Here is a 135,802-nt window from a genome sequence, read left to right as displayed (position 1 = left end):
ATCCCACCTCCCAAGTCCCCACCCCATCCCCTATCCCACCTCCCAGCTTCCCTGCTGTTTTCCAACAGACCAAGTCTGTTTCCACCCGCAGTCCTCCACATGGAATGTTCTTCCACCACAGCGTCTCCTGACTCGGCCCCTTCATGTCCCTTTCTACTCACATGACCCCTCGACCACTTACCTAAAATAGCATCCCCAGCCCGTCCCTGGTACCCCTTTGCTTTGCTTCATTTCCTTCCTAGCAGGTATCACCATCTGAAATGCCATTAGCTGTCTGCTTCTGCTTGTCTATGCTTGATTCCCCTCACTGCAAAGCCAGCTTCATGAGGCTATCTTCATCTTGTTCACCCCTGCCACCCAATGAGCATCTGTGGTTGAATGAGCGAATGAATGGATGGATTCGACTTCCTTCAAGTCATTCAGTCCTGTGTGTGGGATGACTGCATTGTGCTGCAATCTAAGTCAAGGGCATTTCTCAGGTGCCTTCTCCGTGGCCTCCCGCACAGAGATGCAGACTGGCTCAGGCATGGCCTGCCCCCAGGCCTCAGGAGCTCACTGTCTAATGGGGAGAGATATGCATGAAAGCAGCTGTAAGGCACACAGTGCTCGAAGAATCTGTCCATCTATCAGTCAGGGTGGTGGGAACAGGAGACAGTCCACTGAAATTGGGAATTTGAAGAGCATTTAATATATAACTGACAAAGGTGTGAGCAGGGGGCAGAGAAGCCACTGGGCATGGTGGCTCACACCTGTAATCCCCGCACTTTGAGAGGCCGAGGCAGGCAGATCACTTGAGGCCAGGAGTTTGAGACCAGCCTGGCCAACATAGCAAAACCCCGTCTCTACCAAAAATACATAAATTAGCTGGATGTAGTGGCACGCACCTGTAGTCTCAGCTGCTCCAGAGGCTGAAGCAGGGGAATTGCTTGAACCCCGGAGGCAGAGGTTGCAGTGAGCTGAGATCGCGCCACTGCACTCCAGTCTGGTTGACAAGAGCAAGACTGTCTCAAAAAAAAAAAAAAAAAAAGAGAAAGAAGCCACAAGGGAGAGTGGAGAACCTGGGGTGAGTGACAGTGAGGAGCCCTTACCATCCTCAGGTCTGAAGGGTGAGGGGAGGAGACATGTGCTTCCATGGAGGGGCACAGCCAGCCACAGGACCTGGAGACTCACAGAGAAATAAACAAAGTGCTTTTGTGTCAAAGACTTTTGAGAACAAGACAGGGTTAAGATGAATGACTCAATTTGTATAGGTGCTGGAGGAGCACCAAGGGAGGACTCACATCGTCAGGAGACTCATCCATCAGGCACAGGGAGGGTGAATGGCATCCCAGGCATAGGGAACAGCACGTGCAAATGCAAAGAGGCATGAAAGAGCCTGTCATGCCTGGGAGCCAGGAAGACGGCTGCAGGGGGGTGCTGGGAGGTGTGTTGGGGGCAACGCTGGAAAGACAGGCTGGGAAGTTACTATTTAAGGCACCAAGATGGCACCGGCTGCTTCTCTTGGAACCACTGTGGAAGCGGCCCCCTGTGTCCTTGGCTTCAGAACAAGGGCACCCACTGGACCAAGAGGGGCAAGTGAATATTCTTTTCTGTTATTGACGTCTTCTTCTGGGACACAGCCCACCATGTAGAAAGGCTCTTGATCTGTTGGAACCAGACACACTGTCGGAAAATGTCAGCTTGACACAGTGAGCTGAGCTCTGGATTCCAGTCTGTCTCTGCCACCTTCCACCTGAGTAACTTTGGTCTATCGACCGAGCAATTCCCCGTGCCTCCTTTGGGACACCCTTCCCCAGTACCCATCACGAGCCAGGACCCAGGCTGGGGTGTTCAGATCCAGGGAGGAATGAGGTACATGGTTTCAGGAGACAGGGTTGGAGTTGTTCCTATCTTGGCCCTGCCACTCAGTGTCTGGAAGCTCAGTCATATTCCAAAACCTCTCTAAGCCTCAGTTTCCTCATCTGTAAATTGAGACTAATAGTAGGAACATTTATTGAGATTTACTCTATGCCAGGTATTTTTCTAGATTTGTTTGCATTTATTTTCTCATTTAATTCTCTAAACAGTAACTATTATTATTCCTTCTAAGAAATGGTAGAGGTTCATGACCAGCCTGGTCAACATGGTGAAACCCCATCTCTACTAAAAATACAAAAATTAGCTGGGCGTGGTGGCGTACAACTGTAGTCCCAGCTACTTGGTAGGCTGAGGCAGGATAATTGCTTGAACCTGGGAGGTGGAAGTTGCAGTGAGCTGAGACTGTGCCGTTGTACTCCAGCTTGAGCAACAAAACGAGACTCCGTCTCAAAAAAAAAAAAAAGAAAAGAAAAAAAGAATTGATAGAGGCAAGATAGAAACCCAGAAACCCAGGCAGTATGTTGGCCCATAGAGCCCAAACCTCAACCATTACAGTAGAGCATGTGAGGAGGTCATGAGAAAACAGGTCACAACCAAACTCACGTTTGCAGCTGTAACAAAATACATGTCAAGTATTCACACAGCACACAGAGCCCTGTGCGCCTGCTGTTGTTCTAAGAATCTGTGCGCTTTGCATAAGTTAGTTCACGTAGCCTTTGTAATAACATCGTGAGGCGGGTACTGTTAGGAGCCCCATTTCACAGATGAGGAAACTGAGGCACAGAGAATTTGGGTAACTTGCTTAAGGTCACAGCTCATAGCTCCCATTAGGTGAAGGCTAATACCAAGAGCCAAGAATTGTTCTAGACACTTCATATGTGTTAATTGCCCAGGTCTCAGTGCTGGTGGAAGTGAGGCGTGGAGAGTAACCCACAGTAACCATAGCCAGGCCTCAAACTGGTGGTTTGATTTCAGAGTCCCCGCTTCTGCACGTGAACTCTGACTCCTTTTCTGGATACAGTGACCAGTGCAGAGTACAGGCTGCCTAAGTATTGACCATTAAGACACAGTCCCCCTTGGAGGCTGTAAAATGGGTTCTGGCTCCTGAGGCCCTAGAGAAGCCCCAACAAACTGCTGCCCCATGGCAGGTGCCTTGTCAGAGCTCAGAGCTGCTCCCAGTCAAGTCTTCCAGGAACTCACGGCTGACGGGCCTGCCTGTTGTGCCCACGCAGGCACCAGAAACACAGTGAGCAAGCCAGGCCCTGCTGACCTGGACACTGAGCCTCAGTTCCTCCCAGGGCCACCTGATGGTCCCCTGCAAAGTCAACGAGGCCCTGGCTGGCCTCCTTCCTGGAAAATCAGCAGGGCTCACTGCCCTCTGCTGGCTTCTTCCAAGCCCGTCCAGCCATGGGAGTTGGGCACCTTTGGGAAGGCAGCTCTGGCTTTCTGGACCCAACTAGGCCTAGACCTCACAGCTACTCAGAGCCTCCCTGGCTGCTGCTCCGCAGAGCGCATTGCAAAGAGCCAAGGACACCATCTCCTTTGGACTTGCTGGAAGCAATGGAGACACAGTAGCAGTGGGTTCTGGTCACTGAGCCCCCCCGGGCATGCACCCACTGTAACCCTCACAATTCCCCCACTTCACAGGTGAGAAAGCTGGGGCTCAGCAGGCTTAGGGGCTTAGGGAAGACTGCCTGCTGCCTTGTGAGAGAGTAAGTGATGGAGCGGAGACCTGAGCTCACTTCCTCCTGGAGGCTCTTCCTATGAAACCACATGCACTTCCCAGAGGGCCCCACCAACCGAAGGACACTCCAGGGGTATTTATTCATGCCTTTGGGTGCCGGGCCCTGAACCCAGGAGCTGTAGGGTAGACAGTGGCAAATATAAGTGGTTTGGGGAGACCTGCCCATAAACCAACAGTGACTCAAAGCAAATGAGTACTGTGGCCAGAACAGAAGCCCCAACACGGCCTGGAAGAGGTGATGCCTGGGCAGGGTCCTGAGAGGTGACACCGAACAGGAGAAAGGGCAGGAAGGGCACTTCAGACCAGGGGCTGGGGGAGGCAGGAGATTAGAGATTTGGGGAGCTTGAGGGGACTCTGAGTTCACCGGGTGGCTGGAGCACAGAGTGGAAAGGGGAGAGCGGAGGCAATGAAGCCAGAGAGGCAGGTGGGGACAGGGCCTGTCTGGGGAGGGACTTCCCACGCAGCAGGGTCAAGGCCTGGGAGATCTTGGGTGGTCACACCAGCTCCTGGTCTCCACTTGATTCCCCCAGGCCTCCCAGGGTAAAAGAGGCTTCCCAAATTATAAATCCTATGGACTCACTTTATAGCTGAAGTCCCCGAGAGAAGGTGATTGGCCTAAGATTCCCCGGAAGAGCCAGACTTGCACCCAGGTCACCTGACTCCAAAGGACATCCTGTCCCAGCAGTGCAATCTCACTGCCCTTTCTCCTTCCAGGGGGTGAGTTTCTGCCTGATCACCGTGGGGGGTGATCAGGGCCCCCAGCCCTCGGGATTCCCCTGGCATCTGTGCTGACCAGGCTCCGCCCACATCACCTGCTCGAGGGAGTTTCCCTGCCTTTGAACTCAAACACAAACAAACCCTAAACAGAAACAGCCCCACACCTGAGCTCCAGGTAAACACAGCCGGAACCGGTGGGGTATACACGCTTTTTGGCTCCCATCCAAGAGAGGAAAGGAAGCTGTTTGAATAACAACTCCCCGTCCAGGTGCCCAAAGATTTACAGTTTGCGAAGTGCTTTCCCCAGACATTCCGCCCTTTGATCCTCTTATCTGTCCTGAGAAAGGTGTTGCCCATTTCGTAGAGGGGAAACTGAGGCCTAAGAGGTAAATTCAAATGCTGAAGGTGACCCAGTAAGTTGATGATGGATCTAGGGTTGGAAACAAGTAGCTCCCAGAGACTCTAGGTGTGGGTCATCTCTGATCCGTGTGGTGGTCAAAGCCAAGAGCCATTTAGTCTGAGTGGGAGGGAGGAAGTACTGTTGAGGCTGAATCTTTTAAAGATGTACGGCAGCGACCAGGCAGAATGCAAGGGAAGGCATTCTGGGCAGAGGACAGAGCACGAGCAAAGGCCTGGAGGTGGGAAGGCAGGTGGTCAGTTCAGGAACAATGAAGGCTCCAGCGGAACTGGTGCCACAGCGAGCGTGGGGATCCGAGAGGTGGCGCGCCTCCTTTTCCAGGGGCCTCTTCCCTGTTCCTGCCTCCTGGCTCCTCTTTCATCATCTGCTCTGCTTCACCATCAGTGTTCAGATCTGTCTCCCCTGTCATCCTGGATGCTCCTGGAGGTGAAGGACCCCGTCCGATTCATTTCTGTGTCCTCTGTCTCCAACACAGGACCAGCCAGGCACAGAGAGGGACTCATCGAATGAATGAAAATGAATGAAGGAATATGTAGTGCAGCTGCATACACAAAATAGTTATTAACACTTTTTTGAACACCAACCGTGTGCCACCAGGCACTCAGCTAACTGCTTTTACTTGTGTCATTGCTTTCATCCCTGTGAGATCTGTTTTTATTCGGTTATTATTATCATCATCATCTCCATCTTTTTTTTTAATTAAGATGAAATCTTACTCTGTTGCCCAGGCTGGAGTGCAGTGGCCCAATCTCAGCTCACTGCAACCTCCGCCTCCCAGATTCAAGCGATTCTCCTGCCTCAGCCTCCCAAGTAGCTGGGATTATAGGTGCCCGTCACCATGCCCAGCTAATTTTTGTACTTTATTAGAGATAGAGTTTCACCATGTTGGCCAGGCTGGTCTCGAACTCCTGACCTCAAGTGATCCACCTGCCTTGGCCTCCCAAAGTGCTGGGATTACAGGCATGAGTCACTGCGCCCGGCCATCATCTATCTCCATTTTATAAATGGGGAAACAGAGGCACATTGAGGTAAAGAGCTTGGACAAAGTCACAAGGCCCACAAATGTCACTGGGATTTTTCAACCCAAACCACCAGGCTCCCCTGGTGTACACTCTCGGCCACGTGGAGAGATACCCTCCTGCACATGCTCCCACACAGACCCAGATACGCACGGAAGCAGGAATGCGCAGGCCACAGCCCATGCTCCTGGACACCCCCTCCTCCTCTGATTCGGCCACACCTTGGCAGAGTGAAGGAGCTCACAGGGCTGGGTGCCAGGCCAAAGGCTGGGTGGGGTTGGAAGGAGTCAGATGGGCTCTGAGACTGGCTCACCCCTTTCTTCTCTGCAGATGCAGATCTCATCATTTGATAATCCCAGCTCTATCAGGGCTGTGGAAATCCTTTCTTTTCCCCAGGTTCCCCCTGCACACACTACCCTGCCACAAAATAATAATTCCCTGTGTCCTAGAGGAAGCAAAGAGCTCCCATCTGCTGCTGGCATACCGGGGCCTTCATCAGGTTCCTTAGAGACAGAATTCTCTCAGCAAGGTTCATCCTGGTGCCCAAGGTCACCCAGAGGGTCTGCAGAGGAGAGGGATTTCTGACTTAGGTGTGCCGGACCCTCCAGCCCAGTGCATCCCTCACTGCCCAAGTCTCTCGCCAGGATCCCCCAAGCCCTCTTTAAGGTCTGACAGAAGAAACTTCAGCCCCAGGGAGCAGGGGAGGAATTAGAGAGGAGAGGACCTTGCCTGTGGTCCCACAGCCAGGATAGAGGGAGCTGGAACCAGGGCCGGGGGTGCCAGTGAGGTGCAAGAGCATATTCCCAGCCAGAACTGAACTTGGGGAAATCCTGCCTGGGCTCTGGCCCCCCTCCCCAGTTCAGTTTCAAGGCAGAAGGAGATGCTGGGAGTGGGGACCCCGCTGGTGTCAGATGTCCAGACCGGACTTGCAGCTCCGAGCAGCCAGAGCTCAAGTGTGTGAGCCGCGTGTCCTCCCCTCTCTGGCAGAGCCCGGGGCTGGCGTTGGACACAGGACCATCTTGTGGGACCGCGAGGAGGGCTCCGTGGCGCCACCGGGAGCTGCCGGCCACCTGGAGAGAAAGAGCGACGAGGAAGAGGGCCTGGGAGACCCGGGAGGCCAAACCACCCACACACCCACAGACGCCACAGCCGAGTGGCGCCGGTTTCCAGGCCGGGAAAAGATCCAAGGTGCTTCCTGGGGCTTTCCTCCTCCATCCCAGAGCAGCCCCTAGTCCCTCCTGTGACCGTTGACTAGGGGAGACAGACAGCAAACAAACCTTAGGGCTGAGATAAGCGAGGCGTTATCCATTGTTCCGGTTTACCCCAGTTTGCCTGGGACTTGGGGATTCCCAGGACGTGGGACTCTCAGTTTTCAATGAGAAAAGTCCTGGGCGAACAGGGGCTGGTCAGTCCCCCTAGACGAGCAAGTGTGGCAAAGTGGGGACAACGGGAACCTTGCCTGGTCTGGGGTCAGAGAGGGCCCGGCCCCTCATTCCAGCAGGGGTCTTGCTTCTGCAGACTCCCCGCACAGTCCCTGCCTCCCTGTGGCCTTTGTGACCATCTCCGTGGCATTTGGTGACTCCTGATCTGGTTCTACACCGAAATTTCCCACGCTGCAGTCCCCCCACCCACCCGCAGCCACGCCCTGTGCCTCACACGGAATCATTGGCGCTTCCCGAGCCTCTCCCGTAATCCTGTCTTCTAGATGAGCGGTCTCTCCATACCCAGACTTCTGGGCTGGCCTTGGATTTCTCCCTCTCCCAGGTCTCTCATCCAGCTCTGTCAGCCCACATACCACCATCTCTCCAGTCCACTCCTTTCTCTCTCGCCCCACTGCCACCACCAGCCCACCCAGCTCCTGCCTCCGGCGATGCCCCAATTTCGTGCAGACCACGGCCAAGCCATGGAGTGTGGTGCACTAAGGGTGAGGGAGGATGTCAGCTTGCGCATGGTTCCAGGCTCTAGGTCCAAGAATTCTTGCTCTGGCACCTGAGCACACCCTCTCCACCTACCCCGCGTTGCAGAGACTGCGAGGGTGACATCTGCCTCCCGCAGGGGCTTTTTCTGAACAGGTTGGCCATGGCCACTCCCGCCTCTCTACTCCATTCCCACACCCCAGCAGAGGGACCTTTCTGCTCACGCCGGCCACGGCCCCGCATTGCCTGCAGGGTGAAGCCTCCAGCCTGGCTCACAGGCCCCGCACGGCCTGGCCCCTTCACTCTTGCAGTGACGCCTCCAGCCACTGCTCTGCCTGCACCCGCCCTGCTGTTGTGCTCTGTGGAGAATGATGATGATGTGTGGTGGTGTACGATGATTGTGTGTTTGTGTGATTGTTATGATGATGCGTGTGGTGACTGTGGGTGGTGGTTGTGATGGTGTGTGTGGTGGCTGTGATGGTGTGTGTGGTGGTTGTGATTGTGTGTGGTGGCTGTGATGGTGTGTGTGTGTGGTGGCTGTGATGGTGTGTGTGTGGTGGTTGTGATTGTGTATGTGTGTGGTGGCTGTGATGGTGTGTGTTTTTGAAGTTCATCAGCATTGTAGCATGTATCAGGACTTCATTCCTCTTTCTGGATGAATAATATTCCGCTGTGTGGGTGAGCACTACGAATTGTCCACCCATTCCTCCAACTGATGGACATTTGGGCTGTTCGGGCTTGCTTTTGACCTCTCTAGCTATGTCCATGCAATGGCTTGGAGGGCACAAGACTGGATGTGGAAGACGGGCTGGAGAGTGTCTCAGTGATGTGAGCCTAGGTCAGTGGCCGTGGCAAGGACAATGCCGCTGATTTAGAAGGAAGGTGGGCTGGGTGCAATGTCTTGAGCCTGTATTCTCAGCGACTCAGGAGGCTGAGGCGGGAGGATAGCTTGAGGCCAAGAGTTCAAGGCTGCAATGAGCCATGATCGTGCCACTGCACACCAGCCTGGGTGACAGAGCAAGACAGGGTCTCTAAAAATAAAATAAAACTTAAAAGGGAAAGCAGATGGTTGGAATGTGGGGCTGGAGGGAGGAGTGAAAAATGTCTCCCAAGTTTATGGCTCGTGAGTTGTATGAATGGTGGCTCTGCCCTTGGTATAGGGGAAGGGGGGAAATTTAAGGAGCAGAACTCCAGTTTGGTTTGGACCTTGCAAGTCTGAGTTGCCTGTGGACCATGCAGGTGGAATTGTCCCCCAAGTAGTTAGAGGTGTGGATGTGGAGCTTGGGGGAAAGTCGGGGCAGAAGCTAGGCTCTGACAGTCATCAGCATGTAGCTGAGATGATCAGGAGAGGGTGTGTGTTGTGGGGAGAGGAGGGGCATTAGAGCGGGACCTCCGAGGATCCCCTTGTCCTTGCACTCTGGAAGGCAGATCCTGATCCTCTTGCTCATCACCGAGTCACTAGACTCAAGCCCAGTGACCGACACAGAAAAATAGCTACTTAAATAATAGCTGGATGAATGGAGAGGAGCCCGCAACAGCCTGAGACCTAGGAGGGTAGTGGCGATGTGGCAGCCGCCAGTCTGGGAAGGGACCCACAGCCTTGATGCATAATCGGGAATGAAGACAGCAATGTGACGCGGGCAAGTGCAGATGGGGCCGAGGAGGAGTTGAGGAGAGGAGTTAAGAGAGTGAGAGTCGTGGCTCCTTGGAGAAGTGTGGCCTTTCTCAAGCAGGAGAGAGGCGAGGAGGAGCTGGAGCACCGGCTGATTTAGTGGATGGTGACCCTGGTTTCTGTCTGTTTGGTTTTGTTTGTTGAGGATGGAAAGGCTTTAAGTGCATTTAAATACTGACGGGAAAAGCTAAGGAAGGGGGCGAGAGGTGGACGTTGAAGCAGAGCAAGGCCTGTCACAGAGTGGGAGGCAAGGGGCTGAGCACAAGGGGAGGGGCAGGCAGTGACAGGACAGCACAGCCTCTGAGAACACGACAGTGCAGCTCGTGTTCCTGCAGGGGGAGGGGGAGGGAGCTGCTATGAGATGCTTATATTGTTTGTGGCATGGGAGGCAAAGCCATCGGTGAGTATAGGAGGTGAGGGTGCAGTTGGAGGGCTTAGGCAAGGGGAGAGCCGCTTAACTGCTCCTAAGGGGCCCAGGAATGAGTGAGCCAACCAGAGTCAGCGGAAGAAGTAAGTGCGGTTGGAGGCTAAGAGCGTGTGATGATACCAACCCGCTGCCCAAGGAATATGTCTGCGGGTGTCTCAGTGATTCCCTGAGTCACCGGGGCTGACTCACATTTCTGCATCCCCAGTGCCCAGCCTAGACCTGGCACAGACCAAGAAGCATGATGCCAAGTGGGCATGGAGTCAGATTTGCAGAATGGTGCAAAGACATGGTAATCCCAAGAGCCCTTGCAGGAGAGCTTGGAGAGGAGAGAGTGAGCCAAAAGGCCTCCTCTGGGCAGCTGGGCCGTGGTCAGCAGGCCCCGATTTGGCTGAGTGACCTTGGCTGAGTCCTCTCCCCTCTCAGGCATTTCAACTGCCACTCTTGGAGGATCTGTGGGGACCCTACTGCACTCTTCACTAGCTGCATTCCACCCCTCCACCCCCCACCCCACCCCCAGACCTCACCCCAACCCTACTCAACCCTGCCCTTACTTGATGCTGTGACCACGGCTCTCTGCAGAAGAAAGAGCTTTGTTTGACCTTGGGAAACACTGCTAGACGCCCCCGTTTTTCAGTGGCCCTGGGAAGTAGGTGTATGCAGAAGGGATAACTAGAAGCTTCCAGCTGCTCTGCCAGAGTTTCTAGGACTTCAAAATTAGTTTTCTTTTCCTCTCCCCAAGCTGAAATTTGTAATAAGCCCCAGGCACATCAGATGGGAGTGGCGAAGGAAGGCATCTGGGAAGAGCTGAGAGACACTAGGAGCAACGAAGCCCAGGTTGGGCCCTGTGTGCAGATGGTTCAAAGGATGCGTGGGAGAAAGAAGACTTAGGTTCCAGCTCCAGCTTTGCCTTTAGCTCACTGTCTGACCTTGGCCTCAATCCTGAGCATGCCCAGGGTCGGAACTCCCTGGGGACTTTGCTAAAGGTGGGTTGTCAATTGCTGGTCCCAGCCCCAGCGTTTCTGATTTAATAGGTCTAAAGTGGGTCCCAAGAATTTTCATTTTCTAACAAGTGCCCAGCTGATGGAAGGCTGCAGGGGGAGGGAATCCACATTGAGAATCACTGGCCTAGTCACCTTCCTTCTGAGTCTGAAGGGAAGTTCCCCTCTCAACAGGGAGAATCACACTGGCTCCTCCTACCTCTCCCCAAGGGGTGCTGTGAGGCTCAAACCAAAAAGCCAGATGAATTCAGGAACTCCTGAGAGTTGGTTGGGACCTCAAGATCCATCTGCTTTGAACTCCCCATTTGACAGGAGAGGAAACTGAGGACCAGAGATGGCGCAGAATAAGGTCACAGTCCAGTTAGAAGGTGGCAGCTGGAACTAGGCCCCAAGTAGCCTTCCTCCTGTGCTCCCCTAGCCTAAAAGAGATTTCAGTGTCTTGTCTTTCAGAGGAAGTGACCCTACATGGCATTTGTAGCAGATACTGAAAGTGTCCTGCCTGTGTTCCTTGATGCTCACCATTTCAGTGCATGCCGACCTGACAGCCTCTAAGGGGCCAGCCCTTGTGACTCTGCCTGAGGACTTTCTCTGGCCTCAGAGCCCACCAGGCCTGGCCTGCATGCATGCAGGAAAGTTGTCAGCAAGCTAATATCCGTTCTCCTGCAGCAAATCCCAGACAATTCCTAGTGGATAGATACCCCATCTCCCTTGCCCCTTGATAGGGATAACTGTAAGGCTTGTTGTACCCTATTATCCAGGAATCCTCAGTGGAATTGAGCCCTGGCTGGTTACAGCAAAAATCAGCTTGATAACACAGCCTTTGTTGGCTTCTTTTCCTCCGTTTCACCTTCCAACACCTCCTCTGACTCACCTCTCAAATAAACCACTTGTCTCAAATCAATGTTTTAAAGTCTATTTCTGGAGAAACTCAGCCTCAGACAGAATAATAATAATGGTAACAGCGGTTCATTCAGTGAACACCTACTATGTGCCAGGCGTTGTGTATCTATGACCTCATTCGATCTTCATGACGACTGTTCCAAATGGGTATTATCACCTGCATGTTACTGTTGAGATTGTTCAGGTTCAGAGAGGAGAGGTGGCCTGTCCAAGAACTCTCAACTGATAAGTTGTAATGCACAAGGGGGGAGGCAGGTAAGTCAAACTCCACTCTGTACTTTGTAGGACTGGGAGTTAAGGAACCTGGGTTCCCTCTTTGGGGGTTCAGGCCTAGCCCCTGCTGCCCCTGGGCAGTCATGACCAGAGAGAAGGCAGTGTGGGGCACCAGGATAAGGAATCTTTGCCCCTGACACTGTCCTCATTGCAGGCACCATTAACAGGTGGCAGCAATGGGACTCCTTCCAAAGGCCTCACTAACTGAGGATATTGATGAGGAAGGAGCCCGAGTTGGAGAGGAAGAACCGGCAGATATGGTGACCGCAATTGACAGGCTAACTTGTGGCTATTCTTGGGGACTCCCAGGAATAACTAGGGGAGATTCTGAGATGGATACGTTTCTGCTTATGTAGAAGTGGAGCTCAGGGTCATCGTCTCTTTTGGCAAAAATGGGACTCCATTTTGTAACCACCAGCCAGCGAAGCCAGGCAATGTTTAAGTTTCATCTAATACATTTCTAATGTGCTTGTGGGGACAGAATAGGGTCTTTGTTTATGGAAGTGCGATATTTTGCTTTTGGTTTAAGTTTCAAAGCATGTTTCCATAGTAAATATTTTTGTTACATAGAAAGAAAACTATTTGAGTAATAATGAAGTCATATACTCACGTATGGTAAAATAAGCTCCCTAATGGCACTCAGGGGCCCACGTTAGACTTCATGCTGGGCCCATTTTCACTGGTGGGAGCTTTGAATGTGTCTTCCTGTGTCTAGCCTCAGTTTCCTTGTGTGTGACAAGCGAGGCAGCTAAACGGTCCCCATGCCCTCAGAGGTCCCAGGTTTGACAGGGCCTGTGGCTCTCCCTCGGGGCCACTTGGCAAATCTAAGCAGGTTCCTGCCCCAGTCTAGCCTAGAAGCAGATCTGTAATTGAGGCTGCAGGGTCACTGTGACAGGCACAGCCCGTAAATCTCAGCTGAGGGAGTAGTCCAGGGAGATAAATTGTGCTGCAGCTGAGTCTTCCCTTGCACTCTGGGAATAGCCTGACTCTGGGGTTAACATGGAGAGAAGGGGAGCTCACAAAACCATTCCCCATGGATGAGACACGCAGTGGGGTGGGGACACGAGGACCCAGTCCGTGTCTGGTGAGGAAGAAGTGGTTGCAGAATGGTGTTTGCTCTTTAGAGCTCATGAACACAGGCGCGGGATGATTTAAACAAAACAGTGGCTTGGTCGGAATGAACGCATTGTCATGGGATATTTACCTGCCTCTCTTCTCCCCTGGGGACTGAAGCCAGAGACTGCATCTGGGTCAGCTAGGCATGCCCGGCACAGGGACGGGAGATGGCAGGCATCACCAAATACAAATAATAGAAGATAATAAGAGGTAGCATATATTGAGTGCTCACGCTGTGCCAGGTCCTGTGCTCACTGTTCTATATGTATTATTTATTCTTTGCAACAATCCCAGGGGGGATCTTCATGACACAACTGAGAAAACATGTCCATAGCACAGAGATGTTGACGAACTTATCCGGGATCACTCAGCTAATAAGGGCTGAGCCAGGCCTTAAACCCAAGCAGTTTTAGCTCCAAAGCCTAGGGTCTGATCCACTCTGCGAAATGATCAGTACAGTAATGATGGCAACAAGGAAAGCTCATTCTGTCAGGTACCTGTCAAAGGAAGCATAGGAGGGATTAATCAAGGATGGGCAGGAGACCACAGGCAGCCTGGCAGAGGGAACATCAGGTGCAAAGACAAGGGGTTGAGAAGTCATTGCGCGTTTGGGGAATGACGACACAATTGGAAAGGCAGAGGTGTAGAAAGGGCACTGAGAGATGAATCTGGGGAGGGAGGTGAGGGCCAGATCACTGCAAGCCTCAAGGGCCAAGCTCAGGGGTATGACTTCTAGCCAGAGGGCCAGGGCAGCCACTGCAGGTGTTAAGCAGGGCAGTGATACGGCCAGGTGTGAAGACCACACCACCTCTCACCAGCTCTGTGACCTTGGGCAAGTCACTTCTTTTGGAGCCTCAGTTTCCTGATCTGTCAACTGGGAGTGACTGCACATCACTGTTGAGATTGCTCAGGTTCAGAGAGGAGAGGAGCAGGAGTCAAGGAACCTGGGTTCCCTCTTTGGGGGCCCAGCCTCAGCCCCTGCTGCCCCTGGGCAGTCATGACCAGAGAGAAGGCAGTGTGGGGCATCAGGATAAGGCATCTTTGGAACCTCCTGCCTCACAGGGCTTGGACAAGGACTAATGAAACAGGATGAAAAGGATTTTGTAAACCGTAAACGATTTTGCAAATGCAGGTTAGTGGGTGGAATGGAAGGAGGTGAGCAGGTAGCAGGTGTGAGGTAAGCCAGCCTATTTCACATAGAGGCTACTAGGTTTATTCCAACTTTCCTTTATTGTTATTAAAAATTTACATTTGCAGCTGGGCACAGTGGCTCACACCTGTAATCCCAGCACTTTGGGAGACCGAGGTGGGTGGATCAGGAGGTCAGGAGTTCAAGACCAGCCTGGTCAAGATGGTGATACCCCGTCTCTACTAAAAATACAAAAATTAGCTGGGTGTGGTGGCAGGTGCCTGTAATCCCAGCTACCTGGGGGGCTGAGGCAGAGAACTGCTTGAACTCGGGAGGTGGAGGTTGCAGTGAGCCAAGATCACGCCACTGCACTCCAGCCTGGGTGACACAGCAAGACTCCGTCTCAAAAAAACAAAAATTACATTACATTTGCAGGGAGTTTTGCTAATTACCATCATTTGGGTTTCATTACCTCACTTGAGGATCTCTAAATCTTTTGATTAGATAGAATGATTCCCATTTCCCAAGTGAAGACATTGAGGCTTGGAGAGGGACAGGACTGCCCCAGCCATGCAGAGGGCAGAGCTGAGGCCTAGCCGGGGTGTTAGAGCTGCAGAGCTGTGCACTGCCTCCTCTGCTTCCCGTGACCTTCTTTATACTGAGCAGCTTGTCTGAGCTGACACCTGCGAATGACCAGCCAAGGATGTGGAGGTGCAAGGAGGCAGGAAACAGCAAGAATGATGACTGGTAGGATTCAGGATTGTAATATTTGCAACTTTGACTCTTTGTCAATAACCTAGATGGTCTGCGACAGCTTATAATTTGCCAGTTTGCTGAGGCCCAAATTTGAATTCTTCAAGACCAATGTATGCAGCCAAAGCCTATTTGTGAGCGAGTCCAGCTGGCTGCCCAGCACACACTTCTCAGCTCAACTTTCTGGTTCTCTCCTCTTTGTGGGAGGCAGGGTGACCCTCAACACATGGGCTTCAGTCAGCCCACCTGGGGTGAGCTCCCAGCTTTGCCCTGAAGTGGCGTGACCTTGGGAAAGTGACTTCCTGTCTCAGAACCTCAGTTTCCTAATATGTAACTCCAGAATAATAATACCTACCTCAAAGCACTGTCGAGGGTCATTCATGGACTCTCTCTGCAGGATAAAAGGAACTGGTCACAGTGTGGTCTGTGGAAAGGGGAAGAGGGACATGGGAGTGCAGAGGAGGCAGGGAGACTTACTTTTCTCTCTTTGCCTTTTTGTAATCTCTTATTTAAAAAAAAAATCACATATGCAGAATTCCTTTATTCACATACATTATTGAAATTTCAAACAATGAGATAATGTGTGAAAAACACTGAGCATAGTCTTGGCTCTTAATAAATACTCCATAAATGTTAGCTCTTATTGTTATTATGCACATTATTACACAGTGGTTGTGTTGTTGTTTGAGACAGGGTCTCTGTTGCCCAGGCTGGAGTGTAGTGGCACCATCCTAGCTCACTGCAGCCTCATCCTCCTGGCTCAAGTGACCCTCCCACCTCAGCCTCCCTAGTAGCTGGGACTACAGGTGCACACCACCACGCCTCGCTATTTTTTTGTATTTTTTTGTAGAATTGGGGTTTTGTCATGTTGCCCGGGCTGGTCTTGAACTCTTAAGCTCAAGTGATCTGCCCATCTCGGCCTCCTGAAGTGCTGGGAATACAGGTGTGAGCCAGTGAGCCCGACCCAGAGTCATTTTTAAGAACTGTTTCTTTGTGGAAAATGACTCCTTCCAAAAGTTAAATGCTCCTTCATGGAGCGGAAGAGAAAGTGAAGAGATTGAGGGGAGTGATACTTCTTAGCCAGAAAACATGAGTTTCCCTGACTTGATCTTTGACTTGGCTCCTCACTGATCCAGGCAAAGCTGAAGCCAGGGCACTGGGGGAGCACGACAGCCTTGCCAGAGAGGGAGGCCGGCCCACCCGGGAATGCCCATCCAATCGGTCCAGACTGGGATTTGGAGCCTGTCTGTGGCCTACTGGCTCAGTCACCTTGGGCAAGTCATTTAACCTCTCTGAGCCATCAGCTTTTCATTTGCCAAAAGAGGATGGTGATACTGTCTGCCTTGCAGGGTTGTCGTGAGGCTTCCATGGGAGAGCTGTGTGATGGCTACCATCATCACATCTTCATCTTCATCATCATAAAGTGTTCAGGCTTCACGCGGGGGCAACGGGGCCACTAAAAAGCTTTCTGCCTGGTGTGGGAAGATTGGACTCAGGAGTTGGACAGGCCACTCCAGAGGTCAATGTGGAGAGGGGACTGGCCACTCCGGTTGACCTTCCTGAGTTGTACCCTTAGGCATGAATTGGACTGACGCAGCAGAAGTTTGGCCCAGGATTGTGGCCGAGAAACAAAACCTGAATGTAACTAACACAGCTTTACCTTATCCACTTGCCTGGGATGGTACTTATGCTAATCCTATTCCAAGCAAAAGCAACTCAAACTAATAAAAGCTGCGCCTCCGCTCTGGGCTCCACACCATCTGTCAGTCCACACGCTTGGGATTAGCTTTTCCCATGGAGCCCAGACTGTCCGCTCAGCTGCGTGGACTATCAGAGGCCAGCCTGGAGGCATGGGGTGGGGGGGTGCCATCCACTCATGAGCACATATGCATGGAGCCCCGCTCGGGGCCAAGCCCTATGCCAAGCACTGGAGGTCCAGTGAAGGAGAGACGGACAAGGTCGCTGCTCCCAGGAAGAGTTCTGGTGAGAGAAGCAAAAAAATTAGCAAGGGAATAAAGAAGCGCATGTGATAACTTCTGATGGTTTTAAGTCCTATGAAGAAAAAAAGCACCGATGTGTCAGAGAGTGACTTGGGGGTGTGGGCCTAATTAGAGAGGGTGGCCAGGATAGGCCTCTCTGAGGAGGTAAGAACTGAAGGACAAGAAGTCACCTCGGGGCAATCAGGGCATGCTGGGCAGAGGGAAGAGTGCATGCAGATGCCCCAAGGAAGGGGTATAGTCAGGGAGTTTGAGGGACAGAAGACCAGAGAGGCTGGAGCCTGGGGTAGGACACAGATGGAGATGGTGCCAGAGGCCACGACATGGAGGACCCTGTAGGCCACTGTAAGGACTTTTGTTGTATTCTTAGGGTGATCAGAGACATTGGAAGGTTGTGTTGTTTTTTTGTTTTTCTTTTGTTTTGTTTTTTGAGACAAGATTATGCTCTGTTGCCCAGGCTGGAGTGCAGTGGTGCAATTACGGCTCACTGTAGCCTCAACTTCCCAGGCTCAGGCAATCCTCCCACTTCAGCCTCCCAAGTAGCTGGGACCACAGGTCCATGTCACCACATCTGGCTATTTTTTTTTCTTTTGTAAAGAGATAAAGAGATCTCACTATGTTGCTCAGGCTGGTCTCAAACTCCTGGGCTCAAGCGATCCACCTTGGCTTCCTAAAGTGCTAGGATAACAGGCATGAGCCACCACACCCAGACCCATTGAAGGGTTTTGAGCAGGGGAGTGACATGACCTGCAGTATGTTCTAGACATTCACTCTGGCTGCTGAGTGTAGAATTGATTAGAGAAGGGACAAGGGGCTCCCAAGAAGACTGGGTAAGAGAGTCAGGCATAAGGGGATGGAGAGAAGATTAAGGGGTGGGGTCACATTTGGGAGACTAAGGCAAACGGCACAGAGTACCCAGCACAGTCTCTAGCCTGTACACTACCTGGTGGTTGGGGCTTTGATGATTTTGATTCCCCTCTAACACACAGCCTCCCCTATTTGATCTGCTGAAGTCCTGGTCTGGAGGCCCCTGTGGCAATGCTGGATGCTTCTCCCTTGTGAGCTGGCCTCAAGTCATCTCCATGCCATGTGGGCTGCTTATCTCAGAGGTAAACCTGCCACAGGCTATGTGTTTTCTGGCTCTGAAGTAATCCAACCCTTAGTGCTTCTTTGGGAGCCTTGCTCTCTACATCAGGCAGGAGGGGATGGGGCTCTTGCACATATAGAGATTTGCTGACCCAGCACCAACTTCAGAACCATGAAAACCCCTGGCTGAGGGAGGGCTTGGCCTCCTGCCTGGGCTATTATTTACTCATTCAGTGCATGTGTATGGAGCCCCTGATCTGTACCAGACTCTGCTGGGGACACAGAAATAAATCAGACAGTCCCTTCCCTGGAGAAGTTCACATTCAGGTGGAGAGGGAAACAGATAACAAACACCTGATGTGCTACAGGTGCTCCATATTTGCTGGTTAACAAATAGTTACCTATGTAGTAAGCCCCTGATACACGTAACCATAATTTTACTTAGGAGTTTCCTCACCTCAAAACCTTTAAAGTTCTCCAAGTAAAAATTCCCAGCCCAGCACTCAGGCCACCCACAGACTGGCCTCTGCCTCCTTCTCCAGGCTCACTTCAGGCTATTCCTCCCCTGCTGCACTTTGGCTCCATCCACGTCACACTTACTCCTGTTCTTTGACATCCTTCTAGCTTCCACGTTTGCACATACCTTTCCTTGTACCTGGAATGCCATTCACTATCTGGGAAACTCCTTTAAACCTCTCAAACCCAGCTCACAAGTCAGCATTTCTGCTAAACCTTTCCCGATACCCTCCGGGCCAGGCCCCTCTACAGGCATAGTTCAGTGGTCCCTCCACTGTGCTCCCACAGTCTCCCACTCAGCTCCTAGTATGTCAGATTGCAAGAGATGGATGACTTGGCTCCTTATTGGACTGTGAGCCCCCGTCTGGTTCATCTCTGCAGCCTGGGACCTGTCACTGGGCCTGGCATAGAGGAGGGAGGTATTCAGGAAGCATTTTCTTTTTTTTTCTTTTCCTTTTTTCTTGGGGACAGAGTCTTGCTTTGTCACCCAGGCTGGAGTGCAGTGGTGCGATCTCGGCTCACTGCAAGCTCCGCCTCCCGGGTTCACGCCATTCTCCTGCCTCAGCCTCCCGAGTAGCTGGGACTACAGGCACCCACCACCATGCCCAGCTAATTTTTTTTGTATTTTTAGTAGAGATGGGGTTTCACTGTGTTAGCCAGGATGGTCTCAATCTCCTGACCTCATGATCTGCCCGCCTTGGCCTCTCAAAGTGCTGAGATTACAGGCGTGAGCCACCGCGCCCAGCTCAGGAAGCATTTTCATTCATGGTTGTGTGTATTAGCTTCTACTAGGGCTGCCATAACAAAGTACCACAGACTGGATGGCTTAAACAACAGATTTATTTTGTCACAGTTCTGGAGACTAGGTGTCCAAGATCAAGGTGTCAGTGGGTTTGGTTTCTTCTGAGGCCTCTCTCCTTGGCTTGTAGATGGCCACGTTCTTGCTGTGTCCTCACATGGTCTGTGTGCTGTCTGCATCCTAATCTCTTCTTATAAGGACACCAGTCATACTGGATTAGGGCTCACCCATGTGATCTCATGTTACCTTAATTACCTCTGTAAAGGCCCTATCTCCAAATACAGTCACATTCTGGGGTACTGGGGGTGAGGACTTCAACATACGAATTTGAGGATGATGCAGGGTGATAAATGAGGACATTCGTGTGGCTGTGCATAGCTAGATGAGAGGCACAAGAATGAGGCCAAAGAAGTCAGCGGGACTGGGAATGCTAGGCCTCAGGTTAGCCTTCAGCCGCTGGAGAAAAAGCTGAGGAATAAAAGGAAAACGTAATCCCACTTAGAAGGGTGAAAGAGCAAGGAAGGCAAACCCTTTGGGGTTGTAATGGGGGATATAAATATTGATTATGTTTACAGGATGTCCTCAAGGGCTATTAGCTCTGAGTTCATTTTCCAACATAAATAAAAGAAGATAACCATTAAGGACTAAGGGGTCTATTAATCGGCAACAAAATATGTGGAAACTTACAAACATACAAACACCATCCCTTTCTTCACCTGTGAGACCATTTCACAAACTATTCTCTTACTTAGATGGGGAAATTGAGGTCTGGGGGGTTGAAATAGCATGTCTACGATTGAACAGCAATAAGCTAACAATTATCCTACTCAAAGGCAGACATGAAAAGCTGTGGAGGAAAAGTCCTTGCCAATCATAAGAGCTTGTTTCTCATACAACGTGGTTTTTGTATGTTTTCTGCAATAAAAAATACATTATATGAATTTATGTTCACTATGAAAAAAATCTGATTACAGCCCAATGCATAAAATAAATATATGAGTCTATATTGATATATTAATAAATAATCAAAAAAATTAAGTGGCAGAGAAGGGACAAATCTTCCTTAAAGAAGACTTCCAAATTATATAGGTAGATACTCCACTCTCCAGGAGGTGGAGTTTAATCCACCCCCAGCCCCCTAACCTGTGAGTGAAGTTTAGATTTGGTGACTTGCCTCCAAAAAAAAAAAATATGGAAAGGGAAAAATGACAACTTCATAGTGGGAAAATGTGGCAAACGCTAACGTAACCAAGAACTCAAGGCTAGCATCACCAGCCAAGAGTCCTGTGGAAGCCATGTGCCCCCTGGTGTGAAGTGATGAGATGGGCGCTTCATCTCAGTGGTATTCTTCCCCAAAATCCTGAATTCCAACTTAGTCATGAAGAAATCCTCAGACAAACCCAAACTGAGGGACAGTCTACGAGAAGCCTGGCCAGTACTGCTCAAGACTGTCAAGGTCATGGGAAACAAGGGAAGCCTGAGAAACTGTCACAGAACAGAGGAGACAGAATAGACAGGATGACTGAGTGCAGCCTGGGATCCTGGACTGAATCCTGAAACAGAAAGAGGACATCGGTGGGAAGACTGGCAACGTCTGAGTGAAGTCTGGAGTTTAGTAATAGTAGTATACCAACAGTGGACTTTTAATTTTGACAGATGTACCACACTACTGTAAGAAGTTAACAATGGTGGAAACTGGGTGAGGGGCATACATGAACTCTCTGTATTTTTGCCACTTTTTGTGTATCTAAAATCACTCCAAAATAAAAACTTATTTAAAAAAATCAGGCAAGGGGAGTGAGTCCCTCCTGACCAAAAACCCCTCACCCCATCCAAAACGTCTCTCTAAATTGGGTATATATCTGTACACATCTTTTTTTTTTTCTTTTTCTCAATATGTTTCTATGGAAATAGTTTTTTTCCCTTACATAAATAGTTCATAGTGTACATATGGTACTGCAACTTCCTTTTTTCACTTAACAATATGTCTCAGTGATGTTCCCATGTCAGTACTGATAAATTTGCGTGGTCCAACACAGTAGCCACTAGCCACATGAGGCTATAAGCACTTGAAAATGTAATTAGCCCAAACTGAGATGCACTGTAAAATACACACCACATTTCAGAGGCTTAGTACAAAAAATGTAAAATGTCTCAGTAACTTTTACATTGATTACATGTCAAAGTAATAATATTTGGGGCATATTGGACTCAAAATATATTATTAAAATTAATCTGTTTCCTTTTACATTTTTTATGTGGCTACTGGAAAATTCAAAAATACGTATGTGGTTTGCGTTATATTTCTATTAGACAGTGCTGTTATACAAACCTAAACTCATTCTTTTTATCCACTGCACGGTATTCCAAAATCTGGATGTACAATTTAACCATTTTAGATGTACGATTTAACCATTTTTTTAAATGTGCATTTAGACCGTAAAATTTTGCTGTTACAAACCATGTTGCAATTAAAATCTTTGTACATGCCTCCTTTGCACATATGTAAAAGTATTTCTCTAGAGCACGTTTTGGCATGCTAAGGCCCATGAACCAAATGCAGCCCACCACGTGTTTTTGTAAATAAAGTTTTATTGGAACACAGCCACGTTCACTCATTCACATACTGTCCACAGCTGCTTTTGTATTACAATAGCAGAGCTGAATAGTTGTGACAGAGACCATATGGCTCACAAAGCCTAAAATATTTACTATTTGTTCCTTTAAAAAAGTTTGCTGGCTGGGTGCGGTGACTCATGTCTATAATCCCAGCACTTTGGGAGGCCGAGGAGGGCGGATCACGAGGTCAAGAGATCGAGACCATCCTGGCCAACATGGTGAAACCCCATCTCTCTAAAAATACAAAAATTAGCTGGGTGTGGTGGCATGGTAGTCCGAGCTACTCGGGAGGCTGAGGCAGGAGAATCGCTTGAACCCAGGAGGCAGAGGTTGCGGTGAGCCAAGATTGCGCCACTGCACTCTAGCCTGGCGATGGAGTGAGACTCTGTCTCAAAAGAAAAAAAAAAGTTTGCTGACACCTGTTCTAGAGTTGTTACCAAAAACTAGAAGAGCTATGTTATAGGCCCACTTCCTTGGAAAGTAGACTCTGAGATGGAGATGAGCATGCAGGAAGTTTATCAGGGATTGCTCTTGGGGAGGGGGCAGGAAAGGAAGCAGGATTGCGCAGAGAGATAAATTGGGCTCTGATGCTGTATGAAGACCTCAGCCAGTCCCATGGGAGGCTCTTGACGCTGGGATGGCCCTTCCGAGTTGTCAAGTTGAGGCAGTGGGGCCAGGCCTTCATAACCTTGACCTGACCTGCCTGGGAAAGGGGTATGTCAGTGAGGTAACCCTTCCATCGAAGACAATTCCCAGGGGGCTGACAGCTGACGGCTGCTGGCTGAGAGCACTCCCAGTAGCTGTGGGAAGAGGCCCAGCAAGCATGGTGGTTGGGGGGTCTGGGCAGCACAGGCACAGGATGGTGTCCACTATAGCCCACACTTGTGCTGCTCAGCTCTACTTTTTGGTTTAAGTTCTGGTGGGCCTCCTTTCCTGGGGGAAACTTAGGAAAGTAAGCTAGACAAACTACAACCTCCATCACTGACTGGTCTTGAGGCCACAACTGATACTCATCATCTCCCTCTTCTACTATCCATTCTAGATCCTCCTTACCCTCAGCCAGCACGTGTTCCGGTCTCCGTCACTTCCACGGAGGCATGATTTAGACCCTCAGCCCTGAGGGGGCTGAGCCTGAAGTCAGCATATCCTGCTCAGGTCACGGTCTGGGCACTTATATAGTTATTTTATAAATATTGGGCAAGGGGCCGGGCGCAGTGGCTCATGCCTGTAATCCCAGCACTTTGGGAAGCTGAGGCAGGTGGACTGCTTGAGGCCAGAAGTTCAAAACTAGTCTGGCCAACATGGCGAAACTCCATCTCTACTAAAAATACAAAAATCAGCTGGGCATGGTGGCACACGCCTGTAATCCCAGTTACTCGGGAGGCTGAGGCAGGAGAATAGATTGAACCTAGGAGGCAGAGGTTGCGGTGAGCCGAGATGGTGCCACTGCACTCCAGCCTGGGTGACAGAGACTCCATCTCAAAAAAAGAAAAAGAAAAAAATTGGGCAAAGGAATACTGAGAAGTCTCCACGTGAATCAACTAAGTACCAAAGATATACCTCCCTACCCTCCATTGCTTAACAGCAGCTGTACCTCCTCCTGATGATCAGGATTAATTATCCCTCAAAGAATGGTGACTCTTCTTGCCTAGTAGTCTCTTGATATGAGGAGCTCAAGTGCCCAGGTGCAGTCACAGCTAATAGTTCATAGTAATCCTGATGTTTCTTTTAGTGGAAGTGTTCCTCCTTTGTAACTCAAAACCTCTAAACCTGCAGAGCCCAGAACTATGAGAACAGGAGGCACTCCAAGTGGGTCCCTAGAAGTGATGGTAAGAGTGAGAGCACTCCTGCTTTCATTTCTTGGTTCCTGGACTCATGTATTCTACCTATTGGAGACAAAGCATCACGTGACGGTCTTTGATTTCGAACATGTGCTGCACCCTGGAGGATGGCAGCTCTTCTCTAAGGGTTTCTGAGCTGGTGCCCCAGCTGTGCCTTCGACACAGTTCCAAGCTGGCAGCTTCAGGATAACGCAGTAGATGAAAGGACAAGTGGACCCTGTCACCATGTGCCCACTGCTGCACCTCCTTTGCTGCGGAATCATATGGGATCCGGTATGACTATCCCATAATCTACAGATGCCATAATCTATCCCAGTAGATTAAACATTCTATAAGCCCTTTGAGAGTTGTGCTGGATGAAGCTCTACAAGCAGTGAAGACAAACTCATATCTGGAATATACATCTATTCCAGTGAAAATGAATCACAGCTCTTTCCAGGGTGGACAGGGTTTAATATAGTCAACTTCCCAAGTGGCTGCTGGTTGTTCTCAAGGGATGGAGCTATACCTTGGTGAGAGTTGGTCTCTGTTATTGGCAGGCCGAACACTCAGCAGCAGCAATAGCTAGATCAATCTTGGTGAGTGGGAGCCATGCCATACCATCTGATATGGTTTGGCTCTGCGTCTCCACGCAAATCTCAACTCGAATTATAATCCCCACATGTTGAGGGAGGGACATGGTGGGAAGTGATTGGATCATGGAGCTGGTTTCCCCATGCTGTTGTCTTTATAGTGAGTGACTTCTCAAGAGATCCGATGGTTTAAAAGTGTTTGGCAGTTCCCCCTTTGCGCTCTCTCTCTCCCCTGCTGTCTTGTGAAGAAGATGCCTGCTTCCCCTTGCCTTCTGCCATGATTGTAAGTTTCCTGAGGCCTCCCCAGCCATGTAGAAATGTGAGTCAATGAAACCTCTTTCCTTCTTAAATTACCCAGTCTCAGGTAGTATCTTTATAGCAGTGTGAAAATGACTACACCACCATGGTTGCTGTTTATACACCCATTGTGTCAGCTCTGGGGTGGCCTCAGAGACTGGTTGATGTCAACTGTGTGTACATTGTTGTTTAGTGCTTCTCCATGGTATGTGCTCTCTGGTGGGTGTTTACATGGAATACAATGATCTTCACACTTGGTGCCCACTCCTATAGGTCCAACTACATGCCTCCACCACAGGTCTCTTTGTTTCCAATTTTCCAATCTTATTCCTTTCAGACCCCTTACCAACCAGCCAAGCCATTCACCACTGCCCATGAGATCCATGTATAGTCTAAGCTCAGGCTCCTTCTCCTTCCACATACAGTGGATGGCTAGGTGCATGATCCACAAGCTATGCCCACTAGAAGGACTCCCCACTCTGCTGTCTTTCAAGGATGCCAATGTGTGGGGTTGCAGTGCAGCCACGGTCTCTTTTTGTCTTGCTCACACACACTGAGCTGACCTATCTAAGGACAAGGCATGGCTTTTTTTCTCTTCCATCAGCTGGATATAAAGAGCTCCCCAGGCAGCCAAAGGTGTGAAATGAGGGACAGGCAGGTACTGGTGCAAAGGTAGTGGATGACATAGATGTCTGGGCCACCTGCTCACATAACTATCTTCTGCCCTCTGGCCCTGCTATGCCCAACCCCAGTTGTACTATTTCTATCTTAGGAATTGCTGCTGGCTTTGACTGACCTTATGACTTGGTGGATATGGCAGAATCCAGCTCATGATGAACAGCTTTGGTCACATGGTCAACTTGATGATCCATGGTCTGATGATCTGTCTCTACCAGAACCCTGTAGCATCAAGAGTTGTTTCTTAAGAAGTATACAATTCTTGGCTACAGATGGCATGGCCCCGCTCCAGAACCCCAGGTGTCTACATTGTGATTCTCCTGTAGGGTCTTGTCATAAACTTCACAGGCATCTGTTCCCACCACAGATACCTCAGGTACTTTGGGCTCTGCCAGCTCATCTGTCCCACACCGCATGGCCATTTGTGTTGTAGCCTGGAGCTTCTGCTGAGCCCTTTCCTGCTCTGGGCCCCAATCAAAACTGACAACTTTCTGTGTCATCCAGTACATGGATGGAGCATATTCCTAGGTGTGGCATATGCTGTCTCCAAAACCTAAAGAGGGCTCCCAGGCATTGTGCTTCCTTCTTCATGGTTGGAGTGAGATGCAATAATTGTCTTTTACTTTCAAGAGAATGTCCTTGCCACATCCCAGACCATTGGCCCCTAAAAATCTCACTGCACCCTGCCCATTTGTGTTTTCAAAAATGGTCTGGGCAAGGCACAGTGACTCATGCCTGTAATCCCAACACTTTGGGAGGCCAAGGCAGGAGGCTCACTTGAGGCCAGGAGTCCAAGACAAGCCTGGTCAACATGGTGACAACCTGGCTAATAAAAAATCAGCCAGGTATGGTGGCACACACCTATGGTCCCAGACACTTGGGAGGCTTGAGGTAGGAGGCTTGCTTGAACCTGGGAGGTCAAAGCTGCAGTGAGCTGTAATTGCACCACTGTACTGCACCCTGGGCAGAGTGAGACCCTGACCCCCTCTCAAAATAAAAATAAATAGTAAAAATTGTCTGTTTATTGTCTTCTCCTTCACTAGACTGTAAGCTTCTTGAGGCTAAAGATTATGTCTTCTCTATCCCTGTGACCCTAATACTTGACACGTAAGAACTCAACAAATATGTATTGAAAGAATGATTTTATCAACATTAAAAAACAGCATTTGATTGGATGTCTTGATCTTCTTGGATCTTGAAACCAACCTCCCCAGGTTATGAGTAAGTCCATCCCTGACAGTAACTGTTATCATTTTGATTGATTTAAAGAAAATACAATGTCATCCAATCAAACCATCTTTCCTTTGATACCAGGGTAGTGTCACCCAACTAACTGAAACTCCCAAAGCTTTGTTTTCTGGATAGACTCCCTTCCCTTGCAATAATGGGTAGTAACAAACTGAGCCTTTGCCCCATCTGGCTGTGATAAACACATTCAAAACACATTACCAGTCTCAGAGTAAGGTTCTGAGGCCTGAGGCTACAGCAAAAGAAAACCAAGGTTGACAGGCACAAGTTTAAGAACCTGATATTCTATAAATGAAAAAGGCCAGCTGCCTGTTCCTTCACCACAGAACACAGTAAATGCATTATCTGGGTCTCCTGCCATTTTTCAAACCTGGGATTCTCTAATGATATCTGTTTGGGCAACTTTAAACTTCATTTGTCAAAAAAAAAACCCCTCTAATTTACTGAATCTCAAGTGTTTCTTTCCTTTGCCTTAAATTGTTGGGTTTCTTTTGAATGTTTAAAATTTTCTTAAAATATCTGTTTTTGTTTTTTTAATCTTTCTAAAACACACATCTGATTAGGTCCCTCACCTCCTCAAAAACTTCTCACGGTATCCCATTATCTGAAGGCCAAAGTCCAAACTCGTTGATAAGGCCTCCAAGGCCTTGGTTACTTTTTTTGCCCAATTTCTCACCACCATTCCTAAGAACCTTATGCTTCAACCACCTCATATTATTTGCCTTTACTAAAACTAGCCATATACCTCACGCTTCTGTGCTTTCACATAGACCGAGCCCTCTGCTAAGAACTTCTGGCTTTGGTTCAAACATGAACTCCTCTGTGAAGATTCTTCCTCTCAGTGGTGTTATTCATTCCTTTCCCCATCTTCTCAATATTTTTATATCTATAGTTATCACCCAATATGCTATACTCTATTTATTTAGTTATGTGTCTGCCTCACCAGACTTGGAGGAAATTATCTCTCCTTTATTGCTGTGTCCCCAGTGCCAGTCTAGTCCTTGGCACACAGAAGATGGGCAATATTTGTTTGTTGAATGAATGAATGAAAATACAGAGACTGAGTCCCTACACAAAGGACCAAGACCTCCAATTTTTATTTATTTATTTTCATTTTATTTTATCTTTGAGACTGAGTCTTGCTCCGTTGCCCAGGCTGGAGTGCAATGGCGCCATCTCAGCTCACTGCAACCTCCGCCTCCTGGGTTCAAGCAATTCTCCTGCCTCAGCTTATTGAGTGCTGGGATTACAGGTGCCTGCCACCACATCTGGCTAATTTTTGTATTTTTAGTACAGGCAAGGTTTCACCACGTTGGTCATGTTGGTCTCAAACTCCTGACCTCAAGTGATCCACCTGCCTCAGCCTCCCAAAGTGCTGGGATTACAGGCGTGAGCCACCACGCCCGACCAGGACCTCCAAATTAACCACTACAAGAAAAGCATCAATAAGCTATTAGAGCAGACACAAATGGTATTTACTTTCCCACATTTCCCCTAGCAACCGAACTTGCTTATAAGACACATTCACACCTTGACTTACAGGTAACTCAGAGGTCTCAGGAACTACTCTCACCCCATTTCGGGGGCAACTTTTTTCTTTTTCTTTTTTTTTTTTTTTTTGAGACAGAGTCTCACTCTGTTGCCCAGGGTGCAGTGCAGTGGCACGATCTTGGCTTACTGCAGCCTCCGTCTCCCAGGTTCAAGCGATTCTCATGCCTTAGCCTTCCAAGTAGCTGGGAGTCCAGGCGCCCGCCACCACATCTGGCTAATTTTTGTATTTTTAGTAGAGACAGGGTTTCACCACGCTGGCCTGGCTGGTTTCGAACTCCTGACCTCAGGTGATCTGCCTGCCTCGACCTCCCAAAGCACTGGGATTATAGGCATGTACCAATGCACCCGGCCTCAACCTTTTCATTTTTAACAGACTGTAGCTCCAAGTTACTTCTCAGTGTGTGGGCAAGATTGGGAGGGATGTCTGCAAGCTTCCTTCCCTTCAGCAAATGCTCAGAATAGCTCCATTAGCGTTCATGGAAATTCTGCACATGCATCAAGGAGAAAACAGCCACAAATAACACAGCCTGCTTTCCAAATCTCCAAAGCACATCTCTGCAATCATTCTACTTTCCAACTATCACCACTGAAGGCTTTCAGCCAGAGAGCAATTTGTTTTCAACTTACTCTGGGTTCCTAAGTTAGCAGAACTCTTTGGTTCTTTAAACATGAAGCTTGCTACTTCCAGTCTCTCTACCCCAGGTTCTCTTCCACATAGCCTATTAACACAAAAGTGATCAGTTCCTGCTTCGAATCAGTCTAACGCCTTCACCTGATGCTCAAGACCCTTCAAACCTGGTCCTGGTCCTTGCCTTCCTCTCCTGCCTCATCTCCAGCTACTCTCCTGCCAGTGTCCTCTACTCCAGCCATACCAATCACCTTCCAGATATCTCCACTTCTGGGTTTTTCCATACTCTGCTTGCTCTGCCAGGCATGCATCTCAACCACCCAATTAATTACTCCTGCCCTTTAATTTTGAAATTTTCATTATATTAACTAACATTCCCCTATCCAAACTCCTGCCCTTTAAGACTGAACACAGGTATCAGCTCCTCCAGGAAGCACTCCCTGATTGAATTAGATGCTTATCCTGTACATCCACAACCAGTCACTCAACTATCCAGTAAATAGTTATGGAGACCTAGCTTGTCCCAGGCTCTGTTCCAGATGCTGGAGATATAGCAGGGAACAGAACAAAGACTCTGTTTTCGTGAAGCTTACATTCTGGGAGTGGGGAGATAGACAATAAAGAAATAAATATGTTAAAGAGTAATAAATATTCTAAAGAAAAATAAAGCTAGGTACAGCATTAAAGAACAGTTGGGAGGGAGTGCTACTGTATTTAGGGTAGTCAGCAAAGCCCTTTTTGATAAGGGAAAGAGAGACCTAAAGCAAGTGAGGACAAGAACATGCAGATGTCTGGGGAAAGAGCATTGCAACTGGAACAGCAAATGCAAAGAAGTAATACATTAGAAGTAATGGCAAAAACCACAATTACTTTTGCACCAACCTAATCAAACCACCAGGACTTGGTTGGCTGAGGGTGGGAGATGTGGGGTTCTAGGCTGACCCCTTGAGTTCCTAGATGGAGTGTCTGGCTTGCTGGTACTGCCAATGGAGAGAAGACATGTCATATCTGAGATGTCTATGGGGCATCTAGGAAATATCATCTGAAAGTCAGGGGACAGGTCTGGGCTGAAGATACAAACTGGAATGTCATCAGCATGTAAACGATGCTTGAAAACATCAGAGTGGATGAAATCATCCAAGGGAACCATATACAGTCAAATAGACCCGGATTTTGAATCTTAGATCTGTCATTCACTATCTGCGTGACCTTGAGTAAGTTACTATACCTTTCTGAGCCTCGCTTTTCTCATGTTTAACTGGGTATTTTCTTTTTGTAGAATGGTTACCACAGTGCTGGGCCCAGGGTAAATGCTCGATTATTATTATTCTAGCTCCAATAGTTACTAGCAGTGAGAAATTGAAGGTGATGTTTCTGCTCAGTGAGCCTCAGGCTCCCATTTGTAACTACTGCTCAGTATACACCTACCCCACAGAATGGATGCTCACGAAATGGTTGCTAAATAAACAAATAAATCTAAAAAATGAAAACAACAATACCTACTTAATACAATGGGTGAGAGAAGTAAGCGATATTTTTACAAAACTATATAAAGATCCAGGTAAAGGTTAATAAACTGTCTTAGGAAAAGTGCCTAGCATTTAGAAGTTAGGCAATAATGTTAGTCCCGTCCCTTCTCCCCTTGTTTTTCAACTCATCTTCTTTTTTTTTGGATTTTAAGTCTCTCCCTTTCTACCAGCTCCTTCCTTTCAGATTACAAACGTGATCCAGTCTCCCCTAATCTAATCCCCACTTCCTTGAGTCTTCTACATTCCTCAAATCCTTGTTCCATCATTTTTAAATTTCACCAACTGTACCCTTTCTCGACCCAAAACACTTTTCAGTGAACAAACTCCACCTTTTGTTTTAGAAAAAAAAATTCCCAGCTTATTATTACTTTTAAAAAACAAGTATTATTTACATAATTGTTAAAACAGGCCGGTGTAGAGATATTTCATTTTAACATATATAGGTATGTACTTTTTTCTACTGCAGTAATTCATTTCAAGAGAAATTTCATTATGTGTCTTCTACAGAGCCCTAAACTGAGAGCGCCAGCGTATTCAAATAAACCCTGAGGTGTAGGAGGCTTCGGGCCAGTTCCTCATTAGTAGCCTCAGCATGGGGGCTCTGGAGACCAACGCAGAAGGTCTTCCAGGGAGAGCTGAAACGTTCAGATAAGTGAGCTCTGGGAAGAAGGGGTAGTCGGCTGGCTCTGGCAGGCTCACCCCTGGGGTAGAGCAAAGAGAACAGACAGGGGAGTTCTGAGAGGCACCAGAGCTATCTAAACTCAGGGGGATGGAACCGAGTGAGCGGCAGCGGTAATTGAGTTTCAGTTACCTGCAGGGTGGTGAAATAAAGTAGTAACTTCATCTGCCTGACATGGGGGGAAGTTTAGAGGTGTCCTTGGCATACTCACAGTGAAATCCATCACCCTTTCACCATGTTGGGTGATAGCAACCGTATGGCGCTTCCTAGTGACAGCCAGTGTGCGTTCTGTTAGGCAGCACCAGCGCACTCCAGCTAATGAAGCACATTCCTGCAGGCCTGTCTCCTAGGGCTCTCCGAATCCTCTGTCTGCAAAGGAACGGCACCATGGGAAAATCTAGCACAGCCAGCATCAGCCATCACCCAAACTCAAAAGCGTCTTTGAACGGCAGAGACAGGCCCATTTTCCTCTCTGCCTGGCCCAGGGCTGGAACCGTCCTCAGGTCACTTTTTGTGGGTCTGTACAAACGTGCCGACTGGCAGCGAGCCGCTCTTCACCTGAGCCCGGATTTCAGCTCGGTGCTTTAATGTGAAGACCAGGGCTCTCACCGTCCGCCGGTACGGCCCATTAATGAGGCGGGAGCAGAGATGAAACGTTTCCCGCTCAATATTTTCAACCAGTAGGTGATCCATCTAAAAAACAGCAAAATTATCAAATTAGAGCCTTACATTGCATAAGGATTAAAAGCAACAGAGGCTGGAGCACTCTGCTCAGAGGCCTCCATTAATCAACTGAAATTCAAGGACATCTACTTCCTGTCACAAAAGAAACAGGAAGAGCAAATTAATTCCACCCTGGCAATTAAGGAACAAGGCCATGTGCTTTGTGACAGGGACCTCATTCACAACCCCTGCCGGGTGGTAATATTTGCCATTATAACAGGAAACTGGCCTGAACTAAGCAACGGGTACTGGGCCCTGTACTTTACCAACCAGGAAACGAAGACCAAGAATAATAAATCAGTATAACGGTTCATATTTTTTTTTGTTTTGTTTTTAGACTGCCTTCTAACTCCTTACGGCATTTTAGAGACATGGGGTCTAGATCCTAATATGTGTACAGAACAGTTCAAAAATCACTTTTCACATTTAATGCTCCTAACTCCTATTATCACATTTTACAGATAAGGAAATAGGTTCAAAGGCAAAGGTTCAAGGTCTTACAATTACTAAGAGACAGAGCTGGGACTGTGACCTGGACCCCTAGACTCCAAAGTTCATGTTTCTTCCCTTTCACCACACTAGTGGCCCCTTCAACATTCCGAGAGAATGGTTGAGATTGGAGAGACGCCTGCAGTTTCCATTAAGCAGAGCAGGTCTAGGGGAGGGACCTGTAGCAATTCTGGGGTGGTCTGGCTCAGGCCCAAGCCATCTTGAGGTCCCAGATCTAATCAAAGCAGTAGAGATCTGGAACTTTGTCTACACGGTCTGAATCCAGGGTAGGTTGGGATGCTGCTCCGAGACCCCCCAGCCCTACCCTCCTTTCCAGGCCCATCTTCAGCTATTCCCCTCCCCAATCCTGACTACAGCCAGCCCTGAGCACTCCACTCTTGGCCGCCTTCACACACCTCTGTGCCTCTGCACCAGCACATGTTCCCTTAGCAAGGCACATGTTTCCCTACAGAAGATACTCCTCTTTGCATGTCAAAGCCGAGGCAAAAACAACCAAACAAAAAGACTCCAGTGCAAAGGACTGAAAGCTCTTCAGGCTGCCACCATGCCCTGAGCTTCCCTTAGTCACTATCATCATATATTATAAATGAAGTGTATACTTTTATTTTACAGATACTGTCTCACTCTGTCACCTGGGCTGGAGTGCAGTGGTGTGATCGAAGCTTACTGCAGGCTCAAACTCATGGGCTCAAGTGATCTTCTGGCCTCAGCCTCTCAAGAGCTAGGATTATTACAGGCATGCACCACCATGCCCAGCTAATTAAAATTAAAAAAAAATTTAGAGATGGGGTCTTGCGATGTTGCCCAGACTGGTCTTGAACTCCTGGCCTCAAGCAATCCTCCCACCTTGGCCTCACAAAGTGCTGAGATTACAGGCATGAGCCACTGCACCCAGCCAATGATCTATATTTTAAGTTTGTCTCTCCTAGTAGAAAATTCCTTGAAAAAAGGAGACAAATTTATCTCTCTCACTTCCTTTTTTACCTTTAACCTTTCTCTCCCTACCTTAGCCACTCATTCAAGCATTTATTCAGCACTATGTGCCAGGCTCTGTGCTTGGGCTGAGCAATAAGCAGTGACTAAAGCAGGCTCAGCCCTTGGGCCCTTGGGCAGCTTAGTCCGGTAGGACAGACAGACTGTGAACAGGGGTTGTAAGGATCCTGTGCACCAGGAGAAAGGAGAGGAACCAGCGCTGTGGAGAACACAGCCATGGCAAAGCAACCCAACCCAAGAGGGCAGTGCCTGGCTTCAAGAGGAAATGAAGTTTAATCTGAGACCTGGAGCATGAGTAGGATCTGGCTAGGTGAAATAGGTGTTTGCTTGTGATAAATTCACTGAGCTGTACATGTATGTTTGTTCTTCTGTGCAAAAAGCCAAGTTCAAAAAAAAAAAACATACCCCAAATAAAAAGGGGTCACCTGACATTTAATAAAATGTCCTAACATGAGAGACAGATGGACCAAAGTAAGTAGAAAAAACAGACTTGTCAGATATAAGGACCAAGCAAAGGGCAGAACAGGACCGAAAGAGACAGAGAGAAAGAGAGAGAGAGTGAATATCCAGGCCCGGACATCTGCCTTAGCCTAGCCGACAAAAGGTGCTCACAAAAGTTTGTGGTCCTAATGGCAGACAGATTATTTCCAAGGCTTGTGCTGGAGTGAGTGGACTTGGCGCCGTGGTTCTCTAGAACCCAGACTCCAAGTTTTTCCAGGCTTCCTGGGTGGGCACTGAACTAGCCCCCTGAGGCAGGCCTGGCACCAGACTACTTTAGGAAGCTGGAAAGGTGGCTCGCTGGCCATCCAGCATTTGTCCTGCAGCATTTGCCAGAAAGAAAGTTCCTTATCCCGGTGTGAGGCTGGTTAGTCTCCACTGATGGTTAGAGATACACTTAGCAAGAAAGTCTTTTTTTTTTTTTTTTTTGAGGTGAGTGGTTATCAAAGAAGAAGGGTATATGTGTTTGTAAAACAAGTCATGGCCACTCCAGCAAATTATAGTACCTGTATTTTTTTTAAAAAAAGTACTCTGAGAGTATCTTGGAATTCACATACTTCATTCAGCAAATAGTTAACTGAATTGCTACTCTGGGTCTAGCCTGCTCTTAGAGAGATAGAATAGAAAGGATGTGAACCCTGCCCATCACAAACTCACATCCTAGAAGTTGGTAGGAACCTGGGGGTAGGCAGCATGACAGGTGCTATGCCAGCAGTGTGGTGGTAATAGAAGGCAAGCATCTAACCATTCTCATGCATGCCTCTTGTTAAATGAAGACCAATCAGAATTAAGAAATGGAGAAAAATATGTGACATTAAAATCATAATAGAAACTGATTCATCATGTACCGTATGTATAACAAGTTTGTTGCAAAGTGAAGAATACCTGTCTTGTAAGTGCCTTTGGGTAATCCAAACCCACCCAAGTTGAGGAGTCCTTTCCAGTGGGCCCTAATCTGGTGCTTTAGGTGAGCCCTTCTGGGTGGAAGGACGAGAGTTTCACCGAGTCCTTGAGAAAAGGGCTTTTGCTATGAGACAATTTGTATGAATGGGAATGAGGATAGGAACACTGGGAGAAACCTAGGGATTTATTTAGAAATTGATCATTTCTCTGTATCTCTCATGGGCTGCCTGGTCTCTTTCTCACATGTTTTTGCTCTTCTTCATGGGCCTTACTCACTACCAATTCTAACTGCCTTAGAGGAGAGATCCTCCTATGCTACACATCTTTTCTCTACTCACAACTCTGCTTCCTCACAACTCCTCCAGTATCCTTTCTGTTCAACACTTGCACTGTTGTTTTCTTGGTATCTCCTAGTTCACATTTCCCAGAGACGGAGGGTCAGAATCCTTATTTGTTTGTGCCTGTGAGTTAAGTGTGTTATACAGCTGTCTAATTCTGGATGAACTAGCTGGAGGAAGATATAAAACATGACCGCCTTGAGCTCCTTCATCAGTGGGAAGTGGTGCCATAACCAATTAGTGATGTCTGCTGCATGCGTAAGCTCTCTCAGGGCATGGGAACAGGGTCTTCTTCATGCGTTTACCTTAAGTGCAGAACTTCCCACACTGTCTTGTAACTATCTGTCTATCTTCCTCAGAAGACTATAAGGACTGCTGGAGTCAAAACCATGATGTATCCATTTCTAAACTGTGCATGCCTAGCTAGCATAGGTTAGTGGCACACAGTAAATGTTCAACCAGTATTTGTTAAATGAATGCCCTTCCTTCCCACGTGTAACCCCTTCTTTCTTGTTCTTCTAATAACATCATATATAAAATATGTCTCTATTTTATGTGTATGTTCTAATTAGCAAAATCCTACGCCTCTTGCAATGGCAGGGCTCCACCGCCATCTCTTCTATGAAACATTTCCAGATTCCCCCATCAGATTTAACTGCTCTGTACTTTGTGTGTTGATACTTGCTAGTACCATTTTTCAGACTGCCTCATATTTTAATTAATCGTTTATAGGTTATCAGCCAGGAGATAGTAAAGCTTTCTTAGGATAGGGAATGAGACTCATCCATGTTTGTCTTCTCCCCCAGCACCGAGTAGATGCTTACTAAACATCTGTTGAATTGAATAGCCACTGGAAGAAAACTTTGTGTGGGTTTTCCAATAGCATGATTGAATTTGTACATATCTACCCACACTTCTTTTTGACCACTTGAATACATTCATGAGAGAGCTGGTCAAAGCCAGGGGTGCAGTCTGAGGCCATTAAACAAAGAAAAAACTAACAGTCCCATATGGGGACGTACCCCTGACCTGGATCTCATTAGCACCATCTGACAACCAACTGAGCCAACCAGCCAGTGTTTCATAACTCTTAATGATACAGGCTCACTTTGAGAATCAGGTTCATTTTTTTAAATGACATAATAGGAAAATGATCACAGGCCGTGAGGTAGGAAAGGAGAGTAGATAATGAGGAAGGGGAAGTAAGAGAATGACACCACAGGGGATGTTCATATGAGGAAAGATCTAAAAGATGGGGAAGAACAAAGAAGATCTGGAAGGGAGAAAGTAAAGGGGAATGGAGCCTGGGTTTCAACGATGGAGTTTTTATTCATCTATTTCACTATTCCAAGAACAAGGAAATAATCCATGAATCTAGAAAGCAAGATCTGTAGGGTAATAAAGAGATGCACCTTTAGGCTGTGCGTTATTATTCTTCATCTATGGCTTTCACTATTAAAGGACATGAGTGAAACAACATGGAAACTTTTTTTTTCTACAAAAATGTAATGAGAAGATTTGGTATTTGCAATAACACATGCTAGGATCAAATTGTAGAGGCTTTTAAGTCACTGGGCCAATAACTTAAACCCAATGCTTTACTGCTGCCTGATGAAGTACATTTATGGAGATCTGATGTCTGATTTGAATGCACTCAACATTGGTTACTGTCAAAGACCAGATACTGAATTAGATGGTTCATTGATTTACTCTAATATGGAAACATCTCAGATGATGATAGGTGCTAAGGATTAACCTTATATAAAATGCTTGTATTTATATTCTCTGACATAACAAACTGATAAACATGCTATCAAATGCTATTTATGCAAGGAAAGCAGAGTGATTTTTTTTTTTTTTGGCTAAGGAAGACAGTAAGATGCATACTTTTAATTTTTTAAATTTACTTTTTGAGAACAAAACCATTCAGCTATGCTTAATCTGATATTTTTTCCAATTATGTTGGAAAGCACTAACAAATGTATCACTTTTTTAACTTTGCTTTCTAACACTTGAGTGCTTACCACTTGATGTGCCATTTAAAGGATAATTAATGGATAAACTAAAAGGATAATTATCACGGAGTTTAATATAGTCGGCAAACTGCTCATTAATCCTTACAAGCATAGCTTTGTTATTATCATTTACTTAAAAAGATACCACAGGGAACTGGTATTTACCACCACATTAACTACATATTATATACCCACACTGTATGTTTCTGCAATAATTTTGACTTATTTCAAAACTAAACTTTATTTAAAATAAATCTTGTTGGCTAATCGATACTCTGGAAAATCAGACTTACAACTTTCATATTTTGTTGTCTCTTCCAAGAGTTTAATACTCGTATTAAAGCTTCCGTTAGGAAAAGTTAAGTGAACTTCCAGCACAGCAATTCACTGAACTATCAAATAGTCATTAAAAATTATAAACATGAAAAAATAAAGATATATAGAAAAGGATATAAAAAATGACACTAACTAAAATTGATCAAGATTCAAGAGAACACAAATGTAAATAATTACGTCAATTTTCTGCAATGTTACTTAAATAATCAATAAAAATATGTTATGGAACATTTGGCATATAATTCAATCTATATAAATCTCAGATAATCATAACTTGCCCAACATTTATTTAAAAACCCATAATAATTTACCAAAAAAGGAAATGTGCCAATGTGTTAACAAGATTATGTCTGGGTTACATTTTTTTCCCTTTTATACATTTTTCTCATTTTCTATTAGAAGTTTGTATTTAAAAACCCAAAACTTTATTTATTTTTTTAAGGTTTCAAATGTACTTTATTTCTTCAATAATGCCATATCTTAATGAGTACACAGTGCTTTAACTTGGCATCAATTATGAGCTGTTTTTTAAACAATTCATTATTATACCAGCTGGAATGATTACTGATCTCTCCATTCCTTTGGGGTGACTCTGCCAACAGGGGACAGGTTCCATTCTATTCTGATTTGTGTTGCTACACATGTCCATATAGCAATACAGAAAGTGGCTCCACTAGCTAATACAGCACTACCATATTTATCATGAAAATCAGGCGTACGTTTCCGGTGGCTCTGCCTTGCCATTGTTTGCTGAATGCTTCAAACTTGGAGACAACTTGGTGCGTTTTTGACCAAGAGGAACATGGTGAAGGTGAAGACAGAACTGCAGCAATGCAGCTGCTGCTTTGGTGCAAATTCACTTCAGGTCCAAAACTTTATTTTAAAAAAAGTAAGTACTATATCACGAGTCTTTCTTTTGTGGATAAATAATTGAGATAGAAAGGCTAAAATTTTTTTTAGAGACTGTAGTAACAGATCTAGCATTTAAATCAGACTTCTAAATTGCTTCTTTTATTAATATTAAATTGTTCTTTAAGGATACTTTAGCGGAGTTGCTCTGGGATATCCTGGGATACGGAAGAAACATGAATATTATATGTCCTATTCTCCAGAGTATTAATCGGCTTATAAGATTTGTTGTTTGATGACACTGAATATTATTATTAATGAGCAAAAATCCTTCTTCCAGCATGTATACTTCAAACCACTAACATCATCTGAATTGTAAGCCATGAAGGTGATAGGGAACATGTCTATCCAATTGATTTTATGCCTTAAAGGTAAAGATATGGCTGTTGACAAAAAATGGGGGATCTGAGTCTTTTCAATAGACAGCTATTTATTTTACCATTGATATTCCATAACACAGTCCATCACAGAATTTTTACTTCAGCAAGAAGGGAAGGAATTTTAAATGGGAGGTAACCAACATTCATTAAATAACTTCTAATCAGCAGGCACTACTACTCTTTTGCATATATGGTTGATTTAACCTTTTTAATACCTTAAGTGGTAGGACTTACAATCCTCATTTTACAGATTAAGAAATCAAGTCTCAGAAAACGTTAAGGTATCTGCCTAAAGTGTCACAACTAGAATGTCAGGGTTTCAACCCAGATCTTGCTAGTTCAAAAGCCTGCCTCCTACAACACTGTCTCCCGGAATGCTTATAAATCCAGAATCCTTAAAGAATAACTGGTTAAAATAAAGCCACAGCATTAAGATTATGAAATCTTAATTAGGAAATTATGAGGTGTTTAACCAAGAGCACTTAGTAATCACATCCAACCAGGACATTACCTTTATTTTTCTTCTTTTAAAAATTAATTATTATGGGTACATAACAGTTGTATATATTTAGGGCATTACCTTTAATTCCAAGGCTTCTGAGAGTAATTTCTGAGCATTTTTCCTAAACGACTCGGTTTTGGGATCACTTCTAACTTCAATAGAAGGTCTATTTGAATGTCTTTCAATGAAAGTTTTCCACTCAGTGTAAACTTCTCTGGCAAGAGAAGCCACTTCTGAATCTGAGTGTTTACGCATCTTGTTCACAGTGTGACCTGGAATAGGAAGAGAAAAAACAAAAGAATGGTTGTTACACCTTCTTCTGAAAAGCACAGGACTAGATGGACTGACATGTGGCACTGAGAAAGTCATTCACACACCCAAGGATGTAAAGACTCTTGTGCAAAAGAAACCTGCTTCACAAGGACTAAGATAACAAGGTAATCACCGGGGGAGAACCAGCAGCCTAGCCAATGAATTAAGTCATAAACTAGAAGCAAAATCAATAGATTCTTAAAAAGAACAACAAAGGTAACTTCTTTAACCAAAAATTACTATAAAAGAAAATGAATTAAGCATTTATCTAGTTTTTTTGGGGAAGGGGGTACATACTGTATTTCAAGACAACAAAATAGCCCTAGTTATTATGGGAATATTATTTAGCTAAATGTGAAAAGACTGACAGAATGAGAACATTTTTTTGTAGCCCTGATGAAATAATTCATTCAGAGACAATTATCAGTGGATGAACCCATTCAATGAGTCTGATGGGGAAATTTATCATGGAGGGATGAGCTGTCATCATCTAAACCCACTGTTCAATGTTAGCATCCCTAAGAGTGGGACTATCAGACAGAAGAAACAGAAGAAGTACTTCGCACCCCTAACCTATGAAGTAGTCTTATCCTCTTCCCCAAAAGAAAAAGAACCATAATCCAGTTAGTCATTCAAAGCTAACTTCCAATTCACAGGAAATAGGGGAGACGGAGGAATAAATTAAATTATAGCATGAAGAAACAAGACAAATTCTGAATGTGGGACATTCTGCAGGACAACAGACATGGTTTCTTCCACAGTGATTTTTCTCTTTGTTGTTGTTTTTTGTTTGTTTGTTTGTTTGTTTTTGAAAAGGGGCTAGGGTTAGGGACTGCTGTAGATTAAAAGAGTCTCTTGAGTACAAACTACCAAATGCGACGTGTGATTCAAATCCCAATTGGAACAAACCAACTGTTAAAAGATATTTTGAGATAAACAAGGAATATGAATATGCACTAGATACTAAATTATACCACGGAATAATTGTAAACTTCGTTAAGCACAATAACAATGGCACTGTGGTTACAAGGGAAAATATCCACAGTTTTTAGAGGTGCATACTGAAGTATGCAGAGTTGAAATGACAAAAGGTCTGAGATTCTACTTTAAAATACCTCAGCAACAAAACAAAAGCAAAAAGGGAAAGATGAAGTGGGACAAAATCTTAATAGTTATTGAATCTAGATGAAGGGCATATGGGAGATAGTTATAATATTCTCTTTATTTTTGTGTATGTTTGAGAATTTCATAATAAAAATGGAAAAAACGGTGAAGGGTCAAAAATTTCAATATGCAAAGTACTTAGATAAAAATAAATACCTAGAAAGGCTAAAGAAGTCAACTGAACACTTAAAACTAAAAGTTTAAAACATGGAATACAAGATACATATATATTTTTTAATTTTTTATTTTAATGAATTTTTTAATCCTGCTCCATGGGTTGAATATAACATAGATATATTTTTAAAAACCAATAGCTTTCTTAAGTCAGTAACATCCAGTCAGAACACAACAGGGGAACAAATCCTGTTTAAACTAGTAAAAACTATAAAGCACTTCGGAAAGCACGGACAAGCATGGGTGTGTGAGCATGCACATGTGCCGTCTGTTTGTGCCCACTTCCTTAATGCTCCGGGATTCCTCCTTCTCCTCCATCCCTAGCCCCACTGCCCTGCCTTAGGGCATGTTGCCTCCAGATGACTATGGAGGCACCCTGATTGACCTCTCCAGCTAAGTTTGGTACCCCTTAATGCCATCTTCCACACTGCAGCTAAGATAGCCTTTATTTATTTTTAGTGTTTTGTTTTTTAGAGACTTTTTTCCTAAAGCATAAATTTGACCATTTCACTCCTCCACTTAAATCCTTTGGTGCTATATCCACTCTTACCTTTTCATAAAAGTCCCTTCACAATCTGCTACCCTCCTACCTACTTTCTATCTTCATTTCCAGCTACTATCCACTGTCATCCAATACTCCAGCTACTTGTAGCTCCTAAAACATTTTATTTTTTATCTCTTTACTTTTGAGCATACATCCCAATGAACATTCTGTCTGCCTGAAATACTCTTACTTCTCTTTTTGTCTGGCCAACTTCCATTTGGTCTTTAAGACTCATTTAAGGGTCCCTTCCTCCAGGAATTATTCCTTAATATCTCTAGCCTTGGTCAGTACCCCTGCTCTCTGCTTCCTTAGCACCTTGTGCTTCTGTTTATCATGACAATTACTAGAGTTAGTTGTAATTATTTGATCAGTTATTTCTTTTGTTCACCAACTTGAGCTCCTTGCAGAAAGAGCTATGCAAGAAATCCCCTAACCTTAGGGGATGCTCATCTTTGTATCTCCAGCAGTGAGCATAGTGGCAGGAGATAGGAATCAGGAGAGCAGGTTGGTTGAATGAGAGACTCATATAAAGAATAACATACATTCCTACTAAAATACATAACAGAAGATTTGAATAAAGGGAAAATATACCTTATTATGAGATGGAAAAATCAGCACAAAAATGCCAGTATAGAAAGTAGTTGGCTGGGTGCAGTGGCTCATGCCTATAATCTCAACACTTTGGGATGCCAAGGTGGGAAGATCACTTGAGCCCAGGAGTTCAAGACCAGCCTGGGCAACACAATGAGACTCTGTCTCTACAAAAAATTAAAAAATTAGCCAGGTGAGGTGGCATACGCCTGTACTCTCAGCTACTTGGCAGGCTGAGATGGGAGGATGGCTTGAACCCAAAAGTTCAAGGCTATAGTGAGCTGTGATCATGCCACTGCACTCCAGCCTGGGCAACAGAGCAAGATCCCGCCTAAGAAAAGAAACAAAAAAGAAATTAGTTTATAGATTTTATGTAATCTCAACCAAAAATCTCAGTGGGCTATTTTTATTAGACTACAACCAAATACTTCTACACAAATATAACTGAGCAAGTGTATAAAATGCTATTTTGAAAAAGAGGAGTTATGACGCACAACTAGCCTCATATCTAAGATCTAAGATATTAGAACATATTATAAAGTAACAAAATTGAAAATGATATGGACTGACACCAAAAAAGAAAATGGATAGGGAATTTTAAAAAATGAAGGTCGGAAACAGACTATAGTACATAAGAATTTAATACATAATGAAAGAGGCATCACTGAACAAAGGGAAGCAGAAAAAAATTTTTATTTGAGAAAATGGTCAAAACATTTAGAAAATTTCTCCAATTATGCCAACTGCATAGCCCAATATTGTTTGATTCCTTTATTCTCCACACATTTATTGAAGGCCTGTTTGCTCTAGATACTATGCTAGGCAGTAGGCATGTAGGGCTTAAACAAGAAATTGTCCCTGCTTTAAAGGTTCTATGAAGAGAATCCTGGAGTTGAAAAATAAAACTCTGAAGGGAAGACAGGATAAAATAATATTGAGTCTTTAACTTCTCCCTCTAACCAATTCTTTATCAAGAATTTGTACCTAGCCTTTCTATGGACCTGGGAAAGGAGTACATCAATACCCATCACAAGGAGGAAGAGGAGGAGGAATGCAGAGCACTCATTAGAAATGTCTAAAGGTGCTTCCTAGCTAGCGATGCTTAGGAAAGTGCATTCCAATACACATCACTTGAAAGCACAAAGCACCCCTGGATACTTTCCTTTTCTAGGTGGAGTTCTCCTTATCCCTGAGATTATTCATTCGGCAAGCAAGATTTTATGCTCTTGGTCACTGTAGTAGATGCTAAAAATAAAATGATAAATAAGATAGTACAGGATATCTGACCTAGATCCAGAGCATTTAAACACTTTTTTTTTAGATGGAGTTTTGCTCTGTCACCCAGGCCGGAGTGCAGTGGCCACCACGCCTGGCTAATTTTTGTATTTTTAATAGAGACGGGGTTTTGCCATGTTGGCCAGGCTGGTCTCGAACTCCTGACCTCAGGTGGTCCACCCGCCTTGGCCTCCCAAAGTACTGGGATTACAGGTGTGAGCCACCGAGCCCGGCCCATTTAAACACTTTTACCGGGCGTTTACCTTATGCCTGGTGCTAAGGATACAGAGATGAGGAGAACACAGCCCTGGGAATTTAGCCTACATTTTACCTGCCAAAGTGTACAAAGAAGACACATGTACAGAAATATTCATTCCAGTATTGTTTGTGATAGTGAAAAGCTAGGAACAACCTACAAGCTCATCATTAAGGGTCCTGTTTGTTAAATAAATTATAGTCCATTTAAACAATAACTACTTAGCAGCCATTAAAAAATAAAATAGGCTGGGTGCAGCAGCTCGCGTCTGTAACCCCAGCACTTTGGGAGGCTGAGGTGGGTGGAACCCTGGAGGCCAGGAGTTTGAGACCAGCCTGGCCAACATGGCGAAACCCTGTCTCTACTAAAAATACAAAAATTAGCTGGGCAAAGTGGTGAATGCCTATAATTCCAGCTATTCAGGAGGCTGAGGCATGAGAATCGCTTGAACCTTGGAGGCAGAGGTTGCAGTGAGCCAAGATCACAACACTGCACTCCAGCCTGGGTGACAGAGCACGACTGTCTCAAAAAAAAAAAAAAAAAAAACCCAACAAAACACTAAACTAAAATAGCTCTACATGTAGTAACTGGAAAAATGATCACTTTTCTTAGTTAAGTGAAAAAAGCAGGTCTCAGAGCACACATAGTGTGAGTCAATGTTTATTTTTAAAACTACATATGTGTATACATATAAACAACATTTTTGTTTATATGCAAAGAAAAAAGCCTTAAAGAATTTACAATAAAATTATTAATCGTGGTCTCGTCTGAGTAGTGGGACTGTGTGTATCCATGCAGTTCAGCTCACAATCTAGTGGGCTGGCTCAACATGTCAACAAACCTAACAGCCTGGGCTGTGTTATAGTAGGGCAATATTCAGGTTTCTTCAGAATAGAGATCCTTCCCTTCATAAGAGTCTCATCTTAACCTTTTCTCTCTCCAAGAAAGGCACTGCTGACCCAGCTTTATGTGTGAGAAATAATGCAGAAGTCCCTCAAACAGAGAGTCCTTTGACTTGGTCGAATCCAGCAGTCCTTCTCCATCCTGACATTACTTGGCCTCTCTGTGGCATCTGACACTGGCTTTCTTCCTGAAATATTTTCTTGCGCTGCTTTTGGAGACACCACCTGTTACTGGGTCTCTTCTTCCTTCTCTATCTCCTCTGCTGGCTGCTAATCCTTTGCCCAATCTTTAATTATCTGTGAACCCCAGCTAGGGCATTGTCCTTGGCCTCTTTTCTTTCTCCACTTGCCTTCCCTGAGAAATCTTGCCCACTCCTGTGGTCCAGCTACCTGCAGGCAGATGACTCCCAACTATGTGTCCCTAGCCAAAGGTTCCCACTGAGCACGAGACCAAATATCCAGTCCCCTACTGGACATCTCCACCTGGTTATTCTGCAAACACCTCTAACTCAACATTTTTTGTCACAGAATGGCACCACCACCCACCCATCATTTTAGGATCCGCTGTCTCTTTCAACCTTATGTTCATTCAGCCACTCCAAGTCATATAGATCTACTTCCTTAATTCTCCCTCTATCTTTTACTCTTCCTCCTCACCTGTTCTCCACTCTTACTGCCCTGATTCAGGTTCTCATCATTTCTCCACAGGTCTACTGCATTACTTCACTAACCAATCTCTGTCTCCAGTCTGGCCCTCTCCAATTCATCCTGTCTACTGAAGGCAAAATGACCTTTTTCAAACACAATTTGATCATATCATACCCTTAATAAAAATCCTCCGATGGCTCTCCATTGCTCTCAAATTAATTTCTAACATAGCATTAAAGCTCTGGATGACCTGGAATCTCTTTGGCCTCACCTGTCACCATGTCGCCCTCCTTCCTCCCTCCCCTCACTTTCACCCCTCCCACTCTTTTACCTCTGTGCACTACCTTCTAGCCATAGAGAGCAGCTTGCATGTCCCTGTTTGGGGTCGTGCTGGCTGGCCTGCTCCTACTTCTGTGCCTTAGCTCATACCATTCCCTCTGCCTAGAATATTTAAATGTCCATCTTATCCTCAAAACTGTAAACGTGTTGAGAGCAGAATCTGTACCTTACTCCAAGTTCTATTCCCAGCCCCCAGCATAGTGCCTAGCACAGAAGAGACAATCCATAAATGTTTGCTGAATTGAATCAGTTAAATAAAAAACATTTACATTTGACTTTCAAATTGGTTTTGTGCTGACATTTGAATATGGATAGAGGTGATTAGGAAAATCACACAACTGCAAACAAAATAATGAAACTATACTGTGAAGAAATGAATCCAAAGGTGCTGAGAAAATGAAAAGTTTCTAATTCTTATCCACTGCTGATTATTTTTCCTGCTTATCACTCTAGGCTTTGTATGAATTATCTCATTTAATTTTTATAACAATGACTTAAATATCGTTATTATATCTCTGTTTACAAATGAGAAACCCAAACTCAGTAAGGCACCTTGCCCAAGGTCTCACAGCTAAGAAGTGTGGAAGCTAGGATTAGAACACAAGCAGCCTGACTCCACCTCCAGAGCCTGCACACTTAACTCCTAATACATTATACTTCTCTGTTGTTAGGGACTGGCACACAGGAAGTATTCGATAAGGCTCCATTGAGATACTGTTATTCACATTCTTGGTATTCCAAAATCAGAGGAGCACAGGCCCTGAGAGGTGGCCAAAGGACAGAAAGCTTCAACTCACAGGTCCGGACAGTGGAGTCACTGCTTTTGGCCTGCAGGGGGCAGTACATCCCTCAGATACTCCCACAAGAGCCACGCCCAGACTGGTCACGAGTCTTCTGCCAACACCTGCCAAACCAGCCTAGGAAGGGTAGGTAGGGCTGTAAAGGAGCCCAGTGGGGGATGTGACTTGTCAGCAAGAGGGAAGAATTTCCAAAGACGACTAACAGCAAAAAGGCAATTCAGTCTGGGGCAAGAAAGAGGAGTCTGGGAAACCCTCTACTAGACAAAAACAGAGCAGAATCATACATTTCAGATCACAAAGGGAATTTCATGATAACATTAATAATGACAGGCTGGGCATGGTGGCATGCCTGTAATCCCAGCACTTTGCGGGGGCCAAGGCAGGAGGATCGCTGGAGTGCAGGAGTTTGAGATCAGCCTGGGCAACATAGTGAGACCCTATCTCTAGAAAAAATTTTTAAAAATAAATAAAAGAATTGACTGGGTGAGGTGGCACATGCCTACAGTCCCAGCTACCTGGGAGGCTGAGGCAAGAGGACTGTGTGTGCCCAGGAGTTCGAGGCTGCAGTGAGCTATGATCACACCATTGCACTCAGCCTGGGTGATAGAGTAAGACCCTGTCTCTAAAAAAATTATAAAATAATCATAATAACAGCTATTGTGCTAACCACTTTACATATATTAATTCATTAATCCTCAGAACGACCCCATGAAATAGGTGCTATAGTTCCCCATTTTACAGGTAAAGATACCTGAGGTACTGAGAGGTGAGGTAACTTGCGAAAAACAAGAAGCCAGACCAGGTTTCATATATAAGCAGTCTGGCTCCAGAGCCCACACTTTAACCCTCTACCATTCCCTCTGGTGATCAGATAGTCCTACATCCTCCTGATTCAGATGAAAAAGATGAGGCTCCATGACCTTTCCCCAAGGTCACAAGTTGGCCAGTAGCTACATCAAGGAAGTTAATGATCTGCAAAAAGTCATTATTTGCTCCATGAAGTTAATGTTTTAAAGTAAGCAGTGCCACTGGCTGGTCTTATGACCCAGGTCAAGTTCCCTGGGTTTAAGGTTAGGGGATTTCTGCATCCCAGCACACTGTTAAGACAAATTCCCTGCAGGAAGCAGTCTTTTGCTCATTTACCAAACATTACCAAATACTCAGAGGCATTGGGACAGAATGTTGAGCAAGACAAGACCCAGAAAATCCAGACTAATCTGTATTCAAGGAGCTCTAGGAAAGTCAGGGGACAACACCTAAACAAACAAATGCACACAAAAAGGTGTTATACGGGTCCTAAGATAGTATTGAAGGGGGAACCCCAAGGAGGGCCAAAAGGGCAGAGGAGTCAATTCAGCTGGTAAAGGGGTCAGGGAACACCATGAAAGAGGCAATGCTTATCCTGGTCTTAATAATAACTCAGCCAGGCGCAGTGGCTCACTCACGCCTGTAATCTCAGCACTTATTAGGAGGCTGAGGTGGGGAGATCACATGAGGCCAGGAGTTCGAGAACAGCCTGGTCAACATGGTGAAACCCCATCTCTATTAAAAATACAAAAATTAGGTGGGCATGGTGGTGCATGCCTGTAATCCCAGCTACTTGGGAGGCTGAGGCACGAGAATCGCCTGAACCCGGGAGTCGGAGGTTTCAGTGTGCCAAGATCGCACCACCAGACTCCAGCCTGTCTGACAGAGTGAGACTGTCTCAAAAAAAAGAAAGAAAGAAAATTGGGCCGGGCGCAGTGGCTCAAGCCTGTAATCCCAGCACTTTGGGAGGCCGAGGCGGGCGGATCACGAGGTCAGGAGATCGAGACCATCCTGGCTAACACGGTGAAACCCCGTCTCTACTAAAAATACAAAAAATTAGCCGGGCGTGTTGGCGGGCACCTGTAGTCCCAGCTACTCGGGATGCTGAGGCAGGAGAATGGCGTGAACCCGGGAGGCGGAGCTTGCAGTGAGCCAAGATCGCGCCACTGCACTCCAGCCTGGGCGACAGAGTGAGACTCCGTCTCAAAAAAAAAAAAAAAAAAAAAAGAAAAGACAATTGGAGACGGCTGGTAATGAGCATCTCTCCATAGTCCCTGCACCACCTCACTCAGGGGCCTTCTTGCAGAGCCCTGAGAATGAAAAGCATCACACTCAGACAATGCTAATTTAGTTGGTGACTAAACTCCCAGTTCAAAGGCAACAAGGGCTGGATGCGCTGGCGCTTCTGTCAGATTTTTTGAAGGGCTTTTGCAAAACAAAAATAATGATGATAATGATAACTCAAGGAGACAGGAATAACACAAGAAGTAGAGTGAACAAGAGCACAGAAGCCTGAAACGCAGAGCATAATGTGAGAGTATGGGAGACACAACAGTGGTCCCCAATAATGACTATGCCCTAATCCTCAGAACCTGTGACTATGTCACTTTACATGGCAAAAGAGACTACGGATGTGATTAAGGTTAAGTACCCTGAGATGAAGAAACTGGCCTGGCTTTTCCAAGTGGGCCCAATCTAGTCACATGAGTCCTTAAAAGTGAAGAAGAGGCAGAAAGATGGGTCAGAGATGAGATGTGAGAAGAATTCAACCTACCATTGCAAGTTCTGAAGATGGAGGAAGGAGATCACAAGCCAAGGAATGCAGATGACCTCTAGAAACTAGAAAAGGCAACTAGTCTAGGAAACGGATTGTCTCCTAGAGTCTCCAGAAAGGAATGCAGTCCCACCATCATTTTGATTTTAGCCTTTTATTCATTTTTAGGTTTCAGGAGATGGCATAACATGGTATAAGAACATTTTAGCTTTGTCATTTATTATTTGGTTGTCTAACCTGGGGCAAGTTACTTTAAACTCTCCAAGCCTCAGTTTTTCCATTTGTAAAATGGAAAAAAATTACACTTACTTTCCAGAGCTGTTATATAGATCAAACAAGGTCATAGATGTGAAAGTACTTTGTAAGAAGAGGGGTTTTGTTGTTGTTGTTAAACAGTCATAAACAAAAACACAGCATCTCTGAAATCAGATATGATTGACAAAACTTTTCCCAGAATATTCATATATACAGTATTGCAAAAATGGAGCATGCCTGCTCACCAGGTTAAGAGTACAAGGCCTAACTCCACTGCCTGATCAGCTATTTACTCCATACCCCATGCTCTTTGGCTTCCTTGATAATAAAGGTATCCACTCATAGAGGCCTTATCACTGCCAGCTCCAAAGGCTTTTTGCTAGTTGGCCCTCAACTTCCCAGACCACTCGAGGACACTCATTTCCCCTGCCTCTAAGAAGAGTCTTTGGCCTGCATGTCCATGTACTGCCCTCGCTCTCTTCCTGTCTAACCACACTTCCTTAGTCTCTTTATCTGGCTCCTCTTCTTCCTCCCACTTCCCCAGCATAGATTTTCTCCCAGGTTCAGTCCTTCAGCCCCTTCATCTTTCCTTTTACTTAGAGAATTCATCTACTAAGGTGATTGCAAGCAAACACTTCCTGGCAGATGACTTCCAAATAAGTATTTCCAGTCTAAATTTTGCATCTGAGCTTGAATCCCGCATCTCCAACCTCCTGCTGGACATTTCCGCTTAATAGGTTTATGTAAGAACAAAACTCTAGGGACATTGACTCAAATGGAAATACTGAGAGAAAACTCCCATTTGAGGTATACAAGAAAAGGCACTAAATTCTGATTTAAAAGAGTTAAATTCAAGCAGATGGTAGAACCCATAGAGACAGTCCAATAAGATAAAGGGACATATGGCTGGGGTCCAGGGCACAATGGTATCCTGCTAACCAGGAAGGAACACTGCCCCAGGAGACCTGGGTTCTCATTACATCTCTGGTGCTAACTCACTAGCTGGCCCTGGATAAGTCACTTCATCTCTCTGGGTCTCAGTTTCCCTGTTTATAAACTGAAGTAGGTAAATGGATTCAAAAGGGTTATGACACTGACATTTACAGAGCTCATAGAAATATGTAAGAAAAATTGTAAGATCTCAGCAGTAAATGTACAAGGAACATGAACAGACAGTTTACAAAAAAAAAGAAAAAGTGTCAAAAAAATGCATGGAAAACAATTCATTCTATGCAGCACATGAAAACAAGATGCTATTTTTACCTCTTAAATTTGTAAGATTTAAGAAAATGGTAGGAATGTAAATTGGAACAACCTTTCTAAAAATCTAAGATTCAAAAATGGATCAGGATATGAGATGCATATCCAAGAGGTATCTGAATTAAGGCCTCAGTTAAGCTGGAGACATGGACAAGCTCTCCGGCTAAATGCTCTAAAGAAGCAGCAAAAGACTAAGGGCTGAGCTTTATGGAAAAGCACCCTGTTAGGGGAGAGAGGACGAGGACTGAAGAAACACAGAAAGGAAAGAAACAAGGACACAGAAGGTGAGAAGAGCCATAGAGAAAACCTGTTCAACTTTGTCATTTTCACTCATTTGAAGACTATGTTCCCGAGCTCCTGCTGTATACGCCACTAATGCTTGAAATACACTGGTAAATAAAGTGTAACTTCTGCTGGCACAGAGTTACTGCCTAGCAGATAAAAAAATAAAGAAGTAAATAATTAAATAGGTGATTACAAACTGAGATAAGGGCTATGAAGGTAACAAACAGTTTAAAAATAGATACAGAACTGGCAACCAGTTCAGTGTCATTTATGTCAACAGAAAGGGAGTATCAATGGTCTCAAATTCACAGTCTGGGAAGATGAGAACTGAGACAAGACCACTGGATTTGGATAGAATGAAATTACTTGTGCCCTGAGAGAATAGTGGTTGTGGGAGAAGCCAGCTTGGAATGCTTTTCCCAAAGGATTGGGCAGGCCAGAAATGGGAGTTTCAAGTAGCCAACATTTTTAAAGGAATCTGGCTATAAAAAGAAGAGAAATAAGGTGTTTGGAAAAGGTGGCAAAGACAATTAAAGGGGAAGATTTGTGCTTGTCTGAAAGCAGAAAGAGCGAGCCAGTGGAAAGGATAAGGGTGGCAACATAGCGAGAGGCATCATCGGGGCATCCCCATTTTCCCTCACCTCTATGGTCAATCCTTGCTAAATCCAGCCCGTTCTCCCTGATAAGGTTTCTCTAAGGAGCTATTTCATTTCTCCATTCTCTCAGTCCTCCAAGCCTCCATCATGTCTCACCTCAATATTTACAGCCGTACCTCATCCTCATGGCTCACTTCCTCACCTCCGTCAAGTTTCTGCTCAAATGTCATCTCTCAATGAGGCCTACTCCAGCCCACACCATCCACATTCCCCATCCCCCTTAACTTGCTTGACTTTTTCTCTTGCACAGTACTTATCATCTTCTAACATAACTACACAATTTGTTTATCATGTTTCTTCTTTATTGCCTGTCTCCTCACTAGAATGTAAGCTTCACAAGGATAGGGATTTTTGTCTTGTTTTGATCACATGTATCCAGAACACTGCCTGGCACATGAATGAATATCTGAATGACCTCCTATCTGATCTCCTGATTTCTACTTGTTCTTTCTCTATTAACACCCTTTTCCTGTGCATTTTTCTCTTGGTCACCAGAAACGCTCATCATGTCATCCTACAGTTACCATTAAATGGTTCCAGTAACAGCTGTTTCTAAAGCTCATAGGTTGCTAATAAGATACCCACCTTCACTGAAGTGCTATTCACAATAGCAAAGACATGGAATCAATTGAAATGCCCATCAATGACAGACTGGATAAAGAAAATGTGGCACAGATACACCATGGAATACTATGTAGGCATAAAAAAGCACAAGATCATGTCCTTTGTGGGAATATGGATGGAGTTGAAGGCCATTATCCTTAGCAAACTAACGCAGGAATAGAAAACCAAATACTGCATGTTTCACTTATAAGTGGGAGCTAAATAATGAGAACTCATGAATACAAAAAAGGGAACAGACACTGAGGTGCTGAGGTCTACTTGAGGGTGGAGGGTGGGAGAAGGGTAATGAGCAGAAAACACAACTATTGGGTACTAGGTTTAATACCTGGGTAACAAAATAATATGTACAACAAGCCCCCATGACACAGGGAGTTTACCTATATAACCTTCACATGTACCCCCAAAACCTAAAATAAAAGTGAAAAATCAAACTAACGAAAAAATACCCATAAAATAAAACAAGTTTCTTCTTCTTTTTTTTTTTTTTTGGAGACAAGTTCTTGTTCTGTTGCCCAAGCTGGAGTGCGGTGGCATGATCTCGGCTCATTGCAACCTCTGCCTCCTGGGTTCTCCTGCCTCAGCTTCCCAGGTTCTCCTGCCTCAGCCTCCCGAGTAGCTAGGACTATAGGCACACACCACCACACCCAGCTGATTTTTATATTTTTAGTAGAGACAAGGTTTCACCATGTTGGCCAGGCTGGTCCCAGACTCCTGACCTCAAGTGATTCACTTGCCTCCGCCTCCCAAAGTGCTGGGATTAGAGGCGTGAGGCACCGCACCTGGCCAAACAGGCTTCTTTATTGTAGGCATCTAGCCTATTAAATGACAAAGTATACTGAAAACCTCTAAGGGAGAGGAAATAGTAATGTGAACCCAAGCTTTATTTGAACCCAGGACACTTTCCTCAAATAACATCTCACTGGACCAGAGTTCTAAGAAATCCACACTTGAAAACAATGGCATCTGGGAAAAGTCCATATCCTAATGGCTAGCTTTTAAGTTTCTTTATAATCAGGCCCAATCGCTATCCACCCTTGCCCATTCTAGCCATGTATATTACATTCTAGCATGTTGTTTTCAGGATTTTCAAGCCTCCATTCCTTTACTCATGTCTCTGCCTGCAATGAGCCAGATCTCATTTTGACCTAGCAAAATCCCACCTCTTCTATAAAAACCCTTCTCCACTTGCCTAAGCAGAAGTATTCACCATCTCCCCTGTATTCCCACAGACCTTTGTACATCCCTTGATTTTAGCATTTTCACGTCAATCATTATTATACACCTGAATGTCTATTTCTCCAGAGAATGTGGGCACCTTACAAACATGAACCATGCATTATTCTGTAGCACCCAGCATAAGGCATAGGACAAGGAAGGTGTTCAGTATGTGTTGAATGAATGAATGAATGAATATAGATTCTATAAAACACAGATCAAATGATGATCCAAGGTTCTTGCTAATCCTCATCTTGGTAATCAATCTTAACAATTTAAGGGGCTCACCCTGTTATTATTCTCCTACACTAACTTCTCTCACTCTACAGAATCTTTGCCATTAGCATTCAACATGTTAGGATCCTTTTCCATCTTAAAAAACAGAACTTTCTTCAATCCCACATTCCCTTTCTGATACTGTCACCTCTCTTTTCTTTCAATACCAAACTTCTTGAAAGAGTTGTCTATTTTGTTTCATTTTCATACATCTTCTTCACTCCTCAAGCTTCTGCCCCTAACCTTACTTTTGAAACGGTCCTAAGCAAGATCATTAATGACTTCATTTTGCAAAATCCAATGTGCAATTTTTAGATATAGCTTATTTGGCCCTTTGACAAGAATGGACAAAGCTAACCAATCTCCTCCTAGAAATACTCTTTCCTTTGCATTCCATGACAGCATTCTTTTGTTTTCTTTCTGCTTCTCTGGTCATACCTTCTCAGTTTCTTCTATAAGTCCTTAAATACTGGTGTGCTTCTGGATTTTAGACTCAGCTCTTGGGTCTTCTTAACTTATATACTCATTCTAGGCAAGCTTATCTACTTTTTTTTTTTTTTTTTTTTGAGACGGAGTTTCACTCTGTTGCCCAGGCTGGAGTGCAGGGGCATGATCTCGGCTCACTGCAAGCTCCGCCCCCCAGGTTCACGCCATTCTCCTGCCTCAGCCTCCTGAGTAGCTGGGACTACAGGCGTCCACCACCACGCCAGCTAATTTTTTGTATTTTTAGTAGAGACGGGGTTTCACTGTGTTAGTCAGGATGGTCTTGATCTCCTGACCTCGTGATCCACCCGCCTCGGCCTCCCAAAGTGCTGGGATTATAGGCCTGAGCCACTGCGCCCGGCAGCTTATCTACTATTATCACACCATTTCCCAGCTCTGTGCTGATAATGACTCCCCAGTATATAGTTACAATCTTTCCTTAGCTTCACTCTTGTATTTCTAGCATTCTGTTGGACATTTCTTTTGGGATGTTCCACAGAATAAGTCTAAAATGGAACTTATTATTCCCTCCACCTCCAAACCTGCTGTTCCCTATCTTAATGAGTGGTACTGCCAACCACCTACTTGCCCATATCAGAAACCTAGCCCTCAGCCTTCACTGCTTCATCTTCATTCCCAACATCCAATCAATCTACAAATCCTTTGGATTTATTACACATATGTCTCTTGATTCCAACTACAATTTTTTCATCGCCATGATTAACAGTCCATCCAGGCCACTCTCATTTCTTATGCAGATGTTTTAGTAGCTTCCTAACTGAGCTTCCAGCCTCTAGGTTTGTTTTGTCCAACACTTTTCCCACATGGCAACCAGATAGATATTTCTAAACTGAATATGTCATTCCTCCATTCAAAACTCTTCAATAATAATCCTACGATCTTTAAGATAAAGAGCAAACTCTCAAGCTTTATGGTGGACTAAAGCTACTCTTTCACTGCAGTATTACTAGATCCTGGATAAAAGCCACCTAACCCCAACAAAAAAGTTAGCAGAGGCTAGAAGGGTGCACTCAGGGAAGGGTGGGGTTATCCTAAGGGCTGATATCAATAGCAATGCTGCTGAAATACTTAGCTTCGGGCCAGTAGCGAGGAGGGGAGCTGGGACTCTCATACTGAGGTAAGATCCTTAAGAGGTGTGCTAAAGTATTCCAGGTCAGAGATGGACTCTGATTATTGGCAGAAACAAAAGAAGTTAATCCCCTTTGGAGGGAAGCTTCTCAATTTAGCCCCACAGAATTCCTACAGATAGAAATACAGGCTGGGCACAGTGGCTCATGCCTCTCATACCAGCATTTTGGGAGGCCAAGGCAGGAGGATCACTTGGTTACAGGAGTTCAAGACCAGCCTGGGCAACACAGCGAGACCCCTTCTCTATAAAACATTAAAAAAATGATCCAGGCATGGTGGCATCTACCTGTAGTCCCAGCTACTCGGAAGGCTGAGGCAGGAGGATCCCTTGAACCCAGGAGTTCAAGGCTGCAGTGAGCTGTGATTGCGCCACTGCACTCTGGCTTGGGAGACAGAGTGAGACCCTGTCTCAAAAAAAAAAAAAATAAAGTTAAAAGAAAAATAGAAATACAATAATGAGTTTGCAATTAAAAATCAACAAGCACATGGGAAGTCAAGTACCATCAGTCAGCAGAAACAATAAATAACAGATTTAAATCCCCAAGAACCATAAATATTAGAATAGTCAGATGAATACAGAAGAGCCAGATATTAAATGTTTAAGAAATAAAAGGAAAAATCACAAGAATGCACCAAAAAAAATTTATAAAAAACATTTTGGGGCTGGGCACAGTGGCTCACACCTGTAATCCCAGCACTTTGGGAGCCTGAGGCAGGCAGATCACGAGGTCAAGAGATCAAGACCATCCTGACCAACATGGTGAAACCCCGTCTCTACTAAAAATACAAAAATTAGCGGGGTGTGGTGGTGCATGCCTGTAGTCCCAGCTACTCGGGAGGCTGAGGCAGGAGAATCGCTTGAACCCAGGAGGCAGAGGTTGCAGTGAGCTGAGATCGCGCCACTGCACTCCAGCCTGGGCGACAGAGCAAGACTCTGTCTCAAAAAGAAAAAAAAAAATTTGGAGGGGGGGATAAAGCAAATTTGTAAAAATCAAAAACAGTTTTTGAAATAAAGAACTTAACAAATGGGCTAAATAGCAGATTAGAGTCAGCTGAACAGAGAATGAGTGACTTGGAAGATACATATCTGAAGACATTACCCCACAATGCCAAGTCAGACAAGGAGATAAAAAATAGATAAACTAAAGGGTATGAAGAATAGAAGACCTAACATGCTTCCAATTATAGAATCTCAGGAGGGAACAGAAATAATGAAAGAGAGTAAGTTTTGAAGAAATAATGGTTGTTGCCAGGCATAGTGGCTCACGCATGTAATCCTAGCACTTTGGGAGGCTGAGGTGAGAAGACTGCTTGAGCCCAGGAGTTTGAGACCACCCTGGGCAACTTAGCGAGACCCTATCACTACAAAAAATACAAACATTAGCTGGATGTGGTGGTGCATACCTGCAGTCCTAGCTACTTGGGGGGCTAAGGTGGGGGGATCACTTGAGCCTGAGAGGTCAAGGCTGCGGTGAGCTGTGATTGTGCCACTGCACTCCAGCCTGGGTGACACAGAAAGACCCGGTCTCAAAAAAATAAAAAAATAAAAAATAAAGATAATGGCTGTAAATTTTCAAAATGAACATGAATTTGCAGGTCCAGGAAGTATCATGTATCTAAGATAAATAAAAAGAAATACAGGCTATGGTAGCCAGTCTACAAGTTAGGCTTCAATGATTATCACCTCCTGGTATTCATACCCTTAAGTTGCCTTCCAAACTGTATCACGGTTGGTCTGTGTGACCAATAGCATATGACAAAACTGATGATATATCACTTCTGAGATTAGGTTATAAAAGACTGTGGCTTCCATCTTGGTTGTTCTCTTGTTTTCTTGTTCTTTCCTGGATCACTTGTTCTGGGGAAAGTCAGCTGCCATGTCATGAGCAGCTCCAAGGAGAGGCCCACATGATGAGAAACTGAGGCCTCCTGCCAGCAATCCTGTGAGTCATTTTGGAAGCAGATCCTTAAGCCCTGGTCAAGCCTTCAGATGACTGCAACCCTAGCCAGCAGCTTGACTGCAACCTCATAAGAGACCCTGTGCCAGAACCACCCAGATAAGCTGCTCCTGGATTCTCAACTTAAAAAAAATTGTGTGAAAAAATAAATATTGTCTTCAGTAGCTAAATTTTAGAGTAATTTTTACACAGTGATAGATAACTAATACATATGCCAAGACCAAACAGTTCTGAATGGCTTACAAAGAACCTTCTCCATCTGGTCCAGAATGTCTCTCCAGCCTCATTTCTTGCCATGCTCTCTCAAGCGCATTACATTTCTAACATGCCAAACTACTTTTAGTTTCTGGAATGCACCATGTTCTCTCCCACCTCCACCTTCTATACAGCTCACGTGATGTACCCCGGCCTGACACATTCTTCAATACCTTCTGCCCTACTCCTAACACATATAGTCATTTTGCTAACTTCTCCCCATCATCAGAGCACTCATCACATTTTATGATGAAGTCTTGTTAAACTGTGTTTCTATTAGACTTAAGGCTCCAAAAAGGCAGGACAACATCTGTCTCCTTCATTATTATGCCTATATAGTTCCCAACACAGGAAAGGTACTCAGTAAATATTTGTCCCTTATAACCCACAGGATAGGAAAAGGCAGGAAGACTAAAGGTTGAAGAAATGTAAACACTCTCAGGCAATGATCCAAATGAAACCTTCAGCATAGCCACTGATGTAACTATAAAGAAACCAAGAAACTCCTATATTCCATACGACCTCAGGTTTAGGGGAGGCTTGGGATAGAGTCAAAACTCAAAGTTGGATGGTTTCCAGTTCCTCCTAAGTCAAGCCCTGTTGTGGTTTCATTATAATCCTTGAATTGAAATCAAACATCAGAAATACCCATTCTTGAAAGCATACTCACAATTATACTCAAACACCAAATAGAAATTATTTTTTTAATTATAATCTTATAATCTTAAAATCTTCAGATCCAGCCTATTGTGTTGATATTTAAGTTATGATCATATATAGTATTTGTGGAATGTGCTTAACTATATACATATACATATGTACACATATACATGTCATAAACTAGTAATCACTAGTACCCTCTACTGGTGGAAATACTTTATCTGCTCATGTGAATGGTCTTATTGCCCCCTAGTGATTATAACCTATAAAGACAAAATCAAGCAGCAGATGGGAAGAATCGCCTTGGCTATAATGATAGGGTTTTATATTCTTAAAGCATCTGATTTTCTCAGATTCTGGTTTATATTACAGGGGTACAACTCTAAGACTCTTGGGGGGCCCTCTGGGGATTTTGCACAGCTCTTCCCAGCTGTTAGTGCCAGTTCTGAAGCTGCTCTCTCTCCTGCTTCTCATGAACAAGAGGTCAAGGGGAGACAGACCAAGGCAATGGCTGCACTAGTGAGGGCAAGAACAGCAGCTGTGAATGACTGTCCTGGACTCCCTGGGGAGCTGGGAGCAGCTTGAGTAACACATGTTGGCCCTCCCTTACGTATTATTCACAGTTGTGTACTGTACTAAAATGGCAATTCAACATGGTCCCTGACTTACCTTTTAAATATCTCCAATGCTATAATATCAAGATGTAACTGAAATGTCACCTCTTCTATGAAGCCTTTTCTGAAGTCCCCAGTATATACCTTGTTTAGATTAGAATAGTACTCAGAACACTATTTACACGTTTTTATTTATAACCTGCAATATTTCACTGTTCCCATTTGTCTATATGCTCGTCTCCTCTACAAAACTAAGTTTCTTTCCTTTTTTTTTTTTTTTTGAGACAGAGTCCGAGTCACCCAGGCTGGAGTGAAGTGGCACGATCTTGGCTCACTGCAACCACTGCCTCCCAGGTTCAAGCAATTCTCATGCCTCAGCCTCCTGAGTAGCTAAGATTACAGGCACGGACCACCATGTCTGGCTAATTTTTGTATTTTTAGTAGAGACGGGGTTTTGCCATGTTGTCCAGGCTGGTCTCGAACTCCTGACCTCAAGTGATCTGCTCGCCTCAGCCTCCCCAAGTGTTGGGATTACAGGCATGAGCCACCACACCCAGCCGAAATCCTAAGTTTCTTGAGGTCACAAATCATGTCTTATCCATTTCTGCATACCCAGCATCTAACACACTCAAAATGTTATCCATGTGTTATTGCCAGTTTCTAGTCCAGGAAGTAAGTACATAAATTAAATGTAAGCATTTAGAAACTTTCATAGTAATTTGACAAGAGTAATTCTATATCTGTTGAATCTAATTTTAAAAACTGGGGCTGTATTTTGTATATTTCATTTTTCTGATAATTTTTTTAATATATTACCAAGGTATTGGCCTGCAAGCAACAGATAATTTTTTAAACAACAGTCCTTTACCAGAGAGCTGAAAGCATTGATAAGGCAGATAACTTCATGTTTGAAGGAGAGAGGAAGGAAAGAAGAAGGGAGACAAAATATAAGCTTTCTTAAAAAATAAAATTAAGAAGCAATATACCTATCCTTGTTGATTTTAACACTTCCCTGGAGGGCATTTTCTTCTTTAATTCTTGTAAGGCTTCAACAAGATTCTCTTTGGTTTGATCAGGAAGCTCCAGCATAGTTTTCCATCTTTTTATGTCTTCTACAACCACAACTCTCTGGGAAAAAGAAAAGTCATTTGGAAAATGGAACATTTTCATTAGAAAGACATCTGCCTTCACCTGAGCTAATGGGGCTCCTATTGACATATGAATTATTGATTATGACCTGAACCAAAGTACAGTGCATCTGATGGCCCCAAATGATGGGTAATTGCTTAAAAGCAGGTACGGCTTAGTGCAAATCAGGAAGAGAGGTGCATCTATTAGGAAAAGTGCAAGTTTTAATTTTACCATCTCAGACACCGCTGGGCACTTAGCAGTGACAGGCAGTAAGGATGAGAAGAGAAAAACAATGCTGAGGTGAATCAACTCTATAGCTCACTTAAGAGTGTCTTAATTCATAGGCAAGAACAGCGAGCAGGGAAGTCATAGACATGTTTATGTCAACAATCAAAAGCACACTTCAGTAGTTCCCCACTTCCTAGAGGATAAAACTCAAAACTCTCTCTTGTTCAAATAATTTTTTAAAACTTCAAACACATAGAAAGGTACAGAGAGTAACCCACTATTTATAATGGAAAAAATGAACACTTTGCCATTTCACATAAAATAATAAAACATTATAAAGTTTAAGTACCTTTGTACCCTACATCAACTCATTCCCCTCCTTCCCTTCCTAGAAGAAACTATGTACCATCTTAAAGTTGATATGCATCTTTCCATTAAGTATAAAAAATTAACAGCTAAAGAATCTGGGTAAAGGAGATGGCAAAGTTCTTCATACTGTGTTGCAAACTTTTCTATAGTGTTGAAATTATTCCACTAATAATTTTTTAAAAAGTAAAGTGGGAGACTTTAATTTGCTTTTACAACTGCACACAAAAAAATCTCATCTTGGATTATTATCTGAGGGAGGCGGGCACAGTTGGGGAATTGAAGGGGATTCTGGGATTCTGGTAATATTGTTTTCTGATCTGGATGCTGGTGTGTTTATTGTGAAAATTCCTCATGTACACTTACAATTTGTGCAGTTTTCTATATGCATTTTCTATAAGATAGTTTGATAAAAGCAACAAAAAAAAAGTCTTATCTCTCTCCCTTGGCTGGTGTCTGCTTCCAGCCTAGAAGCCTGTGGTGGGAGAAGGGTGTTTGATTTCCCTCTCACTCCAACTTTGCTTCTCTTCCTCTCCAATCTGCTTGTTTGGTTTGGTTTCTGACCCTTCCAGGTTCAAAGCCAGGAAAAGGAAAACAGGAAAGGGGAAGGAAAAGCCTTACTTTAACAGAGTGATACTATGCTAATCAGGCTTTAGTACCACCTGGACTTGGCAGATGTTGAAAGCTGACCTTCTTTTTCTCGTATAGGTTACTTTTGCAGTTCCTTGGAAAGCTCCCACTGTTGAGCTCTCACTTGCAGTTCCCATACTGTGGGCACTGTCTCCTTCTGCCAGCCATCCACAAGTCCTCCCGATTCCCCAGTTTTTGGCAACCCACCTCCCACAGGCTCTCCCTGTAGGGATCCCAGTGTCCTTCCAAGTATCTTTGTGGACCTATCAATTTTCATTCAACTCCAGGCCAGCCAGTATTTTCTCCCACACTTGCCCACATCTTTGTCCTAAAGAATTCGGCGGGTAACAGCCCTCCCAATGTACCCACTTCTCCTTTTGACATCAGTCAGCCACTCTCTGTCTTTAGACTTTCCCAGGCATAGGCTGATCTCTGTCCACCAACCCCAGGAACTAAACTCAAGTTCTCCAGGTGAAAAAATATCGTGGCACTCTTGCTTCACCCAAAGGAATTCTCTCTCTCCTCTTCCTTTAACTTCAACCTACTTTATGGCTTATGGTGGGTGATGGGTTCAGGATCCCAAAAACTGGTCTTCAGGTATTGCCTTCTGTATAGATGGTCTAGAATCTCATTGGGAAATATCATTTGATACCTACTGCTTTGTTCTCGGTCTTTAGAGGCATTAGTAAAAACTGAGACAGTCTTTTTCTATGATCTGTTACAATATAAAATGGTATTAGTGTTAAACTGTATGAAAAATAAATCAATAAAGCTAAGGGGAAATTTTGAATAGCAAGAAAGTGCAAATATCATGCCTTTTTCACCAATGTATTTTATTGATTTATCCAAACTGAAACATGTAATCCCGGTTGGTTGATCCATGTTAATAGTACTGGATAGTATTCCATTATTTTTATACACAAATGTCTTAGAATTTTAAAACTATTCCCCTATTAGGTAGTTTCTTTCCCCATATTTTATATGTTACAATCATTGTTTCAATGAACTCCTGTCTACGACAGTTTTTTGTATATTGTCTTCATCTCTTTACTTTCAACTTCTCTGGGTCATTACACTTTACATAGCCTGTGGCTGCTTTATTTTGCTCCCTGCCTCCTATTCCAATCTGAGAATCTCTATATTTTAATAGGCATGTTTAATCGATTTATATTTATTATGATTACTGATATATTTGAACATATTTTCTCTTCTTTTTTCTTCTTTCGTATCTTCTTTTTAACAGTTTTCTTTAATCTATTTTTTTCCGCTTTCTTTTTTTGTTTTTTGTAGATGGGGTCTCACTCTGCTGCGCAGGCTGGGTGCAGTGGTAACAATCATAGCTCACTGTAGCCTTCGACTCCTGGGCTCAAGCAATCTTCCTGCCAGCTTCCTGAGTAGCTGGGAGTACAGGCACATGCCACCACGCCTGGCTAATTTTTGTTGTTGTTGTTGTTGTTTTTGAGACAAAGTCTTGTTCTGTCACCCAGGCTGGAGTGCAATGGCACAATCTTGGCTCACTGCAACCTCTGCCGCCCCTCCCCCAACCTGTTCAAGCAATTCTTCTGCTTCAGCCTCCCGAGTAGCTGGGATTGCAGGCATGCATCAGCACACCTGGCTAATTTTTGTATTTTTTGTAGACATGGGGTCTCACTCTGTTGCCCAGTGCCCAGGCTGGTCTCAAACTCCTGGCCTCAACTGATCCCCTCACCTCAGCCTCTGAAAGCACAGGGATTACAAGTGTGAGCCACTGTGCCTAGCCCCTTTTTTTCCCTCTATGGTTTGGAAGTTATGTATTATATTTCTATCATTTGAGTGTTTACCCTTACAATTTTTTTTTTTTTTTTTTGAGACAGAGTCATGCTCTGTTGCCCAGGCTGGAGTGCAGTGGTGAGATCACACTGCAGCCTCGACCTCCTGGGCTCAAGTGGTCCTCCCACCTCAGTCTCCCAAGTAGCTGGGACCACAGGTGGGCCACCACACTCCGCTGATTTTTAAATTTTTTTGTAGATGTGGGGTCTCACTATGTTGCCCAGGCTGGTCTCGAACTCCTGGGCTCAAGTGATCCTTCTGCCTTGGCCTCCCCAAGTGCTGGGATTACAGGTGTGAGCCACCATGCTCAACCTACCCTTACAATGTTTAAGATGTATACTAACAGAAATTGATACCAGTATCCTCCTTACAAGCCTCTACTTCAGAAACCCCAATTCCATGGCTTCTCTGCCTATCCCTTATGTACTTTTTTCTTTCATATTTCTGTCTCTTCATTTCTGTATGATACATCCTAAGTGACTTCTTCAGAAATCCTAAGTATTTCTCTTTTTAGCTATGGCTTGCCTATGTTTAATCTGTTTGATGTGTTTCTGCTTCAATAATGATATTTTTTCATTGGACAAGTTCTGTTTTTCTTCTTCTCCAAACTTACCTGTTCTCTTTTCATACTATTCTGTTCTTATCTTATGGTTTCCATTCCTTTATCTCTGTGAACATGAGGTCTGGAGGCAGGGAACCTAAGGCTGATTCGCGATGACTTCCTAGAACTAAATCAAAACAAAAACTCCAGCCAGGCACAGTGGCTCACACCTGTAATCCCAGCACTATGGGAGGCCAAAGCAGGCGGATCACTTGAGGTCAGGAGTTCGAGACCAGCCTAGCCGACATGGCAAAACCCCATCTCTACTAAAATTACCTGGGCATGGTGGCACATGTCTGTCATCCCAGCTACTTGGGAGGCTGAGGCACAAGAATCATTTGAACCTGGGAGGTGGGAGGGTGCAGTGAGCCGAGATTGCACCACTGCAATCCAGCCTAGGTGACACAGCGAGACTCTGTCTCAAAAAAAAAAAAAGGAAAAATGCACAACCAACCAAAGTGGTCGCTTGCCTAGTCTTTATTTGCATAGGGGTGTAATTCTGTAACTTCATTTCAGCCTCTGATTGGTCCCCTCCTGGAACCAATCAGACATTTGCATAGGGTGTAACTTTGTAACTTCACTTCAGCCTCTGATTAGTCACCTTCCACAACCAATCATACTGGTTGCAGGCCACTACTTCATTTACTTAGGGTGTAAGCCAAGTAACCAATGGGAAGCCTCTAGAGGGTATTCAAACTATTCAAACCCCAGAAAATTCTGTAACCTGCACTCTTGAGCCTGCTTGAGCCAGCTCACATTCTATGGAGTGTACTTACTTCAATAAATCTATGCTTTCGTTTCTCCATTTGTTGATTTATGCATTCTGTCCAATTCTTTGTTCAAAACGCCAAGAACCTGGACACCCTCCACCAATAACAAACATTTTAAACATATTTAAGGTCTCTTTGAGATTGTTTTCTTATCTCTACTTCTTGGGGTAGAAATTCTATTACTTACATCTGTCTGCTCATTCTCTCCCTTGGTAATTTATTTTCTTATAGACTTTGTAATCTCTGACCATTAGTTTATCCTTACAGGGGATTGTGTTCTATGAAAGTAGTCTGCATTCTAGGATATGAGGTGTCTTAATAGATAAATCTCACATTTGCCTTTGCCAAGATTTGAATTTTCTCAGTTCTAGGCCAGTTTTTATATTAATTTTTTTCAGTTTTGCAAATAGAGTGAATTCAACAACAGCTAGCCTTCTGGATTGGCAGGTTTCACATCTGTGGATTCAACCAACCATAGGTCAAAAGTATTTTTTAAAAAATACATGGCTGCATCTGTATTGAACACAGAGACTTTTTTCCTTGTCACTATTCCATGAACAATACAGTATAAAAACTACTCACAAAGCATTTACATTGTATTAGGTATTACAGATTGAGTATCCCTTATCCAAAACGCTTGGGGCCAGAAGTGTTTGGGATTTGGGATTTTTCAATATTTGCATTATACATACTGGTTGAGCATCCCTAATCCAAAAATTCAAAGTCCAAAACGTTCTCATGAGCATTTCCTTTGGGCACCATGTTGGCACTCAAAAGTGTTGGATTTTGCGACATTCTGATTTCAGATTAGGATGCTCAACCTGTAGAGTAATCTAGAAATGATTTAGACTATACAAGAGGATCTATATAGAGTATAGGCACACACCATTCTATACAACAGACATGAGCATTCGTGGATTTTGGCACCTGTTGGGGGGGGTCCTGGCACCAACCCCTTACAGATACTGAGAGATGACTGTACACATATTCATGCATGGTAATAAGAGTGTGGTTCTAATTTATTATTATTGTCAACTCTTTTTCCATCTAAGTCCCTGAGAAGGTAACAATCTGCTTCCCTGGACCAGTGGATGGAATTTTTCTAGCTCATTTCTCACAAACATATGGTAGTCCTGTTTTGGCTTCCAGCTTCACATAGATCAATTCTAGCTCCCCACATCACATTAGCCCGAGGTCTTATCTCCCATCCATACTGGTCTTAAAATCCCAGCCCCTAAGCATTATATCTGGATTCAATGTTCCCTGGAACTATTTAGCTTCAGCTCCCATTTACAGCTCTGATTTTGCTTTCCTCTCTCTTCCTGGCACCTAAGGATTTCCCTTTTTTGCTTTCAAGCTCAGCTCTGTATTGGAGACTTTTAATCCAGCATTTCTGCATGGCTGGAATCAGGTTAAGCGTTCTGCATCAGATAATTTCATCATATGGAACTAAAGAAGTCCAAACTCTTTAGCATGGCATAAAAGGCCTTCCATGACTTGGCTCCTGACATTCTTTTCAGTCTCATCATTTGCTCCAGATACACCAAACTATTTACAGCTTCCTTTTGAATTTCATACTCTTTGCCTGGGATGTTCTTTCTTTGCCTCATTTACCTGATAAATACTTACTCATTTTTTAAGACTCTCTTCAAGCATCACGTCTTCTATGAAGCCTTTCTTGCCTCTCCTCTACCACATTTTACCATACTCCACTGTGCGTCCCTCTGCAACTTGTGTAGACTCCTATTATTGCATCTATGCTTTCTGCAAACACTTACCATCAACAAGGCTGTCTTTCCCTTAAGGGCTGGAACCATTTCCCATTTATCTCACTATCCCCAGTGCACAGTAGGTGTAACTGAACAAAACTATTTCTACCTTCAAAGACTAAATACAGTACAGTTTTCAGATATGAAATTTTAGGTCAGGAATAGGAAAAACATCAGTCTATGCAAGAGCAAAAGAATTCCATATATATCAAGAAATGTCTCAATCTCTAAGTATGGGCCAGAAAATAGATCGCTCAAATTATTTGGAGGAACAACAGAAATGGACACAAAATGTCAATAAGGACACTACAATGAGGAGTAGAATAGTTATTGCCAGAAAGAAGATGTGCTTTCCAATATATCATCTGGTTTTACAGTTGTGGATTGCTGAAATGTCAGGTTTGACAAAACCAATTAGGGAAAATGATTCATTCATAAGCAGTTACGTGGGCACCATTCCACTGGTGGGGGCAGGAGGCAACATATTGGCTAGTTGATCCTACAAAGGAAGGAAAGGTTTATAGAACATTCTGAAGTGATGAACCTAAAAAAATGAGTATACTCTAGGACCTTTTAATTTTAAAAAATCTCTTATTGCAACCAACAGAAGAAATCACTTCCTCTTAAGGGAGTAAAAAGAGATTAACCAAATTAACCTTTACCACTTAAATGGACATTACATGAGCTCTATTGAGAATCACTTTTATAGAATGTGATATGCCTATGGCAAAATTACTTGTAATATATACTGATAACAGAAGTACAATGGTCCTAATATTCCAAGATTTTTATACTTCTTCAGTTTGGCATTCAGAAACTTCCACTTTTTTTCTTTTCCAGCTCACCCTATCTATAGGGGACAGACTATGAACTCAGATTGTCTAGTTCAAATCCCAACTTTGCCACTAATGGCTACATGACTTCAAGCAAGCTACTTAATCTCTCCGTGTCTTAGTTTTTCATCTGTAAAATATAAATGATAAAAGCGTACATTTCACAAAGCTATTATTAAGATTTAAAGAGTTAATATATGTAAAGCATTAGTTAGCACAATGCCTGGACCATAAAAATGGACTCAATAAATGTTAGTAGTAATCCTTATTACTACTATCATCCTCCTCCTCCTCAGCTTTGGTTTTACTATACAAGCCCCTCCTTTTCCACACATGAAAAGAGGAAACAAGGCCAGGCGCGGTGGCTCACGCTTGTAATCCCAGCACTTTGGGAGGCTGAGGCGGGCGGATCACGAGGTCAGGAGATCGAGACCACGGTGAAACCCCGTCTCTACTAAAAATACAAAAAATTAGCCGGGCGTGGTGGCGGGCGCCTGTAGTCCCAGCTACTTGGAGAGGCTGAGGCAGGAGAATGGCGTGAACCCGGGAGGCGGAGCTTGCAGTGAGCCGAGATCGCGCCACCGCACTCCAGCCTGGGCGACAGGGCGAGACTCCGTCTCAAAAAAAAAAACAAAAAAAAAAGAAAAGAGGAAACTAGGTTTTTACTACATGCCAGGCACAATGGTTAGCCCTCCCAATACGAATTTATTTATTTCGCTCTCATAATAATCATGCAGATAGGGTACTGTTATTTCTGATGTTACTGATGAGGAAACTGAGGCTTAAACATTTAGTAGGTTCTTGGCATTAAAACATAATGCTCATGTTTGGAAGTCACTTGGCAGAAAGTGGACCTAGCTGACTCTAACATTCACATTTAACTCAATTTCTTTTTAATTTGCCATTGTGAACACACCAAGCATCATGCATACATAGAGGAAACAGAAGAGCACATACCACTCATTGAATGGTTATATGTCACTACTTCCCTAGAGTATATCAGACCTAGTCAAATCCTCCCGTCCCTTTATGGTGCCCTGCCACATAGCCTTCTTTGGGCACTAAAACAGGGACTAAGCTCTCTCTTCTCTTACCTTTTTTTTTGTTTGTTTGAGACAGAGTCTCACTCTGTCACCCAGGCTGGAGTGCAGTGGCGTGATCTCGGCTCACTGCAACCTCTGCCTCCTGGGTCCAAGTGATTCTCCTTCCCCAGCCTCCTGTAATCACTAGTAGCTGGGATTACAGGCGTCCGCCATCACACCTGGCTAATTTTTGTATTTTTAGTAGAGACGAGGTTTCACCATGTTGGCCAGGCTGGTCTCAAACTCCTGACCTCAGGTGATCTGCCCACCTCAGCCTCCCAAAATGCCGAGATTACAGGTGTGAGCCACCGCGCCAGGCCTCTTCTCTTACCTCTTAACCCTTATTGTCTATATAATATTTTATTTTATTTTATTTTCGAGACAGGGTCTTGCTCTGTTGCCCAGGCTGAAGTACAGTGGTATGATCATAGCTCACTACAGCCTCAACCTCCCATGCTCAAGCAATCCTCCCACCTCAGCCTCCCTAGTAGCTAGGACCATAGGCGCATGTCACCACGTCCGGCTAATTTTTTTTTTTTTTTTGAGACGGAGTCTCGCTCTGTCGCCCAGGCTGGAGCACAGTGGTGCAATCTCAGCTCACTGCAACCTCCGCCTCCCAGGTTCAAGCAATTCTTCTGCTTCAGCCTCCCAAGCAGCTGGGACTACAGGCACGCGTGACCATGCCCAGCTAATTTTTTATTTTTAGTAGAGACAGGGTTTCACCATATTGGCCAGGCTGGTCTCAAACTCCTGACCTCATGATCCACCCGCCTCGGCCTCCCAAAGTGCTGAGATTACGGGTGTGAGCCACTGCGCCGGGCTGCTAATTTTTTTTTTGTAAAGATGAGGCCTCACCATGTAGCCTCACCATGTAGTTTGGTCTCAAACTCCTGGGCTCAAGTGGTCCTCCTGTCTTGGCCTTCTAAGTGCTGGGATTATAGGCATGAGCCACCACACCTGGCTTCATTATTTATTAACTTCTTATAATTTGATCCCTTTTCAGGAAGTTTCATGAGGGTTTGTATTTTGATCTTAAATTTCTCTCATGTTCTCTATAGTACTTAGCATTGTGCTGGGCATAAGCTGTTTCACAATATTTGTTGAATACTTTACTATCAAAATCCTACAACAGCATGCCAGAATACAGATGATTACTGTTTATTCAATACATTTTACCTACAGTGTAGCAGGCACTGTGTTAGGTCTTGGAGCAGAATCAGAACATAGTAAGATATTACAGTCCCGGGTCTCAGGAATTCATAGTGGATTGGAGAAAGCTACAGGTAATCAGATAATTACAATACAGTAAGGTAAGTGCTATGACAGATATTTGAACCAACTGTTGAGAGTACTAATGAGGGAAGGATTAACTCCCTTATAGAACCCAGAAAGCATTTCAACATTCATTTATTTGACAAATATTTATTGACCACTTAATATGTGTCAGGCACTGTGCTACATCCAAGGGCAGAGAGGTAAATAAAATACTCAAGATCCTGGCAGAGTGTGGTGGCTTTCACCTATAATCCCAGAACTTTGGGAGGCCAAGGCAGGTGGATCACTTGAGGTCAAGAGTTCAAAGCCAGGGTGACCAAATGGTGAAACTCCATCTCTACTAGAAATAAAAATTAGTCGGGCGTGGTGGCAGGCGCCTGTAATCCCAGCTACTCGGGAGGCTGAGGAAGGAGAATCACTTGAACCCAGGAGGCAGAGGCTGCAGTAAGCTGAGATCATGCCACTGCACTCTAGCCTGGGCAATAGAACGAGACTCTGACTTGAAAAACAAAACAAAACAAAACAAAACAACACAAGGTCCTGTACTCATGGAGCTTATAATCTAGGATTTATAGGCAAAGTAGTTCTTGAGTGGGTTGACAAATGGGTAGAAATTGACTCTGTAAAAAGAAACAGAAGGGCTTTCAAGGAAAAGGGACCAGCATCAAGTTCAAGGAAGCCCTGAAGGCATGGAAGGGAAGAGCTTATATAAAGCACAGCAAGAGGCTGGGCACGGTGGCTCACGCCTGTAATCCTAGCACTTTGGGAGGCCGAGGCAGGAGGATCACAAGGTCAGGAGTTCAAGACCAGCCTGGCCAAAATAGTGAAGCCCCATCTCTACTAAAAATACAAAAATTAGCTGGGCACAGTGGCGTGTGCCTGTAGTCTTAGCTACTTGGGAGGCTGAGGCAGGAGAATCGCTTGAACCCAGGAGGTGGAGGTTGCAGTGAGCCAAGATCTTGCCACTGCACTCCAGCTTGGGCAACAGAGTAAGACTTCGTGTCAAACAAACAAACAAAGAACAGCAAGAAATAAGGTGTGGCTGGAATGCATACATATAAAGGAGGGGCTACAAGGGATGAGATGATAAGCGCACTGGGGTAGAACAGGTCTTACGTGCCATGACAAGCCTTTTATTTTACTTCATTTGGTCATTCAGAAAAATGTACTGCAGCCTACTATAGGCCAAGTCCTGTGCCAGGAACCAGTGACACAAAATCAATGAGACATAGTCTTTCAAGAAGCTCAGAGTATAGCGGGGCACAGGCATGTAAAGAAACAACCATGATATTGCACAAATAAGTGCAATGATACAGACATGTTTAATATACAGGGATGGCTCAGAGAAGGGAGTGATTAGATTGGCTCTGCGTCTCAGGGACAAAAGGGTGGTCAGGAAGGGCCCAATAGTAGAGGATTTGAACTAGGTCATGGGAGATGAATAGGATTTTATAAAGTAATGATAATAACAATAATAGCAAAGACTTACACAGTACTTAGTATGGGCCAGACTCTGTACCAAACACTTTACATATGTTGACTCACTGAAATTTTGTAATATCTTATAAAACAGGTATTATTAATCCCCATTTTATAGATTAAGATGGACACAGAGAGGCTAAATAACTTGACCAAGGTCATAAAGGTAGTAAGTGGCAGAGCTGGGATTTTAGTAAGGCAGTCTGGCTCCAGAGTCTGTGTTCTTAATTATTGCATTATATTGCCTCCAAGACGATAGTAAGGGAATTCCAGGCAAACAGGACAGTATATGCAAAGGCACAGAGGAAGGAAAGAGCACAACATCTTTGGGGAATTGTGAATGGTTGACATTGGATGAGGCATAAATAAAAAGACTAGCAGGGGATGAGGCAGGCAGGTGCCAGGTCATAGAAGGCCTTGGGTGTCATGTAAAAAACTGTGATCCTTATTGATGGGTAATGAGAAATTATTGAAGGATTAGGCAGGAAAGTGACCTGAGTAGATTTTCTTTCCTGTTTTAGACACATTTCTCTGGCATAAGAGTGGAAGGGAGGTGAATGGGGGATGCAAAAGGCAGGGAGACAAGTCAACAGACCATAGCACTGCTCTAGATGAGAAGTATGATTCTGAACTTAAAGTGGAAGACAATCAAGTGAGTACGGGCAAGAAGGATTTTTAAGAAGTAAAACTAAAAATTGGGGCCAGGCGTAGTGGCTCATGCCTGTAATCCCAGCACTTTGGGAGGCCAAGGAGGGCAGATAGCTTGAGCCCAGAAGTTCAAGATCAGCCTGGGCAAGACCATTGTACATGATGAAACTGCCCTCTATGTACTATGATGAAAGCCTGTCTCTACAAAGAAAAAAAAAAAAAAAAATTAGCCAGGTGTGGTGGCATGTGCCTATAGTCCCAGCTATGATGTGATCATAGTCCCATGATCACATCACTGCACTCCAGCCTGGGTGACAGAGCAAGACCCTAAAAAAAAAAACAACAGCAACAACAACAAAGAAAAAAGAAAATGAGAAAAAAGAGTTAAGGATGGTTCCTAGATTTCTAGTCCCAGTTACTTGGTATATGGATATACATTAATACAAGAGAACAAGGAACAGGTTTGGAAGAAAAGCTAATGCATTTAAGGGGAATGTTATTAAATACGCCTGTCGTTTTATTCTTTTTTTTTTTTTTTAAACGGTGTCTCACTTTGTCACCCGGGTTGCAGTGCAGTGGTACCATCCTGGCTCACTGCAACCTCCACCTCCCAGGCTCAAGCAATCCTCCCATCTCAGCCTCCCAAGTAGCTGGGACTACAGGCGTGCCCCACCATACCCGGCTAATTTTTGTATTTTTTGTAGAGATGGGGTTTTGCCAAGCTGCCCAGGCTGGTCTCGAACTCCTGGGCTCAGGTGATCCACCTGCCTCAGCCTCCCAATGTGCTAGGATTACGGGCATGAGCCACTGAGCCCAGCCTGTTGTTTTATTCTTATTCCATAATTTTCACATCATTTATTTTCATCATCACACATAGTGATTTTCAACTAGGGCATGAGCAGGAACCCAGAGAGGAGAGGGGTAGGAGGAGGTATATTAGCATATGGGTGTTTGGACCAGGTGCCGTGGTTCACACCTGTAATCCCAGCACTTTGGGAGGCCGAGGTGGGTGGATCATGAGGTCAGGAGTTCGAGACCAGCCTGGCCAACAAAGTGAAACTCCGCTCTACTAAACATACAAAAAATTAGCCGGGCGTGGTGGTGGGCACCTGTAATCCCCGCCACTCGGGAGGCTGAGGCAGGAGACTCGCATGAACCAGGGAGGCAGAGGCTGCAGTGAGCCAAGATCCCACCATTGCCCTCCAGCCCGGGCAACAGTGCAAAACTCTGTCTCAGAAAAAAAAAAAAAAAAAAGAAAAGAATATGGGTGTTTGTAGGTGTAGGTGAGTGTATGTGTAGTTCAACTATTCCTTCCCACCTTTTTCCTGGAGAGAGTCTGACGCGATCCCTCATTGAGAATCACTGCTATGTACAATTATCCATGAATATTCTGACAAGGTAGAGACAGTTGAAAACCTTGAACATGTTCCACGCAGTCACAGAACTGCAAGACTAGGACAGACTTTAAAGATCATCTAGAGTTCGGTAGGACTCAATCAAGTGCTGTCTGGAAATATGAGAAGGCATTTTCAGTTATCAGAATGGGAGGTGTAATTGGCATTAAGTGCCTGAGAGCCAGGGATACTAAGTATCCTGTAAACCACCAGCAGCTCCAAATAATGAAGAATTATCTTGCCCCATTCAACAATAGCACCCCTTGAAGAAACACTGATATAGTTCAATCTCCACGTTTTATAGATGAGGAAACTGAGGTCTTAGGGAAGGGACTGACTTACTACTAAAGATCACCCAGTTACCAGTAGGGCCTGTTTATACTCTCCTTCACTGCTTTCCAACATGGGTCTCGTAAGCTTGTGGGACATCCAGAAAAGGAGTCCAACTGAGTATATGTCTAGTACTCAGGATGCTGCCTTGCTCTTACAGTCCTTTGCACATTTTCTCTAGCCCCAGATCCTCCTCCCACCTTCTGAAACCTAGGCTGGAGGTGCAGGTTTGGCAGTTTTAGCACAGAAATCCTAAAGAATGGATAATGTCATCCTGGCCAAATACATAAAATGTGACAGAACTCTGAGGAGCACAAACACTAGGAACCTAGTGGAGGAAGAAGAATTGATAAAAGAAAGTGAAAAAGTCAGAAATTTAAAAGGCAAGGTTCAGGATGACAAAGGGGACTAAGTACAAGTTGTTTTGTTTTGTTTTAGTAAAATAATAATTACTTTAGCATTTATTGGGTAACTATGTTGATTGATTCATTGTATCTACTCTTTGCATCTTGCTTGCAGATATCAGACTGAGTTCAAGGTAGCAAGAGTTCATTAAAACAGCCTCTTTCCAGCTGGGCACAGTGGCTCACGCCTGTAATCTCAGCACTTTGGGAGACTGAGGCGGGTGGATCATTTTGAGGTCAGGAGTTCGAGACCAGCCTGGCCAACATGGTGAAACCCTATCTCTACTAAAAATAAAAATCAGCCAGGCATCTGTAATCCCAGCTACCTGGGAGGCTGAGGCAGGAGGATCATATGAAGCCGGGAGGTGGAGGTTGCAGTGAGCCAAGAGTGTGCCACTGTACTCCGGTCTAGGTGACAGAGTGAGACCCTGTCTGAAAAACAAAAACAACAACCACCACAACAAAAAACAGCCTCTTTGCCAGTCTCAGCTGAAGCTGTAAAGCCATTTGATACAGTTGTGGGCAGTAAGATGTGAGAGAACAGCATCAAAGACCACCCCTTAATGAGTTTGTACAGGGTAGGTATATAGAATCATATTTGGTACTTTAACATTCCTAACAGACTACATTTTGCAAAAGAATAACAACCAAGGGGACTTGTCCTGCGAGCTAGCACACATGGTGTAAACCAGAGTAATTACAAGGGTGTAGCAGAGGTGTGCAGAAATTTATAAATGTAAGTCTGTACAGCTACGGGGGAAACAAAGGAGGAGTGGTCAGGTACACTTTCGGGGAGGAGGCATAACAAGAGATAATTCATAGGTCTTTCCACAACAGAACCTCTGGCACCACCTTGCTATCAGTCCTTTGCACATTTCCTCTAGTCCCAGATCCCCTCTCACCTTCAGAGATTCAATCGTGGCCTGCTTGTAAACCTTTCCTCCAGAATCTTTCTTCTGAGGGCTATTCTGGATTCTAGGCGTTCGAATGACGAATTTATCCATTGTTAGGGGACTCCGACCACCTTGACGTGCTTGCAGCGTGTTCTGGTCAAGAAAGAGGGCAGATTCTAAAACCTCACTAAAGACTGCCGTGATATTTGTTCCCCGAAGTAACAAAATTGAGTTCTCTGGAAGCATTCATGAATTATGGGGACTCAAGTGGAATTGACAGGAAGTAAGATTTCCTCTTTAAAAGAAAGATCTTCCGAAGAATTGAAACTGTAATCAATCATCAGTCTACGTCCTGAGTTAGGAGGTTCCTAGCTTCCAGAAGTGCACGCTCTAGGGGGGATTCCAATAATGGGGGGATTGGCCCAATACTGGAATCCCCCCTAGAGCGTGCACCTAAGCCCTCTTCCAAATAAGACTGGGCTGTGAAAGGGTTAGGATTACACTAGGCTCAGTGACGCCCTCTTAACAACCACCTCACCACAGCCATAATCCCAAGGGTTGCCCTGGTAATCAGCAACCGACAACCACCTCCAGAACTCAGCAGAGGGTCTCACAATACGCAGCCATCCCCTGGAACAAACTGCTTGGTGGTCAGAGGACCCTACCCACGGCTGTAATCTCTGGATCCCCGAACAAGGAGAAACCCCATCCTCCTCGTTCTCAGCACTCAGGAGCCCGGGTAGGGGCACCCAACAACGGTCTGACGTGAGACCCACCAGGAAAAGCAGCCCTGGCAGCTGCTGTTGGAGCCCTCCAGACTGCAACCTCGTAGGCTCCCAAGCCCACTGGTCTATGTTGAAACTAAACGGACGCTTCCTCCCAGGGCGGTAGTTCCTCTGAAGAAACTCCGCCGGCCCTCGCGCCTCTGGGCCACAGCGAACCACATTCCCCAGAATGCACCGCGAAGAAATGCGGGCGGAAGGCGCGCCGAGGGAGGCTGTAGTTTTTCGAGACCAACTTTCCCGACAGCACCGTGCGCTTCCCGCCTACGGAGAACTATACGCCCCAGCCTGCCCCGCGAAGGGAAGAAGTCAGGCGGCCCCGCTTCGCGCTAATGCTCGCGATGGATCAATTCCCCTCCTCACGCCAGCCTAGGAGAAGTTGGTAGTCCCAGAGGTGGGGCAGGAGGTGGCAGTTTCAGGCGGGTCAGGGCGGAGCTGAAGTGACGGCGGAGGCGGAAGCAACGGTTGGTGGGGCGGAGAAGGGGGCTGGTCCCAGAAGGAGGAGGAAACCCTTCCAAGAAAACAGCAACAAGCTGAGCTGCTGTGACAGAGGGGAACAAGATGGCGGCGCCGAAGGGGAGCCTCTGGGTGAGGACCCAACTGGGGCTCCCGCCACTGCTGCTGCTGACGATGGCCTTGGCCGGAGGTTCGGGGACCGCTTCGGCTGAAGCATTTGACTCGGTCTTGGGTGATACGGCGTCTTGCCACCGGGCCTGTCAGTTGACCTACCCCTTGCACACCTACCCTAAGGTAGGGCCCGTCCGGAGCGGGCTGCGACCCTTCCCTTGCAGCCCATTTCTCGGCTCCCCACACCTATGTCAGCTCTGGCAACCTGGCTGTTAAATCGGCCCTTCAACCGCTGTCTCCCATCTGTAGCTCCTGTTTTCCTCCCTAATCCTGCCTGCACCCCATTCCTGCTGTCATTACCGGAAGTTTGTCCTGCGCTACCCTCTGATAGGCTGGGGGACACAAAGATGAGAAAGACGCGATCCCTTTCCTCTGGGAGCTTGCCGGGCTGCAGGGGAGTCGAGCACTCGGAGGAGGATAGAGGAGGATACGGATGATTAATGCGGGGTCCTCCCCTTAAGGAGCGTAAGGGGGGGGGGGTTGTAGAAAGGGAGGCGCAGATACGCGAGTCCACAAATGATTGATTCATAACCCTTGTTTACTAAGCGCCTCTCGGGTCCAGGAGCGCAGTCTTCGGGGAGTCAGACAAGTAGACGATTCCACTGTCGTATAAAAAGCGTCACGAAGGCAGCTCAGGGAGTAGCGAGACGCCCAGGAATGCTGTCTGCCTATGTTGAGTTACTGTGTCCAAGACGCTGCCAAGAGGGACTGGGTTAGAGAAGAGGCAATTAGGTGTCTGCCTACCAGAAACTGACCACTCAGTGCAGAAAACGGGGAATTCGTGGAGTGGGTAAAGAAATGAGACTGTGGAAAGGAGGGGGTTCGCAGCTTACGGAGAGGAATGGCCCTCCTCTTTATGCTTCCCCCCTTTCTTTTAATTACATACCTAACCCTCGTCACGTTGGTTTTTCAGCCTAAGAACTCTGTTTACTCAACATTCTAAATTGCTTGATGATTCCCACCACACCTTTCCCATGTATGATTTGAGTATATGCCCTCCCCCACGTTGTTTTATGAGAGCTTTTGTTGATGTTGCTGGTGGTTTCCTCTTCGTTTTTCCTTCGTCTCCTCTATGCTATTTGCTTAACCATTATGGCTGGACCTCCTTGCTCTCTAAAACTGGAGTGGCTACGGAGACAGTTCCAGTGAAGCTTAGGATGTTCCTTATTGGCGAGTGCTTTCAGGTCTTTGAAATGAGAAGTTCTAAGTGCCAGCACTTCTCAGATTTTGTTACGGCTGGATTTTAAACTGAATGGAGATTATCAATTTTCAAAAAAAGTGTGGGAGAGGGGACTCTACTAAATTTTTCCAGAGATTTATGTAACAATCGAGAAAGAAGTGAGAAATTTTAACCTCAGACTTAAATCAACGAATACTGCTTCAAACCACGTTATTTTTCTTCACCTCTTGTAAACTTCTCATCATTAAGAGGATTGTATGAAGAAGCTCATTAATATTGATTTGGCCTGGAATTGGGCTGAGACTTACTTTCTATTGTTCTAGGGTTTGTTTCCTTTTTTGAGATTTTCTTGGCAATTTTGTAGTATAAACCAGAATGTTGGGAGAATAATCAAATAATTTGAAATGATACCTTCCTGGAACTTGTAGGTACTTTAATAATGTCCACTATTTTCTAACAATTGGTGTTATATCTATAAACTATTTTTACTTATTTATTAAAGCTTTTCTCACAAAGAACTCCAAATCATCTGGCTCCCTATAGGTCCTGGACTTGAAATTTATATAGACTCCACTGTTAGCCAGAGTGATGGGAGATTTATCATACCATTATCCCTAATTCTCACAACAACCCTGTAAAGTAGGGTTTTAAAATTAAGGAAATTGAGACTTGCCTAAGGTCACATACCCAAGAAATAGTGGAGTAGGAATTCAGCTTAAAACTGGCTACACTATGCTGCCTCCTATTAATAAACTTGCATTAAACATATTCGGCCGGGTGTGATGGCTCACGCCTGTAATCCCAGCACTTTGGGAGGCCGAGGTGGGTGGATCACCTCAGCTCAGGAGATTGAGACCAGCCTGGACAACATGGCAAGACCCTGTCTCTGGAAAAAAAAAAATGCAAAACTAGCCAGGCATGGAGACGAGCACCTGTAGTCCCAGCTACTCGGTGAGAGGCTTGCTTGAGCCTGGGAGGCGCAGGTCGCAGTGAGCCGAAATGTCGCCAGTGCACTCCAGTCTGAGAGTGAGACCCTGTCTCAAAAAAAAAAAAAAAAAAAAAAAAGGCCGGGCGCGGTGACTCACTCCTGTAATCCCAGCACTTTGGGAAGCCGAGGCGGGTGGATCACCTCAGGTCAGGAGTTCAAGACCAGCCTGGCCAACATGGTGAAACCCTGTCTCTACTAAAAATACAAAAAAAAATTAGCCAGGCGTGGTGGCGGGTGCCTGTAATCCCAGCTACTCAGGTGGCTGAGGCAGGAGAAGCGCCTGAACCCAGGAGGCAGAGGTTTCAGTGAGCCGGCGCCACTGCACTCCAGCCTGGGCAACAAGAGGGAAACTCTGCATCAAAAAAAAAAAAAAAAGAAACATATTTAATTATGTCACTGATTTCTATTGGCTCTCCTCTGTGCTTTGTGCTCCAGGAAAAAGCATTGCGTGTTGTAAGAAATTAGGTGAATTTTCAAACTCACATAGAGTTTGAAAAACGAGACAGAAATCTCGTTTCAGGCTGGGCGCGGTGGCTCAGGCCTGTAATTCCAGCAGTTTGGGAGGCCGAGGCGAGTGGATCATGGGTGGTCAGGAGTTCAAGATCAGCCTGACCAAACATGGTGAAACCCCATCTCTACTAAAAATACAAAAATTAGCTGAGCATGGCGCATGCTTGTAATCCCAGCTACTCAGGAGGCTGAGTCAGGAGAACCGCTGGAACCCGGGCGGTAGAGGTTGCAGTGAGCCGAGATTGCGCCACTGCACCCCAGCCTGGGGGACAGAGCCAGACTGCATCTCAAAAAAAAAAAAAAAGAAATCTCATTTTAATGACACTTTTTGAGAACTAATTATTTGTTGCAAGAAAATAGAATACCTGTTTGTAAGTAGTTATTTTTAAATTATTCTATGTTTTATCTACAGAAGTGCAATTGCATAATTTATCTCGGTTGAAAAAACAAGAGACATAAATCATGTTAATAAAAAAGCTAATTAGCTGGTCATTTTTTAATGGAGTGTGGTCTCTAGAACCATACAAACCTGGTTTTGTTCCCAGCTCCTTGATTACTGTTTGTCCTTGCTGATCACTTAACTTCTATTTATTTATTTTTTAATTTAATTGAAACAGGGTCTTGCTGTGTTGCCCAGGCTGGTCTCAAACTCCCGGGCTGAATGGATCCTTATGTCTTGACCTCCCAAAGTGTTGGGATTACATGCATGAGCCACGGTGCCTGGCCTAAATAGTACCATTGAGGGACCTTCTAATTATGAATTTAGCTAGTATTTCATATAGTGGCAGCACCATTTATTGTGTCCTAAATCAGAGGAGATACATGTTATATAAGCTTGCCAGTCATTTGGGATACATAGGGCATGAAATATTTACTTGAAATCATTATTTTTGTATATGTAACATGAAATACTTAGAATAAAGATATGATTCTTGATAGCTACCAGTTGAGTGCCTGCTCCATACCAGATGTTTCATAATTTGTTAAGTCTTAACACAGTGCCTGGCACATTGTGGATGTTCATTAAATATGTCTGTCTATTAGATAGTACTACATAATGGTAATGCTATTGTAGATATAAATATATAATTCTCCTAATAGTGAAGATTGACACTCTGCAATTATACAGGCAGTATAAAATAAATGAATAGTAGTTAGGATTGATGTAAGAGTATTGTCCTTATTTTACAACTGAGGAATTAGATTAAGTAACTTGCCAAAGGTTGTACAGAATTAAGTGGCAAGTCTGAGCTTCAAACCAGGGCTGATTCCTGAAACCTAGACTCTTTTCACCATGCCATATGGTTTTCTGAAATTGGTACTGGATGACTTATTAAAGGAAAGCATATCTGAGAATGAAATGGCATGTGGTATAGCTCATACTAATGAGCTTATGCTTCCTCTGTGCAATATAAGGAAATATGTGGTGCTCCAAAGACATAAAATAATTCTTTGTTTTACAAAGCCTGCAAAAGCTACTCAGATATGAAATTTATCTTAATTGTTAAAATTATTTCAATTTCATCTTAACAATAAATGCAGCTGGAACTGAGGTCCAAAAGTGTGCTACCTTCAAAGTTGTATGATAAAGTATATTTAATATTAGACTGCAGCTATTTCTTCTTGATGGATTGTTGCTGCTGCATAAATTTTACTAATCCTTTTGCTGGAAAGAAATACATACCTTGTATTCCATTGGTTGCTAACTGGTATATGCACATGCTGTTTCCTTATTAGGTGTCTGCCAGTTTGTACACAGTGGATCACACAGTAAGTTGAGGGGGCTCCCCTATATGCAATAGCTTTTTAAAAATACTTTTATTTTATCAAAGAAAAACTGCGGAAGACATTAGTCTTATTAAGCAGTTAATATTTTACAGTAATGAAGAACTAGATGTCCATCCTATCTTAAGCTTTCACACATATACATTGATGCCTGTAATTGTTTCCTATTTTAAAAATCTATTAACACTATTACCATTTATTAAGCACCTTCTACATCCCAGGCACTGTACTGGAAATAGCTTCCAAATTATTGAGGAATTTGGAGATAATGGCTGTTCTCTCCTTTTTTGATGAGAAAGCTGAGATTCTTAGACAGGTAAAATAACTTATGCACTCACCCAAAAGGTTTGATCTAGGTCTGGCTGATCGCAGTGTCCTTTCCCATACACCACACTGTTGCTCCCGTGTTTTCATTTAATGTAAGCCCAGTTTTAAAAAGTCCCTTCATATAAACATTTTTATAGATGTATACCTTACTTTATCAGGCCCTCGTGTCACCATTCGCCATGTGAAGCTAGTCTGATACTTTTCCTGATAAGCCTGGTGATTCATATAAACATGGATGTGACAGAAGTATGCCATTGGTCCTAGGGTACTTGCTTACTCCTATCGCTGTTAAAGTCCTAGTTATATCACCGTTGTGTTTTTTGTTGTTGTTTTTTAAGCAACAGGGTCTCACTTTGTACCCCAAGCTGGAGTGCAGTGGTGTGATTATAGCTCACTGTACCCTCAAACTCCTGGGCTCAAACCTCACACCTCAGCCTACTGAGTACTAGGACAACAAGTGCGCACCAACATACCCAGTTATTTGTGTGTGTGTGTTTGTTTTGGTGCAGACGGGGTCTCGCTGTATTGTCCAGGCTGGCCTCAAACTGTTGGCCTCAAGCAGTCCTCCCGCCTCAGCTTCCCAAAGCCCTGGGATTACAGGTGTGAGTCACTGCATCTGGCCTGTCACTATTAGTTTTATTTTTAATTTTTTCCCCCCACAGATTGTAACCAAAGAAAATGGAAAAAGGGTGGTGGTTTTACCTACTAGGCTTTTTTCTTGGTATCGCTTTTAAAATAAGGAACTAAAGCCTCTATATGGCAAAGGTCTTGAGTATCAACTGGCTCCTATCATTTTTTTCTTTCAGTTATGAAACTTATTGGACAATTTGTAATAAACTTTACTAACTGCTTTCTTCCTAACCTGTTTTCCCATGAGGAAAAAAAAAATACTATTTTTTGGTAACCCTTCCTGTTCTTGAACTCCCTAGGAAGAGGAGTTGTACGCATGTCAGAGAGGTTGCAGGCTGTTTTCAATTTGTCAGTTTGTGGATGATGGAATTGACTTAAATCGAACTAAATTGGAATGTGAATCTGGTAAGATGCTATGCTAACGACATCAGCTGTATGTAACATTGTTTTCTTTGTGATAAGCTTTTGAAGTATTTTCCTTAGGAAATGGCAAACACACTGTTGAAACTAGTCATCTAACATATTGTAATTATTATGGATCTGAGAGTTTTAGTAGCTGCTGCTAGAAATTTCATGGGCTTTAAATTTCATTTGTTTGTTGAGACAGTGTTTATTTTCTGCTATGAATAGGACACCTTTGTTTAACCAAGCATTCTGTCGGACAAATGCAGTATAATTACCCTACTCACAATTCATTACTACCTTTTCACAGATAGTATAATTTTCCTAAACCTTTCAATCATAAGTTCATTGACTTATCTCCAAGTTTTTTACTGAATCAGGCCTTTGACTCAGTATTTAATTACGTATTCTTCATTGATCAGGCCATTAAAATAAGTAGCCAGAGGCTTTGTCATCTGTTAAACCACTTTTCTTTCTGCTGAAAGCAATATGTTTAATAAAAGGAACCTGTAATCAGGACACAATTGACGTTTAACTTTTTAAATAACTATTAATGGAATGTTCTCCATTCATTACAGTGTTTATTAGTGTAGAAGGAGGCACCTTTTCCCCTATCACTATGCCATGGCTCACATACAGTCTTCTTTGATATCGTAACCGTATTTTTGTGGCCCAGTCTCCTAACTGATCATCTTTATATATACATAATGCTGTCCAGTTTATTATCTAGCACTTCTGAGAAGTGTATTACAAATGCATTACTGAGTTGGGAAAAAATAAAATTAGTATAGTGGTAAAATGTTATATCACAAGAAGGAAATGGAATTAATGAACTAAATGCGAGTATATCTGGTAGAGACCCATTTCAACATTAGAATTATCTGCTGTAGAACATTTTCTAGTTCAATTTTCTTAGACTTTCAGATGTTAGGCTGATTGTTTTATTTTTCTTTTGCCATGTGCATACCCTTCTTAACTGAGTGATCTGGTTCTTAACAATAATACCTTATATTTGTATAAATCATTAAAATATATTATTTCATTCAACCCTATGCAATAGGTTGTGGTATTTCTATTTTAGACATATAGAAATCAAGAGTCAGAGGTTAAACTGCTCAGCCCAGGTCACACACAGCAACAAATGATGGAACTAAACCTTTTTGAGCGGCATCTTCAGGATGCCAATCCAGTGCATTTTCCACCACACAAGGATCCTCTTACATGAATGTCATCATGTGGCCAGAGGCTGGGTGTATAATTAATAGATTTGCATCTAAAACATTTGACTTGTAGGAGGGAGACAATATGGAGTTCTGTTAAAGATACATTTCCTACTACTATATTACCAAATTTGGAAATTCACATTGATGAAATCTTTCTTAATTATAAGAATTTTTTAAATAAAATGCCAAATCCTTTTCTTTCCTCTTTCCCTTTCTCTCTTATTTCTTGTAATTTAACTATTTTTCTCTTACAGCATGTACAGAAGCATATTCCCAATCTGATGAGCAATATGCTTGCCATCTTGGTTGCCAGAATCAGCTGCCATTCGCTGAACTGAGACAAGAACAAGTACGAAACAATACTGCCTTTCAAAGTAGCCTGCTTAGATGGCACTGACTTGTATTGCTTGAAGTGTTTATCACCCACTTAATCCTATTTTAGTGTTATGTTTTATATTTGGCTTTCAGCAAACAAAATTAGTTTGCAAATAGAAAAGTCAGTTGAATAATTGCTTTTGTATAATGCTTTACTATTAAAAGTTATGCTTACGTTCATAATCTTATTTTGTTTCTTCTCACATTCCAGTGAAGATATTATCCTCATTTTACATATGAAAAAACCAAGGCTCAGAGGAATTATTTCAGAGTTCTTTTTCTCCATCCCAACTCCCATTGGACAGTTGCCTTTGCCTTAACTCAGATAATCATTTCTTGTCTGTATTTTTAAATTAACTTCCAAACTGTTTTTCTAATTTAACCCTTTCTAACTCCATCCTTTACTGTGTCCAGATTTTTTTTCTAAATTTCATCGTGCCATTCTCCTGTCTTATATAATCAGTAGCTCCCAACTACATATAGATTTAAGTCCAAACTGTTTATCACAACCTACTCCTGATTACTTCTCCAATGCCATCTCTTAAAATTCCTGACAAGGGAATTTCATACTCTGTTCTCCAGACATACTGGGAAAAGTTTCTTAATTTTATTAATTTTTGCACAGGAAATAGTCACATGTACAAACTCAAAAGATAAAAAGAGTATACATATAGTGAAAAGTCTCCCACCCCTGTCTCTTAGCCACTCAGTTTTCCCTCATGAATGTAGCCATGGTTACTAATGCACAGATATGTTATGCATATACAAGCATGTACACATATATTTTGTAAATACAAGTATACATAAAGAGCTTCTACTAATTTTTTTCCACTACATAATATTCTGTGTAGATATATTATAATTTATTTAGGCAGTCCCTTATTTGTGAACATGTAGGTTGTTCCTAATCTTTTTCTTTTGCAAATGATACCTATTTTGCACATTTGTGAGTATACCTGTAGAATAAAATCATAGGGCTAGAACTGCTGAGTTAAGAGGTATATGCATTTTTTATTTTTATGTTTTTTAGAGATGGGGATCTCACTATATTACCTAGGCTGGCCTCAAGCTTCTGGGCTCAGGTGCTACCATAGATACCACTGCACTCCAGCCTGGGTGACAGAGCGAGACACTGTCTCAAAAAAAAAAAAAAACAAATGAAAAAAGAAACAAAGCAGAACCAAAGCTATCCCTAGAGTTTAGTAAATGGCATCCCACACTTGAGCTTTAGAGAGGCCCAGTGCTGCTAAAGAAGGCAAGAAGTCAGAATTGGAGGAAAGGTGATATCATTTGTCAAAATCCTTTTTTTTTTTTTGAGACAAGAGTCTCGCTCTGTCGCCAGGCTGGAGTGCAGTGGCGTGATCTTGGCTCACGGCAACCTCCGCCTCCCCGGTTTAAGGGATTCTCCTGCCTCAGCCTCCTGAGTAGCTGGCACTACAGGCGTGCACCACCACGCCTAGCTAATTTTTGTATTTTTAGTAGAGATCGGGTTTCACCATGTTGCCCAGGATGGTCTCCATCTCTTGACCTCATGATCCACCTGCCTCAGCCTCCCAAAGTGCTGGGATTACCGGTGTCAGCCACCGCGCTGGGCCATTAAAATCTTATCAGTAGCTTACTACATAAACTCAGCCCATAAATACTCCCTTCACCCTGCCGTGTTGTCAGATGTCTGCCATTTTATGTATATATTCTTCTGATTGATTTTTTCCGTCCTCTTTTCCATTGATGTTCATTATAGCATGATTTATTCTCGATGAAAGCATTAAAGATGAGAATGATATGATTTGTCCCTTCCCGTTCTACCCTTAAGGCCTTGCTGGTCCTTATTTAATTACATCGTAAGAGTCTTCTTATTTTTGGACTTAATTCAAAAGCCTGTTATTCTGATAGAGGTGACAGGTAGCTAGTAAGTGTGTTTGGTGGCAAATTAAAGTAGCCTTGGTTTTTAAGCTTTACCATAATTTGCATAGATAACTACGAGTTTACTCTGATGCTATTGATTATGGTAGATGTATTTAATTGTTTGTATCCTGTCTCAATAAGGATTTGAGTAATCTTGATTATGTTGTTCTCTTGAATATACATATATAAAAATAATATATTTCTCATTATTTATTTTATTTTTAGCTTATGTCCCTGATGCCAAAAATGCACCTACTCTTTCCTCTAACTCTGGTGAGGTCATTCTGGAGTGACATGATGGACTCCGCACAGAGCTTCATAACCTCTTCATGGACTTTTTATCTTCAAGCCGATGATGGAAAAATTGTTATATTCCAGGTGACAGCTGAGCTTCATGGATTCATCTAAATACCAACAACAGTAAATGTATATGTCTTAAATGAGTGTTTCAGCATAGAACCATACTCAGTCACTTACAAATATTTATCATCAAATAATAATTACTGGCCGGGCGCGGTGGCTCACGCCTGTAATCCCAGCACTTTGGGAGGCCGAGGTGGGCGGATCACGAGGTCAGGAGATCGAGACCATCCTGGCCAACATGGTGAAACCCCGTCTCTACTAAAAATACAAAAAATTAGCCGGGCGTGGTGGCGGGCGCCTGTAGTCCCAGCTACTCGGGAGGCTGAGGCAGGAGAATGGCGTGAACCCGGGAGGCGGAGCTTGCAGTGAGCCGAGATCGTGCCACTGCACTCCAGCCTGGGCGACAGAGCAAGACTCCGTCTCAAAAAAAAAAAAAAATAATAATAATAATAATAATAATTACTTATTTGGCCCTACATTAAAAAATTGGACATCAATTTGATTACCCTTCCCTTTGCCCATTAGAAGCCTAATCTAAAGGCCATTAGTTTTTATGTAACTAGAACTCTTGAGTCTTTTAAATTTTATGGTGGTTAAATTGATAAAATGAAATTTTTAAATATAAGAGATAATAATTAATATACTTCGAACATAAATAGTGGCCATATATGATTACATGTGGATATCAGATAAAAGCAATATGACATAATTTTTAGTTTTTTACAGTGCTTTTACTCATGACTTTTATAAGAGAACTTGTTGAAGAAGTATTTTGCCTAGAGAAGTAATGTCTCCTATCTCATCATTTACCACGTGATAATAACTGTTATTCCCTGGAGGTTATATTGTGCTAGATATATTATCTTGCGTCTTCAAACAACTTTATGAGGTTGTATTATTCCTGTTTTATTGATGAGGAAGGTGAGAGTAACTTGTTGCAGTTGCAGGGCCAATAAGTAACAGAATTAAGCTTCAAACCCAAGGCACTTTAGCACCAAGGCTCATATACTACCCTACCATGCTTTTAATTCAGTAGTTGAATTCCTCAAATTTACCAGTCAACAGAGTTTATGTTGTGGCACTGTCTTCCTCTCAGGTAATAAAGTAAACCTTTTAAGTACTGTAGCTAAGTAAGTGGCTTAATGAATGGCTGGTATGTGATTTTTAGCACTACCCTGAACCTTGGGTCCCCTCTACTTAATTTGGTAATAAGTAAAACACAGGAATTTTCTCTTTAAATTCATGAACAAGTTCTGTGTCCTAAAGCTACTTACATCAAGGCATAAGCTGACTCTCAGAGTGAAGCCCTCATTCATTCCTCATTAGATAGGAGATTAGCTCTGTGTCTCTCTAAAGTCTGTGACTTTGAGCATAACTGGGATGGAGAAACCCCCATTCTAGAGGATCAGAACTATACAGAAGATGTAAAAAGGATGGAGTGTTTGGCTGTAATTTATGGATTCCTTATACTTAGGGAAGAATAGAATGTTTCATATGAGAAGAAATAGAGATAATGTGTATTTAGCCAAAAGTTTTGGCAGTCTGATAAATTACTCCTGATCAACTAGAATTAGAACTCATTTCTGCAAGATATAGTATTTAATGTAGTATGTCATGATTTGTCCCTCTCTCCCTTTAAAAAAAAAAAAAAAGTTGTTAGGAAGTTAAACGAACATAAATCTGCCAGAAATCTGTTTCTTTGCAAGGCACTGGCTCTGATGTTTAGGAAGTGCAATTAAAATATATTGTGGTTGGCCGGGCGCGGTGGCTCACGCTTGTAATCTCAGCACTTTGGGAGGCCGAGGTGGGCGGATCACGAGGTCAGGAGATCGAGACCACGGTGAAACCCCGTCTCTACTAAAAATACAAAAAATTGGCCGGGCGTGGTGGCGGGCGCCTGTAGTCCCAGCTACTCGGGGAGGCTGAGGCAGGAGAATGGCGTGAACCTGGGAGGTGGAGCTTGCAGTGAGTCACCTGGCGACAGACCAGATCTCTCAAAAAAAAAAAAAAAAAAAAAAATATATATATATTATATATATTATTTTTTATACAGTATTTCTGTTACTTTTTCTCAATTTAAATGTTTAAAGAGATGATGTGTTTTAGAACTTGTTACTGAAAAAAGCTAAAGAAGTACAAATGACTTAATTGCTTTCATTATTATTTTAGTCTAAGCCAGAAATCCAGTATGCACCACATTTGGAGCAGGAGCCTACAAATTTGAGAGAATCATCTCTAAGCAAAATGTCCTGTAAGTTTTATTTTAAGTAGCTTAGATAAAAACATTAGCAGTCAAATCTGCATGTTTGTTTTTACACTGATGGAACATAAACAGATAATTTCTAAAACAGTGGTTCTCAAATTTTCATGTGTATTAGAGTTTGGAGAGCTTGTTCGAACATAGATTGCTGGGCCCTGCCTCCAGAGTTTCTAATTTACTAGGTCTGGGAGAAGATCTGAGAATTTGTATTTCTCACAAGTTCCAGATTTTGCTGATGCTGCTGGCCTGGGGGCCACACTTTGAAAATCACTATTCTAAAAACATTTAGTTTGCTTAAAAGGATGTTTTTTGAGCATGAACTAATCAAATATTCTGGTATTTCCCAATAAATTGATCAAATAATGAAAAATGCCAAAAGTGTGAGTCCCCATTCTATTTTTATTTCCATGTTAGAAGTGAATTTTTACTCATAAGAACATAAAACATCAAGCTAAAGCAGAGGTCACCTTGTGAAATTTCCTCATACCTTATTTTAGATACTGATTTAATTAGCCTTCTAATTATTTTGGTGGGTGGGAGTGGGTAGATAATGATAGCACATAACATAAGACCATCTTCAACTGTAATTAGATTAGAATAAACCAAATCCAAGCTCACGTGTAATTAAGCAGAAAGCATCAATAAGAATTTGAAAATAAAACAGGAAACTCATAATGTGATAGAATATTCATTTGATTTTGATGTGCTAGAGAAACTGGTACACAATATAAAATGTATCAGATGACACAAACAAAAACAATTGGATATCTGTAAAGTATATATATCTAGAAGTAGTCATGTGAGACTAGCTTTTGAGATATAGGATCTAATAAACTCATACCTTACTATTTCAGCAGATCTGCAAATGAGAAATTCACAAGCGCACAGGAATTTTCTTGAAGATGGAGAAAGTGATGGCTTTTTAAGATGCCTTTCTCTGTATGTATTCCTCTTTATTATGTGTATAACAGATAAAATCTGGCTTGTATCAGAGAGATACATTACTTTTTATTATTTTAAAATTAGCACCTCAAAAGTAAACCTTTTTACTTGTTCCTTTCCAAAGTTGTACATTAGATATTTTAGTTTGTTTAAAAGGTTGTAGGTGTACTACTTGAATAAAACCCAGGCAGGTAGTTTTTTTCACAGTGCAAGAGCATTCTTCTTGTTAGAATCTCTTGATTTATGTTGAATGTGCTCCTCCACACATTTAAATTAAGCTTTAATTTAACATATGTCTGAGGCCAGGCACGGTGGCTCATGCCTGTAATCCCAGCACTTTAGGAGGCCAAGGTGGGTGAATCACCTGAGGTCAGGAGTTCGAGACCAGCCTGGCCAACATGGTGAAACCCCATCTCTACTGAAAATACAAAAATTAGCCGGGCGTGGTGGTGCATGCTTGTAATCCCAGCTACTCAGGAGGATGAGGCAGGAGAATCGCTTGAACCTGGAAGGCAGAGGTTGCAGTGAGCTGAGATCACGCCACAGCACTCCAGCCTAGGCAACAGAGCGAGACTGTCTCAAAAAATAAAATAAAATTAAATTAAATTAAAATAAAATAAAATAATAAAAGAGTATGTTTGAATGGTTTAGGGATCAGATTTTTGTTTTTGTTTTTATCTGCATGGCCAGATTTGAGGCTAGAAGAGCTGGATAAAGACTCTAGATTAAGAAGGGCTTTGTATTCTATACTAAGGAGTATCAGCTCTGTGCCAAGAGTTTTTAAGGGTAATGGTAAAGTGGGAAAGTGAGAGTAGTGGGTACCATATGTCCTCCTAGGAAAATATATCAAGCCTTATGAGGGTGAGAGGCAGGTTTTATCAAAGTGTGCATGTTTCCTCTTCTCCAAGGAGTTCAGATATGATCCCTCCCCCACATTTTACTCCTCCCCACCCCCCACAAAAAAAGGAAAAAGAGAAAGATAGTGGGCCATGTCACTTATTGACTATTACCTACTCTGTGTCAGATACCAGGTCAAGCATTTCAGTGAGTGGTAAACAAGTTACTGCTTTATAGTGTGTTCATTCTAGTGGACTGTTCTGTCTCAAGTATAAAACTGCAGTAGTCCAAGTCACATGCCCCCCATAATTTCACATGCCCCCCGTAATTTCACATGCTCCCCGTAATTTCTTACAGAAACAGCTTCTTGAGAGGTTTTATCATATATCATTACAGTTATGTGGACCTTACAAATTAATACTTTTTACTAAGCAAAATGTTTAAAGACTATGTGAGTAAACAAGGATTAAACTTTAAATTTTATCCTTCTTTCATTTCTAAACCTGGTTTTGAGCTTGTCCAAAAAAGGGCAGTTTTTCTCTTTCCAGTGTTTAGGATGTTTGTTGCAGTTTGATAGTTCTGTGAAACCTAAATAATTATTTAATCTTAAGTTACAGTTCTCAGTACTGTACTACCTGGCATATTATTGGTGATTTATTGACCTTTAACATTTTCTCATTATATTCTATGTTGTTTTTTTAAATCTAACACTTTAAAAGTAATTTTGTGAAACAACTAACTTTATAATGTGTTTATAGAAATGTATTTCTTAGAAGTTTTTGTGCCCAAATGTAAATTATAATAGGGTCCTACATTTGGATAAAAATTATTCTTTTGGCCGAGTGTGGTGGCTCATGCGTGTAATCCCAGCACTTCGGAAGACCAAGGTGGGAGGATCACTTGAGCCCAGAAGTTCAAGATCAGCTTGGGTAACATAGTGAGACCCCATCCATCTCTACAAAAAATAAAAAAATTAGCTGGACATGGTGGCACACACCTGTAGTCCCAGCTGTCAAGAGGCTGAGGTGGGAGAATCACTTGAACCCAGGAGGTCAAGGCTGCAGTGAGCTGTGATCGTGCCACTGCACTGCCCGAGTGATACAGCGAGACTGTCTCAAATTTTATTATTTTTTCAAGTGTTCTTTTTTTAAATGTTTTTTCCCCTTCAGTGATCCCATCGGACTTTTAGAACAATACCCTGTGATAAGTAGGTGGTGATTTAGAGAGGTGAATTGACTCCTCGCAAAGTTATACAGTCACTATGTTAGAATTCAAACCTAATTTTTCTAATTGTACATCTTCTGCTCATCTTATTCTGCTGTAGCTGTTTACTTCCTAAAGTGTCATGATTTTTCCATGATTAGATACAGAATCACTCAGCCAGTTATTGGAATCTGGTCGTAGCTGTTAAAGAGACACCCTTGTCTCCAGAATGGAAATTGAGGTCACTCTTTCTTCACTTGCATTTCTTTTTGAGGAGCCAGGCACTGTGCTAGGGAGTTGAGACCTAGTAAAGATGTCAAGAGTTCTCAGATCTAAACAGACATGGACAATAATGATTGCTATACACACACACAGTCCTACACATGTCTCATACACAGCATATAAGGACTGTATTTAAGTCTACCGGAGGTTTCAAGGGGAGGATTGACAGGTGAGATAGAAATATCTTAAGTGATGAGTAGAAATTTTTGCTAGTTGTAGCAGAAGATTTACTTAAAAAATTTTTTTCAGATATATTGGCCTCCTGCTCAATGTGTATAGAGTACATTACTATATGTGGAGGATAAGGAGAGTCAGAAATTTGACTGAACTGGGAAAACAGGAATAGAGAGAAGCAGGAACGTAAGTGTCAAGAAGAGGCTTCTATGTGAAGGATAGATTAGAGGACCAGGTTGGAGAACTTTGGTAAATCAGGGAAGAAATTATGAGGCCTGGATTAGGGCAGTAGACAAGAACCGGAGATAATGGAGATAGTTGAAAATCTGTAGGATCTAGTCATTGTTTTGTTGTGGAGATTGAAGGGATGAGCCCCAGTTTTCTGGCCTAGGTAGTTGCTACTGGAATCTAGATATCAAATATATCCTCATTTTGTGGTAAATTCCTTAGTACTCAGGCTACTTAGGGCTGGAACATGGAGAGGAAAGTGGGTATTTTTTCATTAAAAACATATTTTACTCTATTATCTTTCTAAATTGGATACTTAAAGAACCATATGGGAGTTCCCTGCTTTTAGATACAATACATTCTCCAAAGTCCACCTCTTCTGCTGACAGACAAACAATGATTGTGCTTACTGCATGTTCAAGTCTTGGCAAACTATCAAGTGAGTGGTTCGGGTGGTAAGTATAGATCTCCTACTAGGCAGTGTTGGATGAGCAGAGGTGTGAAAAGTAGGGACTATCTGTATTACACAGTTTGTCAGAGTTAGACTTTTAATTATTTAAAAATGGCTTGACTTTTTCCTATTCTTTGAATCTTAATAGGTCAATTATGAAAAAAACTCCAGGTGGGAGAATGGCTTATGCCCATGAGTTCAAGGCCAGCCTGGGCAATATAGTGAGAGCTTGTCTCTATAAAAATTCAAAATAAATAAAAATAAATAAAAAATCTCTAATTGCTGATTCTCATAACTGGCCTTCTATCTTAACATATTTTAATTATAAGGAAAATATAACTATCTCTTTACCGAGATATGCTGTAATGGTTACAGAATGCCTTATAATAGCTGTGCTCTTTTAAATTGAAGTATAAGTAAATTATGGCAAATTGAATATGTAAAGTATTCTAGGGAAACTGACTTCTGGAAGCCTGTTGTGAATTATTTTATAAAACAAATGATCATTTTAAATTTACCTATTCTATACCTTAACTTTTTGGTATATTGGTTTTCTTAAAGCAAGTATCATAATAACTTGCAAAATAATATATGACATTTGTACAACAGTGTACAATTTACAGAACACTCTCACTTGCCTTATATATTTAGCAGAAAGTCAAGTATATCTGATTTTATTATTATTACAAAAGTGATATAGCCATGTTACAGAAACATTAGAAGTGGAGGAAAAAGACTTTATGCCAACCTAATGTAATAGCTATTAGTATAATATTTCCTTCTATGTTTTTTAATAGTTTCAAAGATAACCAACAAAGTTTTAATTGTACTGTTGAGCTAAGTACATAAGGTTGACTAATTAAGAATTTCCTGTTTCTTTTAAAATTTTAATATAACTAATTGTTGATTTTTTTTTTCCAGTAACTCTGGGTGGATTTTAACTACAACTCTTGTCCTTTCGGTGATGGTATTGCTTTGGATTTGTTGTGCAACTGTTGCTACAGCTGTGGAGCAGTATGTTCCCTCTGAGGTAAATTTAATTCTAACCCTTAGACCATTTGAAGACTGAGCCCTGTGATATATCATTTTAAACACCTTATTTGTTTAGCTGGAAAAACAAGGCCTCTCTACTAATAGAAAGAGAGAAGGTGTGGTGGTTTTAATGTGGTAGAGGTTGGCACACATAAAAATTACAGGTTTGCAGTGCAAGAATTGTTGTTCCCAGCTTTCTGTGATGCTAACTACCGTGGTGACATATATGTTGACTGGCTTGAGTAAAGTGTCTCTTTCTGACTCTCCAAGACTGAAAAGACCTGTTGACATCAGTTTCTAGGGGATATATGGGAAAGAAGACTTTTTTTTCTTTTTTTTTTTTTTTTTTTTTTTTTGAGGCAGAGTCTCATCTGTCGCCCAGGCTAGAGTGCAGTGGCCAGGATCTTGGCTCACTGCAACCTCTGCTTCCTAGGTTCAGATGATTCTTCCTCAGCCTCCCAAGTAGCTGGGACTACAGGCACGCGCCACCATGCCCAGCTAATTTTCGTATTTTCAGTAGAAATGGAGTTTCACCATATTGACCAGGCTGGTCCGCAACTGCTGATCTCAAGTGACCTGCCCACCTCTGCCTCCCAAAGTGTTGGGATTACAGGCATGTGCCACCATACCCAGCCAGAGAGAAGACTTGTAGAACCACTTAATATTGTGGTAATAAATTAATTGTGGTAATAAATTAATTACCACAATATTAAGGAGCAGTGCTGCTTTAGAAGCAGCAAGGCTTGGCCAGGTGTGGTGCTCATGCCTCTAATCCCAGCACTTTGGGAAGCCTAGGCAGGAGGATCACTTGAGCTCAAGAATTTGAGACCAGCCTGGGCAACATGATGAGATCCTGTCTCTACGAAAAATTATAAAAATTATCTGGGCATTGTGACGCGTGCCCGTGATCCCAGCTACTCAGGAGGCTGAGGTGGGAGGATCACTTGAGCCCAGGAGGTTGAGGCTGCAGTGAGCCAGGATTGTGCCACTGTACTCCAGCCTGGTGACAGAATAAGACCCTGAGTCTCAAAAGAAAAGAAAAGAAAAATGCTGGAGTGTTTGATTTTGAGTTGTTATATTCTGGTGTGTAACCCCACAAGAGATGGAAGACATTGTGACTTCCTTGGTAATTAAAATTTAACTGGCCCAAAAAATATAACTGTTAAGGTAAAGGATTTTTGTTTGGGGGAAAGGCTGTAATTTGATTATTCAACTTAGCTTTCAAGAACAGAAAAGTATTTATATAACTAAATATAGAATAATAATGGCTGTCAACATCTAATCCAACTGAAATAAACTTTAGTTTTCGTATGCCTCCAAAGTACCATAGAAAAAGAGATAAAAGACAGAAATTAGAATCTAATAATAAGCCATTGGCATGTGCCTAACATGGTGCTTGAACAACTCTCTTATCCTAATAGACTATAAAGATGTTTAAATATATGATTTGCACATGAAAAATGATTAAGATAATATTACACTTAATATTTTTATTAAGGTGATATAATTGATGTAGGTACCTAGAAACTGGGACAGGATAATATTGATAACTAACATGTATATAGTCTTTAAAATTTACAAAGTATTTTCATGTGTCTTCATATTCTTCCCATCTAACTGAAATGTTGTGTCCTTTAACCAACATCTCCTCAGTCTCCTTCCTCCCTTCAGTGGCTTCTTTCATGTTGATGTATAAAATCAAACAGTTCCTGGTTGCTGCTTCAAGATCTTTAAATGTTGTTAGGTAGAGTTGTTGTGAACATTTTTCTTTCACAGTGCCCCAGAGCCAATGGTCACATGTGAATTCTGAGTTTTAAGGAGGCCTGCTATATCAGATCCATGTCCAACCCATCAACCACTGAACTTTTTTTTTTTTAGACTGGGTCTCGCTCTGTCGCTGAGGCTGGAGTGCAATGGCACGATCTCAGCTCACTGCAATCTCCACCTCTTGGGTTCAAGCGATTCTCGTGTCTCAGCCTGCCGAGTAGCTGGGACTACAAGCGCACACCACAACACCCAGCTTATTTTTGTATTTTTAGTAGAGATGGGGTTTCACCATGTTGGCCAGGTTGGTCTCGAACTCCTGACCTCAAGTGATTCGCCTGCCTTGGCCTCCCAAAGTGCTGGGATTACAGGCGTTGAGCCACTGCGCCTGGCCTGAACTTGTCTTAAAGCTACTCTCTTACTGGAAAAGCTTAAGGTACTGGGGCACCTCCTTGCAGGGTAGTTGTTCCCCTGAGGCAACAGTCCAGTAGAACACATCTGAAACATGTGTGAGTAAGCAACTATCGTGACGATCACTTTTAGAACATTTTCATCAGCCCAGAAAGAAAATCTATACTCTTAGTAATTGCTCCCCATTTTCTCCCAAGCAGCAGCAGCTGCACCACCCCCACCTCCATCTCACCCTCCAGCCCTAGATAGCCAATATGTAGTCTCTTGTGACTGGCCTCTTTGACTAAGCATATTTTCAAGGTTCATCATGTTATAGCATGTATCACTTTATCACTTTTTTTTTTTTTTTTGAGATGGCGTCTCGCTCTATCACCCAGGTTAGAGTGCAGTGGTGCGATCTCGGCTTACTGCAAACCTCTGCCTCTTGGGTTCAAGCGATTCTCCTTCCTCGGCCTCCCTAGTAGCTGGGACTACAGGCACACACCACCACGCCCAGCTAATTTTTGTATTTTTAGTAGAGATGGGGTTTCACCATGTTGGCCAGACTGGTCTGGAACTCCTGACCTCAGGTGATCCGCCTTCCTCAGCCTCCCAAAGTGCTGGGATTACAGGCTTGAGCCACCACACCCAGCCAGGATAGCATGTATCACTTTTGATAAACTCTTGAAGGTGCTCTTTATTCAGCATCTTTTAAAAACACCTTTCCAATATCGGGTACTTCTGTGTAGTTCTTGCTTCATAATCTAGTCAGTTGTCCTGCCAGTGATATCAGCACTTCAGTTTCTAACTTTCGGATACAGGGATTTGTTGCCGTATGAGTAGATTAACAACAGAATCTATACCATTTCTTTTTTTCTTTTTTTTTTTTGAAACAGAGTCTCACTCTGTCCCCCAGGCTGGAGGGCAGTGGCGCGATCTCAGCCCACTGCAATCTCTGCCTCCCGGGCTCAAGTGATTCTCATGCCTCAACCTCCTGAGTAGCTGGAATTGCAGGCATGTACCACCATGCCTGGCTAATTTTTTGTATTTTTAGTGGAGACCGGGTTTCACCATGTTGGCCAGGCTGGTCTTGAGCTCCTGACCTGAAGTGATCCGCCCGCCTCAGCCTCCCAAAGTGCTGGGATTACAGGCATGAGCCACCGCACCCGGCCCATGCCATTTCTTAGTGGAGACTTTTCACTTTGCTTTTCTGCCTTTAAGAGATACATACGGACAGGTGTGGTGGCTCACACATGTATCCCAACACTTTGGGAGGCCAAGGTAGGAGGATCACTTGAGGCCAGGAGTCTGAGACCAGCCTAGGCAACATAGCAAGACCCCATCATTTAAAAAAAGAAAGAAAAAAGAAAAGTAGACAGAGACATTCATACATATATCTAAGTCTACCTACTCTCAAAAGATGTTAGATATTACTATTATTCTCCAATGAGTTTTATGACATTGGCAGTGATTCTGTTTTATGCTTTCATTCTTTTAGTATCTTCTTGTATATGGTAGTAACAATTAAGGAACTTTATATATTTACGAAGACTCTTCTATCAGTGTGAGAGCATTTCATGCATATTCTTTGTTCTCGCAGCCTTTTCAAATAGCATCTCTCATTTTCCATACATGTTAAGCTAAAACATTTAGGAGCAGAAAAACTTGCACCAAATTATTTTACCCTTGGTAGGAGAGCTAAGATGTTGAAGGACTTGATCACTTAAGGCATCCATAGCTGTTTTTCTTGATACCCAATTGTTATACTCCTGAGGATTTTTAACTTGAGACGTGGAACAGCTTTCTTTGGCCATCCATTGGGAGCTGAATCACATATCTACAACACTTTGAGAAAAAGCATTCTTCTTTCTTAAAGTTGTTTATAGAATTTTTTTTTTACCAACTATTTATAAATTAAATTGTTATTTAAAGACTAACTTGGAGAGGTTCCTAATTATCCAGACTACTAATGTACATTGGTTTTCTTTTGCAGAAGCTGAGTATCTATGGTGACTTGGAGTTTATGAATGAACAAAAGCTAAACAGATATCCAGCTTCTTCTCTTGTGGTTGTTAGATCTAAAACTGAAGATCATGAAGAAGCAGGGCCTCTACCTACAAAAGTGAATCTTGCTCATTCTGAAATTTAAGCATTTTTCTTTTAAAAGAAAAGTGTAATAGACGTCTAAAATTCCACTCATCATAGAGCTTTTAAAATGGTTTCATTGGATATAGGCCTTAAGAATCACTATAAAATGCAAATAAAGTTACTCAAATCTGTGAAGACTGTATTTGCTATAACTTTATTGGTATTATTTTTGTGGTAATTTAAGAGGTGGATGTTTGGGATTGTATTATTATTTTACTAATATCTGTAGCTTTGTTTTTTGCTTTGGTTATTGTTTTTTTCCCTTTTCTTAGCTATGAGCTGATCATTGTTCCTTCTCACCTCCTGCCATGATACTGTCGGTTACCTTAGTTAACAAGCTGAATATTTAGTAGAATATGATGCTTCTGCTCAGGAATGGCCCACAAATCTGTAATTTGAAATTTAGCAGGAAATGACCTTTAATGACACTACATTTTCAGGAACTGAAATCATTAAAATTTTATTTGAATAATTATGTGCTGAAATTTGAGTATCTGATTTTTCTAGACCTTCCCTCCTACTCCTGCCCAACCTAGATAAGAATTATGAAATGTTCTGTGTCTATTGCTATTGCTTTATAATGTGATGGTCAGGGACCATTTTGATGCAAAACTGATCTTTCAGCAGTACATTTGATGTTATTTTGCACAGGCTATAGGTTTTTGTTTGATGAGTATTTCCAAAGAACTATTTTTCTCTGTTAGATAGCATATCAAGTATAAGGTAAACATATTTTCAGAGAAAACTTCATTTTGACACTAAGAATTAGACTCTTGTGATGCAGAATTAAGTATAAATTTTACTTGGCAAAAACTAGTTTTATTTTTACCTGCAATAATACAGAGCTTAATATTAGAATGATATCAGGTCATAATAATAATACACCAGAATCTTTTGAGATGGAGTTTTGCTCTTGTTGCTGAGGCTGGAGTGCAATGGCATGATCTTGGCTCACTACAACCTCCACCTTTGAGGTTCAAGCGATTCTCCTGCCTCAGCCTCCTGAGTAGCTGGGATTACAGGCATGCGCCACCACACCCAGCTAATTTTGTATTTTTAGTAGAGATGGGGTTTCACCAGGTTGGCCAGGCTGGTCTTGAACTCCTGACCTCAGATGATCCACCCACCTAGGCCTTCCAAAGTGCTGGGATTACAGGCGTGAGCGACTGCGCCCAGCCTACACCAGAATTTTAATATGATTCACTGTTATTATACCATAAAATATTAAAAACTTTGTAAACCAATACTTGCCTCAGTCACAGGGGCATTGCTGACAACTGCATCACTAAAGAGTAAGTCACTCCTCCCATGGCCTAGTCTTTAGCCTTCCTGAGTCCAAATGAAAAGCAGTTAACAGCTAATCAAGGAAGACTTTGGTCACAAAGTGTAGGTTTTTATTTTTAGTTTGTCTAAATTTGGATGATAGAAAGTTGTGAACACATCCAGATGGGGAAGAAAGGAGGAATTAGCTGTCATTGTCAAGCAGTCATTGTTTCTTATTTTTGTTAGAAAACATGGGATAAAACATGGGGACTCAGCCAGGCACAGTGGCTCACGCCTGTAATCCCAGCACTTTGGGAGGCCAAGGCAGGAGGATCACTTGAGGTCAGGAGTTCGAGACCAACCTGGGCAACACAGCAAGACCCTCTCTGTACAAAAAAATACAAACAAACATGGGGACTATATAAAATATGGGGAGCGGATAAGAGTTACCATTAAAAAAAAATAAAAAGCCCTGTTGTTTTGTCTCCCATCATTAGTGCATACTCAGTTTCCTTAATCAGGCACAGGTTTAATTGTAATGCATCCAATGAAGCAAACGGAGGAACACAAAATGCTGCTGTCTCACAGGAATCAGAGAGCCCACTGTTAGAAAAGACCCTCCCTTATAAAAACAAAACAAAGAATTATCTAGATCACTTGGGGCCAGGAGTTCAAGACCATCCTGGGCAATATGATGAGACTCCCATCTCTTAAAAAAAAAAAAAAAAAGGAGCAACTGTACAGTTGTCCTATATTCTTCCACCTTCCCTTGGTTTCATTTCTCTTCGCTTCCTGAATGAGAAGTGCCTGAGATACCTTCATTTCTCTTGAAAGTATTGATCCAAGTTTAGACAAATATCTCCCCTCTTATTGAGAGAATTCCTTATATGTGAAAATACCAAGACATTCTTCATATTTAGTAGGCACTCAAATATTTGTCTCCTCTTTTTTAGCATAATTAAGCCAGACTGATGTTTGCATTTGAGTATCATCAGCACAAGTAACCATTTTAATCTCTGTCTCCTTAACTACTTGTTCTACACTAGAGTCTAGGGTCGGGGTACGTACAGTGTTAAAGATTGATGAGATAGTGGGAAATTTAGTCTTCTGTTTGGGAAGCTGGATTGTAGTGTTGATTTTCTAACTCCTTGTGGTAATTAAATTCTGAAGCACAGAATCTACTTTTGAGAAGAAAGATTTTACTTTTGAAAAAAAATCCCCAAAATATATACAGCATAAAAATGTTTCCAATCTTGAAAATCCCAACCGAAGCAACAAAACTGAGCTTCCAAGCCCCTTCTCCCTAAAGTAACAGTTTTGCCCTTCTTGGATGTGCCTAACTTTACTTAGCTCCTTGTTTCCATAAAACAGTCATAATCGTATTTCCTACCACACACAAACCATCTTGAGAGTCTGGTCTTGGTCCTAGGCAAATTCTCAAGACCCTTGGGTCTCTGGTTCAAACCTCCCAGACTTCTAAGGTCCTTCTTGGCTCAGGTCCCTCATCTAAGAGACATGCTAATTCAGGCAATTACAAAAGCAGTACTAATCACCATAATGAATGATCTGGGCCTAGATTCCAAGTTTTTTCACAAAACTTCACGGGCACCTTTCATTTATGATATGTTTTGTAGTAAATCAGAAATTACTAGATGATCTGGTCAATCTTATCTCAGAAGTCCCTGTGGTGCATCATGAGGCAATCTGAGCTGCTGATCAGCACAAAACCCTGCACTGTCTGAACTTATCTTCCAGCCAAAGGCAAACAATTTACCCTTTGTTATTAGTCTGTCTGGATTTGTCTTAGATAAATGAGCCATTTTTGTTATGAATTTTTTAAAGATATAAACTAGTTCCATTATAATTTCTGTGGACTCAAATATCAAGTCCACATGTAGGGAATCATTGACAGAGATTTCCAGTTACTGTCACCACCACACCAAGGCAGTAATTTTGCTCAGCTCTGCCTTTACAGATCCACAATTTAACCATTCAACAATCACCTGAGATCCTGAGTGGCAGGCCCTATGCTAAGTGCTAGGACCCCAGTAAGACCCAGTGCCTGACTCCAGTTGCTCAGACTCTGAAGGAGACTATTATTAATGTGATAAGTGCTATGACCAGATAAGCACACAGCACATAGGAGGAGCTGTGTGCATTATGGGAGCACATAGGAGAACTTGTGGGAGAAAGTGATAGCCAAGCTTAAACTGGAGAAAAAGGGAACGCCAAACACAATATAGAGAGCAGTGTACCAAACAGTGGGGTCACCGTGCTCAAAGACCTAGAGACCAGAGGGTGGGGCACTGCAGATTGTTGAGTAGGCCGAGATAGAGCATACAAAAGCATAACAAAAGATGGGGCTAGGCAGACCAGATGATAAACCTGCACTTTAAACCTGCACTTGATCCTGAGCACAGTAGAGAGCCACTGAAAGATTTTAAGGAAGAGAGTTCCATACAGTGTTGGAATGATTCACTCGAACAGCAATGTGCAAGAAAGACCAGAGAGGGCAAGTCCAGAGGCCAACAATAATCTTAGCCTCAGAGTTCTTTTTTTAATACCCAAGAACACTATTTCCTTTCATTTTACTTCTATTTTTAAACTTCTCTCTGTAACGCTCTGTCTGCTCCCCCACATTGTTGTCTGGATGGTAGACCTAGGACTGGTCTCTGAGTCCTGGTCACAGCCTGGCAACAGAATGTTGCCAAGCAAACTGGGAAGGCTGCCCCGTGGGTCCCTGGTTTCTTACCACCGTCCTCTAATTCTACGTTTGCCAACCAGTCTCTAGGAACCCAGCGTGCTCTTGCGCCCCTCCCACCAGGTTTCCAGTTGCTAAGCGTGTCATGTTTGCATTTGGGTACCATCTGCATGAGTGACTGTTTTAATCTCTCTTTCCTTGACTACTTGTTCTACACTAGAGTCTAGGGTGGGGGTGTGTACAATGGTAAAGACAGGGATAGCAGGAAATTTAGTCTTCTGTTTGGGAAGCTGGATTGTAGTGTGGATTTTCTAACTCCTTGTGGTAATTAAATTCTGGAGCAGTTTTTAGACCTTTTCTGAAATCTGTTACTGTTGAAGTCAGCTTCATATATCATATTTTTCACTGTTGTTTTTTTTTTTGAGACGAAGTCTCACACTGTTACCCAGGCTGGAGTGCACTGGTACAATCGACTCACTGCAGCCTCCACAGCTCCCAGGTTCAAGCGATTCTCATGCCTCAGCCTCCTGAGTAGCTGGTACTACAGGCACGTGCCACCATGTTAGGCTAATTTTTGTATTTCTAGTAAAGATGCGGTTTCGCCATGTTGCCCAGGCTGGTCTCGAACTCCTGGCCTCAGGTAATCCGCCCGCCTCAGCCTCCCAAAGTGTTGGGATTGCAGGCGTGAGCCATCGCACCCACCCTATTTCACTATTAAGTACTCTCTTCCTGTGATATTAATGACTTGTTTCAAACTTTTTTGTGCCATTGAACTTTTTGGTGATCCAGTGAAGCCTGTGGACCCCCTCTCATAGTAATGTTTTCAAATGCATAAAACTAAATATAAAGGATTGCAAAGGAAACTGAGCATGTTAAAATAAAGTTAAGATATTTTCAAAGTTTTGTGATCCAGTAACATAGATACTTTATTAACACAAAATAAGATTGCATGGTGGTTCTAAAATTACTATAATTTCAAATGCATATTTTGAAATATCTAACAACTGTAATATATCTAAATGTCTCATTTCTATTGGTGACAAAGTCACAGGTACTCTGATCCTACTGTGGACTGTTTCCTATATTCGTCATTGAAGGAAATGTTATATTTTGGTTAGAAGTTGGTGAAAAGAAAGATTTAAAATTTTTCCCATCCAAGTTCACCAGACCCCTGGTTTAGAGGTTGTCTTAATTTTACTTTTGTCATTTTAAGAGTAAATTATTTTGTTTTCTTGTTCAATTCTAAATTATTTGGGCTTATTTTACTGCCTCTTGTGTGCTTTTTTTATGCTTGAATGGTTTTTGCAGTGTTAGAACAGTAATAATTGAAGACTTGGGTGGAAAAAAATCAGCACCTGATTGAAAATGAAAGGTTTCAACAAAAGCTCTTGATAATGTTACCTGCAGGTGCGCCACCATTACTGGAGCTACAAATCTGTTAATGTATTTATGCTTAAGTATGTAAACTTTAATAGAACTTGGATCATCTGCATCAAAAAATAATGCTATCTTGTAAAAGTGTCTACTTAGGTAATTCACAATGGGGTTTATTTGTTGATTCCCCATGACATTTGCAAGGCCCTTTGTAGTACTCTCACCTATCACCTTAAATGGATTCTTATAACATCCATCTAGTGGATTAAAGACTTAAATATAAAACCCAAAACTACAAAAACCCTGGAAGACAACCTTCAGAATGGGAGTAAATATTTGCAAACTATGCATCTGACAAAGGTCTAATATCTAGCATCTATAAGGAACTAAATTTACAAGAAAAAACAACCCCATTAAAAAGTAGGAAATGGACATGAACAGACACTTCTCAAAAGAATATATACATGCCACCAACAAGCATATGAATAAAAGCTCAACATCACTGATCATTAGAGAAACGCAAATCAAAACCACAGGCCAGGCATAGTGGCTCGTGCCTGTAATCCCAGCACTTTGGAAGGCCGAGGCGAGAGGATCACGAGGTTGGGAGATCGAGACCATGGCCAACATGCTGAAACTCCATCTCTACTAACATACAAAAAAAAAGAAAAGAAAAATTAGCCAGATGTGGTGATGCGTGCCTCTAGTCCCAGCTACTCAGGATGCTAAGGCAGGGGAATCGCTTGAACCAGGGAGGCAGAGGTTGCAGTGAGCTGAGATCATGCCACTGCACTCCAACCTGGCGAGAGAGCAAGACTGTCTCAAAAAACAAAACAAACAAAAAAAACACAATGAGTTACCATCTCACACCAGTCAGAATGACTATTATTAAAAGGTCAAAAAAAAAAAACAGTTGCTGGTGAGGTTGTGGAGAGAAAGGAACAGTTATGCACTATTGGTGGGAGTGTAAATTAGTTCAACCATTGTTGAAGACAATGTGGAAGATAACGATTGTGGAAGACAGTGTCTTCCTTGAAGACCTAAAATACTAAAGTCAGAGACACCATTCAACCCAGCCATCCCATTACTGGGTATATACCCAAAGGAATATAAATCATTCTATTATAAAGACACATGCATACATATGTTCATTGCAGCACTATTCAGAATAGCAAAGACATGGAATCAATCCAAATGCCCATCAGTGATAGACTGGATAAAGAAAATGTGGTACATATACACCATGGAATACTATGCAGCCATAAAAAGAACCAGATCATGCCCTTTGCAGGGACATGGATGGAGCTGGAGGCCATTATCCTTAGCAAACTAACAGAAACAGAAAACCAAACACCACATGTTCTCACTTATAAGTGAGAGCTAAATGATGAACATATGGACTCATAGAGGGGAGCAACACACACTGGGGCCAATTGTAGGTGGAGGGTGGGAGGAGGGAGAGGATCAAAAAAATAACTAATGGATACTTGGCTTAATACCTGGTGATGAAATAATCGGTACAACAAACCCCCATGACACACGTTTACCTACGTAACAAACGTGCACATCCTGCACATGTATCCCTGCACTTAAAAGTAAAAAAAAAAAAAAAAATCCATCTTTGAAAACAGGATGGGGTTTAACATGTATATTGTACAATTGAGTAAACAGAGAGGAGAGGCAGCCAGCCAGGATCCCAGAGTTGTGGGAGGGATAGGGAAGGAGTGATCTATGCTGAAGCAGAGACTGGGCCTCAACAATAGGCAGGTCTAGAAGCAGATCACTCAGGTCCTAGGTCAATCTCCATAATTGGAAACAGACCAAGGCATCCAGAAACAATATTCCACCCTTAAAGGGTGCAGAGCACTTTCACATATGTGCACTCACTTCATTCCAGCCACCACTCAATTAAATATTCTTATCCCCATTTTTCAAATGAGGAAACTGAGACTGAGAGAGTCTGCAGCTTGCCACCTTAAATTAGATAGGTCTCAACTTGGCAGAGTCAGGATGAAAACCCAGGTCTGTCTGACTCAAGCTGGGGTTTGCTGGCCTCGTGTCCAGTGACTCTCCCTAAGCCACAGCCAGGCTAAGATGGAGACCCAGAGCATAAATAATATAGGTAAAGGCAAAGGCAAAGAAGCCTTCTGGCAAGAATGATGGATTTAGAAAGGTAGAAGGAGCCAGCAGAAGTCATCCTAAGAAGTGACAAGCCACAGACTGGGAGAGATATTTACAACCCATATAACAAATGATTCAAATCCATCATAAAGAAATTCAGAAATCAATAAGGAAAAGACAAACCACTCATAGAAAAATAGGCAACAGATATGAAAAGGCAATTCACGAGGGAGGAAATCCACTTGTATATTTTAAAAGGAGCTGCATAATGACATAGGGTAGGGCGGTGCTTTTCCAAAGTGATGTGCTTTCAAATCTCCTGGGCATTTTGTCAATATGGAGATTCTGGTGTGGTAGGTCTGGGGAGCCCTGGGAATCTGCATCTCTAACCAGCTCCCAGGTGATGTGGGTGCTGCTGATCCACTGGCCACTCTTCTGAGTGGTGAGGATAAGAGTGAATTCAGCCAGCCAGGTCTGAATTCTGGCTCTGCCACTTTGTGGGTACGAACCATGGGCAAGTAACTTCATGTCTCTGTGCCTCAGTTTTCTCATGTGTAAAATGGAAATAATAATAGTCCCCATCTCCTATGGAGGATGAAATGAGTGAATATACATAAAGCATATAGTATAGTATGTGACAAAAGTAAAGAACTCCATAAATGTTAGCAATTGGTAGTAGCAGTAGGACTAACTAGAGAAGTGAAAGTTAAACCACATACCATTCCACACCTACCAGACTGGCAGGTGTCAGGAAGTCTGGCAATTTCAAGAGCTGGTGAGACTGGGGAGACAGAAGCTCTCACATACTACTGATGGAAGTGCAATGTCACTCCCTTTGCAGAGCAGCTTGACAAGATCTGGAGAAATTGAAGATGCTTCTACAATATGATTCTAGGGGTGTGTGTGTGTATGTGTGTGTGTGTGTGTATATAAAGAGCAGGAGAGATATGTACACTAACTAGATGTGTCTGTGAGTGTGTGTGTGTAAAGAAAAATAGAGATATGTACACTAAGATGATATTTATGTCAATGTTTTTAAAAAGCGATAAAGGCAGCACTACGTATTTTTCATACATATATACCCATATGTTAAAAATATACAAACCAGTTACCAAAGAATACATGCCATACTCAGGAAACTGATCAACTCTGGAAAGGGAGGAGAAGAAATACAACTGGGGGAAAAACAGAGGCCCTCAATTGTGCTGTACTTAACAGGAAAAAATCTGAAGCAAAACTGACTACATGTTAACACTTGTTAACTCGGATTCGTGATTATTTGTTACATTATTCTTCCTACCTTTCCGTATTTTCTTTTCTTTTTTTTTTTTTTTTTTTTTTTGAGACGGAATCTCACTCTGTCGCCCAGGCTAGAGTGCAGTGGCATGATTTCAGTTCCCGGGTTCACGCCATTCTCCTGCCTCAGCCTCTCGAGTAGCTGGGACTACAGGCGCCCGCCAGCATGCCTGGCTAATTTTTTGTATTTTTTTTAGTACAGACGGGGTTTCACCGTGTTAGCCAGGATGGTCTCGATCTCCTGACCTTGTGATCCACCTGCCTCGGCCTCCCAAAGTTCTGGGATTACAGGCGTGAGCCACCGCGCCCAGCCACCTTTCCGTATTTTTCTTAAGGTTTTGAAACATTTTTCTGGGGGGCTGGCAGGGAGAAGAATGTTGGAGCAGGTGAAGAGAGTGGGTTTGACATGGTGTTGGATGAGGAGGGAGGACAGAGAGGTCCACCCAGTGGGGTAGGGTCTCCTGTCCTCCCCTTTCTTCAGGAACAAGGGGAAAGAAGTTTAGAGCGGGAGGTGGGAAAGTTGAAGCTCAGAGAGGTTAAGTGACCCAGCCAAGATCACTCAGCTAGTGGTGAGGCCATTTGGACTATCAGCCCCAAACTTGTGCTCTTGCTAGAAGTTTACCCAGCCCTGGCCCAGGAGTCCCAGTCAAGGCCAAGGGTCCAGCAGGGTGGAGGTGGAGGTTGTTTACTGCAGCCCAAGCCATCAATCTTCATGATATAACTATCCCAACCAGTGCCTCCCGCTAGGACAAGAACAGGCAGTGAAAGCACCTGCCATCAGTTCTAACTAACCAGAAAGAGAGCAGATGGTAGAGAAGGAGGGGACGACGTGGGCCCAGCATCTGAACAGTGCCCTTCAGGAGCAACTGCTGGGACACGTGAGGTTGGCAGCCTAGGGCCTCTACCCTAGGCAAGAGAGACAGTGAGGCTAAAAATAATTGAGGCTGGGCCGGGCGCGGTGGCTCACACCTGTAATCCCAGCACTTTGGGAGGCCGAGGCGGGCAAATCACGAGGTCAGGAGATCGAGACCATCCTGGCTAACACAGTGAAACCCCGTCTCTACTAAAAATACAAAAAATTAGCCGGGCGTGGTGGTGGGCACCTGTAGTCCCAGCTACTCAGGAGGCTGAGGCAGGAGAATGGTGTGAACTCAGGAGGCGGAGCTGGCAGTGAGCGGAGATTTTGCCGTTGCACTCCAGCCTGGGTGACAGAGTGAGACTCCGCCTCAAAAAAAAAAAAAAATTGAGGCTGCACATGCCAATGTCCCTGAGGCCATCTGCTGCTGTGGAAGGAGTGCTCGCTGTGCTAGGGCACTGACCACGGTATGGCCTTGCGCAAGTCCCCTCTTCTTTCCAGACTTTAGATCCCTCTTCTGTAAAGTGAGGCCATTGTGCTCGCTGAGCCTGAGGTCCCTTTGACTCTGCTGATCAAAGTTCTGAGTTTCCCTGAGGGACTCTGGCAGCCCTGTTTCCACTCTTTTCAATTTCCTCCTCTAACCCTCATATGGGCACCGCCTGAAGCTGCTGCTAGAACTCTCCATCCACCACTCACCATTCCCTGCTCTATTTATTTATTTATTTATTTATTTATTTATTTATTTATTTATTTTGAGACAGAGTCTTATTCTGTCACCCAGGCTGGAGTGCAGTGGCACGATCTTGGCTCACTGCAACCTCTGCCTTCTGTTTGTTCAAGCGATTCTCCCGTTTCAGCCTCCCAAGTAGCTGGGATTACAGGCATGTGCCACCATGCCCGGCTAATTTTTGTATTTTTAGTAGAGACAGGGTTTCACCATGTTGGCCAGGCTGGTCTGGAACTCCTGATCTCAAGTGATCCACCCGCTTTGGCCTCCCAAAGTCCTGGGATTACAGGTGCAAGCCACAGCGCCCAGCATCGCCCTGCTTTAGAATGAGACACATCTGAGGTTAAGCAAAAGAGGACTGCAAATCCTAACAGTGGTGAGCCACTGATGGTATTTCACAGTTGTCAGGCTGGAGGAAGTCAAAAAGTCTGATGGTACTAAGTGTTGACAGAGATGTGATCAACAGAAATTCTCATCCACAAGGGAGGGAGTGTGAATCAACTCCGCTTGGAGTCAAAACTGACCTGGGTTAAAATCTCTGCTCTGCTGTTTGTTTTTTTTTTTTTTGAGACGGAGTCTCGCTCTGTTGCCCAGGCAGGAGTGCAGTGGCGCAATCTCAGCTCACTGCAAGCTCCGCCTCCCGGGTTCACGCCATTTTCCTGCCTCAGCCTCTCCGAGTTGCTGGGACTACAGGCGCCCGCCACCACGCCCGGCTAATTTTTTGTATTTTTAGTAGAGACGGGGTTTCACCGTGGTCTCGATCTCCTGACCTCGTGATCCGCCCGCCTCGGCCTCCCAAAGTGCTGGGATTACAAGCGTGAGCCGCCGCGCCCAGCCTCTGCCCTGCTGTGTACTCACTGTGTGGCTTTGGTAAGTTACTTAACCTCTCTGAACCCAGTTTACACTTCTGTCAAGTGGGTGTAATAATATTACCTATCTTTCAGAGTTGTCGTGAAGATCAAGGGAGAGGGTGTATGTAAGGCGGCTGGTGTAGTGCCTGGAGCTTAGTAGCTGCTCAATAAATAATATCTGCCTCCCTTCCATCCATGCCCTCCCCTTGAGAGTAAGACTGTGAATTGCAGGGGATATGATTCCAGGAAGTTCAAGGATTGAGGCACCAGGGCCTCTCCTTCATGTCACCAGGCCCACTGCTGCCCTTCCCTCAAGGGTTCTTGGTGACAGCCTGAGCACTGGAGACACACAGTGCTTTCAGCACAATTGTATGTGGCTGTACCTGGACTCAGCAGATGAAAGGGCATTTCAAAGTCCCGAGGAGTCTTTTTATACAGGAACGCTCAAGAATCACAGAGTCAAGGAAGGCCAGAGGCTGAAGGGCATTAATGTGTCCAGGAATGGCAAATGGTCATCATGTCTGATACCCCTCTCCACTCTTACACCCATGGCAGGCATCACTAGTCAATCACAGTTCTGACCTCAGAATCCTTCTGAGGCCCATGTTCCAGAGAGCCTTTTGCAATCAACTGCAGCTGACATGCCAGATAAAATCTAGTTAGTGTCTTTAGCAGGGACCATGGGTGCCCTGCCCATGCTATCAGCCTTTTCCATTTCAGGACATATTAGCCTATCGTGCAGCTGCTAAGCTGCCAACACTGACATCCCCTTGCCTAAGGCAGCCCAGTGGTGCAAGGAATTAACACCCTCTGGCTAGTCTCTCTCTCTCTCTTTTTTTTTTTTTTTTAGACAAAGTTTAGCTCTTGTTGCCCAGGCTGGAGGGCAATGGCGCAATCTTGGCTCACTGCAACCTCTGCCTCCCAGGTTCAAGCGATTCTCCTGCCTCAGCCTCCTGAGTAGCTGCGATGACAGGCGCCTGCCCCCATACCTGGCTAATTTTTTGTATTTTTAGTAAAGACAGGGTTTTACTACGTTGGCCAGGCTGGTCTTGAACTCCTGATCTCAGGTTATCCATCTGCCTCGGCCTCCCAAAGTGCTGGGATTACAGGCCTGAGCCACCATACCTGGCCTCCTCTGGCCATTCTCAACCAAGACTGGCAGGAGCTGGCAGATTAATACCCCAGGTCCCCCCACCTTGAGTGGGATAACTCTGAGGTGCATCTTCTCCCCTGGCTTCCCTGAGTGCCCCAGCAGGGCTAAATTCCACTTGCCCACAGCGGGAACCTGCTTCATAACACGTCTGTTACCGGATCCTTCTCTTCCGTGTCTCATTTCCCTCACCGCCCGACCAGCGTTTCCTGGGATCACTCCCAGTTAACTCTACTTGCCCTCAAATCTTGTCTTAGAGTCTGATTCTGGGGAATCTTAAACTAAAACACCCCCTTCATCTAGCTTATATCTTTATTTTCTGGATGCAGCAACTGAGGCGCAGGGAAGGGTAGTGAGTCGCCCGTCAGAGCCAGTGGTAGGGCCCTAATGAGAGTCCCGTTCTCCTGGCCTAGGGCTCAACTCTTCACGGTGTTACTTGCTGCCTCCCAAGGGCTGCCCCTGTGTCTGCGCCTCCCACTTGCACCCACGTGGATTCATCATTTTATTTCCCAATGCAAAAGAAAAGGCTGATTGCAGGTTGGAAAATCTATGGGCATCAGAGGCAGGTGCAAGAACTCCTGAGCTCATTTCTGGAGGTAGACACCTCTCGTCCCTTGGTCCCGGTCCTTGGACCTGTCCCTCAAGATTCCAGGGCCTTGGTTTACTCAGCAGTGGGACAGGCCGCTAGGGAAACCCACTCATTGGGGACATAGAAGGGGTTGTTCATGCAAGCAACCAGCCCCCCGCCTCTTTCCTACCTCGGGCACCACCTCAGGGGCAGTAAAAATTCACATTGCCACGTTTCTAAATGAAACAATTTAAAATTATATTTGCTTTATAATTTTAGTGGAAAATGCATATTCTTTCAATCTAGGTTACCTATGTAGTTGATCAGAAGAACATGGATGAGAAAATGACCCCTACTTTCTAACCACCGAAACGTTAATTGTGGGAGTTTCTGCCTGCATCTTCGGGTATGAACCCCTGGAAGCTGAGCTCCTCCAGTTCCATCACCGATGTGGAGGAAAATGCACTTCCTGAAAAGTTTCTGGGTATCACCCCACCCACGTACTGTGAGACTTGGGGCAGTTTCTCCCTCTCTGAACCTCTGGCTCTTCATCTGTGGAATGAGGATGAGGATTCTAGCCTCGCAATGTTGCTGTCAGACGGCAGATGAGGGAATAGCCTGGCCAGAGCGGGGCCCTCCTGCCTTTGCCTCTGCTTGGAAGGCAGCTGACAGGGGCCTGCCCACAGGGAGGGTGTGGCCCGGGCAACGCCTCCTGCTTGTCCCTCCTCCGGGTTGGCCCTGGTGACAAGGCTGGGAACCCATGCTGAGCTCTCTGCACACACAGCCCTAGTCGGGGAGCGGGAAGCCGAAGACATGAACAAGGTCTTCCCACAGGTGAGAGCTGTCCCCAGGTGAGAGCTGTCCCCAGATGAGAGCTTTCCCCAGGTGAGAGCTGGCCCCAGGTGAGAGCTGTCCCCAGGTAAGAGTTGTCTCCAAGTAAGAGCTGTCCCCAGGTAAGAGCTGCCCTGACCAGGCTCCCGATCTTGGGGGAGCAAACCTTAGGATGAGGAGTGGGCAGTAGAGAGTGGGCATACATGGGAGACACGGAGGAAAATCAGCCCCCATCCTGCCCCGGGGCTCACTCCCAGGGTGTAAGGGACCCTACCAGTGACCCAGCTATACAGTCCAGGTGGTAAGTGCTGGTATGGAAACAGAGGAGCCAGGTGGACAGGAGGGGAGAGTGGCCAGCTTTACTGGGGAGGAGGGTATCAGGGAAAGCCTCACCCAGGAGTCGCTGCCCAAGCCGGTTTGAAGGATGAATATTTATCAGGTGGACAGCAGAGAAAAAGGCATTCCAGGCAGAGGGCACAGTGCAGGCAAAGGTGTGGACGTATGAAGCCGGTATGATGCGTCTGGGGCGTGAGATGCTGGGGTGTGAGGGACCCATGGTTCTACCTAAGACTGTCTCAGTGACCCCTCTGAAAACTCTGTTGTCTGCCTCCCTGAGGCTGGAGCTCACCTCACCTAAGCCCACCCCTCACTCTGTTCTCTTGGGCAGGGAGAGAATGGCTACACTGCTGCTGGACCCAAAGCCCACCCTGGAGGGGAAGGTAAAGAACTGGAGGGCCCGGGGCCAGTGCCCTGTGGGGCTCCCTTGAAGCTGGCAGTTGGCTATAGAGGCATGAGGAGGGTTCAGGGCTCCTGCTGTCCCTCAGACCTCTGCCTCCATGTTAATGTTGTCTGCTCCCAGCTTCCTGGCCAGCCATGCTGACAGTCACTTGCTTAGTCGGGTTATTCATTCTCTCCATGCGCATGCATTTATTAAGCACCTACTGTGTGCTGCCTACCTCACAGGCACCAAACTTCATACAGTGCCCACCTGTAACACAGAGAGAAGAGCACCAGCATCAAATTCCTGACCCAGTGGGTGACCTGGGCAATTCTCTTTACCTCTGAGGGATAAAGTGACACATTTATTTAGCCCTACTATGTGCCACTAGCCCATGATGTGACCAGGACAGTTCTCTTTACCCTTCTGAAAATAGAAGAAGGAAGAAACACACACGTACTGAGCTTTGTATATGCCCTGGCTTGGCCCACATTTGATCAATGAGGAAACACACTCAGAGAGGTAGATTACAATACCAGCGATAAAGAATCCAGCCCCAGTTAGGTGCCTGGCACTGCGTGATCTCTTTAATCCTCAGGACAGCTCTGAGACAGGGGCCCTCTTATGGGGCAATAACAGATGAGACAGCTGAAACTAAGAGAGGTTGGGTAACCAGGCCAAGGTCACACAGCAGGGAGGTTGGAGGGCCAGGGTTCGAGTGTGAACTGAGGTCTCTCTGGTTACAAAGCCCCAGGGCTTTTGTTGCTACAAGCTGGTGTTTGTTTATTTCCAAGTCCTGACTCATGATGGGCGTGGTTGTGGAAAGAATCGCCTCCTTTTCCTCATCGGTCCAGGGAGGGGACTGGCACCTAAGGGCTTTCTGGCTTTGAAGTGCAACAGCTTCACCTGGGCAGGAGCCTTGGTTCTGCAGTTTCTCCTGTGGCCCCACCTTGCGCCTGGTCTGTGCTGCACAAATATTTGAGGAGCTGCTTGGCTGATCAGGACACCTCTCCCTGCCCAGAGTCACGCTGCCTCCCTGGTTACCTGAGTTTACCCTGTTTGCTGATGGCCAAGGAGCCACCAACTAGGCCTGTAGGGATGACAGGTTTTAGATTTATGCTGCCTCTCCTGCTACTGTCTCCCCTCCCAATACACATCCATCTTGGAGTCCCACCACCCCAGGCCATTTGTGCTCCCCCACCTGCAACCACCGGGTCTTTACTCCTGCCACGCCCTCTGCCTGAAATGCCCTCTTTTCGCACCCTCCCCTTACCTGCCTGTGGAAATCCCATTCTGCTTCTGAGGACACTGCATTGGAAATGTGAATGGATTGGAAATAACCTGGACTGACCCATACTGGGGGCCTTCCCTTGCCTCCTGGATCCCCAGGTCAGCATATTCACAGAGTGTTCACAAAGCCCCAGGCCGGTGTGGTGGCTCACGCCTGTAATCCCAGCACTTTGGGAGGCTGAGGCGGGTGGATCACCAGAGGTCAGGAGTTCAAGACCAGCCTGGCCAACATGGTGAAACCCCGTCTCTACTAAAAATACAAAAATTAGCCAGGTGTGGTGGCGGGCGCCTGTCATCCCAGCTACTCGGGAGGCTGAGGCAGGAGAATCGCTTGAACCCAGGAGGCAGAGGTTGCAGTGAGTCCAGAACATGCAACTGCACCTCAGCCTGGGCAATAGAGTGAGACTCCGTCTCAAAAAAAAAAAAAACACAAAAAACAAAAGCCCCACCGTGTGTCTGGCTCTGGGCTGGGCCCTGAGGTCACAAGAATGAATCACACCTGCTCCTGCGCCTTTCTCTGAGGTACCTGTGGCCTGGGCACTTCAGTAGCTCTCACGCTCCTTCAGACATGTCCATGCCTTGCCTTCTAAGTGTAATAACAAGCTGCAGAGGGCAAGGACCAGGGCAAGCTGCACAGCAGGGCACCCAGGAGGTCCTCAGTAAAGCCTTCTTTTATTATGTTGTAGGCAGGGGGAAGTAAAGGAGAATTAAAGTCAGTTCTACAAGAGCAGGGACGCCCCCTATCACTGCTGTCTCCACAGCGCTTAGAATGAGGCTCGGCACATGTAAGTCCTCAATAAGCAATAACAGGCCAGACACGGTGGCGCGTGCCTGTCGTCCCAGCACTTTGGGAGGCTGAGGCAGGAAGACTGCTTGAGCCTAGGACTTATAGGGTGCAGTGAACTACGATCGCACCACTGCACTGCAGCCTGGGCAACAGAGCCAGACCCTATCTCTAAAATATAAAAAATAATAATTAAAAAAAGCAATAATAATAGCTCATACTCAACACTTACTGTGTGCTGAGCGCTGTTCTAACACATTAACTCAACAAATTCTAATCCTCTCAACAAACTCTAAGGTAGCTATTATGGTCCCCATTTTCCACATGAGGAAACTGAGGCACGGGAAGTGAAGTGGCTTACCCAGCGTGGCCCAGGTAGGATGTGGTAGAGCTGGGATTCCAACCTGTATCCCAGCAGACTCCAGAATGGACAGTCCATTAGGATCGTGGAAAGGGCATGGGTTTGGGCATCAAACAGGTGTGGATTCACACGCCAGCTCCACCCAGGGTGACGTGAATCTTTTCTTCTTGAGCCCTAGTTTCCTCATTGATAAAATAAAAGGTTGTTTTGAAAAATAAAGACCATGGTTATGAAGGGCCTAAGGGAGCTTCTGCCCCAAGATGGGGGCTGGACATGCAGGCTTCCATCTCTCCCTGCGTCCTGAGGAAGTCTCCTGATGGCGGGTGGAGGGGAGGGCTGTCCACCTCTGCCATTCAGCCAGCTGTGGGCCCTTGGCCAGGGTGGCACCTAGTGGGGTGGGCTCACAGGCAGAACAAAGAGTATCAAGGAGGGCTTGGGAGCTGCTCCTCCAGGGAAGCCATCCCTGCCCTGCTCACCCTGGTGGGGGAGAGGCTGCTTGCAGTGGGCAGGGTGGGGAGGGGGCTCCCGGTTCCCAGTGCTGGCCCCCCCATCACCACCACCCTGGGCTTGTTTCCCCCCCACACAGCAGGCTGCGGTCCCCTCTGCTGCTCGCGTCGCGGGGCCTGCCTCTCTGCCTCTCTGCTGCTCCTCCTGGCAATTCTGGCGGCCCTCATCGCCTTGGTCACCATCCTTGGACTCCCATCACCCACCCCAGGTCAGGGCGGCCAAGAGAGGGTGGGTCAGACTTGGCGGGGAGGGCATGGGGGAGCACAGAGAGACGAGAGAGCCCCGACCTGCCTGGCTTCTCCACCAGGTGACTTTGGACAAATTCCTTAAGGTGCATGCACAGACGCACACAGACACCTGCACACACACTGACTATACCTGTCTCTGAGCCTCCATTTGCACATCTGTGACATGATTATTGAGAGAACCCAGCTCTGATGTCACCTCCTCCAGGATGCCTTCCTAGACCCCCAGGATGGGTTACGAGCCTCTTCTCAATCCCACAGTCCCTACACTTCCTCTTCCGCTGGCCTGGCCACCCCGGGGTGGTGCTATCCATCTGTGTGTCCATCTCCACTACAGGGGACTGAGTGACATCCCATACATGCCTGCGGCCCCAGCTTCGGGGCGAACAACCCCAACACAGTGCCTGCCCCCATGGAGCTAATAACTGTTCCGAGAGCAGTCTAGACGTGAATACAGATTACAGCGGGTCCCTGGGAGCCCTGACAGTCTAGCCCCATTGAGGAGTCAGGGTAGGCACAATGGGTATTAGTAGTGGGGGGATGCCAGGAAAAGCATCCCAGGCACAGGGAACAGCATGTGTGGAGCCCTGAGGGGTGGGAGGAAGCAGGAAGAGAAGGAGTGACTGCAAGAGGCCAGTGCACAGGAAGGGCTGGCGTGACAAGTGGGGCCCAGTGCCAAGGGCCTCACAGGCTGCACTGAGAAGGGAGGTCATAGTCCAGGAGCCACAGAAAGGGGATTAAGTTGGGGGCAAGTTGGGGGCAGGTGGATATTTCTGAAGGATGGCTCTGCAGCCGGGCAGGGTGGGTATAGAGGTCTGAGGTGGGGGCGGGGGCTGAGATTCGCAGCGCTCCCCCTGCCCGTGCAGGAACACAGACCCTGAGGCGGATGAATACATGAGCAGCTGCAGTCATGAGCCTGTGTGCACATCTGTGTGTTTAGCGTGTCTAGGAGTGTATGCAGCTGTCTGTGTATGCATGTTCATGTCTGTGTGAGAGCACGTGTGTGTCAGTGCATGTGTGCACATCTGTTGTCTGTGTATCTGTGAGTGTGCACATAGGTGCAGCTGTGTGTGTGTGAGCATGTGTTCATGTGTGTGTGCATCTGTGCGTGTGTCTGTGTCAACATGAGTGTCTCTGAGAGTTGCTCCCCCCTGCCTCCTCCCCCACACACACTAGCTGAGGCAGCCCAGGTACTGAGAGGTGGTTCAGGCATGCACAAACACAAATGCACAAACCGGCTCCCATAGCCAATTATGCACACGTATACACATGTGGGGCCAAGGCGTTCCCCCTCCCTTGTCCGTAGGTTTCTTTTAATTCTTTGAGGCAGCCCTAGGAGTGGGTATTCCTTTTCTCCTCCCATATGGGGTCTAATGATGACGTGTCGCAGGGATGTTTGGGGAACTATAGAATAAAGATGTGAAAGTGCTTTGCAGTTGTGCCCAGATAGAAGGAATTATGACCTATGGCCCTCCAGCCAGCCCAAATATATTGTTTCTGACACTCTAACCTGGTACCAGGAGCTCCACCATTAAAACCACTTCACTGAATTGAACATTGTCCTCAGAAGCTTCCCGTGACACTGTAAATAAGTTTTCAATACAAGAGAGAACCATTACTTGTTCTGCACATTTTCTGTTCTATGTTTCTTCACAGAGATGCTTTTATTTAATTAATCCCCACAATAGTCCCACGGGGTGTGTGCTATGATCCCCATGTTGCAAACAACCTGAGACTCAAGGTGGTCAGGTCATCTGCCCAAGATCAGGCAGCCGGCAGTGGGTAGAGCTGGGGCTTGAACCCCATTGATGGCGCTGGGTCCATCCTCCCCACTGCCCCAGCACCTCAGGCCAGCTCTAGGTGGAGTTCAGGTGAGGAAGGTTTGTCCTTGTGAGCACCACCCTTGACCCTCCAGGGCCTTCCCCTGCCCATTCAGGAGCCCAAGCTTGTATAACACTGACAAACAGGACAGGCTTCTTGTGCCATGACCAGAGGAGCTGCATTCCAGCCAGTGGGGTCTGTGATGGCGTGCGCACCTGTACCCACGGCGAGGACGAGGATGAGAGCTTGTGCCGTGAGTACCCGCTCGGTGCTGCCCCTCCCAGGGGTTCCCCCACACCCCGATTCTCTTGGCAGCCATACTGAAGCTCAGCCATGCCTGAACACATGAGGCACCTTCACGTCCCCATGGCTTTGATGCTCCAGTGCCTTCATCCAGGAACGCCTGCCCCGACCTGGTCCCAGTCAGGGACACACATACATGCCCCCACTAAGGAATGCCTTCACCCTGTGCATCTCCACTCCCAGAGAACCCGTATTCATCCCTCAAGGCAGAGTTCAAGTGTTACCTCCTCCAGGAAGGCTTCCCTGACTCCCACACCAGGTTAAAGTGTCTCCTTTGGGCTTCCACAGTCCCTGTGGTTCGCTGTGTCCCAGCCCTCGTTACACTGGTTATCGCTCTTGATTGGCACATCTGCCACCCCCATCAGACTGTGAACTCCTCTGAGGCAGGCCCAGGCTGCTTGATATCGGGGCCCCAGTGCCTAGCACAGAGGGGTATTCAGAATGGCTTGCTGAATGAATGAGTGAATGAATGAATGGGAAGGCCTGGCCCCAGACCTTAGACACCTGAAGGTTCTCAGGAGAGAGGAGCCTGACCCCACAGGAGAGAGAAAGCCTGGAGAGGTGCAGTGGGTGGGGTGGGGGAGCTCATGGAGGGAGAGTCTTTGCATCACAGACCCTCAAGACAAGAAGCAATCTCAAAAGCATCTAGTCCTTGCCCCAGCCCATCCCCAATCCCCTCTCTAGCAAGCCCAACCGAGGCCACCCAGCCTCCGCTTGCATTCCCTGGGACGCAAGGATTGAAAGGTTTCTCCATGGGAAGGTTTCCAGGCTTAGAGCTGCCTCCCAAAGTGGTTCCTCCCTGATTGGTTCCATTTCTGTCCTTCTGTCAACCCTGCCCCGACAGACCACACTTTAATTTCTCCCATGATGGTGGCGCTGCATGGATTTGAAGATTGCTCACTTGCCCCCCATGAGGGTTCTCTTCTCTAGGCCACATCCCCTTCTCCAGGTCACAGTCAGCCCCTTTGTGACCCAGTTCCTGGCCCTCCCCACTCCATCAATGCTCCACAGAATGAATATCAACTGCCCATGTCCCCCTCCCTGGACGGGCCTCAGAAACACTCTCGGCCCTTCTGGCTGGGTCTGGGCAGTCTAACGAACAGAAGCTTGCCCCCTCCCTGCCCAAGGTTTTCTACCTCTAGTGATGTGGCCTGAGTTTGTGTGAATTTTTGGTAGCCCTACCACACTGCTGCCTAACAGAACACGCTTTCAAGAAAGGTGCTCTGACTCTGCCTTACAAGGTGTGTAAACCCTACATCCCCTAAGATCCGGGGCCCAACTGTAAGACTCCACATTTATTCCTGTGATGTTCCAGCTGGAGGAGGCTTCCTGGAAGGGATGGAACTTGAACCTGAACTTGAAAGAATGGTTTTGGATAGGTGTCAAGGAGGCTGTTTGTGGAGGGGGGCAGACTATCAGCAGTGGTGTGGGGCAGGAACACACCAGGGCTGGGGAGGAACTGAGGAAGGGAGCGGCAGATCTCTGGGCCTCTGTCCAGCGACGGAGCTCTCCTCTCCCTCTGACTTCACCACCTCCCCAGGAAACCTTCTGCTTGCACCCTTCTGGGCTGGATGGGCACTGATCCTGAGTTTGGCAACTGCCAGGGTGGCCAATCCTCCTCCCAATAACCCTCAGACAGCTGTGGCCAGATGTGGACTTCTTCCTGCCTCCTCTGTACCTCTACAGGAGATGTGCCCCAGAGCCTTCCCCACTTCCTTGTGGCCCACTGTGGAGACCCGGCCTCCTGGATCTACTCAGACCAAAAATGTGATGGCACTAACAACTGTGGGGACTGTTCGGATGAAATGAGCCCAGGTAGGGGCCTGGGCACAGGCTGGGCTGGGGCTGGTGGCCAGGCAGCAGCCAGAGGGCAAAGGGTGAGCAGGGAATCTCTAGGGCTCCCCCTTCCATGCTTCCCTGCATCCTAGGAAGGAGTTTTCTACCCCTGCTTGAATATATCTGGTGGCGGGGTACTCACTACCACTTCCAGCGACTTTTTCTGGAGGCTCATTCTTCTGCAGTGGGGAAGTCACCTTCAAGGGCGCAGATGAGAAAACTGGGTCCCAGAAGGTGGTCATGCAAGGAGTACATACGTGGCCCAGCTGGGATTTGAACCTGGGGTTCCCTTCTCTCTGCACCTCCCAATGACCGTGTGAGGAAAGCAGGGCAGGAATCACCGGCCCCAATTTGTATGTAAGTAAACGGAGGCTTTGAGAAGAGAAACTTAGTACAATGCGTGACAGGAAGGGAGCTCAGGTGCGAACCCAGGCCTCCAAGTCCCGAGTCCTGTAGCTGCCCTAGAGTTTCCTCTCAATCTCTTCCCCAGTGGTCAATCAACAAACACGTTCTGAGCACTGGTGGGGTACTCAGAACGCACCTGGTATCAGATTCAGGTGGGGAACATCAGGAATCAGGCATGTGTCCTACCCCCAGAACTCACATCATGCTGATGCCAAAAGGAGGTGCTGGGGACCTGGAGGAATCCAGGGAGATTTCTCAGAAGAGGTAGCATTCAAGAAGACCAAGAAGAGACAGGTTTCAGTAGGCAGAGGCTGGGTGTATGGGGAGGAATGCCGGAGGCCTGAGCGGAGGAGAGAAGGCTGGGAGCAGCCTCAGGGAGTCCTGGCAGGTGAGCATGGCCGGGCTCAGGGTAAGGAAGGGCACCCATTCATACTGCAGTCTTTACCGTGTGCCTGGGGCTTTGCCTGACATCCTTTGCTTGATAATAAGCTTGAGCACACTAGGAAACAGGTTCAGACAGGGTGAGGGAGGTTACATAGCTTGTGAGCTGTGGAGTCCAGATTCTCTCTGCTGCAGGAAAACTAGGAACACACTCAAGCCATGTCAGATGGGTTGGGGCCGCGGGGAGCTACAGCGGGTTTCAGAACTAGGGAGTGCCCTGGTGCACAGAGCGTTCCAGGACACAGCAACTGCTCTCCTGCTGGCTCTTGTCTCCCCAGTGACTGTGTGCCCACCCTGCGGCCCCGGGTGGTGGCGCTGTCCTTCAACCTTCTTCAAGTACTGTGACTGTATCCCGAGGCGTCTCTGCCGTGACCATGTACAGCACTGCTCGGACTGGTCCGATGAGTATGCCTGTCCCGGACCCTGAATGGGCCACTCAGACCAGCACGGAAGGCTGGCTGGAATGGCACTGATAACCCTTCACATGAAAATCGAATCCTAGCACACAAGGGCAGGAAGGAGCCTTTGAAATGGGATCTACACATCATTTCTGAATAGGAATTTTCTCTCCTGCTTTCAAGTTGTTCAGCCTCTGCTTGAATGCCTCCAATGACCAGGAGCTCATTACCATGTTAGGTGGCTTCTAACAAAGATGAGGTGGTGAAACCCCGTCTCTACCAAAAATACAAAAATTAACCAGGCATGGTGGCGCACACCTATAGTTCCAGCTACTGGGGAGGCTGAGGTGGGAGGATTGTGTGAACCCAGGAGGTAAAGACTGCAGCGAGCTGTGACCACACCACTGCACTCCAGCCTGAGCGACAGAGTGAGATTCTGTCTCAAAAAAAATGAAACAAAACACAAACACAAACAAAGACGAAGGGAATCTGCTTCCACGATTTCACGCCTGTCTCTGGGGCCACACAGAGGAAATCTGCTAACTGCTCCAAGACAGACTTGTGGATCCTAATCTCGTCATCCCTTAGAGTGATGATATGTCTGGGGCTTAAATGACAAGCCGAGTTTAGCCTTCACGGATGGCACATATGTGAAACATATGCCACTTCCTACCGCTTTGGTACCTGAGGCAGATATACTGGGCTTGGATGCAACCTTAGCATCTTCCCCAGTTCAGTTAACCCAGCAGGCTCTACTGATTTAACCACGTGACACAGCACATGAAACAGGATATCTGGCATCCCACCAGTGGGAAGCCATCCCAGGAAGCTCTGAGCTATAGAACAGAAGATCTGGAGAAAGAGCAGCTTGAAGGGCTCCTCACCAGCCTTCTGTCTGTCCACCCTGCTCTCCACCCCAGCACTCCCCACCTTCCACTCTATGCCCAGCTGCCCGCCTAAACAGCCCAGTTTTCTGGAAGCAGGGACTATATTTTGGTCCTGGAGCATGAATGAGCTGCTTCTGTGCTTATCTTTCCAGCTTCACACCACCCAGGCAGGCAAGGATGAATATTTCCATTAGATGGATGAGAAAACTGAGGCCCAGAGAGGGCCATGACTTGTCCAGAATCATACAACAAAGTCAGTGCTGGAACTAGGACCCAAACACAGTCTATGGCACCCCAGCCCAGAAGCCTTTCCAGCTACCAGTGTGATTATACCTTGGCCAGGGCAGAGTCTCTGCGGGTCATTTTAAAAGTGAGCTTGTCAGGTGCAGTGGCTCACGCCTGTGATCCCAGCACTTTGGGACACTGAGGTGGAAGTGCCCCACTTGAGCCCAGGAGTTTGAGACCAGCCTGGGCAACATAGGGAGAGCCTGGGTGGCGCGTGCCTGTAGTCCCAGCTACTCAGAAGGCTCAAGTGGGAGGATCGTTTGAAGCTGGGAGATGGAGGCAGCAGTGAGGCGCGATCATGCCACTGCACTCCAGCCTGGGCAACAAACCCTGTTTCAAAAAATTTCTTTCTAATAAAAATAAAATAAAACATGAGATTGAGGGTCAGAAAGTGTGAGACACGTATTCTGAAAGAGAGATTTGGGATCTGCCTGATGGGAGGGCTCCTGTTGAGGGAGACAGACATATCCCCACTGAAAATTAATAAAATTGGTTTTACGTATCAGTTTTCTGAGTTTTGAAAACTGAAAATGGCAGCCAGAAGAAGAAATGAGTTCATGTCCTTTGCAAGGACACGGATGAAGCTGGAAGCCATCATCCTCGGCAGACTAACACAGAAACAGAAAACCAAACACCGCATGTGGTCACTCATAAGTGTGAGCTGAACAGTGAGAACACATGGACACAGGGAGGGGAACAACACACATTGGGGCCTGTCAGTGGTAGGGGTTAGGGGGAGGGAGAGCATCAGGACAAATAGGGGCTTAACTCCTAGATGACAGGTTGATGGGTGCAGCAAACCACCACGGCACATGTATACCTGTGTAACAAACCTGCACATGTATCCCGGAACTTAAAAAAATTTTTAAAAAGAAAACTGAAAATAGGCATCCGAAGGACTGGTGAGCTCTGGTTCATTTATTGCCTCATACGTCTGTTCCCTCATCGGTCTCTGCAAACCTGCTTTGGATCAAGCTGTGAGCCAGGTGCCGAGCCCCCAGAGAAGAGACCTGGCTCCCAGCACATGAGGAGCTTAGGATCATCTGGAGGAAGCACCTCACACCATGTAGGGAGGGCTGGGAATGCAGGAAATGCGGGGCTCAGGGCTCCGAGGAGGAGCCTCCCAGAGCCAGGACAATCACCTTTCTGACCCGAACAACTGGAGTTCCTGGAACAGGGTTCCTCAGGGGTCTTGCCCAAGGGACTGAGTTTCTTTCCAACTGCAGTGCAAGCAGGAGCTGAGAGAGCCCTTGGGCATCCTTAGTTCTGACTCTGAACCAGAGGAGCCCGAGGACTTCAGGCTGGCTCTGGAGGCTAGAAGAACGTCCGGAGGTAAGAGTGGACGAAAAGGACATTCCAGGCCCAGGGGGCATGTGAACAAAGTCATAGAAGTGTGATCATATGGCTCAGCCAGGCAATGTCCAACAGGCCAGAGAGGCCACAGTAGAGGGTGGGTGAGGAGCTAGGAGAAGAGGTGAGAGCGGTGAGCGGGGGACAGATCGTGGAGCGCTTAGCATGGCAGTGGGCTATCATCAAGGGCAATTTAGCCTGGAAACTGGATCTACCACAATCTTTATTTAGGTATATACATTTTTAGAGACAGAGTCTTATTCTGTCACCCAGGCTGAGTGCACTGGCATGATGATAGCTCACTGCAGCCTCAAACTCCTGGGCTCAAATGATCCTCCACCCTCAGCCTCCCAAGAAGTTGGGATTACAGGCGTGCCCCACCACACACAGCTTTTTCTTTTTTTTAGAGATGAGAGTCTCACTATGTTGCCCAGGCTGGTCTTGAACTCTTGGCCTCAAGAGATGCTCCTGCCTTGGCTTCCCAAAGCTCTGGAATTATAGGCGTGAGCCACAGTATCTCACCTAGCATGACCTTTCACTACAACAGCCCAATAAAAAGATGCCAAGGGCTTGGACCAAGTGGGCAGAGAAAAGGGATGGTCAAGGGCTATTTACTGGTAGAACAACTCATGGGTCTTCAGCCCTCCTATGGGTGGGAGACGGGGGACAGTTAGGTGGGGGAATGAGAAAGATGGCAAGTCCAGGATGCCTGGGAAGGAGTGTGCTCCTGGCCTCCTGCCTTGGGCCATGCTTTCTCCAACAGGATGCCAGTCTCAAGGGAAAGACGGGGTTGAATTTGTCCTTGAATGGGGTTGAATAAGAAAGGTCCAGAGGTTTATTTCAGCACTCAAATGACAACATGTCCTGAGCACTGGCCACAGGAAGCCAGGCAAGATCAGAGCATGAGCCTGTGTTTGCTCATCCAAGTCAGCCGTGGTGGCTCAGGCGGCTGGAGAGCGCCCAGCTCCCCGCAGGGTCTGCTGGTGCAGCAGTTGGGCTTCTTTAGTGGGCGGCCTGGAGCACTTCTCTGAAAAAACGCCCAGAGGCCCCAGCACTGTGGGCTGCATATTAATTTACCCCCTACCAAACCATCCACAGGCCTCTGGGGCTTAAGATGCTTCATTAACAGAATAGGGAAACCAAGTCTAAGACAGACTTGTCTGTGTCCACTCAGCATGTCAGTAGCTGGGCAGGGACTAAAAGCCAGGTACCTAGGTGCACACAGCTAGCATCTACCAAGCGCTTACAATGAACCGGCACTATGATAAGTAAGGGCTTTGCCTTTCATCCGCACAACAACACTATGAAGTAGGTACTATTTTTAGAGGACCTAAAACCTCTCAGAGAGGCAAGGCGGCTTGTTGATGGTGTGATGGTGGGGGACAGAGCCAGGAATGCCAACTCTGAAGTCTGGGCCCTTGCCATGTGATGTGGTCTGGCTGTGTCCCCACCCAAATCTCACCTTGAATTGTAATAATCTCCACGTGACAAGGGCAGGGCCAGGTGGGGATAATTGAATCATGGGGGCAGTTTCCCACATACTGTTCTCATAGTATTAAATACGTCCAATGAGATTTGATGGTTTTATCAAGGGCAGTTCGCCTGCACAAGCCCTCTTGCCTGGTGCCCTGTAAGACATGCCTTTGCTCCTCCTCTGCCTTCCACCATGATTGTGAGGCCTCCCCTCCCCAGCCATGTGGAACTGTGAGCCCATTAAACCTCTTTTTCTGTGTAAATTACTCACTCTGGGTATGTGTTTATTAGCAGTGTGAGAACAGACTAATACACCATGGTAGTTCAGTTTTATGCTGTCTCTGGAGGTCTGGGAAGGCTTCCTAGCAGAGGTGACACCTAAGCAGGACCTTGAAGGGTGATTAGGAATGAGCCAAGCAGGGGGCGTGGAAAGGGCAGTCCAGGTTGAAGAGATGCTTAGCCACCAGGCAGGAAGGCAAGGTCAGTGCAGTGTGGGGAGGGCACATGGCAGCTGAGGGAGTTCCTGGATGTCAGGAGAGTCTTGGACCCTGGCAGCAGAGAGGGAGCTTGACTGTGAAGGCTGCAGGCTGCCAGCAGAGGTTTTCAGCAGGAGGAACACATATGTTTGATTCCTCCTGAGGAGGGGCTGCAAAGAAGGCTGTCCTCTGAACACCAGGAATAAGGACACAGCGCCAGAACCTCTCGAATTTTTACTGAGGGGAAAAGTGAGCTCCGGAATGCAAATGTCACTTGGAAGCAGAAGAAAAGGGAGCCAGGTGCTGTGCCAGGGGCTTTAATGAATATTGTTAGTCAAGATTTAGGGAGTGCTCAGTCCATGCCAGGCGCCACTGGGAAGCTCTGTATGTTGTATCTCTGGCACCTCATTTTCTGTAATCCTCACAACCACTCCAGGTACCTGGTTTGGTTATTCACACTCCCCAGATGCAGGGAGACATGAAACTGCTTGCCTAAGATCACAGCTTTTAAGACGCAGACTGAGGATCCATATCCTGATAGGCCCAAATCCAGAGCCCACCATACCCCTGGTCATGTCTCACTCGTTTTCAGCCAGCTCTCCCTAGAGGGCAGAGCTGGGGCTCTGGCCAAAGGGCCACAGCCTGTAAACAGGAGGTGGCTGGCTTGGGCAGAAGAACCAGTGTTTGTTTCTTTCCTGTTAATTGGTTCCTCCTTTCAGAAAGGAGCAGGTGCCTTAGCGACCACCCAAACAGCACTCAATAAGGTGGTTCCAGAAAGACACAGGACCCAGGGCAGCCAGGCAGGTCCCTCCTTTGTCTCACATAAGCAGAGCAGCCTGGAGCGAGAACCCAGGTAGCCAGCATCAATATTTGCCATCTCCCAGCCTCCCTGGCTCCAGCTCCAAGATCAGTACTTTAAGAACAACAGGTTTTTTGCTGTGCAAACATGCAGGGATAGATTAATGGAATTTGAAGTGGCTCAGGTTGGGCCCCAGGGTTTGGACTGGAAATCTGGTTTGGTTTAACTGTCTGCCATCACTGTTTGCAGGGGACTCGTTTTTTCATCCTTAGGATCACAGAACCACAGACGTTAGAGCTGGCGATGACCTCAGAGCACAGCCAGGCTTTTGACAAAAGAGGACACTGCTTCCCAGAGAAGAAAGGGACCAGACCAAAGATGCACTGTCAGGTGGCCATCACTAGAATTCTGAGGGCCACTCAAGGTCAAAGTAGAAGTGATTTCTCTGAGTCCTTAAACGAATATATATATAAATATATGTGTGTGTATGTATACATACGTATATATAGTATATATACATATAATTGTACATATGTATATTGTATATATACATATATATAATTGTATACAATAAAATGCACAGCTCTTAAGTGTCTAGTTGAATGAGGTTTTTAAAAACAGCTTTATTGAGGCATAGTTGAAATACAATAAGCTATGCATTTTTTTTTTATTTTTTTTTAGACGAGTCTCGCTCTGTCACCCAGGCTAGAGTGCAGTGGCTCCATTTTGACTCACTGCAACCTCTATTTCCTGAGTTCAAGCAATTCTCCCACCTCAGCCTCCCTAGTAGCTGGGATTACAGGCACCCGCCACCATGCCCAACTAATTTTTGTATTTTTAGTAGGGACAGGATTTCACCATATTGACCAGGCTAGTCTCGAACTCCTGACCTCAAGGGATCCACCCGCCTTGGCCTCCCAAAGTGCTGGGATTACAGGCATGAGCCACCAAGCCCAGCCTTGTTTTTGAATTAGAGACAAGGTCTCACTGTGTTACCCAGGCTGGTCTCGAACTCCTGACCTCAGGTGATCCACCCGCCTCAGCCTCTCAAAGTGCTGGGATTACAGGTGTGAGCCACCGCACCAGGCACGCTACACCTATTTAAAGTGTACGTTTTCGCCGAGCATGGTGGCTCACGCCTGTAACCCCAGCACTTTAGGAGGTTGAGGCAGGAGGATCACTTGAGCCCAAGAGTTCAAGACAAGCCTGGGCAACATGGCAAAACTCCATCTCTACAAAAAATACAAAATATTAGCTAGGTATGGTGGCGCGTGCCTATAGTCCCAGCTACCAGGGAGGCTGAGGTGGGAGGATTGTGTGAGCCTGGGAAGTCGAGGCTGTAGTGAGCTGTGACTGCACCATTGTACTCCAGCCTGGGTAATGGAGCAAGACCCTGTCTCAAAAAAATAAAGTGTATATATGTCAACGTTTTCATCGATGTTGACATATGTACACACCTATGAACTGTCACAGTTAATACAAGAGAACAAACTCATCACCCTCAAAAGTTTCCTCGTGCCCCTTTGTAACTCCTCCCTCTTATCCACCCTTGATCCTCACCCCCATACTCAGGCAACCACTGATCTATTTTCTGTCAGTACAGACTTATTTGCACCTTTCTATAATGTTATATAAATGGGATCATACAGCATATACCCGTTTTTGTCTGGCACCTTTCACTGAAAATTATTATTATGAGACTCATCCATGTTGTAGCATGTCCAATACTCTTTTTATTGTCGAATAATATTCCATTGTATAAACCACTATGTGTTTACGCATTCCAGGCTGAAGAGATGCATTCTTCACTTATGCATTCACCTATTGACTCACTTATTGATGAACTTTGGGTTATTTCCAGTTTTGGCTATTACAAATAAGACTGTTATGAACATTTATGTACAACTCTTTAAACATTTTTAAATATATTCTTCTCTTTCTTTTTTTTATTTTTTATTTTTTTTTGAGATGGAGTTTCACTCTTGTTGCCCAGGCTGGGGTGCAGTGGTGCCATCTCAGCTCACCGCAACCTTTGCCTTCTGGATTCAAGCGATTCTCCTGTCTCAGCTTCCCAAGCAGCTGGGATTACAGGTACCCACCACTGTGCCCAGCTAATTTTTGTATTTTTAGTAGAGATAAGGTTTCACCACGTTGGCCAGTCTGGCAGGCTGGTCTCGAAGTCCTGACCTCAGGTGATCCACCCACCTCAGCCTCCCAAAGTACTGGGAGTATAGGTGTGAGCCACTGCACTCGGCCTTCTTTTCTTTTCTTTTTTCTTTTTCTTTTTTTTTTTTTTTTACGATGGAGTTTCGCTCTTGTTGCCCAGGCTGGAGTGCAATGGCACGATCTCGGCTCACCGCACCCTCCACCTCCTGAGTTCAAGCCATTCTCCTGCTTCAGCCTCCCGAGTAGCTGGGATTACAGGCATGTGCCACCACACCTGGCTAATTTTGTATTTTTAGTAGAGACAGGGTTTCTCCATGTTGGTCAGGCTGGTCTCAAACTCCCAACCTCAGGTGATTTGCCCACCTCGGCCTCCCAAAGTGTTGGGATTACAGGCAAGAGCCACCACGCCCGGCCCTTTTCTTTATATATATATATATATATATATTTAGAGACAGGGTCTCACTCTGTCACCCAGGCTGGAGTGCAGTGGCACAATCATAGCTCAACTATAATCTCCGACTCCTGGCCTCAAGAGATCCTCCTGCCTCAGCCTCCCAAAGTGTTGGGATTACAGGCATGAGCCACCATGCCCGGCTTGTGTACAAGTCTTTCTATAGATATATACTTTAATTTGTCTTGAGGAAACACCTAGGAGTGGAATCGCTGGATGAGGTAGGTGTGTTTTAACTTTTAAAATTTATCTGTTTTCCACAGTGGTTGCATCATTTTACATTCCCACCATTAGAGTATGAGAGTTCCAGTTGTTCTACATCCTCACCAACATTTTGGAGGGCTTCTCCCGACCTCAGGTGATCTGCCCGCCTCAGCCTCCCAAAGTGCTGGGATCACAGGCATGAGCCACTGCTTCCGGCCTTGAATACATGTTCTTTATCAGATATATGATTTACACTATTTCTCCTAGTCTGTGGCTTGTCTTTTCATTCTTCTAATAGTGCCTTTTAAAGAGCACGAGTTTTTTTATTTTGGTGAAGTCCAATTGATCAATATTTTTCTTTTATGGATCATGCTCTTTTGGTATATTTAGGAATCACCGCGTAACTCAAGATCACAAGAATTTTATCCTCTATGTTCTTCTAGCAGGCTTATAATGTTAGGTTTTTCATTGTTGTTGCTCTCTTCAGAGATAAGGGCTTGTTTGTCACCCAGACTGGAGTGCGGTGGCCTGATCATAGCTCACTATAACCTTTAACTCAAGCAATCCTTCTGCCTCAGCCTCCCAAGTAGCTAGGACTATAGGCACATGCCACTACAACCATAGTCTAAGTTAAAAATTTTTTTCATAGAGACAGAATCTCGCTATGTTGCCCAGGCTGGTCTCAAAACTCTTGGACGCAAGTGATTCTCCTGCCTCAGCCTCTCAAAGTGCTGGGATTATAGGCATAAGTCACCATGCCCAGCCAAATTTAGGTTTTATAATTAGCTCTATAATTCATTTTGAGTTAATTTTTGTATATGGTATAAGGAATAAATCAACATTCCTTTTTTTGCTTTGCACATAAAATCCAATTATTCCAGCACTATTTGTTGAAGACAATCCTCTATTTAATTGCTTTTGCATCTTTGTCAAAAATAAGTAATCCATATGTATGTTGGTCTATTTGTTCCATTGACCTATTTGTCTATTTTGTTGCCAATAACACACTGTCTTTTTGTAGGCTTTTTTTTTTTTTTGACAGAGTCTCGCTCTGTCACCCAGGCTAGAGTGCAGTGGCACAAACATGGCTCACCGTAGCATCGACCTCCTGGGCTCAAGCAATCCTCCTATCTCAGCTTCTCAAGTGCTAGGACCACAGGCACATGCCACCATACCTGGCTAATTTTTTAATTTTTATTTTTGTAGAGACCAGGTCTCACCATGTTGTCCAGGCTGGTCTTGAATTCCTGGCCTCAAGCGATCTGCCTACTTTGGCCTCCCAAAGTCCTGAGATTACAGGTATGAGCCATTATGCCTGGCCTGTTTTTTAAAAAACTTTTAATTTCTAACTTGTAATTGCTAGTGTATAGAAATACATTTTTTTGCATATCAATCATGCAACCTACAATTTTGTTAAATTCACTTATTCTAATTTTTTTCATAGATTTAATCAGATTTTCTACATAGATAATCATGTTGTCTGTGAATAAAAACAGTTCCATTTCCTTTTCTCCAATCTGGATGCCTCTTGCCTCTCATTTCTTTTATTTATGTATTTATTTATTTTTGAGATGGAGTTTCACTCTAGTCACCCAGGCTGGAGTGCAGTGGCGCGATCTCAGCTCACCGCAACCTCCACCTCCCAGGTAGCAGGTGTCGGAGTTGAGGCCAGGAGTCGGAGATTATAGTCGAGCTATGATTGTGCCACTGCACTCCAGCCTGGGTGACAGAGTGAGACCCTGTCTCTAAATATATATATATATATAAAGAAAAGGGCCGGGCGTTGTGGCTCTTGCCTGTAATCCCAACACTTTTGGGAGGCCGAGGTGGCAAATCACCTGAGGTTGGGAGTTCGAGACCAGCCTGACCAACAGGAGTTCTCCTGACTCAGCCTCCTGCATAGCTGGGATTACAGGTGCTTGCCACCACCCCCGGATGCCTCTTTTTCCCTTCTTCTTCTCTTGTTGCACTGGCTACATACAATGCTGAACAGAAGTGGTAAGATGAGATCTCCTTGTCTTGTTCCTGATCTTGAGGAGAAACCTTTCAGTCTTTCACCATTAAGAATGATGTCAGCTAGGCCAGGAGCGGCGGCTTACACCTGTAATCCCAGCACTTTGGGAGGCCGAGGCAGGCAGATCACCTGACGTCAGGAATTTGAGACTAGCCTGGCCAACATGGTGAAACCCTGTCTCTACTAAAAATACAAAAATTAACTGGGCGTGGTGGTGCACACCTGTAGTCCCAGCTACTCAGGAGGCTGAGGCAGGAGAATCGCCTGAACCCAGGAGGCGGAGGTTGCAGTGAGCCGAGATTATGCCACTGCACTCCAGCCTGGGTGACAAGAGTGAAACTGTCTCAGACAAAAAAAAACAAAAAAAATGATGTCAGCTGTAGGTTTTTGGTAGATTAACTTTATCGGAAGGACGATGGCCTTTACTGAAGGAGTTTCCTTCTATTCCTAGATTGCTAAGAGCTTATATCAGGAACAGATGTCAAATTTTGCCAAATTCTTCTGTGTCATTGAGATGATCTATATTTGCTTTGTCTGTTAATATGAAGAATTACTTAAATTGATTTTATTTATTTATTTTTTTTATTTTTTTGAGATGGAGTCTCACTCTGTCACCCGGGCTGGAGTACAGTGGTGCAATCTTGGCTCACTGCAACCTCTGCCTCCCAGGTTCGAGTGAGTCTCCTGCCTCAGCCTCCCAAGTAGCTGGGATTACAGGCACCCGCCACCGCGCCTGGCTAATTTTTGTATTTTTAGTAGAGATAGGGTCTCACCATGTTGACCAGGGTGGCCTCTAACTCCTGGCCTCAAGTGATCCACCCACCTTGACCTCCTAAAATGTTGGGATTACAGGCGTGAGCCACCATGCCTGGCCTATAAATTGATTTTTGAATGTTAAAATAATTTTACTTTCCTGAAATAAACCCCACTTATTCACAACATGTTATTCTTTTAATACATATTGTTGGATTAAATTTGCTAAAATTTGGTTAAGAATTTTTGCATCTATTTCATGAGGAATATTGGTCTGTATTTTTCTTGTAATGTCTTTGTTAGGTTTTGGTATCAGAGTAATGCTGACCTCATAAAATGAGTTAGGAGGTGCTCCCTCTTCTTCAGTTTTCTAGATTCTTCGGTTTTCTAGAATACTTCATGTAGAATTAGTATTATTTCTTTCTTGAATGTTTGGTAAAATTCACTAGTGGTGATGGCAGCGGTAGCCTGTCTGGAGCGGCTGCTGCCATCATGTCAGCTGCAGCAGGGAGGTGCAGCCAGGGCTGCACACTCTGTAGAGCCGGCGACAAGTGGGAGCCCTGCCCCTTCCAAGTTGGTGGGGGTGGGAGCTCCCCAGGTGCAGCCGAGCCACCCAAGTTGTGGCTGCAGACTCAGGCCTCCGGCTCCATGTTGCCAGCAGGAGCCCTACCCTCCCAAACTGTGGCTGTGGACCCAGGCATCCCTGCACTTTTGGGAGCCCGAGAAGGAGCCCCTGTCCTCACAGGCTCAGAAATGCCCGCTCCCACTGCCTGGCTTCTCTCTGCTTTTGGCACCTGATCCAATCTCAGAGCAAAGTCAGGGCCGAACCTAAGCCTGAACCTAGGCGCTCTCATAGCCCGGCCGGGTGTGCACACGCTCAGGGCAGTGCTGACACGCCAGCTCCCTGCTGCCTCTGCCCCCTTTGGGACCTTGGGCACCAACGAACATGGGAGGAAAGCCGAGTGGGGGCTCAGGGCAGCTCAGCACTGACCTTCAGGCACCCCTTGGCATGAACAGCCTGGGTGCCATGAATGGCAGTGGGAGGCAGACAGGCTCCTGGGCAGAAGGGGGCGGGTTCCTGGTGAGCTGCCAGTCCAGCAGACAGGAGTGGGAATTTGTGGTGCCTTTTCCAGGCCCACCCATGGCCGCCCATGGACCAATCAGCATGTACTTCCTCCCCTCTGAGGCCCATAAAAGCCCCAGGGTCTGCCAGAGGTGGGCAGTTGCTGGGATGACCAGTTGCAGAGAGGAGCTACCCACTCCAGGGCCCCCTCTCTGCTGAGATTCAAGCAGACATTGAGACAACCAGCTGCAGAGAGGAGCTACCCATTCCAAGGCTTCTTCTCTGCTGAGAGCTGCAGAGATGACAGGACAGCCTGCCTGTAGAGAGGAGCTTCCCATTCCACAGTCTCCTCTCTGCTAGGAGCTGAACACTCATAGGGACAGCCTGGCTGCGGAAAGGAGCTGCCCCCTGCAGGAGACTGAGGGGTTCTCTCACTCAATAAAGCTCCTCTTAACCTTGCTCACCTTCCACTTTTCTGAGTACCTCATTCTTTCCAGTTGCAGGACAAGAACTTGGGACCCATCGAATGGTGGGACTAAAAGAGCTGTAACACAAACAGGGCTGAAACATGCCCTCTTGTTCACCACTTAGTGGGTGAAGAAGAGAGAAGAACTATGGCCCTTCGGGGAGGCCAGACCTGGTAGTTCCCCAAGCCAGGGCTGTGACTCCCTCTTTGGGGCCCACTGTGTTCCCTGGTGCCAGCCATGGAAGCTGCTTGCGGTTTGCTGGGTCTGGCCACAGCCTCACAGAGAGCTGCCCACCTCAGTGCAGCCGCCAGCACGTCTGACTTTGCGCAGTGGCCAGACCCCAGGCCCGCTCACACACCCCTCGCCGTTCCATGCCTGACTCGCCCCTGACCGGTGTGGGACCCAGGCTGGTAGCATGCGCCGAATGCAGCCTGCCAGGTCGACTGGGCAAAATGAGCCCAGCGGGCCCGAGCAAAACTCAGGCAAAGGTGCCACCAACCAGAGTTTATGGCCAGAAAAACTGACACCCCAAAGATCTTTTTTGTTGTTGTTTTTGTTCGTTCGTCAAATATTTATTAAGCACCTGCTACATGCAAAACACCGTTAACAGTGCAGTACTGTGCAGTCATTCTCAGAATAACAATCCTGCATTTCCTGGAGAGGGATGGCAGAAGAGGAGTGCTGCCTTGTTGTGAGGTTCTCCCAACTTCTTTTCTTCCTTGGGAATTGTTCTCTTCAATGTGGCACCAGCGGCAACCTTCATTCTTAGGTTGCACAAACCTTCAATATCCATCCTGCTTCCTTTATAGCTGTTTCACTTGAAAACTAATATGTGGGAGCACCTCCTGCAGCAAACTGCTCTTGAATTCTTTTTTTTATTTTTTATTTTTTTTAAGACGGAGTTTCATTCCTGTTGCCTAGGCTGGAGTACAATGGTGCAATCTCAGCTCACCACAACCTCTGCCTCCTGGGTTCAAGCGACTCTCCTGCCTCAGCCTCCCAAGTAGCTAGGATTACAGGCATGCACCACCATGCCCAGATAATTTTGTATTTTTAGTAGAGACGGGGTTTCTCCATGTTGTTCAGGCTGGTCTCAAACTCCCAACCTCAGGTGATCTGCCCGCCTCGGCTCCCAAAGTGCTGGGATTACAGGCGTGAGCCACCACGCCTGGCCAACACCCCAAAGATCTTATAACGGTGTAACCATCTGACTTGCAGTTTTCTTTGTGGGATGATTTTTAATTACAAATTTAACTTCTTTAATAGATATGCAACTATTTAGATTATTTCTTCTTGAGTGAGCTTTGGTATTATTTTTCAAGGAATTTATCCATTTCATCAAAGTGCTGAATTTACTGGCATAAGTTATTTGTAATATTTTCTTATTATGCTTTTATATCTGTAGAATCTGTAGTAATCCCAACCTCTCTCATTTCTTATATCGGTAATTTATGTCTCCATTTTTTTCCCTGATTAGTTTGGCTAGAGGTTTATCAATTTTACTGATATCTTCTCTTTTTTTTTTTTTGTTGGTCTTACTAGAAATATTACATTACTCTGTGTGCACTTGAGAAGAATGTGTATTCCGCTGTTGTGGGATTCTGTGAGTGGACTTCAAAAATTTCTACTTCAAAAAGGGGAAAAGTGGAATAAAAATAAAAAAATATTTAAAAATTTAAAAAGTGGAGATAAAAATAAAAAAACGTAGGCTGGGCGTGGTGGCTCACACCTGTAATCCCAGCACTTTGGGAGGCTGAGGCGGGCAGATCACAAGGTCAGGAGATCGAGACCATCCTGGCTAACATGGTGAAACCCCGACTCTACTAAAAATACAAAAAATTAGCCGGGCGTGGTGGCAGGCGCCTGTAGTCCCAGCTACTCGGGAGGCTGAGGCGGGAGAATGGCGTGAACCTGGGAGGCGGAGCTTGTAGTGAGCCCAGATCGCACCACTGCACTCCAGCTTGGGCAACAGAGCGAGACTCCGTCTCAAAAAATAAGTAAAAATAAATAAATAAATAGGGCTGGGTGCAGTGGCTCACGCCTGTAATCCCAGCACTTTGGGAGGCCAAGGTGGGCAGATCACAAGGTCAGGAGATCGAGACCATCCTGGCTAAAATGGTGAAACCCCGTCTCTACTAAAAATACAAAAAATTGGCCGGGTGTGGTGGCGGGCGCCTGTAGTCCCAGCTACTCGGGAGGCTGAGGCAGGAGAATGGCGTGAACCTGGGAGGCGGAGCTTGCAGTGAACAGAGATTGCGCCACTGCACTCCAGCCCGGGCGACAGAGCAAGACTCCGTTCTCAAACATAAATACATAAATGTAAACTTTATTTCTCAACATAAGCTCCATCAAGTTCAAGATGTTTTTTGTAAGCAACGATAGCAGCCATTTAGTCCATCCGTAAAGAGTGGAGGGTCCTGGGAGTTTAACCATGTCAATGCAATCTATTTTACATTATTAACAGAAGAAAAATGAATGCCCTTTAAAGATTTCTTGAGATTAGAAATCAAAAAGTAGTCAGAAGGAGCCAAATGAGGACTGTAAGGTGGATGCCCAATGATTCCCTAATTGTCACAACTGATGAGAGGAATCTGAGCAGGAGTGTTATCGTGGTGGAGAAGGACTCTGGTGAAACTTTCCCGGGCATTTCTCTGCGAAAGCTTTGGCTAACTTTGTCAAAATACCGCATAATAAGCAGATGATATTGTTCCTTGGCCCTCCAGAAAGTCAACAGGCAAGATGCCTTGAGCACGCTGAAAAAGTGTTGCCTTGACCCTTGCTCTTGACTGGTCCACTTCTGCTCTGCCTGGCCTGCTGCCATGATAGTGCTTTGTCTTCAGGATCACACTGATAGAAGGCCATGTTTCATTTCTTGTTACAGTTCTTCAAAGAAATGCTTCAGGATCTGGAGCCCACCTGTTTAAAATTTTCACTGAAACCTTGGCTCTTGTCTGCAGCGGACCTGGGCACAGCCGTTATGGCACCCATTGAGCAGAACGTTTGCTCAACTTTAATTTTTCAATCAGAATTGTATAAGCTGAGCCAACTGAGATGTCTACGGTATTGGCTGTTGTTTGTACTGTTAGTCATTGGTCCTGTTCGATACATGAACAAGATTAATTTTTTCCTCACAAATTGATGTGGATGGTCTGCCACTGTGGGCTTCAGCTTCAACATCATCTCATCCCTTCTTAAAACGAGTGAACCATTTGTAAACTGCTAACGTCTTCGGGGCATTATCTCTGTCAACATTTCATAAGGCATCAACGATTTCACCATTCCTCTACCTAAGCTTCACCATAAATTAGATATTTGTTCTTGCTTCAGTGTTAGCAGAATTCACGTTGCTCTGGTAGGGGCTCTTTTCAAACTGGAGTCTTATCCTTCTTAGTGTCTCAAGCTAGATCGTGTTCAGACATGTTATAACAAGTTAGTACGAATTTATTTGGTGCAAAAAAAATTGAGGCAGGCTGATGCCTGTAATCCCAGCTACTTGGGAGGCTGAGGTGGGAGAATCACTTGGGCCCAGGAGACGGAGGACGCAGTAAACTGATTCCACCACTGCACCCCAGCCTGGGTGACAGAGTGAGACCCTGTCTCAAAAAAAAAAATTGAAATCCACATGTAGCTTTTCATAATCCACATTTTTCATGAACTTTTTGAAGGCCCCTCATATACATCAGGTCAGGGGAGCTGCTAGTGTTGTTCAGGTCTACTATATCCTTGCTGAATCTCTTCCCCCTTGTTCTATCAAT

General features: G+C 44.9%; 3 protein-coding genes and 1 pseudogene across 9 annotated transcripts; 2 read left to right on the top strand and 2 right to left on the bottom strand.

Annotated features, from left to right (window-relative positions):
* Positions 1-21,911: 21,911 nt before the first annotated feature.
* Positions 21,912-74,931, bottom strand: TCEANC2 (transcription elongation factor A N-terminal and central domain containing 2). Of its 2 annotated transcripts, XM_032137303.2 has the most exons (5): positions 74,781-74,931; positions 74,014-74,157; positions 59,349-59,490; positions 39,165-39,358; positions 21,912-31,672 (listed from the first exon to the last, which is right to left on the bottom strand). In XM_032137303.2, exons 2-5 carry the CDS (start codon positions 74,113-74,115, stop codon positions 31,484-31,486), a joined length of 627 nt encoding a protein of 208 aa, XP_031993194.1. In that variant the 5' UTR covers positions 74,116-74,157; positions 74,781-74,931; the 3' UTR covers positions 21,912-31,483. The 2 variants fall into 2 exon arrangements, with proteins under 2 accessions (XP_031993194.1, XP_058286505.1); XM_058430522.1 differs by lacking the exon at positions 74,781-74,931 and having other exon boundaries at positions 27,062-31,672; positions 74,014-74,453.
* LOC116457826 (cytochrome c oxidase subunit 7B, mitochondrial-like) lies at positions 37,857-38,099 on the bottom strand (annotated as a pseudogene).
* Positions 74,914-102,269, top strand: TMEM59 (transmembrane protein 59). 4 transcript variants are annotated; one of them, XM_058430521.1, is made up of 9 exons: positions 74,914-75,536; positions 79,829-79,861; positions 81,133-81,238; positions 82,713-82,807; positions 84,964-85,116; positions 87,271-87,352; positions 88,219-88,300; positions 92,400-92,508; positions 96,658-102,269. In XM_058430521.1, the coding sequence occupies exons 1-9, from the start codon at positions 75,348-75,350 to the stop codon at positions 96,811-96,813; spliced, it is 1,005 nt and encodes a 334-aa protein (XP_058286504.1). In that variant the 5' UTR covers positions 74,914-75,347; the 3' UTR covers positions 96,814-102,269. The 4 variants fall into 4 exon arrangements, with proteins under 4 accessions (XP_058286504.1, XP_058286503.1, XP_031993193.1 ...); XM_058430520.1 differs by having other exon boundaries at positions 88,216-88,300; XM_032137302.2 differs by lacking the exon at positions 79,829-79,861.
* Positions 102,270-110,532: 8,263 nt separating this feature from the next.
* Positions 110,533-120,835, top strand: LDLRAD1 (low density lipoprotein receptor class A domain containing 1). 3 transcript variants are annotated; one of them, XM_032137297.2, is made up of 6 exons: positions 110,533-110,553; positions 111,218-111,269; positions 114,290-114,418; positions 116,392-116,529; positions 118,266-118,394; positions 119,540-120,835. In XM_032137297.2, the coding sequence occupies exons 1-6, from the start codon at positions 110,533-110,535 to the stop codon at positions 119,686-119,688; spliced, it is 618 nt and encodes a 205-aa protein (XP_031993188.1). In that variant the 3' UTR covers positions 119,689-120,835. The 3 variants fall into 3 exon arrangements, 2 of the variants coding, with proteins under 2 accessions (XP_031993188.1, XP_031993189.1); XM_032137298.2 differs by lacking the exon at positions 114,290-114,418; XR_009210830.1 differs by lacking the exons at positions 110,533-110,553; positions 111,218-111,269; positions 114,290-114,418; positions 116,392-116,529; positions 119,540-120,835 and adding an exon at positions 117,624-117,820 and having other exon boundaries at positions 118,266-118,395.
* Positions 120,836-135,802: the final 14,967 nt, after the last annotated feature.

The sequence above is a fragment of the Hylobates moloch genome, unplaced genomic scaffold (assembly GCF_009828535.3).
Source record: "Hylobates moloch isolate HMO894 unplaced genomic scaffold, HMol_V3 SCAFFOLD_18, whole genome shotgun sequence".
NCBI lineage: Eukaryota > Metazoa > Chordata > Mammalia > Primates > Hylobatidae > Hylobates > Hylobates moloch.
This window is presented reverse-complemented; position numbering and strand designations above follow the sequence as displayed.

What these genes read in the sequence shown, in the direction of transcription:
- LDLRAD1 (XM_032137297.2), top strand. Translation starts at nt 110,533, where the DNA reads ATGAACAAGGTCTTCCCACAG. An exon ending in TGAACAAGGTCTTCCCACAG is followed by an intron (nt 110,554 to 111,217) that starts GTGAGAGCTGTC and finishes TCTCTTGGGCAG; the next exon opens with GGAGAGAATGGCTACACTGC. An exon ending in TTCGGATGAAATGAGCCCAG is followed by an intron (nt 118,395 to 119,539) that starts GTAGGGGCCTGG and finishes TTGTCTCCCCAG; the next exon opens with TGACTGTGTGCCCACCCTGC.
- TCEANC2 (XM_058430522.1), bottom strand. Translation starts at nt 74,250, where the DNA reads ATGCTTCCAGAGAACTCAATTTTGTTACTTCGGGGAACAAATATCACG. An exon ending in CCACGATTGAATCTCTGAAG is followed by an intron (nt 59,491 to 74,013) that starts GTGAGAGGGGAT and finishes TCTTTTTCCCAG; the next exon opens with AGAGTTGTGGTTGTAGAAGA. An exon ending in GTTAAAATCAACAAGGATAG is followed by an intron (nt 39,359 to 59,348) that starts GTATATTGCTTC and finishes TTCCTATTCCAG; the next exon opens with GTCACACTGTGAACAAGATG.
- TMEM59 (XM_058430520.1), top strand. Translation starts at nt 75,348, where the DNA reads ATGGCGGCGCCGAAGGGGAGCCTCTGGGTGAGGACCCAACTGGGGCTC. An exon ending in TAAATTGGAATGTGAATCTG is followed by an intron (nt 81,239 to 82,712) that starts GTAAGATGCTAT and finishes TTTCTCTTACAG; the next exon opens with CATGTACAGAAGCATATTCC. An exon ending in CTGAACTGAGACAAGAACAA is followed by an intron (nt 82,808 to 84,963) that starts GTACGAAACAAT and finishes TTTTATTTTTAG; the next exon opens with CTTATGTCCCTGATGCCAAA.